Consider the following 122,112-nt stretch of genomic DNA (forward strand, 5'->3'; position numbering starts at 1 on the left):
ATAAGTTCATTAGAGGTACCAGCCTCAGAAATTGCAGCCCAAATAAATGTTCAAGTAACAGACACATCTCAACATCAACTATTCAGAGGAGACTGCATGCATCAGGTCTTCATTGTCAAATTGCTGCAAAGAAACCACTACTAAAGGACACAAATAAGAAGAGGAGACTTGCTTGGGCCAAGAAACATGAGCAATGGACATTAGACTGGTGGAAATCTGTCCTTAGGTCTGATGTCCAAATTTGAGATTTTTGGTTCCAACCGCCGTGTCTTTGTGAGACGCGGAGTAGGTGAACGGATGATCTCTGCATGTGTAATTCCCACCGTAAAGCATGGAGGAGGAGGTGTGATTGTGTAGGGGAGCTTTGCTGGTGACACTGTCTGTGATTTATTTAGAATTCAAGGCACACTTAACCAGCATGGCTACCACAGCATTCTGCAGCGATACTCCATCCCATCTGGCTTGCGTTTAGTGGGACTATCATTTGTTTTTCAACAAGACAATGACCCAACACACCTCCAGGCTGTGTAAGGACTATTTGACCAAGAAGGAGAGTGATGGAGTGCTGCATCAGATGACCTGGACTCCACAATCACCTGACCTCAACCCAACGGAGATGGCTTGGGATAAGTTGGACCGCAGAGTGAAGGAAAAGCAGCCACCAAGTGCTCAGCATATGTGGGAACTCCTTCAAGACTGTTGGAAAAGCATTCCAGGTGAAGCTGGTTGAGAGAATGCCAAGAGTGTGCAAAGCTGTCATCAAGGCAAAGGCTGGTTACTTTGAAGAATCTAAAAAATATATTTAGATTTGTTTAACACTTTTTTGATTACTACATGAATCCATATGTGTTATTTCCTAGTTTTGACGTCTTCACTATTATTTTACAATGTAGAATGTAGTAAAAAATAAAGAAAAACCATTGAATGAGTAGGTGTGTCCAAACTTTTGACTGGTACTGTATGTGAAATAGATTAACACTGCCATTGTGTTTACAGTCATGTTATTATCAAGTCGTGGTTTTAGTTAGTTAGGAAGGGAGGAAAGTGTGAACATAACAATTGTAATAGTTTGAGATGAATGATTTTGTGTTTGTCATTGAGGTTGTGTTTCTTTGTACAGGCGTACAACGTGTAATTAGTAAATGTTACAAAAATAAAATGAGGCTTTTAATGATGTTGGTTATTGCATAAATACATGAAAACATACAGGTAGATATCATTGAAGATGCAATGTGTGTACAACGTTAAAGATCACCGCCATAATCTGGCTTTTTTATAACTTTGATGAACACTGGTTAGCCATGATAAATGCTTATACTCAGTGGTGTAAAGTACTTATGTAAAAATACTTTTAGGTACTAGTTTTTTGGGGTATCTGTACTTTATTTTACTATTTATATTTTTGTCAACTTTTCTTTTACTCCACTACATTCCGAAAGAAAACAATGTACTTTTTACAAGTTACATTTTCCCTGACACCCAAAAGTACTCGTTACAGTTTGAATACTTAGCAGGACAGGAAAATAGTCTAATTCACGCACTTCTCAAGAGAACATCCTTGGTCATCCCTACTGCCTCTGATCTGGCAGAATCACTAAACAAAAATGCTTTGTTGTAAATTGTGTCTGAGTGTTGAACTGTGCCCCTTGCTATCCGTAAATAAAAATGGAAAAATAAAATAGTGTCGTCTGGTTTGCTTAATATAAGACATTTTAAATGATTTATACTTTAACTTTTGATACTTACGTACATTTAAAACCAAATACTTTTAGACTTTTACTCAAGTAGTATTTTTTCTGGGTGACTTTCACTTTACTTACATTTTCTTTTAAGGTATCTTTAGTTTTACTCAAGTATGAAAAATAAGTGCTTTTTCCACCACTGCTTATAAATGTTTATAAATGCTTTGTAAATGATCATTGATGTTATATTTATATACATTTACATTTTTCAACAAAAAAACTCTATTACTTATTTAGTTAATAAATTATTACTGATTCTGAAAGTTATTATGACGTTTTAATGAATTATCTTCATCTAAATGATGTTCAAAGACCTGTAGGCAAGAATATTGTCCGAGAATAAGTCCTGACCTGTTGTCCTTCTCTATGTTGTGATTTGTCCCATCATTAAAAGCCAAGCAGCCCTTGCAAGTTGATCTGGCCAATCTGGAGCCTTGTTATATGTGTTTGTGATTGTCCTTTAAGAAACAATTGGACCACTTAAGGATTAGTCCAGCCCTGGTCAGGTCAAGACTAGCCCATTCAATCCTGCTATTCTGAGCTTCCCTAAGGTTATGACCATCCGCTATTCTTGCCAAGACAAAGGATATATGAGCTAAGAGTCTGACCCTCTAGGGCAGGAAGGAGGGATGGAGAGAGAGAAGGAAGACAGAGGTGGGAACTATTTTCATGGGCTGAGCTAAAGTAAAAGTATTCACAATAAGGCACAAGTAGCATCAGGACCCATCCTCTATATCAGGGGTGTCAAACCCGCAAGGCCGTTTGTCTGCTGGTGTTTGGTTTTTCTTCTCAATTCAGACCTAGACAACCAGGTGAGGGGAGTTACTAACTAATCAATGACCTTAATTCGTCAATCAGGTACAAGGGAGGAGTGAAAACCTCCAGACACTCGGCCCTCTATGATTTGAGTTTGTAACACCAGTGTCACATGTAACAACACATGTAATACTGTACCATCACCTGACAGCTGCCGAGAGAGGGGGCGGAGCATCTGGAAGAATCCTCTATGTGACACCAATGTCACACGTAGCTGCAACCATAACAGGACAGCCACCTCTTACATACAGACTGCAAATCTATACGGTCTATCTCCTAAATATCGCTATTCCTTAAACAAGCAATAGAAATCTGGTTGCAATTTCAGTTTCATCCACCAGAAAAGACACAACAAATAGCACTGCTGGTCAGAGTCAATCGATCAATAATATAATAACAGTCTTAGCAAAAGTGTTTATCTTTAATTTACAATCTGTAAAAACTTTGAAAATAGAAAGGTTCAGAACTTTTGTGAAACATCACAGCACAGTGGAAATATACACTATCGTTCAAAAGTTTGGGGTCACTTAGAAATGTCCTTGTTTTTGAAAGAAAATCATATTTTTTTTGTCCATCAAAATAACATCAAATTGTTCAGAAATACAGTGTAGACATTGTTAATGTTGTAAATAACTGTTGTAGCTGGAAACATCAGCTTCATTAAATAGTACCCACAAAACACCAGTCTCAACGTCAACAGTGAAGAGGCGACTCCGGGATGCTGGCCAGTGTCTGTGTTCTTTTGCCCATCATAATCTTTTTCTTTTATTGGCCAGTCTGAGATATGGCTTTTTCTTTGGAACTCTGCCTAGAAGGCCAGCATCCCGGAGTCGCCTCTTTACTGTTGATGTTGAGACTGGTCTTTTGTAGGTACTATTTCATGAAGCTGCCAGTTGAGGACTTGTGAGGCATCTGTTTCTCAAACTAGACACTCTAATGTACTTGTCTTCTTGCTCAGTTGTGCACCTGGGCCTCCCACTCCTCTTTCTATTCTGGTTAGAGCCAGTTTGCGCTGTTCTGAGAAGGGAGTAGTACACAGCATTGTACGAGATCTTCAGTTTTTTAGCAATTTCTCGCATGGAATAGACTTCATTTTTCAGAACAAGAATAGACTGACGAGTTTCAGAAGAAAGTTAATTGTTTCTGGCCATTTTGAGCCTGTAATTCGAACCCACAAATGCTGATGCTCCAGATACTCAACTCGTCTAAAGAAGGCCAGTTGTATTGCTTCTTAATCAGAACAACAGTTTTCAGCTATGCTAACATAATTGCAAAAGTGTTTTCTAATGATCAATTAGCCTTTTAAAATGATAAGCTTGGATTAGCTAACACAACGTGCCATTGGAACACAGGAGTGATGGTTGATGATAATGGGCCTCTGTACACCTATGTGGATATTACATTTTCCAGCTACAATAGTCATTTACAACATTAACAATGTCTACACTGTATTTATGATCAATTTGATGTTATTTTAATGAACAAAAAAAATTGCTTTTCTTTCAAAAACAAGGACATTTCTAAGTGACCCTAAACTTTTGAACCGTAGTGTATATGGCAGCTAGAAATTGGATGGTCTTCAGAGAGGGAGGGGTTGAGGGTAGCTGAAGGATGGGACTAAAAACAAACAAAAGATAACTAATGGAAAATATACTGTCTGTGAAATATATGTAGCTGGATGTGGAAACCTAAGTATTGTTGTCCATTAATTTACTCCAATTAAGGGGGGGGTGGTAGGGTTAGGTTGAAAATGATAAAGAAGGAAAATATATTTAAAAAATACATATTTAAAATAATATATACATTTACCCCAAAAATATATGGGGATCGGAAATAATGCAGACAATTACATTGATAGAAGCCACAATCTATCTGCAATATTAAAGCTGATCTACCCACAAAACAAAAAACAAAACAAAACAAAAAAAACACGGTCTATACCTCTGACTGTGTCTGTGGTACTTAAAGTAGATGACGGGATGCCTGTTGTTACCCTTAATCACATTTCCTCCTTCATTAAGGTTTATCATTAAACAGTGTTTGGTAGCAAAGAGCTGAGGACAACGTTCTTGACCAGTGTTTTTTAAATTTTTATTAATTTAACCTTTATTTATCTAGGCAAGTCAGTTAAGAACAAATTCTTATTTACAATGACGGCCTGAGACTACATTGGTCAACCAACGGAATAAGAGAGGTACTGGCTACACTGTTCTGACAGAGCTGTGAGGACTTAAGTGTGGGGAAGATACAGCCAACGGAGCCAGTCATGATGACCTGAAGTAATTAAGCCGCTACCTGTTTAGACACCGCAGATAAACAAGGCCAGCATGCCGGTGTGCAAATGTCTGATGAGCTGATGGGAGGAGGTGGTAATTGATGCTGACAGTAAGCTGTCTCTGTCAATCAGTGTGACAAACACACACCTAGCCACAGGTCTCACACACACACACACACACACACACACACACACACACACACACACACACACACACACACACACACACAACCTAGACACACCTCTCACACACACCTCAAACACCCGTACAAGCTCTCTCCTCCATCCCAGTCACTCTGAGACACCTCCTCTACAGCCACACAGTACTGCCACTGAGAGAAGGTAAGACAAATATACAACTTTAACAATGCAGGACAGACATAGCTAATATACTGTAGGACAGGCATAGCTAATATACTGTAGGACAGGCATAGCTAATATACTGTAGGACAGGCATAGCTAATATACTGTAGGACAGGCATAGCTAATATACTGTAGGACAGGCATAGCTAATATACTGTAGGACAGGCATGGTTAATATACTGTAGGACAGGCATAGCTAATATACTGTAGGACAGGCATAGCTAATATACTGTAGGACAGGCATAGCTAATATACTGTAGGACAGACATAGCTAATATACTGTAGGACAGCCATAGCTAATATACTGTAGGACAGGCATAGCTAATATACTGTAGGACAGGCATAGCTAATATACTGTAGGACAGGCATAGCTAATATACTGTAGGACAGGCATAGCTAATATACTGTAGGACAGGCATAGCTAATATACTGTAGGACAGACATAGCTAATATACTGTAGGACAGACATAGCTAATATACTGTAGGACAGACATAGCTAATATACTGTAGGACAGGCATAGCTAATATACTGTAGGATAGACATAGCTAATATACTGTAGGACAGACATAGCTAATATACTGTAGGATAGGCATAGTTAATATACTGTAGGACAGACAGATAATATACTGTAGGACAGACATAGCTAATATACTGTAGGACAGGCATAGCTAATATACTGTAGGATACACATAGCTAATATACTGTAGGACAGACATAGCTAATATACTGTAGGACAGGCATAGCTAATATACTGTAGGATAGACATAGCTAATATACTGTAGGATAGACATAGCTAATATACTGTAGGATAGACATAGCTAATATACTGTAGGACAGACATAGCTAATATACTGTAGGACAGACATATCTAATATACTGTAGGACAGACATAGTTAATATACTGTAGACAGACATAGCTAATATACTGTAGGACAAGCATATCTAATATACTGTAGGACAGACATAGCTAATATACTGTAGGACAGGCATAGCTAATATACTGTAGGACAGACATAGCTAATATACTGTAGGACAGACATAGCTAATATACTGTAGGACAGGCATAGCTAATATACTGTAGGACAGGCATAGCTAATATACTGTAGGACAGGCATAGCTAATATACTGTAGGACAGGCATAGCTAATATACTGTAGGACAGGCATAGCTAATATACTGTAGGACAGACATAGCTAATATACTGTAGGACAGACATAGCTAATATACTGTAGGACAGACATAGCTAATATACTGTAGGACAGGCATAGCTAATATACTGTAGGATAGACATAGCTAATATACTGTAGGACAGACATAGCTAATATACTGTAGGACAGGCATAGTTAATATACTGTAGGACAGACAGATAATATACTGTAGGACAGACATAGCTAATATACTGTAGGACAGGCATAGCTAATATACTGTAGGATACACATAGCTAATATACTGTAGGACAGACATAGCTAATATACTGTAGGACAGGCATAGCTAATATACTGTAGGATAGACATAGCTAATATACTGTAGGATAGACATAGCTAATATACTGTAGGATAGACATAGCTAATATACTGTAGGATAGACATAGCTAATATACTGTAGGACAGACATAGCTAATATACTGTAGGACAGACATATCTAATATACTGTAGGACAGACATAGTTAATATACTGTAGACAGACATAGCTAATATACTGTAGGACAGGCATATCTAATATACTGTAGGACAGACATAGCTAATATACTGTAGGACAGGCATAGCTAATATACTGTAGGACAGACATAGCTAATATACTGTAGGACAGACATAGTTAATATACTGTAGGACAGGCATAGCTAATATACTGTAGGACAGGCATAGTTAATATACTGTAGGACAGACATAGCTAATATACTGTAGGACAGACATAGCTAATATACTGTAGGACAGACATAGCTAATATACTGTAGGACAGGCATAGCTAATATACTGTAGGACAGGCATAGTTAATATACTGTAGGACAGACATAGCTAATATACTGTAGGACAGGCATAGCTAATATACTGTAGGACAGGCATAGCTAATATACTGTAGGACAGACATAGCTGTATACTTTTCGAGAAAAGGGTTCCAAAAGGGTTCTTCGGCTGTCCCCATAGGAGAACCTTTTTTGGTTCCAGCTACAACCCTTTTGGGTTCCGTGTAGAACCTTCTGTAGAAAGGGTTCTACATGGAACTAAAAGGGTTCTATCTGCAACCAAACATAGTTCTTCAAAGGGTTCTCCTATGGGACAGGGTTCTCCTATGGGGATAGCCAGGTTCTAGATAGCACCTTTTTTTCTAAGAGTGCAGGGTAGCAGGGACATACCTAGAGTACATCAAGCGGTCTGTCTTTAGTAATCAATTTAAACCGGAACTTACTAACTATACTAGTGTTTATGGACTCCATATAGATGTTTTGAAGTCAGAAACAGGTGATGTTATTATTCATATTTGGAGTAGCAACTTGTAAACAGTTTGTATGTTATGGTACTGTCCTTCAGTGTTCTTTTGTTGCTGTGCTTGGATATATACGTTTTGTGCGTAAGTAAGATGCACCTAAATATTGACAAAAGTTATACAATGATTTGGTATAATATCAGGTACCTACATGCAGTACCAGTTTTGTTGTCTTTGGGAAGTTGTGTCCTTTTAAGGGGTAGGCAATAAACCCTTTACTTAATTATTCAATTATGGCCAATAATCCCATAGCACTTTTCACCAAAAAGCCCAGCTACGGTCAGCAGACAGGAATCTAGGTTGTGATGGTTTAATGGTCTATGGATATTTTAGAGTGGATTCTGGTATCCCCTCCAATTAAATAAGTCAATCCGTTTGACAGTCTTCAGTGTGCTATACCCATGCAACATCATTGAATTTTCAGGACCACATTGATATAGAGAGTCAACCAGGACTCAAAATAGGTCAGACTGCCTGATTAGGCATTGACTCTAATGTCAGCAACAATGTCATTTCACCAATAGAATGAAGAGCGATCCGCCTGTCACCTCGAATGTTTTGCTACTGCTGATTGACTTGAAATTCGCCTATTTGAACATGGTTTATATCTGGAAATGTCCTTATTGTCAGAGTCACAATAAACCAACCAATGTGACTTTCTGCATGCAGATATATGGTCTTGATGCAGACATACAGTGTTGACGCAGCTCAGTGCCGGGTGTTCCATTTGGCCCAGTTTCTATTAATCAACCTCATTGGCCCGGATTGACTTAAGTAAAAGACGAGCATGGTACTTGTCTGTACTGGACCGTGAAATCTATTCCTAATCCCTTTTACAAAGTCCTATCATCCAATCTGCTTCATCAAAGTGCATTCCTACTTATTTATGAATTTTCTATAACCATAATGTTGGTTTCATGGAAGAATTACATAATTCCCATAGTGCTAACAGAGTGTTATTAGAATGGCAGCACATGCATGAGCTACATTATAGAAGTGATTATAACCGTCTGCTAGATTAAACAGTCAGGCAATTTACTGGATATTCTCTTCAGGTTTCTGTGGGTGTTGTGTTTAACCCTTTAACGTCTTGACACTCTCGATGTGTGGTCCTTGTGTGGTCCTGATGTGCAGTCCCATGGCTGTCCCCCCATATATCATTGTGCCGTAGCCGTAGCCATTCAATCAGATTAGTTTATTCCCTGGATCAGTGGATTAGCTCTAGCGCCTGGGACCGAAGGGAGAGCTGCTCAGCTATAGGCTCGCTAGCTGGTTACCCTCCAAGCACTCTAAACAGATTGGCTCCTGAGAGTGGAGTTAGCCAGAATTAATCTGGGCAGGAGAGGGTTATTTTGAAGGTTACAGAAGAAAACCTGATAGTGCTTGATTCCCTTTTGTTTGGTATATCTGTAACTGTTTTGGTAGTGTCAGGCTAGACAGCAGTAGGCTACTGAAAGTGAAAGGCTACACGCACCAGTCTTCAGACTTCAATGAGAGTTAGACTAACACTTTGACGTCAAGGCATCGGAGTTAATGAGTGGACTGGTGCAGCCAATACAGATCTCCTAGGTAATCCACTAAAACAAAAGCACAAGATCCATGTAGAGGTCAAACTAAAACTGCACTGTTTACGTATAAGTATCTAGTACATAGCTTTCTCAGAAATCAGTAGTGGAAAGATTTGTTTACATACATACCTAAAAAACTGTATAAAGGCATTGTTCACCCAAATTACAAAATTGCATATTGGTTACCCTATAAATACTCTTTGGACAAAGAGAGAGAGTAATGTCTTTTTTTCTGTTTACCTGGCTGCTTGCACAAATGCTAACTTTAGCATTTTTGTCCAAAAGTTAGCATGTTTTAATTTAATGCCCAAATGACCCAAAAATGTTTAGCAAATGTATAGCTAAATGAACACTATGTGACAGTATGAAAGGTTTTTCACTGTATCTTTCATTGTACTTCCTCTCTCCCTCTCCTCCAGTGTTATGGAAGGACCCAGGCCGGTTGTTCTGAGCGGCCCCTCAGGGGCAGGGAAGAGCACTCTTATGAAGATGCTACTGAGGGATTATGATGGAGTCTTCGGCTTCAGCGTGTCACGTACGTTTGTGTTTCTGGCTCCTACCCCAATATCCTGTCTGGGAGGAAGTGGGACAGCACTAAGCCCTATCTATCGGTACTCTCAGCCTTATCAAACTCTAGGCCAAGTTTGTCAAAGGATTTTGATGTGGGATAGCTCTGTATCCAATCCATATCCAACCACAATTATAACTAGTTATGGTTCTGCTGACTGGTACGAGACAGGGATGTCCTCTATCTCCATTCCTCTTCTTGTTGGCTGCAATGTAGACCACTGAACACTACAGAAACGGCATACCTTTACGGTCGGCTGGCATGTCTTTGAATGCACATCTTTGAGGTTGTTGTTAGCCTTCCTTATGACCAGGAGTTGATGATGGATGTTGATGATAGATGTCGATGATGGATGTCAATGATGGATGTTGCTGACGGATGTTGATGATGGATGTTGATGATGGAGGTTGATGATGGATGTTGATGATGGATGTTGATGATGGAGGTTGATGATGGAGGTTGATGATGGAGGTTGATGATGGAGGTTTATGATGGATGTTGATGATGAATGTTGGTGATGGATGTTGATGATGGAGGTTTATGATGGTTGTGGATGATGGATGTTGATGATGGATGTTGATGATAGATGTCGATGATGGATGTCAATGATGGATGTCGCTGACGGATGTCGCTGACGGATGTTGATGATGGAGGTTGATGATGGATGTTGATGATGAATGTTGGTGATGGAGGTTTATGATGGATGTTGATGATGGATGTTGATGATGGAGGTTGATGATGGATGTTGATGATGGATGTTGATGATGGAGGTTGATGATGGATGTTGATGATGGAGGTTGATGATGGATGTTGATGATGGATGTTGATGATGGATGTTAATGATGAAGGTTGATGATGGATGTTGATGATGGAGGTTGATGATGGATGTTGATGATGGATGTTGATGATGGAGGTTGATGATGGATGTGGATGATGGATGTTGATGATGGATGTTGATGATGGAGGTTGATGATGGTTGTGGATGATGGATGTTGATGATGGAGGTTGATGATGGATGTTGATGATGGAGGTTGATGAATGGTGTTGATGATGGATGATGAATGTTGAGGCTGTTGGATTCGACAGTTTGAACATTGAAATATTAAATAAATGATAGAGAAGAAGCATAGAATATCTGTAGAAAGACAGATAGCTGTGGAATGTTTTGGAATGTGTTGGGGGACGGGAGCAGACCACCATGTTGATACAGGAAAGACAGATGGACATCTGTGGATTAGATGAAAGAGGGGTTGAGGTCAGGAGGTGAGGACAGATTCTCATCAGGGAGTTATAAAGGTTTGGTATCCTGTTTCCCTTTTAACCCTCTTCCTGTAGAACCATAAATGTAAGGATTAGAGAGAGGGAGTGTCTTAAGTAGGATGTATATAACTGTGATGGAGAGAAATGTTTTGCTGTCTGAATTACAGCTGTACAGAACCTTTGGGAAGAATTAAACTTGGTTAAAGCTTCTCTAGTGTCCGTGGGTTATTTACTCTGAAAAATAAGAACCTAACAGATGCTCACTGAATGTGTCCTTACAGATACAACACGGGACCCACGTCCAGGAGAGGTAGATGGCAAAGGTACAGTAACATTCTCTGACTCATAAACACAGTGTCACGCCTGCTCCCGCTCTCCCTCTCTGGCGCTCGAGGGTGCCAGACTTCCCTTCATTACGCACACCTGTCACCATCATTACGCTCATTAGCGCTCACTGGACTCACCTGGACTCCTTCACTTTGTTGATTGCCTTCCCTATTCCTGTCTGCGCCCCCGTTTGTTCCCTGTGTGAGCATTAATGTCATTACTATGTGTTCATTTCCAGACGCTGTCTTGTCCTGTTCCATGTCCATTGCTAAATTAAATGTTCACTCCCTGTACCTGCTTCTCGTCAACCAGCGTCAATCCTTGCACACAGATCATGTCAGTAAACCAAGAAGGATATCAGTGATGCTCTCCTGGATTTGAATCAAGCTGGTTTTGTAACTTCAAATCTGCTTTCAAGCCTGATTGACAATGAATTGATCATTCTCCTCTCCTGTCCATTTGAAGATTACCACTTCTCAAACAGGGAGGCTATGCAGGAGGATATTGATGATGGGAAATACATTGAGAATGCTGAGTTTTCCGGCAACCTGTATGGAACAAGGTAGAGTACATGTTGATAACCTGTTGACACCAAAATATCTTACATGTAGGGTTGCAAATTTCTGGTGATTTTCCCAAAATTCTCAGGCTTTCAAAAAATCCCAGATGGAGGATTCCTGGAATCAGGAGGGACTAACCAGGAAATACAACTCTCCAACCTGGATTTCTGAAAAATGTTGGGAACATTACTGGAGTTTTGGAACAGTATGCTAGTTGATTGGGTTTTATGTTGCCCTACCGGTGATATTGATACATCAAAATGAACAATCAGAGTATTTGCTCCACTGGTGACTAGAATCCAGTAGGGTATTCTCCTGTCATGGCTTTGTAAAGATATCTTTTAGTGCTGGTCCATTAATACCTGGATTAGCAAAGAGACAGGCCGGGGACAGAATGACCTTTATCCTCCATTATACACTGCATTCAGAAAGGGTTCAGACCTTTTCCCCTTTTCCACATTTTGTTATGTTACACCCTTACTCTAAAATGGATTAAATTAAAAAATGTTCCTCAATCTACACACAATATCCCATAATGACAAAGCGAAAACATAATTTACATAAGTATTAAGACCCTTTGCTATGAGATTAGAAATTGAGCTCAGGTGCATCCTGTTTCCACTGATCATCCTTGAGATGTTTCTACAACTTGATTGGAGTCCACCTGAGGTAAATTCAATTGATTGGACATGATTTAACTACAACATTTTCAGACAAGATAGAACGGCCAAAGGAGCGGGTGTTGCAATCTACTGCAGAGATAGCCTGCAGAGTTCTGTCCTACTATCCAGGTCTGTACCCAAACCATTTGAACTTCTACTTTTAAAAATCCATCTCTCTAAAAACAAGTCTCTCACCGTTGCCGCCTGCTATAGACCACCCTCTGCCTCCAGCTGTGCTCTGGACACCATATGTGAACTGATTGCCCCCCATCTATCTTCAGAGCTCGTGCTGCTAGGTGACCTAAACTGGAACATGCTTAACACCCCAGCCATCCTACAATCTAAGCTTGATGCTCTCAATCTCACACAAATTATCAATGAACCTACCAGGTACCACCCCAAAGCCGTAAACATGGGCACCCTCATAGATATCATCCTAACCAACTTGCCCTCTAAATACACCTCTGCTGTTTTCAACCAAGATCTCAGCGATCACTGCCTCATTGCCTGCATCTGTAATGGGTCAGCGGTCAAACGACCTCCACTCATCACTGTCAAACGCTCCCTGAAACATTTCAGCGAGGAAGTCTTTCTAATCGACCTGGCCCGGGTATCCTGGAAGGATATTGACCTCATCCCGTCAGTAGAGGATGCCTGGCTATTTTTTTTAAATGCCTTCCTCACCATCTTAAATAAGCACGCCCCATTCAAGAAATTTAGAACCAGGAACAGATATAGCCCTTGGTTCTCTCCAGACCTGACTGCCCTTAACCAACACAAAAACATCCTGTGGCGTTCTGCATTAGCATGGAACAGCCCCCGTGATATGCAACTTTTCAGGGAAGTTAGAAACCAATATACACAGGCAGTTAGAAAAGCCAAGGCTAGCTTTTTCAAGCAGAAATTTCCTTCCTGCAACACAAACTCAAAAAAGTTCTGGGACACTAAAGTCCATGGAGAATAAGAACACCTCCTCCTAGCTGCCCACTGCACTGAGGATAGGAAACTCTGTCACCTCCGATAAATCCACTATAATTGAGAATTTCAATAAGCATTTTTCTACGGCTGGCCATGCTTTCCACCTGGCTACCCCTACCGCGGTCAATAGCACTGCACCCCCCACAGCTACTCGCCCAAGCCTTCCCCATTTCTCCTTCTCCCAAATCCAGTCAGCTGATGTTCTGAAAGAGCTGCAAAATCTGGACCCCTACAAATCAGCCGGGCTAAACAATCTGGACCCTTTCTTTCTAAAATGATCTGCCGAAATTGTTGCAACCCCTATTACTAGCCTGTTAAACCTCTCATTCGTGTCGTCTGAGATTCCAAAAGATTGGAAAGCAGCTGCTGTCATCCCCCTCTTGAAAGGAGGGGACACTCTTGACCCAAACTGCTACAGACCTATATCTATCCTACCCTGCCTTTCTAAGGTCTTTGAAAGCCAAGTCAACAAACAAATTACCGACCATTTCGAATCCCACCGCACCTTCTCCGCTATGCAATCTGGTTTCAGAGCTGGTCATGGGTGCACCTCAGCCACGCTCAAGGTCCTAAACGATATCGTAACCGCCATCGATAAGAAACAATACTGTGCTGCCGTATTCATTGACCTGGCCAAGGCTTTCGACTCTGTCAATCACCACATCCTCATTGGCAGACTCAATAGCCTCGGTTTCTCAAATGATTGCCTCGCCTGGTTCACTAACTACTTCTCTGATAGAGTTCAACGTGTCAAATCGGAGGGCCTGTTGTCCAGGCCTCTGGTAGTCTCTATGGGGGTGCCACAGGGTTCAATTCTTGGGCCAACTCTTTTCTCTGTATACATCAATGATGTCGCTCTTGCTGCTGGTGAGTCTCTGATCCACCTCTACACAGACGACACCATTCTGTATACTTCTGGCCCTTCTTTGGACACTGTGTTAACAACCCTCCAGATGATCTTCAATGCCATACAACTCTCCTTCCGTAGCCTCCAACTGCTCTTAAATACAAGTAAAACTAAATGCATGCTCTTCAACCGATCGCTGCCCGCACCTGCCCGCCCGTCCAGCATCACTACTCTGGACGGTTCTTACTTAGAATATGTGGACAACTACAAATACCTAGGTGTCTGGTAGACTGTAAGCTCTCCTTCCAGACTCACATCAAACATCTCCAATCTAAAGTTAAATCTAGAATTGGCTTCCTATTTCGCAACAAAGCATCCTTCACTCATGCTGCCAAACATACCCTCGTAAAACTGACCATCCTACCTATCCTCGACTTCGGCGATGTCATTTACAAAATAGCCTCCAATACCCTACTCAATAAACTGGATGCAGTCTATCACAGTGCCATCCGTTTTGTCACCAATGCCCCATATACTACCCACCACTGCGACCTGTACGCTCTCGTTGGCTGGCCCTCGCTTCATACTTGTTGCCAAACCCACTGGCTCCAGGTCATCTACAAGACCCTGCTAGGTAAAGTCCCCCCTTATCTCAGCTCACTGGTCACCATAGCAGCACCCACCTGTAGCACGCGCTACAGCAGATATATCTCTCTGGTCACCCCCAAAGCCAATTCCTCCTTTGCCCGTCTCTCCTTCCAGTTCTCCGCTGCCAATGACTGGAACGAACTACAAAAATCTCTGAAACTGGAAACACTTATCTCCCTCACTAGCTTTAGGCACCAGCTGTAAGAGCAGCTCACAGATCACTGCACCTGTACATAGCCCATCTATAATTTAGCCCAAAGAACTACCTCTTCCCCTACTGTATTTATTTATTTAGCTCCTTTGCACCCCATTATTTCTATTTCTACTTTGCACTTTCTTCCACTACAAATCTACCATTCCAGTGTTTTACTTGCTATATTGTATTTTCTTTGCCACCATGGCCTTTTTTGCCTTTACCTCCCTTATCTCACCTCATTTGCTCACATTGTATATAGACTTATTTTTCTACTGTATTATTGACTGTATCTTTGTTTTACTCCATGTGTAACTCTGTGTTGTTGTATGTGTCGAACTGCTTTGCTTTATCTTGGCCAGGTCGCAATTGTAAATGAGAACTTGTTCTCAACTTGCCTACCTGGTTAAATAAAGGTGAAATAAAAAATAAATACAAAATTTGGAAAGGCACACACCTGTCTTTATAATGTCCCGCAGTTCACAGTGCATGTAAAAGCAACAACCAAGCCATGAGATCAAAGGAAATGTCTGTAGTGCCCAGAGAAAGGACTGTGTTGAGGCACAGATCTGGGGAAGGGTACCAAACATTTCTGCAGCATTGACGATCCTCAAGAACACAATGGTCTACATCATTTTTAAATGGAAGAAGTTTTGAACTACCAAGACTCCTCCTAGAGCTGGCCGCCCAGCCGAATTGAGCAATCGGGGGAGCAACCTGATGGTTACTATGACAGTGTTCCAGAGAACCTATGTGGAGATGAGAGAACCTTCCAGAAGGACAACCATCTCAGCAGCACTCCACCAATCAGGCCTTTATGGTAGAGTGGCCAGACGGAAGCCACTCCTCAGTAAAATGTCAGCCCGATTGGAGTTTGCCAAAAGACACCTAAAGACTCTCAGACCATGCGAAACAAGATTCTCTGGTCTGAAGAAACCAATGTTGAACACTTTGGCCTGAATAGCAAGTGTCACATCTGGAGGAAACCCGGCACCATCCCCATGGGGAAGCATGGTGGTGGCAGCATCATGCTGTGGGGTTGTTTTTCAGTGGCACTGACTGGGAGACTAGTCAGGATTGAGGGAAAGATAAACAAAGATCAAGTACAGAAAGGTCATTGATGAAAACCTGCTCCAGAGCGCCCAGGACTTCAGACTGGGGTGAAGGTTCACCTTCCAACAGGACAATGACCCTAAGCACACAGCTAAGACAACGCAGGAGTGGCTTCGGGACAAGTCTCAGAATGTCCATGAGTGGCCCAGCCAGACCCCATACTTGAACCCAATCGAGCATCTCTGGAGAGACCTGCAGCAACGCTCCACATCCAACCTGACAGAGCTTGAGAGGATCTGCAGAGAAGAATGGGAGAAACTCCCCAAATACAGGTATGCCAAGCTTAAAAATCGAATCAAATCAAATTTTATTGGCCACATACACATGTTAAGCAGATGTTATTGCATCATACCCAAGAAGACTTGAGACGCTGCCAAAGGTGCTTCAACAAATTACTGAGTAAAGGGTCTGAATACATTTTTATTTAAATTAATTTAGAAACATTTCTATAAACCTGTTTTTGCTTCGTCATTATGGGATATTGTGTGTAGATTGGTGAGTGAAAAAAAAAGATTTAATAAATTTTAGAATAAGCCTGTAATGCAACAAAATGTGGAAGAATTCAAGGGGTCTGAATACTTTCTGAATGCACTGTACATATCAGGATAGCACTTGATAGCACACAGAACTCAGCACCTGCAGTGTCACTCTTAATCTGAACCTCTGAACCCTGATATTAGCTTTTGGTGTTATGATTAATGTTACTATCCTCTTACCCTAGCTATTCTGTAGCATTTGAGGAATAGTCACTGGTCTAATGTCACTCCCCATCCCCTTTTATAAGCCCATTGTACATATGTAGGTGGAAAGGTGCGTTCTTGTGCTGTTCAATGGGATCCTGAAACAATTAATGAGCATCATTTATGTTGTCTATTTTCTACACAGCAAGTCTTCTGTAGATGACGTGAGGGCCAAGGGCCTCATCTGCATCTTAGATGTGGAGATCCAGGGAGTGAGGAACATCAAGGAGACTGATCTGGACCCCATCTATGTTTCTATCCAGCCCCCCTCTATTGAGATCCTGGTAAAGTCCAATTCAGAGTTCAGAGCTGTCATAGTCCGCATGGTCCATTAGAAAACATTTACGAACTCATTTGATATACTCTTATTGAGGTGCAGATATATGTCACAATGGAATAGACTATCGTGGCTCTGCGTCCGTAAACTATGTAACTAGTCAACAATCATACAACGCAGAGAGTTTTACTGTATTTTGGCGTTTCTTAAGGTTTTGAGTTTGGACCCCTATTATTTTCTCTATATGATAATAATCCTTAGACATGTCAACCCAACCTGGTCTCAGAGCATTTAGTAAATCCGAGCCACTCAATTTAGTATATGTTATGTTTATTTTGGTATGTATTAGTTTGTGGATGTCTATCACCAATTTCATATATGTTCCGAATTATAATTTGTATCATATGTAATGAATTTGCATAACATACAATATGTTATGAATTAGAAAAATTCACTATGTTATGATTTTGCAAAATGTATGATATGTAACGAATTCTAAATAGGTAGGTAGCTGACTAATGTTAGCTAGGCTAAAGGGTTAGGGTTAAGGTTGGGAGTTAGGTTAAAGGGTTAAGCTTAGGGTTAGGTGAAGGGCTAGCCAAAAGGGTTGAAGTTAGGGGAAGGGTTAGCTAACATGCTAAGTAGCTAAAAAGTATTAAGTAGTTGAAAAGTTACTAAAATGCTAAAGATGTCAATGGTGAGATTAAAACTCGCAACCTTTGGATTGATAGACAGTCACGTTATACACCCACCTATCCACCGCGATCAATCTACATACTTTTGTTTTTTGCGTAGGTAACCATAGGTCTTATGTAACCATACCAAACGTAACATAGCATACTAATTTCAGTGTCCTGGATTTCCGTTGACTATGTTACGTCTAGTCTATAAGACCGGGCTGGTCATCCTTGAGGTCGTGATATGAGACTCTTGAAATGTACAAATTGTAATACATTTGGGGACCATTGATGTTTACAGGAAAAGCGTCTGAGGGACAGAAATACTGAGACAGAGGAGAGTCTGCAGAAGCGTCTGGAGGCAGCGCGAGTTGACATGGAGCTCAGTAGGTCCCCTTTACTGTCCTATGTAGACATGGCCATACTACAAATGTTTGGAGAATATGGATGGAACAACACATTATCCATGCTATGCCTTTAACAATGATTTGAGAAGAGCTTTCATAATTTATCACTTCTATTTCAGGCAACGAGCCAGGAGTGTTTGACGTGCTTATAGTCAATGATGACTTAGAGGAGGCGTATGACAAGTTGCAAAGTGTTCTTATTGAGGTGAGTCTGAAGAGGATTGTTGTCTGCATGTAGTATGGGGACAAAGTATAATTCTCTAATTGTCAGTCAGTCGGTAGCAGTGGAGGCTGCTGAGGGGAGGACGGCTCATAATAATGGCTGAAACGGAGTTAATTGAATGGTATCAAACGCATGGAAACCATGAGTTTGATGTATTTGATATCATTCCAAATATTCCGCTCCAACCATTACCACAAGCCCGTCGTCCACAATTACGGTGCCACCAATCTCCTGTGGTCGGCAGTAAGTGTTGAGTCATATTTATGTGATGGGTTTGTAACTACACTTAATATTCTTATACTTGTCTCAACAGGAAATAACGAAGGTTCAGTCGACCAAGAAAGAAAAATGCAATTCGTAAGAAGCAATTTGTTATTATGCATATCACAGCCACACATTTTTAATAGAAAACTAGTTAGTTCAATTGAGAACAAGCTTTCACTATTCAATGTAAAGTATAACTTTTCACATGCTTAATGTTTTTCACTTTATTCAACCCTCCTCTCCCTCTCCTCAGTGTTATGGAAGGACCCAGGCCGGTTGTTCTGAGCGGCCCCTCAGGGGCAGGGAAGAGCACTCTGCTAAAGAAGCTGCTGAAGGACTACAAGGGAGTCTTCGGCTTCAGCGTGTCACGTACGTTCTGTGACACCAGATGTAGTTTCCAGCAGTAGGGCAGCAGTATCTATCCCCGCTGGTGCGACTGGACCACGAGGAAGACCAATGAACAATAAAGAAACCATATACAGTTAGGGTTGTCTTGCATAGCATTTACAGGTTGAGGTTATTGATATCACTCTGTATCATATGATCACAGAATAGGATGGATGTTGAATTGATGCTCACTGAATGTGTCCTTACAGATACAACCCGGGATCCACGTCCAGGAGAGGTAGATGGCAAAGGTACAGTAAAATGTTTTCAGTCAAAACACAGAAACATGTCAGTAAGCCCAGAAAGATATCAGTGGCGCTCTCCAGGCCCAGAATGAAGCTTCCATCTTTAATAAGAAATGCCTACTGTATGAACGCAGAGACTGGAATTCAATATATTACATTTTTACATTTTAGTCATTTAGCAGGCACTCCAAAACAGAGATAGCTAGGTGGGACAACCACATGTCATAGTAAGTACATTTTTCCTCAATAAAGTAGCTATCAGCAAAGTCAGAGCTAGTAAGGGGGGGTCAACTGCGAGTGTTACTTCACGAAAGGCATTACTTTATTATTTGGGTGGGTAAGGAGAAGGTGTGATGGGGTGCTGTGGGATTATTTAACGGTGTTTTCACATACAGTCCTCTTTAAAGTGAGCTGGGGTAAAAAAGAACATAAAACGAAAGGACTCAGTTCTCTTTGTATTCACACTGCCTTTGAATGAGGACTCAACTCGTTTGCCAGTTCACTTCCCCTAGTTTGTGGACCGAGTCCTCTTTGCATTCACATTGCTATGTTTAGAAAGGAGCCAAGATCTTTTTCCTACATGCACTCTGGATTTTTACAAAGTGCAGGACAAGCCATTCAATCAGAATTGGTTATTGGACTGTAGCTAATAGATTACAATTATGTCTCATTTTAATTAAATGCAATCTGAAGATACTATTAACATGCACATTTGTTTGCTAACAGAATAAATAGCAATATAATGTTGTAATTGAAATTGTACAGGCTACTGCCCCTTTAAGAGCTAGAATAGATTTTGTACCCTATGTTGTGATTCTCACCAAATAGGTTGTCTTCTCACACTATTCCTAACCCCACAATCAATAAACAGTTTATGAAGCTCTCTTAGCCTATAGTTCACATTTTGCGAATAAATAATCTGAACAAAAAAATCCACACATTTTGGAATTTCTGTGCATCCTTGACAATCGCTAATCAACATCCAACAACCACACTTTTTTCCCCCTGCGAACCTGCACATCATCTCTCTTTTGTGGCACCAATGTGAGGGGTTATGGCAGGGAAAACGGTGTTGCTGTAGTCTAGTGTGCGGTGCAGGAATAATGACAAGCGAACCTGGAGAGTTTTGCATTCACATTGGGAACCGGACCGCGGAATTCAAGCGAATTTCCCTCATTAAAATGCAAATCAATTTATAACATTTTTGACGTGTGTTTTTCTGGATTTTTTTTGTTGTTATTCTGTCTCTCACTGTTCAAATAAACCTACCATTAACATTATAGACTGATCATTTCTTTATCAGTGGGCAAACGTACAAAATCAGCAGGGGATCAAATACGTTTTTTCCCCCTCACTGTAACAAGGGTCTGTAGTGATGCCTCTAGCACTGAGATGCAGTGCCTTAGACTGCTGCACCATTCGGGAGATGTTCAATCAGGTTGAAGTCCGGGCTCTGGCTGGGCCACTCAACAACATTCAGAGACTTGTCTCGAAACCACTCCTGTGTTGTCTTGGCTGTGTGCTTAGGGTCGTTGTCCTGTTCAAAGGTGAACCAGTCACCCCAGTCTGAGGTCCTGACTGCTCTGGAGCAGGTTTTCATCAATGATCTCTCTGTACTTTGCTCCTTTCATCTTTCCCTCGATCCTGACTAGAATCCCGGTCCCTGCCGCTGAAAAACATCCCCACAGCATGATGCTACCACCACCATGCTTCACCGTAGGGATGATGCCAGGTTTTCTCCAGACATGATGCTTGGCATTCAGGCCAAAGAGTTCAATCTTGGTTTCATCAGACCAGAAAATCTAGTTTCTCATGGTCTGAGAGTGTTTAGGTGCCTTTTGGCAAGCTTCAAGCAGGCAGTAATGTGCCTTTTACTGATGAGTGGTTTCTGTCTGGCCACTCTACCATAAAGGCCTGATTTGGTGGAGAGCTGCAGAGATGGTTGTCCTTCTGGAAGGTTCTCCCATCTCCACAGAGGAACTCTGGAGCTCTGTCAAAGTGACCATCAGGTTCTTGGTCACCTCCTTGACCAAGGCCCTTCTCCCCTGATTGCCAAGTGGCCAGCTCTAGGAAGAGTCTTGGTGGTTCCTAACTTCATCCATTTAAGAATGATGGAGGCCACTGTGTTCTTGGGGACCTTCTATGCTGCAGACATTTTCCCCTGATCTGTGCCTCGACACAATCTTGTCTCAGGGATCTACAGACACTTCCTTTGACCTCACGGCTTTGTTTTTGCTGTGACATTTACATTTCAGTCATTTAGCATAAGCTCTTATCCAGAGCGACTTACAGTAGTGAATGCATACATTTTGTTTTTATTTTTTTCATACTGGTCCCCCATGGGAATCAAACCCACAACCCTGGCGTTGCAAACACCATGCTCTACCAACTTAGCCACACAGGACCATGCACTGTCAACTGTGGAACCTTTTTATAGACAGTTGTGTACCTTTCCAAATCATGTCCAATTAATTTAATTTACCACAGGTGGACTCCAATCAAGTTGTAGAAACATCTCAAGGATGATCAGTGGAAACAGGATGCATCTGAGCTCAATTTCGAGTCTTATAACAAAGTGTTTGAATAATTGTAAATAAGGTATTTCTGTTTAGTTTTTTTGCTAAAATTGCAAACATTCCTAAACCTGTTTTCGCTTTGTCATTATGTGGTATTGTGTGCAGATTGCAGAATTTTTTTTTATTAATACATTTTAGAAAAAGGCTGTATCATAACAAAATTTGGAAAAAGTCAAGGGGTCTGAATACTTTCCGAAGGCACTGTAGAGTTGAAATGTATTCCCTTTTTAGTTTTCATCCCAACATTATAATTTATATACATCACAGAAGACCGAAAATATAAAAACCCTTTGACATGGAAAAATTTAAATAATGTTTATTTATTATGAACAATTTTAATAACGTTCCAATTCAATGTATCACAATTCCAGTGGGTCAGAAGTTGACATTCACTAAGTTGACTGTGCCTTTAAACAGCTTGGAAAATTCCAGAAAAGGATGTCATGGCTTTAGAAGCTTCTGATAGCCTAATTGACATAATTTGAGTCAATTGGAGGTGTACCTGTGGATGTATTTCAAGGCCTACCTTCAAACTCAGTGCCTCTTTGCTTGACATCATGGGAAAATCAAAAGAAATCAGCCAAGACCTCAGAAAGAAATTGTAGACCTCCATAAGTCTGATTCATCCTTGGGAGCAATTTCCAAACGCCTGAAGGTACCATGTTCATCTGTACAAACAATAGTGCCCAAGTATAAACACCATGGGACCACGCAGCCATCATACTGCTCATGAAGGAGACACGTTCTGTCTCCTAGAGATGAACGTAATTTGGTGCGAAAAGTGCAAATCAATCCCAGAACAACAGCAAAGGACCTTGTGAAGATGCTGGAGGAAACAGGTACAAAAGTATCTATATCCACAGTGAAACAAGTCTTCTATCGACATAACCTGAAAGGCCGCTCAGCAAGGAAGAAGCCACTGCTCCAAAACCGCCATAAAAAAGACAGACAACGGTTTGCAACTGCACATGGGGAGAAAGATTGTACTTTTTGGGGAAATGTCCTCTGGTCCGAAGAAACAAATATAGAACTGTTTGGCCATAATGACCATCGTTATGTTTGGAGGAAGAAGGAAGAGGGGGGCAGCAGCATCATGTTGTGGGGGTGCTTTGCTGCAGGAGGGACTGGTGCACTTTACAAAATAGATGGCATCGTGAGGATGGAAAATTATGTGGATATATTGAAGCAATATCTCAAGACATCAGTTAGGAAATTAAAGCTTGGTCGCAAATGGGTCTTCCAAATGGACAATGACCCCAAGCATGCTTCCAAAGTTGTGGCAAAATGGCTTAAGGACAACAAAGTCAAGGCATTGGAGTGGCCATCACAAAGCCCTGACCTCCATCCCATAGAAAACTTGCGGGCAGAACTGAAAAAGTGTGTGCGAGCAAGGAGGCCTACAAACCTGACTCAGTTACACCAGCTCTGTCAGGAGGAATGGGCCAAAATTCACCCAACTTATTGTGGGAAGCTTGTGGAAGGCTACCCGAAACGTTTAACCCATGTTAAACAATTTAAAGACCATGCTACCAAATACTAATTGAGTGCATGTAAACTTCTGACCCACTGGGAATGTGATGAAAGAAATAAAAGCTGAAATAAATCATTCTCTCTGCTATTATTTTGACATTTCACATTCTTAAAATAAAGTGGTTGTCACATCCTGACCATAGTAAGATGTTATTCTCTATGGTAGAGTAGGTCAGGGCGTGACAGGGGGTGTTTGTCTGTTTTTGTATTTCTATGTTCAGTTTCTAGTTTTGTATTTCTATGTTCGTGTTGTTTGGGTTGATCTCCAATTGGAGGCAGCTGATCCTCGTTACCTCTAATTGGAAGTCATATTTATGTTGATGTTTGTCCCACCTGTGTTTGTGGGTGATTATATTTTGAGTAGTGTGTTTTCTTTCTGCGTCACGGTTTGTTTTTGTGTTTCAAGTATTAGTGTATTGCATTTCAGTTTCACGTTAAATTAAATATGTGGAACTACGAATACGCTGCATTTTGGTCCGATCCTGGTGATCCTAACTAACCTAAGACAGGGAATTTTTACTTGGATTAAATGTCAGGAATTGTGAAAAACTGAGTTGAAATGTATTTGGCTAAGGTGTATGTAAACTTTTGACTTCAACTATATAAAACCTGGAACTTCCAGCTTTTCTGTACCTACAGACCTCCATCACTACCTTGTTGCCCTCTTTTGTACGAACACAACCTTCACACCCTCTTCACCTACATATCCCAGCCTACTCCATTCCGACTGACACTGAAGCTCCCATGCTTCTTAACTCAAGTGAACTGCACCAGTGGCTCTCCAAATGATCCCCCTATAAGATACAACAATAAACATTATTTGTTGTGCCTTTTTTTTCTCCGTAGGCCTGTTCTGTCTGCCTATGCTTCTGGGGGCTACATTACTTCCCCTAGCAGACGTCCTATCGTCTGTTTCATCTGCAGGTGTAGCTATCTCCTCTTCATTTTGTGTTCTATCCAACCAAGTCTAAATGCCATTCACAAAAACATTGTGAAGAGAGAGTGATGGGGGTTACTTTCATCTTCACAGTATAGAGTGACCAAACTAAACAATACCAAGTGCATACTAGTTATGGTAAAAATACATCTAATATTCTCAGGAATACAAATGTCAGTTTGCACTTTGTGGTAAAAAGCTTTTGAAAATAGCCCCCTGTGATTCCTCCGTGGATCTCCTCTCCTGACCCCCCCCCCCCCCCAGAAAATAAGTTGTCACATCCATAAAATGTCTGTTACTGTATGTACCCACCATTAGCATCACAACATTTTGTTGAGATTGATAGGCTTCATAGTAAAGCCTTTTGTTTGATATTTGATATACTCCAGTTCAGTAATATTAATTGAAAGTATGGATCATAGCTGCCAGCACAACCTGGTCCTGTTGTCAAGGCAGATATCCTTAGGACTGTTCTATTCATTTGATCAATACATCTATGTGATTTCCTACGACTTAAGCAACAGTTTTTGAGGAAGATAGATGTTTGATGTTTTCTATTTCCCCCCAGGAATATGGATAATGGAGAGTTAAAGCTTGATATCTTCTTCAGTTGAGCTCTAGTTTTATATATTTAGATTTTATAAAATAACGCAGTAACTGCACTACCAGGACTATGAGCTTTGCTGGATTCAGTCTATAGTGATTGTCTATTATTTTTTATTTTGTTGTTAGAAAGCATTACTAGCATTTTCACCTTTATTTACATCTATGCAATCTTTTTTTCCCAGTGAGACATCTGTTTTACCAGGACATATTTGAATGTGCTGTGATTCCTTCTCAATCTGAACACACCTGTCATGTTGCAATGCTAATGTGTATGTGTTGATATGAGTAGCTGTAGGTTCATTATGATGTCCTTGTTGAAGTGATTGTGACAGGGTTGTCCTGTGTTCCCTACAGCCCCCCCCCCCCCCCCCCCACCCCTCCCCCCCACTGTATTAGGTCCACTGTGACATTGTAGAGGAATAATATAATCCCAATGGTAGGGGACAGTAATGTGTTAGTTTGATGTGTGCCCTGTACACCCTCTCTCCTTCTAAACTGTTATATACTGTACTGTGTTCTATACTGTGTATATATACTGTTCCTCTTGCATCCAGACAGCGTGTCTTTTTTGCCCGCTTCTAATCACCTTCCACATTTTATACTTGGGGGTCATTCATTGTGTGATTTGCTTCTAGTGATGTCAATGTTAATTTCCCTAATTGCTTGTAATGATGTGAATAAAAATGTCTCTATCTACCCATACTTATCCTTGCATTTTTTTCTATATCACCCTTTTTTAGTGCCTGAATACTAATCATTATACATCTATTGTACCCTGTAAATTTACCCTTTATTCATTTGAGAGAACTCCATCCAGCCTGACTGATTACTAACTGTTTCTTCTTCTCTCCTGTCTGTTTCAAGATTACCACTTCAGAAAAAGGGAGGCTATGCAGGAGGATATTGACACGGGAGAATTCATTGAAACTGATGAATTTTCTGGCAACCTGTATGGAACAAGGTAGAGTACATTTTCTGAACTTTTGGTTTGCACCAAAATGTCTCACAGTATTTTTTTGTTTACCTTTTATTACACTAGGCAAGTTAGTTAAGAACAAATTCTTACTTACAATGACAGCCTAAGAACAGTGGTTTAACTGCCTTGTTCAGTGGCAGAACGACAGATTTTTACCTTGTCAGCTCGGGGATTCGATCTCGCAACCTTTCAGTTACTGGACCAACTCTCTAACCACTCGGCTACCTGCCGCCCCTATGTATTAATCCGTGATAATCAGTGGTATAATTTTCGGGTTTGTTTGGTGGAATCGTGGATGCAATTAAACATAGCTATGTTTGTTTTCTCCACAGTAAGTGTGCTGTACAGGATGTGAGGGCCAAGGGCCTCATTTGTATTTTGGATGTGGATATTGCGGGAGTGAGACACATCAAGGAATCTGACCTGGACCCCATCTATGTTTCAATTCAGCCCCCCTCCATTGAGGTCCTGGTAAGAGTCCACAACCATACATTGCACAGCGTTCTTCTACTGCAAGGTTCCGCAACAGGTGACAAATTCGGCCCGCAAGCAATATTATTTGGCCCCTCAAAGTTTAAGTAAAAAAATAGAAGAAATCTGTTGTTGGACAAAGGAGACTGTAAAATCACCAGAAATTCAGCTAATGATTTTAATTTATAAAATCTGTTGCCAACTATCCCCATGGATAAATTGAAAGACATATGTGATTGTGTCTCAATGTAATCAATGTATTAAATTATGTTATTGTGAAATACATAATATATTTGAGATTATTTGTGGCCCATTTGTAGTGTACAAATTATTAGGGGTTCACAGCATAGATTGGCCACTTTTTTGCTAATTTGGCAGACAGAAACTAGAGGCCATGAGTAACTTAGTCAAAAAGAATGGAACCAATTGGCTCATAGGTATTGCTGTTGTAAGAAGTCTTACTTAAATCCTGATATCCGCCTCCCCGTTTGACCTGAAACTGTGTATGTAGGTGTCTTTCCTCATGTTGAACAAATTTGCCTCAAGGACCCATAAACACCAGTCTCAACGTCAACAGTGAAGAGGCGACTCCGGGATGCTGGCCAGTGTCTGTGTTCTTTTGCCCATCTTAATCTTTTCCTTTTATTGGCCAGTCTGAGATATGGCTTTTTCTTTCGGAACTCTGCCTAGAAGGCCAGCATCCCGGAGTCGCCTCTTCACTGTTGACGTTGAGACTGGTGTTTTGCGGGTACTGTTTAATGAAGCTGCCAGTTGAGGACTTGTGAGGCATCTGTTTCTCAAACTAGACACTCTAATGTACTTGTCCTCTTGCTCAGTTGTGCACCGGGGCCTCCCACTCCTCTTTCTATTCTGGTTAGGGCCAGTTTGCGCTGTTCTGAGAAGGGAGTAGTACACAGCGTTGTACGAGATCTTCAGTTTCTTGGCAATTTCTCGCATGGAATAGCCTTAATTTCTCAGGACAAGAATAGACTGATGAGTTTCAGAAGAAAGTATTTTGTTTCTGGCCATTTTGAGCCTGTAATTCGAACCCACAAATGTTGATACTCCAGATACTTAACTAGTCTAAAAAAGGCCAGTTTTACTGCTTCTTTGATAAGCACAACAGTTTTCAGCTGTGCTAACATAATTGCAAAAGGGTTTTCTAATTATCAATTAGCCTTTTAAAATGATAAGCTTGGATTAGCTAACACAACGTGCCATTGGAACACAGGAGTGATGGTTGCTGATAATGGGCCTCTGTACACTTATGGAAATATTCCATAAAACATCTGCCGTTTCCAGCTACAATAGTCATTTACAACATTAACAATGTCTACACTGTATTTCTGATCAATTTGCTGTTGTTTTAATGGACAAAACATTTGCTTTTCTTTCAAAAACAAGGACATTTCTAAGTGTCCCCAAACTTTTGAACGGTAGTGTATATTAATAATTATGTTCCGGATAAAAAAAAACATTTGCAAAGAAAAAAGCAGCCTGTGGCTGAATCTAGTTGCCTACCATTCTTCTACTATGCAGTTTAACTTTTTGCATGCTTGCTAGACCTGAGATGGCCACATGGAATGTTTGTTCTTGAAATGTATAAACTGAAAATGCTTGTGGAACATTAATGTGTACAGGAAGAGCGTCTGAGGGGTAGAGCGACGGAGACGGAGGAAAAAATCCAGAGCCGCCTGGAGGCAGCACGGATTGACATGGAGGAGTGTAGGTTCACCATACTGTCCTATGTAAACATGGAGGAGTGTAGGTTCACCATACTGTCCTATGTAAACATGGAGGAGTGTAGGTTCACCATACTGTCCTATGTAAACATGGAGTGTAGGTCCACCATACTGTCCTATGTAAACATGGAGGAGTGTAGGTTCACCATACTGTCCTATGTAAACATGGAGGAGTGTAGGTCCACCATACTGTCCTACGTAAACTGGTTTTAAAACTACAAATGTTTGAGGGATGTGAATTGAACTAAGGACAGTCCATTACATGCCGTTGACAATGAGTTTTCATTTTTGTTTCTTCACTCTTCTGTTATAGGCAACGAGCCTGGATTGTTTGACATTGTCATTGTCAACGATGACTTGGATGAGTCCTATGAGAAGTTGCAAAGTGTTCTTAAGGAGGTGAGTCTGAAAAGAAGATGGCTGTATAAAGACAAGATACAGGAGGTATTGACTAGATACAGGAGATATTGACTAGATACAGGAGGTGTGGATGACTAGATACATGCATTCCATGTTGGAGAAGAGTTTGTATGTTCTATAACTATCTATATATTTATATTAACATGTCTTTCTCAATGGGACATGTTGGATAGCCGTTCAAGGCAAAACCTGCAATTTAAAATTTCATTTTAAGAGTTTATTGGTTATTACACAATTTGAAAAAGGACTATGTAATTACAGATCCCCTCGCTGAAAGTTATTTCTCATGTTTAATTACTCATGATCTATTTTATGTTATTACAAGTCCTTGTTCCAGTATGTAACTAATATCTTTTGTAATTTCACCTTTGTATTACCATGTTAAGAGCTCCAACCCAAATGTTGAGCACGTTCTACTCCCCTCCTCAACAGGAAATAATGAAAGTTCAGCAGGGCATCAAGTCGTAAGGAGCTACAGTACAGTGTCCCAGTCTTCCTCTTGCCTGGTACCTTACAGGAGATACATAAACCAACATTTGACACCAGCTAATTTCGATTTAGCCACCAAAGGAAACGTTCTGAGGGTTGCCATATGACGACTGTGGGGATTTCCACAGAAACGCATACTACCGAATGCACCTAAGACTCAAGAAGATGGTCTAAAACTCTTAGGTTGTTTTCCACATTCATTCAGTCTGTCATTTATGAGGATTTTTGAGTAAGACAAAGGGACATTTGAAAGGTACGTGTAGAGTATACAGTCGATACAGTTAAAAGTTAACGTCTACTTCATACCTTACTGCCAACTGGGTTTCAGCCATGTAGACGAATAGAAACCACTGCCAAAGCCAATAGACCTCCGTTAATTCAGAGTTTTGTGGTTATAATCTAAAGGTTTGACAATATACTTAACATGCCCCTGACTTGACATTTGTGATGAATGCCCTTGACATGTGCGATGGCCATCTCGCATACAGTATGATGGACAAACAACCCGAGAAGTAGTAAAACAAAAGTTGTGCATAAAACGGTGTCTTAGCTGTGAAATGTCATATTAGCGGACTAGCTTTGAGGTAAACACTGCTATGTCTTCATCTTAATCTAATTATATTCTTATTGGTCAAATAGTAAAACACCATTCTGTGTTCTGTAGTCTCATTTTTCTCCCTTGGTTTTAAGCAATGATAGTGTAGTCTGAATGATGTTACACCAAATGTAAGGATGTGTATGGTGGGGTGTTATACTAATTGAACAGTATTTGTGGATGAATATGTAAGGACCAAAGCACTCAACACACAGCTTTCATAGGTCAAATGTCAGACCTGTGGTTGTCAATTTAACTCGCAGGTCAATTACTGTAGCCATCCATCTGCAGAAAATAAAATGTGTGTGTCTTGTAGTGTATACTTTTGTATGCAATGGAGATAGACAAATAAAAAGTACTTACCACTCATACTGTTTAATTTGTCTTTCAGTGCATACATCACCGGTCACAAGGTACAGGAATACTCAATGAAATCAAACGATCATCAAAAATTCTTAATTTACTCATGATCTTATTCTCCATTTCTACAATATAACAAGACAATTGAAAACATGTAAAACATTGCCTTAGTGTAAATATTTCACTCCTAAATATCTATACAGTGTACACTTAAAAACCTGTCTATATGTATCTCCCGATAGGGATTTCAACATTCCTCTCTTTGTGAGACAAAGCTTTATGCTGGTAGGGGCCCTTGCTATGCTTTGGGCACATGAACCCTCTGATCTGTCGCTTTGGCTAATAAATCACAATCTACAAATCTAGCTCATGAAATATTAACTTTTGTAATGTCCAATGCCGCAAACTCAAAGGAACAATGTTTTCAAGTTTTCAAACTCGTGCAACTGTATTTGCATAAAGCATCTAACTAAACATTTCCCTGATATCATGACACTGTAATTCAACCAAAGCCAAACTCATTCAGACAAACACTTAACAAAACTTTAGACAGCCATTAATACATACATTTGACCAGTCTCCATTTTAGGTCAACATTTGTAAGATATCACATATTTGTGACCAGGATCTGGGCTATGAAGAGATATCATCCAAGTCCAGTTCATGTTGTATTTCATAACAGTCTACTGGAAGAGCAGATCAATGGAAGAACGGGCCTTGCAGCTTGGTGCGGACCTGGTCTCGTTTCACCTCTCTCTCCTTGAGGAAGGCCTGCAGCTTGTCGGTGGAGAAACACAAGATGGAGTCTCTGTGTTTGGAGGGGGCCCGCTCACCCCGTACCCACGGGATCTGGAGGCACTCAGCCGCTGAGGGTCTGGCCCTGAGGAAACACATCGGAAAAATTCCGAAATGGTTGGTTCTGGTTGTTGTAACGTTAACACTACCAATCAATTACCCCTCAATGAAACAACTTTGGGTGTACCTTGACGATCTCAAATAATAAGTATAGAACCTGGTTGGCTAAGATGTGGCCAATGGACTCACCAGGCCTTGTTGCTCAGTGTGTTCTTCATGAAGGTGATTGCTGCCTCTGACAGGCCAGGGTAGCATCGGCCAAACTGGATCTTCCCCTTCCGGATGTTTCTGTCCCTCTCCCAGTTGAGGTCTGAATGAAACGGGCTATCTGCACTCAACCTAGATAGTTAGAGGATACATGGACACATCAGAGGACAAAAAGAGGAATAAATGGCAGTATTACTCTACACTGAGTATACAAAACATTAGGAACACCTTCCTAATATTGACACAAACCAGTGCTCCTGGCACCTACTATCATACCCTCTTCACCATCTGAATGGCACACATACAGTACCTTGTAAAAATCTACCTCCCCCTTGGTGTTTTTCCTATTTTGTTGAATTACAACCTGTAATTTAAATAGATTTTATTTGGATTTCATGTAATGGACATACACAAAATAGTCCAAATTGGTGAAGTGAAATGTTTAATAAAAATAAAAAAGTGGTGCGTGCATATGTATTCACCCCCTTTACTATGAAGCCCCTAAATAAGATCTGGTGAAACCATTTACCTTCAGAAGTCACATAATTAGTTAAACAAAGTCCACCTGTGTGCAATCTAAGTGTCACATGATCTCAGTATATATACACCTGTTCTGAAAAGGCCCCAGAGTCAGCAACACCAGTAAGCAAGCGGCACCACCAAGCAAGCGGCACCATGAAGACCAAGGAGCTCTCCAAACTGGTCAGGGACAAAGTTGTGGAGAAGTACAGATCAGGGTTGGGATATAAAAAAAATATCCTAAACTTCGGAACATCCCATGGAGCACCATTAAATCAATTATTAAAAAATTGAAAGAATATGGCACCACAACAAACCTGCCAAGAGAGGGCCGCCCACCAAAACTCACAGACCAGGCAAGGAGGGTATTAATCAGAGGCAACAAAGAGACCAAAGATAACCCTGAAGGAGCTGCAAAGCTCCACAGCGGAGATTGGAGTATCTGTCCATAGAACCACTTTAAGCCGGGCTTTACGGAAGACTGGCCAGAAAAAAGCCATTGCTTAAAGAAAATAAGCAAACACGTTTGGTGTTCACCAAAAGGCATGCGGGAGACTCCCCAAACATATGGAAGAAGGTACTCTGGTCAGATGAGACTAAAATTGAGCTTTTTGGCCAAAGGAAAACGCTATGTCTGGCGCAAACCCGGCGCAAACCGAACACATCTCATCACCCAGAGAACACCATCCCCACAGTGAAGCATGGTGGTGGCAGCATCATGCTGTGGGGATGTTTGTCATCGTCATGGACTGGGAAATTGGTCAGAATTGAAGGAATGATGGATGGTGCTAAATAAAGTGAAATTCTTGAGGGAAACCTGTTTCAGACTTCCAGAGATTTGAGACTGGGATGAAGGTTCACCTTCCAGCAGGACAATGACCCTAAGCATACTGCTAAAGCAACATTCGAGTGGTTTACGGGGAAACATTTAAATGTATTGGAATGGCCTAGTCAAAGCCCAGACCTCATTCCAATTGAGAATCTGTGGTATGACTTAAAGATTGCTGTATACCAGCAGAGACCATCTAACTTGAAGGAGCTGGAGCAGTTTTGCCTTGAAGAATGGGCAAAAATCCCAGTGGCTAGATGTGCCAAGCTTATAGAGACATATCCCAAGAGACTTGCAGCTGCAAAAGGTGGCTCTACAAAGTATTAACTTTGGGGGGGTGAATAGTTATGCACGCTCAAGTTTTGTATTTTTGTGTTATTTCTTGTTTGTTTCACAATAAAAAATATTTTGCATCTTCAAAGCGGTAGGCATGTTGTGTCAATCAAATGATACAAACCCCCAAAAATCAATTTTTATTCCAGGTTGTAAGGCAACAAAATAGGAAAAATGCCAAGGGGGGTGAATACTTTCGCAAGCCACTGTACACAATACATGTTTCAATTATCTAAAGGCTTAAAAATCCTTATTTAGTTAACCTGTCTCTTCCCATGTATCTACACTGATTGAAGTGGATTTAACAAGTGACATCAATAACAGATCATAGCTTTCACCTGGATTCACTTTGTCGGTCTATGTCATATAAATCGCAGGTGTTTTGTATATAGGATCAAACTGATGCATCCTGGGCAATCAGGGCTCTAAATGTTCAGAGAAGTGTAATTATTGCTAAATAAATTAATCCTCATGTGTCTTTCTATACTTACATTATAAAAGCTAACACCCCAATAGCCCAGATGTCGGTCTCCGGTCCGACTCCTTGTCCGTCAAGGATTTCCGGAGCTTTAGGAAGGACAATGTAAACTGACAAAACATGAGAGAGAGAACATTCTTCATAAGAGTTTTACTTTCCAATGTTTCCATCAGTATGTGCCAGTGAATATATATATTTTTCAACACGTCATCCTTCCCAGTCATCCTTCCCAGTCATCCTTCTGGGTAATCGTCCCAAGTCATCCGCTTGCTGTACCTTTCTCTTGTCCCTGAATATGCTCTATGTTGAGTGTCTGTCCGGGCGTGAAGGACTGAGCGGAGCCCAGGTCTACGATTTTCAGCGTATTGCAGTCCGTCACCAGCATGTTGTCTGACTTGAGGTCCAAGTGGACAACGCGGCGGCCGTGCAGGTAGTCCACAGCACTCAGGATCTGAGCCAGCAACTCTGCTACATGGAGCTCAGAATACAGGTCTCTGTGTGGGGGAGGGAGTGAGGGAGGGAGAAAAGAGGGAGGGAGAAAGGGAGGTTCCTTTTTGTTTATATAAAACCCATCTTCTGCATGTGGTTTTCACTAAGTACCATTGATACTCTGTAAGATGCAAGTCCCCTTAGCCAGCTAACACTACAAACCAACACACACACCACCCCCAAACACTACTAAGTAATGTCGTAATGTAAAGCAGGCAGCGATCATATTCAATGGTGTGTCTGTCTGACCTCTCAGCCAGGTTGTAAAGCAGCTCTCTGCCGGCACACAGCTCTTGGATGAGCACCAGGTAGTACGGGGTTATGTACGCTGTGTGCAGCTGGACCAGGTTGGGGTGGTTGAGCCTCTTCAGCAGCTGGTACTCTCTGAGCACCAGCTGTCTCTTCTCTGGCCTGCAGGGGGTGATCTTGGCAGCAAACAGCTGCTGGCTCTGGCTGTCCTGGCACTGGGTCACCACGCTGAAACGGCCCCTGATACGGACAGAATGGAGCAAAGTAATGGTGAGAGATAGGTCTACTTGCAGACGTGAAGTAAAGACAATATGTGTATGCTGTTGTGCAAGGGTTTAAATTTTAATTTAGATATGCTAAATTAGTACACATTCACGTCGTCCATAAAAAACTGCAACTTTCCTAACCCGGTATAGATATTCAGTACCTGTTGATCTCTGAGAGGAAGCTGTAGGTCTTGTGGCTAGGTTGACCTCCTGACCTACTGCCCTTTGAACCTGGGGACTCTGTCTGGATGAGGGGAATGTGGATCTCTGTAGATCAAAGGAGAAGTATTATGTCTGGCCACAGACTCAACAAGGGAGATGGAGCACTAAAACAGAACATAAAAGACTTTCATCAATAAACACATACATTTATATAAGGAAATCAAAATACTATATTTTGAATTTTCTTGCCTTCAGGATGGGATGCCATAACAACAGGTGGAGAAGGGTCACTAAAAGGTCCTGCGCCTGTCTTGATGATGCAGCCAACCCTGAACACATATCCTGCTCCTCTGGGTAAGTCCTTCACCACGTAGCAGCTGTCTGTCACCTCCTCCGACAGAAGCTTCCACTCCACACCTGTAGCAGCACAGAGTACGGACATTTCAAATATTTAATGTGCAACATGTTTAGATCGTAATCATCAGTTGCCCACTTCAGTAGATAGTGTTAAACTTGTTAAGTTTAGCGTAGCTTCACGTCACCTGGACATAACCATTTTTGTAGAAAATGTATATATTCTGTACTATAGTAGTCTGTGTGATCTGTAAGCAGTGTTTTTTTACCATCTGTGCTGTACTGAACACTGTAAACCACTGGGTCGCTGGACTGCACTAGTCTCCATACCAGCAGAAATCCACCTGCCTCCAACTGGTGCACATCAGGCCTGGTGGGGCGGATAGGCATTTCTGGAGAGAAAACAGAAAGACACATTTAGAATTGCAGAGAGACAATCTCCTGCTGAATAGATTGTAAATTGAGTCTAGATATACTTGACCTTTGTTCTTTTTGAATGCAGGTATTTTAGGTATTTTGAATGAGAAGAACTTGGATTTCTTTTTTGGGCTCTCCAAGCCAGGGCTTGCCTTTTGCTCAGGCGGAACAGGAAATAAACCCTTTACAATCGGCCCTGCATCACACCAAGAAACACAAAGTGTGAAGATTCAGATTCATCAGAACTAGCTGAAAAAAGGTTTCCACTACATGAGAGAGATCTAATTTTAAAAAGTGTACTGAACTAAAATTGTACGGTAGCTCACCTCCCTTCGTTAAGTCCTCCTTGCTGGACGATTTAGTGAACAGCTTGGTGAGGCTAGAGGCTGATGCCCTCATCTTTTTCCTTAGTGACATGGTGGGGGTTTTGGGCTCCAATTCCCCTAGTGTGGGTCCCTGCTCCGTGCCCTCCAATTGGGAGTAGGAATGCCCTGCCCAGGACTGCCTGCGGAACAGATTCATTAAGCCAACTTTGGGTGACATCCTAGGAGACTTCCCCATGGGCGGTTTGGCCTGGAGGGCCGGTGTGGACGCATGCCTCTGGAGTCGTGCCTTTGTGTCGCTGGCCCTTGGGGGCCTCTCTGGGGCCTTGATGGACAGACTGGGGTTGGGTTTCACCGGCAGGACCTTCCTCTCTACCTGACCCTTATTTCTGTCCGTTGGGTTCTGGTTGGGGTGTGTTGTCCTTCTCGGTGGGATCTGAAGTTGGCCTCTCCGGCGCTGGGGCTCCTGCTCAGCATCCTCAACATCAGATGCCTGGAGCAGGGAGCAGGGGGACGGGGTGATCAGGGGCTCCTCCTGGTCATCATACTCATCCCCTGCTCTCCCTCTATGTGTGGCTAAAGGGCGGCCGTGGGACATATCCTCACAGGAGCCCAGCCTGCTGGAGGCCTCAGAGCCATGCTCGAGGATGAAGGACTCAGCCAGGGAGCACTGCGAGCCAGCCAGGTTCTCCCCCTTCTCCTCCCCTGGTCTCCCCTGCTCTGGCCTAGGGCTTTTCTCTGGACCAGCATGGGGTAATTTTGCACCCAGTTTCTGAAGCCTGGCCGTAAGCTGAGCGGGAGCCACTGCCACTGAACCTCTTCTACCTTTGATCTGGGCAGGGGCAACGACTAAGCTCTTATCCTCCTCTTCGTCAGTGAAATCCTCCTTAAGACTCAAAGCACCTTCCTCTTCTCTGCGTTTGGCGGATCCTGGTGAGCGTCGGGAGTAGTCGTCCAACGACCTGCTCCTCCTGTTCGGGGGTGCATTGTGTGAGAGGCCGACCCCGCTGTCGAAGGAGCAAGACTTGAGCATGGACGACTGCAAAGACCCTCGCCTTTGCCCGTGATTGGTCTCTCCCTCGTCCTCCACGTACTCAATGAGCGGCTCGTTAAGGCGGCTAGAGAGGCTACTGCGGTGCGGCTTGCGGCCCCTCTCCTGCTTTTTGGCCTGGAACTTGTCCCTGAGGGTCATGTGGCGGGCGGACATGGGCGAGAGCTGCGTGGAGCTGTCGTAGAAGGTGCTGTGGATCAGGCTGCTCCTGGCGATGCGCCCTCCTTCACTCCCAGACACGGAGCTTTCATCCCCCTCGGAGAAGTACAAGGATGGGCTGCTATCTCGGCTGACCCTCCTCTCCCTCTGGGGGGTTGGCTGCCTGGAGGCGTCCGAGGACCCTACGGACTGCCTGCTTATGCTCCTTTCTAGCACGATCCTCTGTCCTCCCATCTCCTCTTCCTCCATGATCCCCTCCTCTTCCTCTTCATCCAATTTAAGCTTGGCGAAGGGCTCAGGGATCCTGGCTCTCTCCATGAGGAGGTCAAAGTCTTCCTCCTCATCTTCCTCCTCCTCTGTGGTGGTGCAGTGGTGGAAGAAGTCCCAGGCGTCGGCCTCGTCATACTCCGAGGAGGAGCCGCTGCTCATTGAGGTGCTGCTGGGCTCGTGGGGGTCCCGCGGGGCTGTGACAGAGGTTTCCCGAGGAGGGGCATCGAGCAGCTCTGGGATGGGCCTCAGGGTGAGGACTGAGCCCAGGCAGGTCAGAGAACGCTGGGTTGCGAGGGGAGATAATGCAGGTGAAGAGAAGACAGCACATTCATACAAAGCTGTCAAGAGACAGTTAAGAAAACACTGGATATACTGCATAAAGAGAGATGAGACAAGAAAGACTGCACTGGACAGAGTTGAAAGTCTGCAGGTCTCATTACTGTACCTGCCATTTCCTCCTTGAGATAAAGACTTTCAGAGGCCTTGTGTTGATGTCATCAGTTTCATCCTCGCTCTGACAGTGTAATCAACATGACAGAATGTGTTAGGCAAGAATCATTGTTTTTCCTCCATTTATTTCATTCATCAACCCTGGCTGAGACATACCAGTAAACAAATTGTATAACTCTTACCTGGAACCATTCATGCCCCAGACACTCAAATGCAGTTGGTCGCTCTCTGAAGAGAGAACAAATCATTTAGAATTATATCCATATTATATATTTTTACGGTGGGGGGGGGGGATCTTTATTCATTTCCATGGTTGTGTATCTTACTCTGGATCTGGCTGCAGGACCGTGCGGAGGAAGTCCCGGGCCTCTGTGCTCCTGTAGGTGAGGTCAGGTGTGTCCCAGTTCAGTGTCCCCTCCCCCACCCTCAGCAGAGTGGCCCGGTCCGTCTCCCCCATGAACGGACAGCGGCACATCAGACTGCCAGGACACAGCATGATTTCACCGGTCAACGCTCACTCGCATTACATGTATGATGACAATCTAATATATAATATCAAACCTCAAATCAGTACTTACCATAAATACGCCACAACACCAATGGACCTGACAAAGATAAGACATTTCTGTAGTGATAAATCATCACATTGTACCTTCACATGACAGGAATGTCACAAACAGTATAATAGATGTACTGAAACAGAGAGTACATTTAGCTTACCAGATGTCACTTGCTGTAGTGACAGGGTCTTGATGTATGATCTCAGGTGCTACAAACTCTGGAGTGCCGAACTGGCTGTACTGGTGTCTGGAAGTGTCCATCTCTTGACAGAAGCCAAAGTCACAGATCTTGATCTCCTCTCTGGGTGGAAACACCATCAGGATATTGTCCGGCTGTGTGAATTACAGACGGTGGGTGAGAGAACATAGTAGTAGAATTAATAAAGCCTGTTCTATTCATTCTATTTCTATGTGAGGGAATTGATCATGTCATGACTAAGCTGTCCATTCAAGTGAATGACCACTCTGAATTGTTTCAATGCACACAAAACAAAATGTATGTATTAAGAATCAAATGAAATATACCAACTGCTTTATGAATATGGATGTAGGAAGAGCTTACTTTGATGTCCAGATGAAGAATGTTCATGCTGTGGATGTGACCAACTCCCTCCAGGATTTGCTGAACGTACATCTGCACCTGGTACCATGAAAGCATGGTTACGGACGGTTTATAGACATCATACGGGCAGGTTGTAAGCGTTCGGACAAAACAGGTCCAACAATGTTGTGTTTTACATAATTTAGCAGACGCTCTTATCCGGAGCAATTAGGGATAAGTGCCTTGCTCAAGGGCAGATCGGCAGATTTTTCACCTAGTCAGCTCAGGGATTCAAACCCATGACTTTTCGGTTACCATCCAGCGCTCTTAACCGCTAGGCTACCTGCCGCCCTTCACAGAATAGAGATGTAATATTTTACCTCTCCCTCACTGACCGATCCCTTCAACAGCAGATGATCAAGAAGACTATAAGAAGAGCAGCTATAGACGGTATTAAGAAGAATATACAGTGTTATACATTGATCAAATTGAGCACATATTCTGTTTTTTTGTTGTTGTCATGTTCCATTTCCTACTCCAGGTTTTATGTTTTATTTATTCGCACCAAAGAAAAGAAGTGAAAGATAAAATAGTACAGATTTTTTTTAAACTCACAAAAACGGTGTGCAGGGGAGGTTGTTCAAGCTCACAAGCTACAGTACAGTATGTTTTATTATGACTACATTTCCACTCTTAGGCCTTCATAAGAGGACTGTATGTGGAAGTGGCTAAAAGCGCCATGGTTAAGGATACGCTTCAGTGACCAGGACCAGGGTCCTGCGTGTAGAGAAGAAGTCCAGCAGACAGGACACCCTGGGGTGGGCCAACCGGGAGAGCAGATCTCTCTCCTGGAAGGCCCTGGTCCTCGTACTGCTCCTCAGGGGCAGGAACTTGGCGGCAAAGCCCTCACCAGTCCTCCTGTGGGTAACCCGCTTCACCACCCCATATGTACCTCTACAGACACAGGGAGAAGACAAAGGACGGAAGCCATTTTAGATAATTGGGACACAGCTAAAGGGAGCGTAGTCTCCACAGTTGCAGATTGACAGCCGACTTGGGAAATAGGATACCCAAAAAAAGTCGGTATTTACCTCCCTATCTCCTCATGGACATCATACACAGAGAGCAGCTTCCTCCTCTTCCCAAGCTCCACCTCCCTCTCCTGCGACTCCAGTGGACCTACAGAAAAGAGGACCATGGCCATGCAGTCACAGGTAGTCCAGCCAGAGAATATCACGTCTGTGGTGTTATGTTGGTTTCAGATAAGGATGCACACCTTCCAAGCATATTGTGGTAAAACTGTAGAAGGTTTGGCATCAGCTAGCTTGAATGAATGTAACAATAAGGACAGTGAACAGAAAGACATACCCCATTGGGCACAGACATAAATTCAACATCTATTCCACGTTGGTTCAACGTAACGTCATTGAAATGACGTGGAAACAACATTGATTCAACCAGTGTGTACTCAGTGGGATGGCTCTAGCAAAAAGTTGTGCACTACTGTAGAAGGGAAAAGGGAATCATTTGAGAAACTGCGTAGGTGTGTCCTGAGGCCTCACCCTCCTCCACTGTGAGCTGAGCCTGACAGGATGTGTGTCCGGAGTCGTTATAGGCCCAGCAGGTGTAGATGCCACCATCCTCGCTCTCCGGGTACAGCACAGTCAGAGAGCAGCGGGCACCATTCTGGACCACCTCCACATTCTCATTGGCCAACAGCTCCTCTCCATCCTCCAATCATATAAGAGTGACACAGTACTAAGGTACAGCTTCTAAGACAACATAGGGGGTCTCAGACTCCCAGCAGTAGAGGAGGATACCAAATATTACAAAGGCAACAGAATCCATATATACTGAACAAAAATATAAACGCAACATGTAAAGCAGGACTGTCCAACCCTGTTCCTGGAGAGCTACCATCCTGTAGGTTTTCAATCCAACCCTCATCTAGCGCACCTGATTCTAATAATTAGCTGCTTGAAAAGCTGAATCAGGTTGGTTACAACTGGAGTTGGAGTGAAAACCTACAGGAGGGTAGCTCTCCAGCAACAGGGTTGGACAGCCGTGATGTAAAGTGTTGGTCCCATGTTTCATGAGCTGAAATAAAAGATACCCAGACATTATCCATTCGCACAAAAAGCATATTTCTCTCAAATTTTGTGCACAAATTTGTTTACAACCCTGTTAGTGAACATTTCTCCTTTGCCAAGATAATCCATCCACCTGACAGGTGTGGCATATCAAGAAGCTGATTAAACAGCATGATCATTACACAGATGCACCTTGTGCTGGGGACAACAAAAGGCCACTCTAAAATGTAAAGTTCTGTCACACAACACAATTCCACAGATGTCAGAAATTTTGAGGGAGCGTGCATTTGGCATGCTGACTGCACGAATGTTCACCAGAGCTGTTGCCAGGGAATTGAATGTTCATTTCTCTACCATAAGCAGCCTCCAGCGTTGTTTTAGAGAAATTGGCAGTATGTCCAACCAGCCTCACAACCGCAGACCACGTGTAATGACACCAGCCCAGAACTTCCACATCCGGCTTCTTCAACTGCAGGATTGTCTGAGACCAGCCACCTGGACAGCTCATGAAACTGAGGAGTATTTATGTCTGTAATAAAGACCTTTTGTCTGGAAAAACTCATTCTGATTGGCTGGGCTTGGCTCCCCAGTGGGTGGGCCTGGCTCCAAAGTGGGTGGGCCTATGCCCTCCCAAGCCCAACCATGGCTGCGCCCCTGCCAAGTCATGTGAAATCCATAGATTAGTGCCTAATGAATTTATTTCAATTGACTGATTACCTTATATGAACTGTAAGTCAGTAAAATCGTTAAAATTGTTACATGTTGGGTTTATATTTTTTGTTCAGTATAGATTACTGCTTGATAAATGGGTGTGGTTAGTCCGGTGTCAGATATGCTGAAATGATATGGCGCATGTCATATCATAATAAAGGTTAGTATGAAGTTATTTATAACAGTGAATCAGTTGATGGTGGTCTTAGATTGAGAAGGCACATCGGTTTGAAGCTTCCCTACCTTGTACCACTGAATCTCGGGGGTTGGCCTTCCTGTGATGATGATGGTGAAGGTAGCTGATTGGCCAGACTCCACACACAGGTCCTCTGCCGGCACCTGAATGGAGGGAGGAGCTAAGGAAACAGGAATTTAAGTAATTCCGTGAGATTATTCAAGTTTTAGGAACAGTGGCCACTTCAAAAACAACAAAAAATGAACTACAGTGTGAGTGTGCACAGTACAAGTACCTGTTGGCATTTCCTGTATGGTCTCAGGGACATAAAGTTCCTCCTCAACCTCGGATCTCTCCTCAAGATCATTGGGGAACTGTGGCACCTCCACGCGGCCTCTGGTGGTGGGGTCCCTTTCCTCTGGGCCACCCTCAGCTCTGTAGAGAAAATAGTGTGATAAATATAGAGACGGTGCATATATTGGGATAGAGAGAGAGATGGTGCAGTAGTATGATAATGTACAGTATCACAGTTCTGGCAGGTAGACTCACGGCTTAGGATATCCAGGCTGGAAGAGCATTTTGACGATAGATGTGGGGCTGAAGTCTGTCTGCAGCCATTGCTTCACCATGGCAGTGGACCAGCCATCTGAGTCTGGAGGAAGCACAATGACATCACTCACAGACTGACAGATGCCCTTAGGTTCTCTTAGAGTCTTAGAATCCAAAATCATTACTTCATATTAGCTGGCCTTTAAGTTTAATATATTTTTTGAAGCCATGCCAACTTGTGACTGAGGCGAAGTGTGTCGAGGCATTAACAACTGTCTATTTAAAAATGTAGAATGTGAAAAATAGGATAAAAGCAAATATTAGGAACATACAGTACCCTTACCTCCAGACTCACATAAGCATAATAACAAGTGCACGTCTTACCTCCAGACTTGACGGACACCCAATAGTTTGTAAATCAGCCCATGAACAGGAGGACATGGACACATGGGGGGAGGGGCATAAGGAGCGCCTAATGCCCAGCACATGACCATCTTGTATGGGTAGGAGTGGAGAGTTAGCTGGGCATGCGTTGGAGAGGAGAGAGGAAGACCCATCCACATGCACTGGGTCCATGATACTGGGAACATGATAAGACTTACATGATGAAGGCTCTGAGGTACTTCCTGCTCAGGGGAATACAGAGGAAGTGGGATGGAGAGCAGGGTTACAGAGAATGGATGGAGTCACATGATCAATTGGTGTCCAAAAGCCTAAAGGAAAACTACTTAGAGGTGAAATCATAGCTCATGAAGGAAAGCAATTTATACATACTGCAATGCCAGTGATCTATAATATTTATTTCAATAAATTGACTAACTGAATGTACTTGGTGACTTAAATGTGTTAAAGGTGTTTGATATGGATTAAATGTAAGTAGGTCCTGATATGGACTCTGAGGGGTGGTTTCCCGGGCTCAGATTAAGCCTAGTCATGGACTAAAAATCAAGATCAATGGAGAATCTTCATTGAAAATACATTTCAGTCTTGGACTAGGCTTAATATGTGCCTGGTAAACACTCCTAGATGTAAATGAGCTATGGCCCCTTCTTTCTCCTGTTTGGAAAAGCTTTTTGGAAATCCACCAAGATCAGTCAAATGGGGGCAAATGACCCGGTCCGTTCCAATACTATTCATTTCTGAAAGATGGAAACATGATGAAAACACAAACCAAAACATCCAATACTAAATTGTATCAATGTCTTTCATGAATATGTACAACTACGAATGATATGATATCTATGTTGATTGCTAATGTAGGTGACTGGAAGTGTATATGGTTTCGAGGGTGTTTGGAAGGACATGGGAGAGAAAGTGTAACCTAGGTAATGAGATAATCCAAATTGAAAATGAGGAATGGCAATGATGACTGACAGTGTGAAAACAGGTATAAAGTGGTGGTTTGAGGTAAAGTGAAGTGAGGTGAAACTAAGGAATAACCATGGCATGTGCTTTCCTAATCCCTCATCAGTTAACACTACATTTATATTGTCCACAGAATAAAACTGGGATAACACAATACTTATCCTTGTCTCTCATGAGAAATCAGTAAGAGTTGGACCTATGGGGTCTTTATCCTATATTATAAACTAGGGTGGTTCTGGCCCTGAATGCTGATTGGCTGAAAACCATGGTATATGAGACCGTATACCACGGGTATAACAAAACATTTATTTTTACTGCTCTAATTACATTGGTTACCAGTTTATAATAGCAATAAGGTACCTCGGGGTTTTAGCTATATGGCCAATATACCACGGCTATGTACAGTCCTTAGGAGTGGTATATTGGCCATATATCACACCTCCTTGGGCCTTATTGCTTAAATATATTACTGTCATCCTATTAACCATGTCTTATAGTGTAGACAGCCTTCTTCTCAAAACCTGCTTCGTTACTCCCAGGTGGACATTTACCTTGATTGGGTGGAACTCTCCTACCTTTGGTCAAGAGGACCTGTGGTTGGTCAGGCTCACTGTCAATCACTTGTGTGAAGGCGGCGCACAGCTCTGCTTTACACTTGGCACTGCCCAACTGGTTCCACAGCTGAAACATAACAAGATTTCACATTTTAAATTCAGTTCTTTATAAGAGTGTTCAAAAGCTCCTAGGGTGCATTGCTATGAAGACAAGCAACAGTATATTATACCTTAATGTTATACCTACATGTTAGCAAGAAGCATTACATATGAAGTGCATAAAGGGGTTTCATACATGTCCTGTACGCATACCTCACACTCATACCGTCCCAGGTCTGTCTCTCCAGGGTTCATTATGGTGAGAGTGAGGATCCCACTGCGGGCGTCACTCTCTATGTGGTACTTCCTCTGGTCTGTCAGCTCTCTGGCATCCTTAAACCACCTGCCCCCAGAGCATGCCAGGGCACACAACCAAATAACAACATGTGGGTGGATCTCAATGGAAATCTTATGGTTCAAACTTTGAATCATGGGAGCCCATGTTCTCATGACATAGTATGGGAATACTGAGTACAGATGTAGGATCTTCCTTTGAGCCCGTTTGCTACGACAGGAAAATAATCCTGCAGCAACAGGAAATGTGAATTATTACATGGATTATAATTAATGGACATTTTTGTAAGGGGAAATCAAGTCGGACATTTCTAAGTGGAAATTACAAACTTCAGAAGCCTTTTTAAACCTCAAATACATTTAAAGTTGTAAAATTGTCCTGCAACACGGTGATCAAATTAAGATCCTGCATCTGTAAACCCAGTGCAGTTTACTGTACCATACCTGACTAGGGGTAGAGGTGTGCTGTGCATGGAGCAGGTAAACTGGACATCCTCTCCCTCCAGCAGACATGCACTCTGCAGCCTAGTAATGAATCTGGGGGGTGCTGTGGGACAAGAAGTAATGAGTTAATTCACTCTACGCATTACGTATTATCTTTGCACAATAGGACATGGGGTATACGTAACATGTTGGATAGCAAAATCATATGTGTACGATTTGTGTATTTCAGTGTATTTAAGCTCTAATCTTCATCAGCATGTAATTTGTGAGTGAGGTAGGCTGAATCATAGAATTCGGAATTAGAATACACTAATACATTTAATAATAAATAATACATATTCATTTAGTAGGATCTCTATGGACTGAGTGCTCTGTCAGTCCTGACTGTGGGTGCTGAGTTCAGCACCAAAGCGACTGCAAGTGACCGTCACTGTCACGTCTACTCCTGCTCCTCCCCTCCCCTTCGGCGCACGTCGTTGCAGGAATACTAACCACCAGTCCTGGGAATCATTCTTCCTCCTTCAGTGTTTCCTCTATTTCGCACACCAGATGGAAGCCCCCACCACCGAGAGGTCTAAGGTTGCCATAGTTATTTTTCTGCTGACTGGGCGGGCATTGGAATGGGCTATGGCCGTCTGGGAGAGAGGAGAGGAGGAGCTCGAGTCTTATGAAGGGTTCATGGCTCTGTTTTTCAATGTATTTTCGACCATCCCGCGGAGGGCAGAGAGGGAGGTGAGTGTCTGCTTCAGCTCCAGCAGGGGAATCAGACGGCTGCTGAATATGCGCTTACCTTCCAGACAGTAGAACTTCCGGGTAGATGGAATGAGCCGGCGCTCAGAACGTTATTTAGAAGAGGTCTACGCGAGGAGGTCCAGACGGAACTGGCCTGCCGGGATGACGACCTCACCCTGGAAGCACTCATTGGGATGACGACCTCACCCTGGATGCACTCATTGGGATGACAACCTCACCCTGGATGCACTCATTGGGATGGCCCTCCATCTGGATAACCTCCTCCGGGAGCGTCGGCATCGTCATTGCTTCTCTCCCTCCTTCTGCGAGTGTTCGGGATCAGAGCCTGAACCCATGGAGTTAGGGGTCACACGCCTTTTTGCGGCAGAACGATGCAGACGGATACAGCTGGGGCTCTGTCTGTACTGTGGCCAGGGAGGGCAGAAGTGCCAGCGGTGTCTGTTACTTCAGAATCCGGGATCCACTAGAGCAGAGGGACGGTCATGTGATGTTACATCCCCTGGACCAGGAGTGAGTATTCAATCTACTGCTCTTCCTGTTAGACTCTTTTTAGTACCCATCACTCTGGCTGACAGTCCCTCATGCCCTGTGTCTACAGCTTTTGTGAATTCCGGTGCCGCAGGGAACTTTATCGATCAGACACTTGCCTCCTCTCTCAATATTACTACCTACCTGCTCTCCTCTACTTTTCCGGTTCAAGGTCTTGACTGTCGGCCTCTAGGATCTGGAACCATCACACACATCACCCAACCACTCACCCTCATCGTGGAGTCCAATCAGCAGGAGAATATCACCTTCATCACCAGTGCACCAGTTCACAAGATCATCCTCGGCCTCCCTTCAACGCCATAACCCCACCATTTCATGGTCGAGGATGAAAATCAGACTGGTCACCTGAATGCCGGAGGACCTGCTTCCCATCCTCCCGAGTCGTAGCTCCTGTGGTCTGGGACATAGATGTGGAGATCTGCCAGGCTCTGGATATGGAGTCCGCACCCCTGAACTGTCCTCCCATGCGCATTTACGTTCCCACAGGGATTAAGGGATCGGTTGCTAACCTGGGCGCACACAGCGGTTGTCGCTGGACATCCAGGTATTTCTCACACCATCCACTCCATCGCTGAGAAATACTGGTGGCCCACCTTGGCGCAGGATGTCACTCGTTATGTCAACTCCTGTTCTGTGTGTGCCCAAACCAAGTCTCCTTGGAATGCTCCAGCAGGGAAGCTCCAACCGCTTCACATGCCTCAGCGACCCTGGTCTCATCTATCCATTGACTTTGTAACCGATCTCCCCTCTGATGGTTTCACCACCATTCTGGTGGTAGTGGATAGATTTTCTAAGTCACGTCAGTTAATTCCCCTTCTTGGTCTCCCCACTGCTCTCCAGGTCGCTGAGGCACTCTTCCAGCAGGTCTTCCGACATTATGGCCTTCCGGACGACATCGTCTCCGACCGTGGCTCTCAATTCATATCGCGAGTATGTAAGGCCTTCATGGAGAAGCTCGGTCACGGTCAGCCTCTCTTCCAGGTACCGGCCTCAGTCCAACAGGCAGGTGGAGAGGATGAACCAGGAGCTGGGGAGGTTCCTGAGGAGTCACTGTCTGGACCGGCAGGGTGAGTGGGCACGATTTCTTCCATGGGCAGAGTACGCCCAGAATTTGCTGCGTCACTCCTCCACTGGGTTGGCTCCCTTCCAGTGTGTTCTGGGTTTTCAGCCGGCCCTGGCGCCGTGGACTCTGGGCCAGACTGAGGCTCCTGTGGTTGATGAGTGGTTCCAGCGCGCAGAAGTGTGGAGTGACGCTCACGTGAGACTCAAGCTCACCGTCCATCGTCCAAAAAAAACAGGTAGACCGCCAACGCAGTGAGACCTCTGTGTTCCACCCTGGGGATCGCATCTGGCTCTCTACCAGGAACCTCCCACTCCATCTGCCCTGCAAGAATGAGGCCCCGGTTTGTGGGGCCGTTCAAGGTTCTCCGGAGGGTCAACAGGGTGACGTATAGGTTACAACTGTCCAGTCACTACCGCATCTCACCCTCGTTTCATGTTTCCATTCTCAGGCTGGTGGTTCCTGGTCCCCTAGCTGATGCTGTCCCCTACGACACCCCACCACCCCCACCCCCCGGATATAGATGGCAGTCCGGCGCATGCTGTCAGATCTAGTATCTGGTGGAATGGAAGGGGTATAGCCCTGAGGAGCGGTGTTGGGTTCTGGTGGAGGACATTCTGGATCCTAAAGTCATGAATGATTTCCAACTTCGCCACCCGGATTGACCCGCTCCTCGTCCCCGGGGTCGTTGTCCTGCGGCAGGAGCTGCGCGTCAGAAGGGGTGGTACTGTCACGTCTGCTCCTCCCCTCCAGTGCGCGATGTCACCGGAATACTAACCACTGATCCTGGGAATCATCATTGCGCACACCTGTTAATCATTATGACTCACACCTGGACTCATTACCGTCATCATTTCCTCCCCTTTATGTCACTCTCCCATGTTCACTCACCAGTTGGTATTGTTCTTGTGTATCAGCGTACTGCCTTATCCTGTTATGGCTAGGGGGCAGTATTTTCACGGCTGGATAAAAAACGTACCCGATTTAATCTGGTTACTACTCCTGCCCAGTAACAAGAATATGCATATAATTATTGGCTTTGGATAGAAAACACTCCAAAGTTTCTAAAACTGTTTGAATGGTGTCTGTGAGTATAACAGAACTCAAATGGCAGGTCAAAACCTGAGAGATTCCTTTACAGGAAGTGGCCTGTCTGACCATTTATTGTCTTTCTTTGAAATCTCATTCAATTACAAAGGATCTCTGCGGTAACGTGACACTTCCCACGGCTCCAATAGGCTCTCAGAGCCCGGGAAAAACCTGAATGTCGTCATTCCAGCCCCAGGCTGAAACACATTATCGCCTTTCTCAAGTGGCCGATCAAGGGACTGTGGGCTTAGGCGTGTGCACTGGCCGCCCCCGTCTTTGTGTTTTTCCTCTGTTTGCCGAAAAGGAGATTCCCGGTCGGAATATTATTGCTTTTTTACGAGATAAATTGCATAAAAATTGATTTTAAACAGCGGTTGACATGCTTCGAAGTACGGTAATGGAATATTTAGCAATTTTTTGTCACGAAATGCGCCATGCGCACGACCCTGATTTACCATTTCGGATAGTTTCTGGAACGCACGAACAAAACGCCGCTATTCGGATATAACGATGGATTATTTTGGACCAAACCAACATTTGTTATTGAAGTAGCAGTCCTGGGAGTGCATTCTGACGAAGACAACAAAAGGTAATCAAACTTTTGTAATAGTAAATCTGATTTTGGTGAAGGCTAAACTTGCCGGGTGTCTAAATAGCTAGCCCGTGATGGCTGGGCTATGTACCCAGAATATTGCAAAATGTGCTTTCACCAAAAAGCTATTTTAAAATCGGACATATCGAGTGCATAGAGGAGTTCTGTATCTATAATTCTTAAAATAATTGTTATGCTTTTTGTGAACGTTTATCGTGAGTAATTTAGTAAATTGTTAGTAAATTCCCCGGAAGTTTGCGGGTGGTATGCTAGTTCTGAATGTCACATGCTAATGTAAAAAGCTGTTTTTTGATATAAATATGAACTTCATTGAACAAAACATGCATGTATTGTATAACATAATGTCCTAGGTGTGTCATCTGATGAAGATCATCAAAGGTTAGTGCTGCATTTAGCTGTCTTCTGGGTTTTTGTGACATTATATGCTAGCTTGAAAAATGGGTGTCTGATTATTTCTGGCTGGGTACTCTGCTGACATAATCTAATGTTTTGCTTTCGCTGTAAAGCCTTTTTGAAATCGGACAGTGTGGTTAGATAAAGGAGAGTCTTGTCTTTAAAATGCTGTGAAATAGTCATATGTTTGAAAAATTGAAGTTTTTGTATTTTTGAGGAATTTGTAATTCGCGCCACGCCTATCATTGGATATTGGAGCAGGTGTTCCGCTAGCGGAACGTCTAGATGTAAGAGGTTTAAGTTAGTGTCGTGTTCTTGGTTTTAATGAAAACGTTGCACCTGCTTCCGACTTACCGCCCCATCATTACACTCACCGTCCACCACCATCTTGGCCAGTGTGCTAGCATGACCCACGGGGCTGGAGGCATAGCACACGTACTGTCCAGAGTCCTTGGGAGTGACCCCGTCCAGAATGAGACAGCAGGTTCCTGTCCGGTCTGCAGTGATGATGTGGTGAGGGCCGTCCTCTAGGACCAGGCCGTCTGGGGAAGTCATGTCAGAGACCGTACTTCTGTTTAAAAACGTCTTATGTCAAAAAATAGAAATGTTTTTTAAAAGGGTTACTATGCTGCTCACTCTTTTACCTTTGAACCAGCTGACCATTGGTTTGGGTGTTCCTGTGACTTTGCATGCCAATTTGATTGTCTGCCCAATCTTTGTTGTGCAGTCAGCCAGGAGAACTTTGAACTCTGGTGGACCTAAAGAAACAACCACAAGACTACTGTAATAATGGGAAGAGACCAGGCAACAGAGCTACTGCTCCCTAGAGCTAACATTGGATAAAGTTAATGCTGGACAGCGCTAACAGGGGACCGAACCGCTGATAGTCCTAGGCAGACTCAACAAATGACATTACCAAAAGACCTAGTCAGAGGAACTCACTAGAAGCAGTCAGGCTGGAGCGTTGCTGCAGCTCTCTCAGGTCTTTGAGCCAGGACAGCTTGAGCAGGGTGGAATGACCCTGCAGTGTGTACCTCCTCACTGAGCCGCGGTGCTCGTGCCACAGCTCCCAGGACTTCTCATCTCCCCCCACCATCTCCTTCACCTCCACGTCATTCAGCTGTGGAGGGGGAGATGCTCATATTACAAGGGAGGTACTCTATGTGCAATGAAGATTGTTCGGGAAACCTCTCTGAAGCTAAAATGAATAATAATCGATTTCTATAACTAAATATGAATACTTTTATAAAACAATGTAATCAGGTCTGAAAACGAACTGAAATTTAACTGAATTTCAAATTAAAATCAAAACTAAAATAAAACTATAACCTTGCCACACTCATAAGATGAGTAGGCTTGCCTGAAGCCTGAACACTTATCTCCCCAAGCTAATGCGTTGGTTTAAGCTCAGAGGGATAACAAAGTCTCTTAGGACACCTAGGTTCCAACCACATTATGTTTGCTGCAAGGGTTTGGACTATACATTTACATTGACTAAGACAAAGGATGAGTGCCAGGTTTTACCTTCATCTTGTTCTTGAAGGCGTAGGTGTCAGAGTTCATGCCGGGGTCTCTCTTGAGCTTACAAAGGAGGACACAGTCCTTAAAGAGAAACACCTGCCTCTGGTGCCCCTGGGAGGACGTCTTGATCTCAGGAGACTCTTCCCACACAGTGAAGGGACCCTGTGAGGAGGAAAGACGTGGTATCAAAGCTTCAGATGGAACTGCATTATCCATGAAGAAATTATTTCATTCACATCTCAAACACGTAATCAAGATGGTGCATTGCAAGTTTTATCCAGTCAGTTAATTGACATTTCAGCTTTCAATGATGCCGTGTCCCCAATGATGCCCCTCAACCACTCTTTGTGGGTTATGGGTGAGTTACCTGGCGGACGGGTTCTCCCAGTGCAGTGAGTGGGGCAGGGTAGTTCTCAATCAGAGACACCTGGTGCAGGTTGTCAGAACGCCAGGGCAGACAGGACACCATGGAGAATGCATCCTCCAGCAGACAGCAGCTTTTCCCACACTTAGCCTTGTTCTTGATCAGCTCCTGTCAACACACACACACACACACACACACACACACACACACACACACACACACACACACACACACACACACACACACACACACACACACACACACACACACACACACACACACACACACACACACATACACACACACACACACAGGGAGAAATCCATGGATTAATGCTTTGGAAAGGTCTCAAAATGGACACTTAGAATCGGATAATGAGCACTGACCTTGAGCAAGGCCTGGTAGGTCTGAATCCTCTCCGCTGGTCTCTGTAAGAAGGTGATGACATCCAGCACTGCAATTTCGGGGTGCTCAGGCTCTGTTCTCGTGTTTTGCTGGAACACAAAGGTCAATATACGTGAATGTCAGCGTGGAAAACTGGGAGCATGTGAGAGCAAATCGTTTTTCTTCTGGGTGTCATGGTCAATTTTTGTGCATTATGGTAAATGATCTGACTGCATGCCTTGAAGTACTGCTGGATGGTCTTGTCAGTGACACAGGCCTCTGCCTGTGATTGGCCCATCATGTACTGCAGATACTTCTGAAAGTCCTCTGCGTGTTTGAGCAGGTGCATGGCCACGTCATCATCAGTAGAACACTCGCTCAGCCTGGGCAGAATAGACCTGAGTAGGGGATAGGAAAATAAGGACAGTATTTACCTCGTTTTTCATTACATGAGTTAAAAAATGTATCTTAAACAGCATTTTATTTGATTAACCAGCTCTCACTCTCGACAAAGAGAACAGTTGTGACGTTATCACCTCTCGTGTAAAGCCATGATGTCCTTGATATTGCGGAAGATTGTTTCTTTCTGGTTGATGATGTTGATGGGGACATGAGGGCTAGTGTCTAAGTGGTGCAGGTAATGGGATGTAAAGTCCTTCATCTCCTTCACAAACTCTTCCTCCCCATCAATCAGCCCCTGGATCAATTGGCTAAAGAAGTAAGAAATATCACATGGAATGCTGACAGTATTCTTTAAGAGACTATATTAATCAAATATGCTGAACTCTCACTGTGATCAGACAATATTAATTCACTCACCTTAATGTTCTTCTGTACTCTTCCTCTGTAGAACCTGATCCATCCATCTCCTGTTGTGGTGTCCTCACTTGTGGGAATGTCTCCTTTACAAAATGCAAAACAGTTTGAATAAATGTACAGTCAAAAATTATCATTACCTCTGACGAATCCTGTTTATGTGAAGAAACATAAAAAGTAGTTGATTGCATGGCCAAAATATGTCAATTTTGTCCATTTTATGTCCATCCTTTACCAGGACATACTGATGACCTAATACCTTTCTCTTCTTCTCCAGGTATGCAGGGGAGACCCATCCTTGGCGTGAGGGGGTGTTCTTGGAGGGTTTGGTACGGACCAGCCACTTCTCAGGGTGGACAGAGTCCAAGACCTCCACGTACTGGCCCTCCTTCAACACAAAGGTCTCCTTGTTGCCACCTTGTTGAGAGGTGCAGTTAGCTCTGGCCACATAGATATCAAATGTCTGTGGAAAAAAGTTGGTAAAAAGTTTAGTTCCAAAACGCTATAGCCACAAATGTTTCACATTTGTATCTTTTGATCATAAATTACTGCTTATGGTATAATCCAGCAGTATACCACCCTGCATCCCACTGCTGGCTTGCCTCTGAAGCCAAGCAGGGTTGGTCCTGGATGGAAGACCAGATGCTGCTGGAAGTGGTGTTGGAGGGTCAGTAGGAGGCACTCTTTCTTCTGGTCTATAAAAAAATATCCCAATGCCCCACATTGCCCTGTGTAGGGTGCCGTCTTTCAGATGGGATGATGAATGGGTGTCTTGACTCTCTGTGGTCACTAAAGATCCCTTGGCACTTATCGGAATAGTAGGGGTGTTAAAATGGGGGGGCTGCTATGAGGAAGTTTTTCCAAAGTAGACCATACTGTACCTCTCCTCTGTCCTCATCACCATCTGACTCTGAGCCAAAACCTGTGAGAGCAGCAGGCGTATGGGCACAGTGGTGTTTCGGGGACAGAGTCCTCAGTTTGGAATCCGTAGCTGGTGGGACATTCAGAGGAAGTGAGAGAAGTAAACAGAAGCGTGCAAATGTGATTGAGTAATGAGTATGTAGCAAGGTAATGTTGTTCCCTTAGGTTATGAACAAGATAGCTTTCGTACCAGACTATTGTCACTCTTATTATTTAAATTCAACTTAGTGATCATAGATTGGACTGGTTCAATGAGGACACTTTATGGGTTATTCTATTTCTGAATTTGTACTTCTACTGTGGTATTGCCTTAACCATAACCATGACTTTTGGTGTATTATTTATACAATTATTATGAATCTTTATCTGTCATTTGAGTTTAACAAAGGTGGTATAATTATGACAATCAAGACATGTAGAATGGTTTAGCCCAGCTCTCCTGAATCTGTGTTGCATCATCCATTTCACTGTTTGTTGTCTTCTGCTCACATTGGAGAAGGTATGTGTTTTTCTGCTCTGACATTTATAACGTTAAAAGTGTGTAAATATCACTATATTTCTACTAAAAAGTAGCAGAATGTGTTCCCTGTAAACTTTATTCATGCACGGAGTCTGAATTCTGTTTGTTTAGAATGTTATCTTCGTACACAATCTTAATGGAATGTTCGCCTTAATGAGCTTAGCATTCTATGCTAGCTGTACATTGCATTCAATGAGAATTGAAGGGACTGAACGTGATATTGCTTTACTATCCAACAGGTGCAGATAACATTTTATTTATTTATTTTATTATTTTAATATTATAATTCACTGCAGGTATGTTACCCTTTTCTATTTGAGAATTACAAAGGGTTGTATTCTTTTTAGTTTTATATTATAATGTATAATACAGTGCCTTGCAAAAGTATTCACCCCCTTGGCGTTTTTACTATTTTGTTTCATTACAACCTGCAATTGAAATGGATTTTTATTTGGATTTCATGTAATGGACATACACAAAATAATCCAAATTGGTGAAGTGAAATGAAAAAAATAACTTATTTCATAAAATTTTAAAAGATTTAAAACGGAAAAGTGGTGAGTGCATATGTATTCACCCCCTTTGCTATGAAGCCCCTACATAAGATCTGGTGAAACCAATTACCTTCAGAAGTCACATAATTAGTTAAATAAAGTCCACCTGTGTGCAATCTAAGTGTCACATGATCTGTCACATGATCTCAGTATATATACACCAGTTCTGAAAGGCCCCAAAGTCTGCAACACCGCTAAGCAAGGTGCACCACCAAGCAAACGACACCATGAAGACCAAGGAGCTCTCCAAAGAGGTCAGGGACAAAGTTGTGGAGAAGTACAGATCAGGGTTGGGTTATAAAAAAATATATGAAACATCCCACGGAGCACCATTAAATCCATTATTGAAAAATATGGCACCACAACAAACCTGCCAAGAGAGGGCCGCCCACCAAAACTCAGGGACCAGGCAAGGAAGGCATTAATCAGAGAGGCAACAAAGAGACCAAAGATATCCCTGAAGGAGCTGCAAAGCTCCACAGTGGAGATTGGAGTATCTGTCCATATGACCCCTTTAAGCCGGACACTCCACAGAGCTGGGCTTTACAGAAGAGTGGCCAGAAAAAAGCCATTGCTTAAAGAAAAAAAATAAGCAATGACATTTGGTATTCGCCAAAAGGCATGTGGGAGACTCCCCAAACATATGGAAGAAGGTACTCCGGTCAGATGAGACTAAAATTGAGCTTTTTGGCCATCAAGGAAAACCCAATGTCTGGCGCAAACCAAACACATCTCATCACCCCGAGAACACCATCAATTTTAATTCCAGGTTGTAAGGCAACCTGGAATTAAAAAATGGGGGTGAATAGGAAAAATGGGGGTGAATACTTTCAAAAGCCACTGTAAAGTGGATGTAAATTGTGGTGCCACATGCATTGCATGTGCTTGTGCACAAATACATGTATAGGTATATGCATCACTGTGTCTTTTCCTATTGGAGAAGGTGCAGATGCTGTTGATAGGTACTGATACCTGTTATTTTCTACATCTACAACACTGTCTTTACTCTACACAACACAACGCTGACTGAAACCCATTACATGTGTATGATATCAAATTATTATAACATTTACAGCAATCAGTGTTAAAGTAAATGGATTCAGTACAATCAGTGTTAAAGTAAATGGATTCAGTACAACGTGAAATACCATAACCACAAAAGGCAACAACTCAATATTTAGGTCTAACGACACAATAAAATATGGCTGACCTTTGACCTTCAAATGCCTCTTTGGTGGTTGAGGGGTAACTTTCTGTTCTTTATCCTTATGGGGTACCTGTTCCTCTGTCTTAATGGCTTCCTTTTCCCTGTGGGAATATTTTTGCTTATTAACATATGATTAAAAGTCTTTGGTTGTTAATTGAAGATTATGAAGGTCTTACCTGCAGGGATCTTTGGGGATGATGCCAACAGGCTCTATGAAATCTGGAGCTGTGTCGTAGTCCGAGGGACTAGACACTGGAGAGACAGAGAAAACAAAATATGATTTTCAGTCTATCAACCAAACAGTTACAACTCACCCCTTGCAAAGGCAGACACAATTACTGCATATGCCCCAGTTCACATACTAAGGACATCTGTCATGTTTCTAACTTGACTTACTAGAGCTGGCGGAGATGAGTGAGGCCCTCCTCTCCTGCAGGGTATTGCGGGGATCCTCCTCGGTCAGGTTGTAGGCCTGCCACAGGGAGATCCCCTCACTCTCCACAGAACCCATAGTCTCCTTCCCAGAGGTGGAGGTCTGGGCTGGCTGGAGAGGGCCAACAGAGGCCAGGACTGGGTGCACAGAAGGGGTGGAGGGCTGTGCTGGGGCTGCAGGCCTCTGGGTGGAGGATGGAGGCTTTTGAGGTTGACCCACAGTAATGTTGCCATTATATGAGGTCACACCAAACTTGTTGACCACCTCACATGTATAGACCCCAGTGTCTATGGCTGACATGTTGATGATCACCAGTGTGCAGATGCCATCCTCAGAGGTGTTCATGTGGTGGCGTTGGTCTCCTATGATCTGCTGGCCGTTCTTCAGCCAGCGTACTGCATTAGACTTCCCTTCCACCACGCACGCTAGCTGGATGGTACCGTTGGTCTCAACGTTCTGGTTCTTGAACACCTGCTTGAAGATTGGCCGCATGTCTTTGCGGGCCTTGTATCCCTTGAAAGCTGCCTGGATCTTGATGGCGGCATCCAGCATCTCAGGTTCGTCCTCTACACTGATTTCCATGTCAGGTTCAGTCTCGTCAACTTGCTTAGTCATCGGGAGCCCCTTGGGAACTCCAGTTACAGCAACTACAGGCTTGCTGGTCTTCTGGTTGACTCTTACCTGGGTGGGGGCCTCAGTGGAGGACCCATCCTCTGAGATATGGACTTGGTTACCATCCTCCGCAATCTTGTGTTTTTCCGTCTCCTTCACCATAAACCTCACTGGCTGTTTGTCCTGATGGTATATTTCTATATCTTTCTCCTTTTTAGATCTAACAGACCTAACTAACTGCTCTACCCCAGCATCTGACACTATAGATGCTCGTCTCGCTGGTGGAACTGGCTGTTTCCTCACCTCGTCTACCCCAGCATTCGAGACTGAAACAATAGATGCTCGTCTCGCTGGTGGAACTGGCTGTTTCCTCACCTCGTCTACCCCAGCATTCGAGACTGAAACAATAGATGCTCGTCTCGCTGGTGGAACTGGCTGTTTCCTCATCTCGTCTACCCCAGCATCCGAAACTGAAACAACAGATGCTCGTCTCGCTGGTGGAACTGGCTGTTTCCTCACTTTGTCTACCCCAGCATCCGAAACTGAAACAACAGATGCTCGTCTCGCTGGTGGAACTGGCTGTTTCCTCACCTCGTCTATCCCAGCATCCGACACTGAAACAACAGATGCTCGTCTCGCTGGTATAACTGGCTGTTTCCTCACCTCGTCTACCCCAGCATCTGAAACTGAAACAGAAGCTCGTCTTGCTGGTGGAACTGGCTGTTTCCTCATCTCGTCTACCCCAGCATCCGAAACTGAAACAACAGAAGCTTGTCTCGCTGGTATAACTGGCTGTTTCCTCACCTCGTCTACCCCAACATCCGACACTGAAACAACAGAAGCTTGTCTCGCTCGTGGAACTGTTTTTTTGCCAACATGCTCTACCCCAGCATCCAACACTGAAACAACAGAAGCTTGTTTCACTGGTGGAACTGGCTGTTTCACCATTTGGTCTACCCCAGCATCAGAAACTGAAACAACAGAAGCTCGTCTCGCAGGTGGAACGGGCTTTTTGCCTACATGCTCTACCCCAGCATCAGACACTACAGATGCTTGTCTCATTGGTGGAACTGGCTGTTTCCTCACCTCGTCTACCGCAGCATCCGAAACAACACAAGCTCGTCTCGCATGTGGAACTGGCTTTTTGCCTACATGCTCTACCCCAGCATCAGACAGCATAGATGCTCGTCTCTCTGGTGGAACTGGCTGTTTCACCACCTGGTCTACCCCAATCTCTTTCAATATCTTTTTCTCCCTCGGGTCTATCTCAGTCTTCTTCACCATAGACTTTTTCTCCTCTGTGTCTGTCACTATAGCGCTGACTGGCTGTTTCACTGGCTTTTTCTCCCTCTGGTCCATCTGTGTCTCCTTCACCATAGTTGCCTCCTTTCCTTTAGACCTCAGTGGTGGTACTAGCTGTTTCTGGGTCTTTTCTGCTATGGTATCCTTCACCATACCTACTGGCTGTTTCACTTTCTGTTTCTCCTGCTGGTCTACCTTAGTCTCTTTACCCATAGACCTTAATGACTGTTTCTTATGTGGGTTTACCACTGTCTCTTTTTCCTCAAGCTCCAGGTCTTCCTCTGACTCCACAATGGATGACCGGGTCATGCCCCGTTTCTTTGGCTCTGGAGGGCCAGGTCGGGCCTCTTCTGGTGGAGTAGTGGGAGAGGCAGCCTTTGTGCGAGGAATTGTCTTGGGAGGATCTGTCTTGTCTGAGGGAGGCTTTACTGCCACAGAGGCGGTGGTCTCCACACCACCTGCCTGGCACGTGTAGCTGCCACTGTCTTCCTTCTTCAGCTCCAGGATGTGTAGCTGAAACACACAGCCGTCCTGCCTCAACTTGTACTTCCTGTTGGGCCTGAGAGGTAGCCGGCCCTTCCTCCACTGGACTGGGACCGCAGGCTTAGACAGCTCACAGGATAGGAAGGCAGTGCCCCCCTCCTCAGCCTCCACAGCCTGCAGCTCCTCCTCAAAGTAAGGAGGTAGCTCTGGAGAGATGGAAGATAATCAGGGAATTGGAAATCTATGTTCCATTTGACCAATGTTAGGATGAGTAATGCAAAGAGAAAATTCTGAATATTGTAACCCCCGGAGATAAACCTCAGTTCCTGGTTATGTTACTTTGCTCTTAATTATTAGAAATCCTTACCATTGACAGTCAGATTGGCGCTGCTCTGCATGTCACCAGTGTCACAGGAGTATATCCCAGAGTCCCCTGGTTCCGTGTCATGGATGAGCAGCAGGTTGAGCTTGCCCTCCTTACGAGTCTCATACTTATCTCCGTTCAGGATGGGCATCCTGTTCCTTCTCCATGTGACAGGGCTAAAGAGGTCAGAGGTCATACAGAATAAAGTGGCTGTCTCCCCTTCCATGATGACGATGTCCCCAGGCTTCTTCTCAATGAGTACTGACAAAGACAGGAAACAGAGTAAACTACATATACACCTTCTAACTGCATACACATATTAGTGATTATAGTGTATAATTCACATTGTACTGTAACAAAATCAAAAGAGGTGGCAAACCTTTGGGTTTGGGGAGCACCAGCAATTGGGCGGAGGTCTTTTCCTCCCCGACCACGAAGGCCACGGTCCCGGTCTCCTCCGGCGTGGTCATGGTCAGGACCAGGCGTTGCTGGTGGCCCAGGCAGCTCATCTGGTTCATTTCGTTCTTCTGCAGGAGGCTGGAGCCCAGCCACCACTCGCCCTCGCTTACCTCCTTGTGGGACAGCTCGCACACAAACACTGCGTCCTGTCCGGCCATGATCTTCATGTCCTTCAGTCCTGACAAGATCATCACACGCTCTGTAGAGAAAGGGTTAGGATCAGGATAACTATTTATAGGATAATGTAGCAAGCCATACAGAGGAGATTACCCATTCAAAAGAATGCAAAGAAGTAAGCAAGGTATAACCTATCCTCTACCTACAATAATCACATATCAAAAGGGGCAAACATAGACTCATTGGGTTCCTTCAATTTTGTGAGTTTAATGAGGATATACTCTACATATCTACATTCAGTAAACTCTTAGATTTTGCTATCTAGAACCTGAAAGGGTTCTTCGGCTGTCCCCATAGGAGAACCCTTTGAAGTACCCTTTTTGGTTCCAGGTAAAACCCTTTTGGTTCCAGGTAGAACCCTTTTTTGTTCCATGTAGATCCTTTTCCACAGAGTGTTCTATGTGGAACCCAAAAGGGTTCCACCTGAAACCAAAAAAGGTTCTACCACGAGCCAAAAAGGGTTCTCATATGGGGACAGCCCAAAAAAAACTTTTGGAACTTTTTTCTAAGAGTGTAGGATGGGGTTGGGCTACCTTTCACAACTAGCATGGCTGTGGTCTTCTTTCCCCTGGTGATGCAGCTGTACTCCCCGGCGTCCTCCAGACTCAACTTCCTGATCTCCAGGGTGTGAACAGGGCCGTTCTTCTTCAAAGTGAACCTCTCCCCGTCTGTGACCAGGCAGGCATCCTTCCTCCAGGTGACGGGGACCGTAACGCTGGAGACCTCACAGGAGAGGACCACTGACGTCCCCTCCATCACCACCTTGCTCTCTAGCTCCTTCTCAAAGAAGACTGATGCAGCAGCTGTATGGACCAGAGATGGACATCATCTGAAAATGTCTTGTGCTTCGGGGCCATTGCCCTATACTACCTACAGAGTACGATACTGTATAGGTCACAATTTGTTATGAAAAACCATTATTCTAGAATAGATATGTGGTTTTATACCTAAAGAGACCAGCTACATTGATCTCTTGCTTTATTGTGCATTCTATTCCACGTTGGTACAGTTGCTGGGGAGGCCCATACTTCAACTCTTCAATTCCTGGTGAAGGAGCCTTTCATATCCAACAAAAATGACAGCCAGACAACATGTAACATGTACTGTACCTCTCACGTTGACTTCAGCAGTGGTCTTCTGATCTCCGAATATACAGCTGTACTCCCCCACGTCCTCCGGTTGGATGTTCTTGATGTGCATCTCCGCTACCTTTCCCTCCAGCTTCATCTGGTACCTTCCTCCAGGGCTCACCTCCTCCTTGCCTTTCCACCACTCCACCGGGACTCCAGCCTTAGACAGCTCACAGCGCAGGTTCACGATGCCCCCCTCTGGGGCCTCCTGGTTCTTAAGACCCATTTTGAAGGTGACAGGTATGGCTGAGGACATGAAATCAAAACCAACCATTTTAGTACTTTTACAAAGATGTCACAAAGTGCTTAAAGGGATATTTTACTCAAAAACGACTTGTTCATAAGTCCACTGTTAATACAATCACAAAAAGGTATGCATGTCAGCAATTGATTTTAAGATGTAGAGCACTTTCAGTACAGAGCAGCAAAAATAAGCAGATGATCGTTTTTGAGTCAAATATCCCTTTAACAGAAACCAGGCTGAACAGAGGGTGCCCATCCTCCTAAATTACCTTCACTTATTGCTGTGTTTACTATAATAAAATACACAACCCCCCTTAAGAAACCAATAGCATCTCCTCTTACCGGTGATGTTGACAGTGGCAGTGGTTTTGGCTTCTGCGTAAACACAGCTGTAGAATCCGGTGTCCTCGAGCACTGCTTTCCTGATGGTCAGTTCCATCGTTGCCTCTCTCTTCCTTATCTGGTACCTCACTCCATTCTTCAGCAGCTCCTCTCCCTTCCTCCACTCTGCCGTCAGTCCTGGTTTAGAGAGCTCGCAGAATAACGTCACACTGTTCTCCTCCTCGACTTCCTGGTTCTTCAACTTCACCTTGAACGTGATGGGAGGAGCTGGGGACAGCAAACAAGTAAATTGGCGACTCATATACAAACATACACAAACTAAAGTCCCTATAGTGGAAAAGTATAAAACGAGGGATTGCATGAACCCATGAAATATCAGACATGTTATAACACGTCTCTGGTATTTATACACTATATTGTTGTTGAATACAACAACTGGGATGAAACAAATGTTATACAAAGTGTAGTACTATCATCAGTCTGACTCACCCTTCACGGTCAGTTCAGCCGTTGATTGGGCGTCTTTAGTCTTGCAGGTGTATTTCCCAGCGTCACTCTCCTCCACATTATGGATGAGCAGTTTAGTGATGCGTCCCTCCTGCTTCATCTCATATTTGTCTCCAGACTTCAGGATGACTCTCCCCTTCCTCCAGTCCACTGGGGCTCCAGGCTTGGAGAGCTCACACCAGAACTCCCCATTGTCCCCCTCTTTGATCATCGCGTTCTGGACCTCTTGTGTGAATGTCACAGGGAGGGCTGAGAAGAATATGTATCTAAGACTGAGACATTATCTGGCTCAACTGCTTTGATTTCTACACATCCTCTGACAGATTATTTGACAGGAAGGCATCATGATTAATCTCATGTGTATCCCTCTATGCCCCCTTGTGGAAAATGTACTTGGTGTCATCCAATGCACAATCCAGAAATTATATTCAAAGATATTTACATTTTCAGAATAACACATTTGCCAACAACCTTTGAAGAATAAACAGTATATCAATGTATTAGTATGTTAAAAAATGAGCAAAGACCATACCCCTAACTTTGATGTAAGCTGCTGTCCTGACATTGCAGGCGGTGACACAGCTATACTCCCCAGCGTCCTGCAGCACCACATTCCTGATGACCATCTCAGCAGTCCTCCCCTCCTGTTTCATTTGGTACCTCTCCCCTTCCCTCAGCAGCTCCTCTCCCTTCAGCCATTCCACAGAGACTCCCGATTTAGACAGCTCGCAGCGCAATGTCACGTTACCCTCCTCCGGAGCCTCTTGGTTCTTTAGTTTCTGATTGAAAGTGACTGGGACGGCTGAACAATGATAGAAACGCATACTGTGAGATCAACAGCTTCTAGGATTGTGTGGTACACAGCGAGTTTAAAATGTCAAGACGATGCACATATTATTCAACAGTGTTTCTCCTACCAGTGATACTGACGGTGGCAAACGTTTTCTGGTCTTCCAACACGCAGCTGTAGACTCCACTGTCTTCAGGTAAGGTTTTCCTGATGATCAGCTCCAACGTTGTGTTTTTCTGCTTCATCTGGTACTTCTCTCCATTCTGCAGAAGATCTGTTCCTCTGATCCATTCTACCAACATCCCTGGTTTAGAGAGCTCGCAGCGCAACGTCACATTGTTGCCCTCCTCAACCTGAACGTTCCTCAGCTCTTCTATAAATGTGACGGGGCGAGCTGAAAGACACCATAGTAGAGGGCTGTCAAACCTTTATGAAACCTATATTTCCCTTGTTTATTAAAAACAACTGGAATTGAAAACACATTTGTGTCTTACTGATGAAATATACAGCCTATTTGCCAAATGCAATATTCAAGCTTTCTCCAACATTTCCAAAGTATAACCAAAATATACCCACCATTTATTGTAACAGTGGCTGTAGTCTTTTGTTCACCACAAATACAGGTGTAAACCCCACTGTCTTCCAGATTCGCATCGATAATCTTCAATTCCACCAGTAAATCTTTCTTCCTTATCTGGCACTTGTCTACATTCTTCAACAGCTCTGCTCCCCTCTTCCACTCAACTGAGGCTGCAGGTTTAGACAGCTCACAGCGTAGTGTCACAGTCTTACCCTCCTCAACTTCCATGTTCCTCAGCTGTTCTTTGAAAGTGGGGGGTAGGCCTGAGGAAAACAAGGAACAGTAGTTAGTGGTGGTAAACCCTAAATGTGGAAAGGAGAACGGGCTAGTCCATTTCATGCTTTATGCTTGTGCTTCTGTCACAGAGAGAATGCAATAATCCAGAGTGTGTCCCTGGGGTTCAGTGAACACTGACATAATGTTCCATAATGACAAAACACAGCTTTTTGAAGCAGCACCAAGATCATTCTTTCACTGTCAGACAGCGCTTTGAAACAATGTTATTCATTCTCAGGCACACTGCTACAGGCAAAGGGGCATTTGATTGGCTTGTGGCTCAGTGAATAATCAGTGATGAACATGCTCTTTTTTTTTACCAGGCCCCCTCCTATTCCATTTTCAATAGCTTCTAACTGAATGGAGAGTTGAATGTGTCATACACTATATATATACACACAAGTATATGGACAGCCCTTCAAATTTGTGGATTTGGCTATTTCAACCACACTAATTGCTGACAGGTGTATAAAATCGAGCACACCGCCATGCAATCTCCATAGACAAACATTAGCAGTAGAATGGCCTTACTGAAGAGCTTAGTGACTTTCAACGTGGCACCGTCATAGGATGCCACCTTTCCAACAAGTCAGTTTGTCAAATTTTTCCCAGCTAGAGTTTCCCTGATCAACTGTACGTGGTGTTATTGTGAAGTGGAAACGTCTAGGAGCAACAACAGCTCAGTGTAGGCCTCACCAGCTCACAGAACGGTACCGCCGAGTGCTGAAGTACGTATTGGGTAAAAATTGTCTGTCTTCGGTTGCAACACTACTGAGTTCAAAACTGCCTCTGGAAGCAATGCCAGCACAACAACTGTTCGTCTGGAGCTTCATGAAATGGATTTGCATGGCCAAGCAGCCGCACACACGTCTAAGATCACCATGCGCAATGCCAAGCGTCGGCTGGAGTGGTGTAAAGCTCGCCGCCATTGGACATCTGGAGCAGTGGAAACACATTCTCTGGAGTGATAAATTACGCTTCACCATCTGGCAGTTTGATGGATTAATTTGAGTTTGGTGGATGCCAGGAGAACAGTACCTGCACCCAATGCATAGTGCCAACTGTAATGTTTGGTGGAGAATAAATAATGGTCTGTAACTGTTTGTCATGGTTCTTGCTAGGCTACTTAGTTCCAGTGAAGGTAAATCTTAACGCTACAGCATACAATGACATTCTAGACCAGAGCTGGGCAATTCCAGTCCTCGGAGGCCTGATTGGTGTCACAATTTTTCCCCAGCTAACACACCTGACTCCAATAATCTACTAATCATGATCTTCTGTTTAGAATGAAATTTGATTAATCAGCTGTGTTTTCTAGGGATGCATAAAAAAGTATGACACCAATCAGGACCTCGAGGACTGAAGTTGCCCACCCCTGTTCTAGACGATTCTTTGCTTCCAACTTTATGACAACTGTTTGCGGAAGGCCCTTTCCTGTTTCAGCATGACAATGCCCTCGAGCACAAATCAAGGTTAATACAGAAATGGTATGTTGAGATCGGTGTGGAAAGACTTGACTGGCCTGCACAGAGCTCTGACCTCAACCCCATCGAACACCTTTGGGATGAATTGGAACTTCGACTGCGAGCCAGGCCTAATCGCCCAACATCAGTGCGCGACCTCACTAATGCTCTTGTGGCTGAATGGAAGCAAGTCCCCACAGCAATGTTCTAACATCTAGTGGAAAGCCTTCCCAGAAGAGTGGAGGCTGTTATAGCAGCAAAGGGGGGACCAACTCCATATGAATGCCTATGATTTTAGAATGAGATTTGCGATGAGCAGGTGTCCACATACTTTTGGTCATGTAGCGTACCTTCTGATTGTAGGTTTTGTGCCCCAGACGCAACTGCAAGAGGATATAGGCCACAGTGATCCATCTTTTCTACATGCAACAAAGCTTAGATGCATACAGTAACCAGCGAAAAACTTGCAGTAAAACTCATCTGAGGACTCATTCTGAGCACAGTGGTTTCAAGACCCTTTCGATTGGAGTAATGCCAACCATAAGCAAGTAATAGGGTAACAAGATACAAAAGATAATATGGAATATTTTCAGGAATATGCTGAGCACACATAGTTTCACAGGAACATGTACTGTATGTGATCCAAAGGAGGCTGGTGGGAGGAGCTAAAGGAGGACGGGTTCATTGTAATGGCTGGAATGGAATCAATATCAGTACCAAACACATGGAAACAACGTGTTTGACTCAGTTCCGTTGATTCCATTCCAGTCATTACAATAAACCCGTCCTCCGAATGCTCCTCCCACCAGCCTCCTCTGATGTGCTCTTTCTTGCCTGATACACACTGGACTGGAGATGCACCTGGATATACAGTATCACAAATACATGTTTATCATAAGTTACAATATAAAGTCTAACCATGTTCATTTTGGTCTGACTCACCCATCACAGTCAGCTCTGCAGTTGACTGGGCGTCTTTAGTCTTGCAGGTGTATTTCCCAGCGTCACTCTCCTTCACATTATGGATGAGCAGTTTAGTGATGCGTCCCTCCTGCTTCATCTCATATTTGTCTCCAGACTTCAGGATGACTCTCCCCTTCCTCCAGTCCACTGGGGCTCCAGGCTTGGAGAGCTCACACCAGAACTCCCCATTGTCCCCCTCTTTGATCATCGCGTTCTGGAGCTGGCGCTTGAACGTCACAGGGAGAGCTGTGGAAACATTAACATTGGTTCGTATTGTATGACCGCAAGAAGTATAAATACAAACTTACTGTGTATGGTCTCAAAGCAGGAGTCACTTAACCTGTCCGCCTCTAAATAAGTAAATAGTGGTGGTGTCAAAATAATTTTGCCCCAGGGGGCCGCATTCTGTCTCAATAAGGTTTGGAAGGCCGCACTGATTTAAAAAATATTTCCTCGCTGTCAAAACGTAATTTAAAAAAATATATATATATAAAAAATTTGTCCAACAACCCCCCCCCCCCCCAAAGGATTTTAATTTGTATTTGTTTTAAATTACTCAAAGCACCCGTGGGCCGGATTGGATCCCTGTTCTAAGAGGTTATCTGAAAGGAAAATCATTGATATAGACCAAATGTTGCTTACCTTGCACTTTAACTACAGCGGTGGTCTTCTGGTCTCCAGTGACACAGCTGTATTTTCCTATGTCCTCCGGTTGCACGTTGGTAATGGTCATCTCAGCGATCCTCCCCTCCAATTTCATCTGGAACTTTCCCCCTGACAGAACCTGGGAGAGTTCTGTCTCCCCCCTCCACCACTCCACCGGGACGCCAGACTTAGACAGCTCACAGCGCAGGGTCACGTTGCCCTTCTCTGGGGCATCCTGGTTCTTCAGACCCACTCTGAAGGTGGCGGGTACAGCTGAGGGAACCAAGAGAGATAGGAAGTCAGCGAAAATAGGATATTTCATCAAAGAGTGAACACTGAACACAGTGAAATCTAGAACAGCCTTGAGAAACCTTTACCCTTCATCAGATAAGATGAAGGACAATGAATTAAACCTACACTGGAGCTAAGGGCTCAAGTTAAGTCAGGCGTTGAACATTTAACCAAGTTTTTGTGAGATGAGCACCAGTGACAATTGTTTCATTAGAGCACAATGCGTTATTGACCCTACCAAGGATTTTGACTGTGGCCTTGGTCTTCTGATCTCGACACACACAGCTGTAGACTCCACTGTCCTCAGGCAGAGCCTCCTTGATGATGAGCTCCAGTGCCAAGCCTCTCTGCTTCATCTCATACTTGTCTCCATTTTGCAGTATGATCCGTCCTCCCAGCCTCCACTCCACAGGGACCCCTGATTTAGACAGCTCACAGTGCAGGCTGATGGTGATCCCTTCCTCAGTCTGCAGATTCCTCAGCTTTTGCTTGAAAGTGATTGGAATTGCTGAAAGAAACCACAGAAATGAGGAACATGGATGCCATCGATTCACTTATAGAAAGGATTGTAATTTGATGCTGATGTATACTGCATAAAACATTTTTCACATTTTATATAAAATTCAATGTGAATTTAAATATACTGCTCAAACAAATAAAGCATAGTTGAATGTGCTGACAACAAAATCACACAACAATAATCAATGGAAATCCAATTGATCAACCCATGTTGGTCTGGATTTGGAGTCACACTCAAAATTAAAGTGGAAAGCCATAGTACAGGCTGATCCAACTTTGATGTAATGTCATTAAAACAAGACAAAATGAGGCTCAGTAGTGTGTGTGGCCTCCACGTGCCTGTATGACCTCCCTACAACGCCTGGGCATGCTCCTGATGAGGTGGCGGATGATCTCCTGAGGGATCTCCTCCCAGACCTGGACTAAAGCATCCGCCAACTCCTGGACAGTCTGTGGTGCAACGTGGCGTTGGTGGATGGAGCGAGACATGATGTCCCAGATGTGCTCAATTGGATTCAGGTCTGGGGAAAGGGCGGGCCAGTCCATAGCATCAATGCCTTCCTCTTGCAGGAACTGCTGACACACTCCAGCCACATGAGGTCTAGCATTGTCTTGCATTAGGAGGAACCCAGGGCCAACCGCACCAGCATATGGTCTCACAAGGGGTCTGAGGATCTCATCTCGGTACCTAATGGCTAGTCATTAGGTCAGGCTACCTCTGGCGAGCACATGGAGGGCTGTGCGGCCCCCCAAAGAAATGCCACCCATTTTTTACATTTTAGTCATTTAGCAGACGCTCTTATCCAGAGCGACTTACAGTAGTGAATGCATGCATTTAATATATATATATATTTTTGTACTGGCCCCCCGTGGGAATCAAACCCACAACCCTGGCATTGCACACACCATGCTGGCATGGCAAACACCATGCTCTACCAACTGAGCCACAGGGAATGGCCTACACCCCACACCATGACTGACCCACCGCCAAACCGGTCATGCTGGAGGATGTTGCAGGCAGCAGAACGTTCTCCACGGCGTCTCCAGACTCTGTCACGTCTGTCACATGTGCTCAGTGTGAACCTGCTTTCATCTGTGAAGAGCACAGGGCGCCAGTGGCGAATTTTCCAATCTTGGTGTTCTCTGGCAAATGCCAAACGCCCTGCACGGTGTTGGGCTGTAAGCACAACCCCCACCTGTGGACGTTGGGCCCTCATACCACCCTCATGAAGTCTGTTTCTGACCGTTTGAGCAGACACATGCACATTTGTGGCCTGCTGGAGGTCATTTTGCAGGGCTCTGGCAGTGCTTCTCCTGCTCCTCCTTGCACAAAGGCGGAGGTAGCGGTCCTGCTGCTGGGTTGTTGCCCTCCTATGGCCTCCTCCACGTCTCCTGATGTACTGGCCTGTCTCCTGGTAGCGCCTCAATGCTCTGGACACTACGCTGACAGACACAGCAAACCTTCTTGCCACAGCTCGCATTGATGTGCCATCCTGGATGAGCTGCACTACCTGAGCCACTTGTGTGGGTTGTAGACTCCGTCTCATGCTACCACTAGAGTGAAAGCACCGCCAGCATTCAAAAGTGACCAAAACATCAGCCAGGAAGCATAGGAACTGAGAAGTGGTCTGTGGTCCCCACCTGCAGAACCACTCCTTTATTGGGGGTGTCTTGCTAATTGCCTATAATTTCCACCTGTTGTCTATTCCATTTGCACAACAGCATGTGAAATTTATTGTCAATCAGTGTTGCTTCCTAAGTGGACAGTTTGATTTCATAGAAGTGTGATTGACTTGGAGTTACATTGTGTTGTTTAAGTTTTCCCTTTATTTTTTTGAGCAGTGTATTTTCTAAATGATCTCCAACCCTTTACCCATGACAGTAACACTGGCTGTGGTCTCCACATTGCCACAAACGCAGGTGTAGATATTGCAGTCTTCAGGTTTCGCATCCAGAATCTTCAGTTCATTCACCAACTCTCTCTGCTTTATCTGAAACTTCTCTCCATTGTTCAGCAGCTCCTCTCCTCCCATCATCCATTCAACAGGGACTCCTGGTTTAGAGAGCTCACAGTGTAACACCAAATTGTTCCCCTCTTCAACCTGTGCGTTCCTCAGCTTTTTTTTGAAGGTAACGGGCAGGGCTGAAGAAACATGGAAAATAGTTTAATGAGAATAGTATAAACTGTAATGTATTTCGGCCTTCATGTAAATAACCAAAATGTAAATGTATAAAATGTCACTTCAAGAAAGATCAGCTGTACAGGAAAACATAATAAGGCTGAGGAACTTCCTACCGCTGATTTTGACGGTGGCCGTGGTCTTTTGGTCTGCACACTGGCAGCTGTAGACTCCACTGTCTTCTGGCACAGCTTTCCATATCTGAAGCTCCGATATGGTCTCCCTCTTCCTTATCTGAAACTTCATTCCATGCCTCACCAGCTCCTCTCCTTTCTTCCACTCTACAGGGACTCCTGGTTTGGAGAGCTCACACCGCAATGTGAAACTGTTGCCCTCCTCAGCCTGAACATTCTTCAACTGTTGTTTGAAGGAGATGGGGATAGCTGACGAGTAAATATACATGTTTCAGTATTAAAGCCTCATAAATGTAAAGTCCCCATATTTGGGGACCCTATTAGATTTAGTTTTGTTCAGTTCAGTCTGGTATGAGAACGGTAGCCCCTATCTGCAAAAGCAGGGTGTCTGTGGAAAGCTAAGTGTCTTGGCTATTGATTGGTGCCTTCAAATATTTGGTGACATACTACCATATATGGGCATACAAATTTATAAGGGCAGGGTGAGCCGATTACCTAATTTCAAGATGGCTGCTACCTACTGTACATTCCGGTTAGCGTTGTGAAACATAAACAAAATAGACACGGAACACGTTGATACACACAGAAAGCTGGGACTCCACAGATCATGAAGATGTCTTATTTGTCTGTCTGTGACCTACCGTTATTGCTCACCAGCCCCGAGAGTCAAAATGTTTATTTTACACAACGTTTTCACCAAACATCTTACAAGGTAAGCTTCGATTTGGTCTGTGTTCGAGCTATAGCTACATGGGGTGGTATCAAATGAATCCTTAGGTTGGTAGGAACAGATCTAGCCTATTGTCAATGTTTTCTGATGATGTTTGACTTAATGGCAACATTGAATGTCCACCGAGTGACTATATCTTTGCACATCAAAAATATGATGTTGCCTGCTTAGGCATCCATTACACGGGATTGGCTACTATGGCACCTTGATAGTCTTGTAACCAATGAGATAAGCTTTCCAGGGATTTGCAGTTGACCTGTATGGAACAAAGCAAGGCCTAGAACCTTTTAAAATCCAGTTTGTAAAAACAGTGCAATTACCACATTCTGACATTTTGGAGAGTTTGAAAGGACACTTAAATGTACCCTGGATACACCATAACACCACATAATGTTTGAGTGAGGTTGATATGGTAATAAATTGTGTTTTTATACTGAACAAATAGCATTTAGGATTGCAAATATGCAATATCACTGGAATTATCTAATTTACAAACCTAGAGGTTTAGGGACACTTGGAAACGTCCCCTGACCACACCTGACACCACTTATTAAAACATCTGCCCACTTCTAGTTGTTAGGTCTATCAATCCCATTTTTTTCTGATATCATTCACATGTTGTGGAAGCCATCTGATGTGTTTCCAGCTCTAGTCATCAATAATTCAGTTATATCTTGTCAATGAAAGATGACTTTCAAAATAAAAAAAATGTTATTTTGTGTGTACTTGATCTTGTGTATTCTGAACTATGTACCGTAATTTCCGGACTATTAAGCGCACCTGAATATAAGCCGCACCCACTGAATTTAAAAAAATATATTATTTTGAACTTAAATAAGCCGCACATGCCTATAAGCCGCAGGTGCCTACCGGGACATTGATACAAATTAACTTTACACAGGCTTTAACGAAACACGGCTTGTAACAAAAATGAATAGGCTTCAAAGAAACACGGCTTGTAACAAAAAATAAAAAATTTGCAGTAAGCTTTAGTTGTCTTTTTGCACTGAGTCAATTCCTCACGCTGCTGTTTCCAACGTCTTATCATCGACTCATTAAGACCAAGCTCCCGTGCAGCAGCTCTATTTTCTTTTCCAACAGCCAGATCAATCGCCTTCAACTTGAAAGCTGCATCATATGCATTTATCCGTGTCTTTGCCATGATGAGGGTGACAAAATGACTACCGTAATCAGAATGATGGGAAGTTTGAGAGCGCTCGATTTAATCTAAACAGTAAACAAAAAAGTTGTTTGACCTTAACCCGTTCGGCAATTTCATTGGTCTAATGAAAGCTTCTTGCCGCCGAAAAACTGAGCACGTCACAGAATGTGTTTTTTAATTTTTTTTTATTGAAAGCGGGAAAAATCCATATATTAGCCGCGTCATTGTTTAAGCCGCGAGGTTCAAAGCTGGGAAAAAAGTTGCGGCTTATAGTCCGGAATTTACGGTAACTCATATCTATCTTCTGATAATTTCCTCATAATCTCTCAGATGTCTTTTTTCCAAATATACCATGTTTTTGCATGTCAGAATCATGTAATTACTCATGAATAGCAGTTACTTTTGGGTATGTTTATTTAGGCGGAAATCTACATTTTGTCATTTCATTTAATTAACCACCAACAGGCATGACAACTGAATGAAAATGGAAAATGTTTCCATTCATGTTCAGATAGATTATCTTTAATTTATTGGTGTGATAATTAGGAATGTCAAGCGATAAAAAAATGTATTTGAGTTCCTAGCAAATTCAGAATTTGTTCAAATTTTGCTGTAATTTAAGAATTGAATACAAAAAGAATTACACAAACATTGATGTCTTGATTTTGTCCAAAGTAACGGTTTGCAAAATCAGGTAAATTGATAATGCACACTTTGTTTAACCTCAATGTCAACTTGTTTTAAAATCACTTTGTTTTTAGCTGTATATACTGTGTATTTTTAACATTTTCAGACAACGTGATCAATCACAATAAAAATACAGTTGTGCACTAAAATTATAAAAGATTAACTCTGATAGCACTAGTGATAATACAACATTACATTTATTGAATTCATTTAATTTCTGTTGGCACTAATGTTACTCCACACGATGCATCCCAGGAATTGAAATGAAAAGCAGGAATGTATTTTTACCGTGGACTGTGAGGGTGGCTGTGGTTCTGTGGTCTCGACACTGACAAGTGTAGTCTCCTGAGTCTTCTGGCTTCGGGCCAGTGATGGTCAGAGAGATGAGGGACTTCTTCTGCTTTATCAGGTACCTCTCTCCAGCCCTGAGGTTCTCCAAGCCCCTCTTCCAGTGGAACGCAACCCCCGGCAGGGAGAACTGACAGGACAGGGTCACATCCTCCCCCTCCTTCACCTCCATACTCTGCAGCTGTTGGGTAAACTCAGCTGGGATGGCTGGAACAAAAAAATTGACCAATGATAGCCTAATGTACATTGTGGTGTGACAAGAATAAGCAAGGTATAGCTGAAGCAAACCGGTAAAGAAGTAATCCTGTTCTTTGTCTTTTGAAGACATTTGATTCATATTCCACTATCTCATATACAGTACTTCTTTACATGTGATGCCAAATGCACAGTAAGGACAACAACAACATAATAAAATATCTCAAAACAGAGGTCCTTTTCTTACCTTTCACAGTGACAACGGCCTTGGTGCTGACCGATCCAGCGCTGCACTCGTACACCCCAGCATCACTGTTACTGACCTCCCTGATTGTCAGCCTGGCCTCATTACCTGAGCGACTGACGTAGTACCTCGAGGAGCTCCACATTAGGCAGCCATCTTTGTACCACAGGATGTGGCATGGCTTAGAGGTCATACACACCAGCACCAAACCGCCTCCCTCAATGGCCTCACAGTCCTCCAATGCTTTGGTAATGGTGGGACGTCTCTCTTTACCACAGGAAGGGTAGATTACATAGACAACCGTGTCAAATACGTAAACATTGGACATAAAGGATTGACATATAATTGACATAGTTTCATTTTGTGAATAGTTGTAATAGTACAGTGTTTTTAGATGTTTGTAAAACAAAACAACTTTACGCTGAAGTTACCTCTAACAAGCAATGAGGCGTAGGACCTCTTATCACCTGCCTCGAAGGAGATGGTGCCCGAGTCTTTATGTGCCAGCTGTTTGAAGGTTAAACTGTGGTATCCCCCCGGGACCACCTGGATCTCATTCAGCTTGTTGGTGTACAGTAAGGTCTCATCCAGGTACCACTTGACCCCAACATAGTCGCTGGGACAGATACGGCACCTGAACATCACCGTGTCATTCTCCAGACACTCAACATCCTCCAACTCATCCATGATCAACACCTTCTGACCTGCACCGACCACGCAAGGGTTTAACATTAAACATACACAAGCTGTATAGAAAGGAGAACACTCAATATGGCTGTCAAAATCCAACCTATAACAGAACGTTGACTTGAATGGGACTGTTTGTTCTATTCATTCTATTATCTATGGCCTTACCATGTACGGTCAGTAGAGCCCGGCTCTGCATGGTGCCAACGTCGCAGATGTACACGTCCGTGTCACCCTTGTCCAGGCAACTGATTGTGAGGGAGAGGGCCACGCCCTTCTGCTTCATCACATACTTTTTGCCCGCCCGGAGCTCTGCCATGCCCTTCAACCAGGTCACCCGCTTGGCCGGCAATCTCGTCTCACACTCCAGCGTCACCTTACTCTTCTCCTCGGCCCGTGCCTCTCGCAGCTCACGTGCAAACATGTGCTGCAGCTCTGCAGGTGTGGGAGGGGTTAAAAACACTTCCTGTGTGCTACACCTGAGCAGGTGTGGGAGGGGTTAAATACACTTTCTGTGTGCTACACCTGAGCAGGTGTGGGAGGGGTTAAATACACTTCCTGTGTCCTGCTACATCTGAGCATGTGTGTGAAGGGGTTAAATACACTTCCTGTGTGCTACACCTGAGCAGGTGTGGGAGGGGTTAAATACACTTCCTGTGTGCTACACCTGAGCAGGTGTGGGAGGGGGTTAAATACACTTCCTGTGTGCTGCTACATCTGAGCATGTGTGTGAAGGGGTTAAATACACTTCCTGTGTACTACACCTGAGCAGGTGTGGGAGGGGTTAAATACACTTCAAGTGGGCTACACCTGATTAGATACAAAAGCAGTCCAGAATCTGTCCAGAACATTTCAAAACAAGTCTTTCAAGTAATTAGTCTCAAGTCAAAGTCGAGTCCGGCTTATTGAGGCTCTGAGTCAAAGTTGAGTCGCAATTCATTTGCATTTGACACGAATACACAACATTGCTAAACAACACTATACCATTACACAGTAATACTGCAGTACTACCCAGTACTTGCCTCTGACCTCCAGCTTGGCCCGGGTCGCAATTCCATCTGCCTCACAGCAGTACTCCCCAGAGTCTCTGATGCAGGTGTTTGTAATCACCAGCCGTACCAGGTGGTCCTCCACACTGATTTGGTACTTGGGGTGGCTGTGCCTGATCTGATGGCCGTTCTTCAGCCAGCGGATGAAGGCCTCAGGCTTGGTGATCTCACAGCTCAGCTCAGCATCCTCCCCTGGGGTGGCTTTGACGTTCGTCATGTCCCTGAACACATGCACTGGCTTCTCTTTAGGAGGAAGCACATACAGTATAACATTACAGCAGGTTTTCTCTAGGGACACATACAGTATAACATTACAGCAGGTTTTCTCTAGGGACACATACAGTATAACATTACAGCAGGTTTTCTCTAGGGACACATACAGTATAACATTACAGCAGGTTTTCTCTAGGGACACATACAGTATAACATTACAGCAGGTTTTCTCTAGGGACACATACAGTATAACATTACAGCAGGTTTTCTCTAGGACACATACAGTATAACATTACAGCAGGTTTTCTCCAGGGACACATACAGTATAACATTACAGCAGGTTTTCTCCAGGGACACATACAGTATAACATTACAGCAGGTTTTCTCTAGGGACACATACAGTATAACATTACAGCAGGTTTTCTCTAGGGACACATACAAAATAACATTACAGCAGGTTTTCTCTAGGGACACATACAGTATAACATTACAGCAGGTTTTCTCTAGGGACACATACAGTATAACATTACAGCAGGTTTTCTCTAGGGACACATACAGTCTAATCTGTTTACAGGCCTTCAATCTGGACACCCACATTTTGCAATAGTCCCTCCTTAGGAAGAAACACACTTTATATAGTAATACGTATAGCCTAAGTGCCATCCTGTTGATGCTCTTACAGAGGTTAGATCAAGGATAGTGTGACTGGTCAGGATACACACAGGCTAGTACACATTTCAGACAGACACGCTTCAGACAAGAGCCAGTCACTCACCTTTGACAAATAGCATGGTCCTGCAGCTGAGGTCTTTGATGAAGAAGATAACGTCCCCGGCGTCAGTCAAGGTTGCATCTCTGATGGTCATCTTGTACTTTCGGCCCTTGTTTACGCTCTGGATGCGGCTGTTGCTAACCACAAGTTGACCGTTCAGAGTCCAGGAGGACTCGTCGATGACATCATGAGAGAGGACGCACTCGAAACTGCAGCTCTCGCCCTCCAGAACAGAGACGGTCTTCATACGCTGGGAAATGGTGATGTGAAGGTCTGTGGTGGAAAATGTCAGTGAGATCAGATGGACAATTGATAGTCTATAAGATGGGCATTTCTGTTCCAATAATTGTTTGGGCCAGACGTTGTTGATGATCTGGACCATACATACCATGTACAGTGACCTTGGCCTTGGTCTGGCTGGTGCCCAGGTCACAGCTATAGTGGCCTGCATCATCCTTACTCAGACTATGGATGATGAGCGCTAAGGACTTCCCAAACTTGAGCAGCTCATGTTTGTTACTGCTGGCCAGGACCGTACCATCTTTCCTCCAGATGGGGGTGACCATTGCCTTAGAGGTCTCACACTGCAGACACACCTTCCCCTCCTCCTCCCCTGACATGTCTTCTAGAGACCTCAGGAATACCGCTGGCTTTTCTGGAGGAGAAATTAAACAGTACAAACACATTAGTTCCTGATCTAATCGTTCACATTCTTCCAAGCATCAGTGGCTCTTATATCTCTTGCTTGTCTAAAGTTACTGATGGATAGGGCTGTTACAGTGACTGCATTGTCGCCACACCGGCGGATACGAGTCATGATGGCAGTCAAATTCCACGTGACCGTTTAGTCATGGTAATCAGGCTCCTCCAAGCTGTGATGCTGCTGATAGTCATTAGTAGCCTACCAAACTTGCTAACTGCCTGGTACTCAGCACTCTATTGTCCCTCTAATCACTCTGACATCAATGCAAATGTAATCGAAAATCTAATCAAACACTTCATGAGAGCCCATGAGCTCATGTTGCTCAACATTTCTATAGGCTATGCAACTGCGGGCTCTATTAAGAGGAGGAGGATCCCATCAGCTTTCTATAGACTAGGCCTACTATATTTATTTCTCAACTTTTCTAATATTAAACACATTGCTTCTCTTTTCAACAGGAGTATAGCCTACCTGGCTGGCATGAAAATGAACCAGGGGATAAGTGTCCACCACATGCAGTTCTTCCCCTGCCCCTGTTTCCAGACAGGTGCATGATAATGGTCCATTCTAAATCAAAACTAATTTCACACATATATTATTTAGTATATGTAAAGACAAGATTAAATCAAGAATAGTTTGATGGGTGACAATATTAGCCTATCACTTGTGAATGATTCCCAGCTTGTGTCCAGTAAGGGTAGAAACTCATTTTCATATCATAGTCGCACACCACATGTAGCCTAGCCCATAGGCCAATATGTTTTGATAAGGTTTGTATCACAACGAAAGTGGCCAAATAACGTCTAAAAATGACACATTAATCCGCTTTACAACAGGTGTAGAACCTAACTGGCATACATACGCAGGACGCAGGTTTCACATTTGGGGAAGTTCATTTTCACCATAAAAATGCACCTTTATTTTAAAAGCTTTTCATGCATAATAGCATCTCACTTTTGAATGGTGTTTTCCTGCTAATAGAACATTTGCGCTTATAGCCTACTGCCATGTGCGCATTGCTTTGCTTATAATGTGAAGAAGTAGCCTAATAGTTTATCAACATTTTCAGCTAAACGTTATGATCTGTTGTGTCAGCCTCAGTGCTTAAACATTTTTGTGATGCTAGTGGTTGTGTTAATTTGGGATCTATCGCATCCCACAACTGTCCCAGACTATGTTTGGAATATTTATTTATTTACAGAATAGGTCGACTTTTGTACTATGGGGGATAGTAGATTGACATAGGTTAGTGCTTTTGCTTTTCATTAGGCCTACTCATCTTGTTGGCTGATGAAAAGTAAATGTGGACAGTTCTTCCAATATCTTCAATATGCACCTCGGAATTGGATAAGGACGCACGCAACCGGGAGAAGGGGATTATAATTATTATATTCAGCCCAAGGGCACAAAGGTCACTGGCTGCAAAAGGCATGGATTTATCTAGGGTGCATAACAGCCACACAAAGGGGATACCGCTGGGAAATTCTAGGCATTATCAAGTGCTTGTCAAATTGTGAATGAGAGACTGATGAAGTGTGTACAGCCTGTGCAAAAAACAAAGCAGAGCTCATGCATTTCATACAACTTCATACAATCATCATTAGAGTCTCATCACGTAGCCTTACGCTTCAAACACACAGACAGCGTCATTACGCAAAATTACACACAGCATCATCTGGATATGTATGCAACAAAAGTTCAACATTCCCCTTCTGCTACCATTTCTGTCAAGCTGTCTACGCATACAGTTTGACGCATCGTATGCACCACACTGAGCGAACAGCAACTGCCTGTGCAACCTAATGCTGCAAGGCAAACCCAGCGTTTCATTGGAAATGAATGTAATTCTGGGGTACCAAAATGCAATGACGCTGTTGGTGTGTTCGAAGCCTTAGAATGTATTAAACAAAAAAACATACAGCCCAATGTTTGTATCACAACTGAAGTTACATAAGTAAATCTAAATTAAGCATATAGAAATACCTGTCTTTGTTTTAACATCTCAACACAGAATAGCTGCATGTGTGCAGTCCCTCAAATCATTTGGAGAAAATATCATTTATATTTTATTCAGCTATTGTCAATTGTATTCTTCATACTATAAAATAATATAAAATAATGCCATGGAATTCTAAGCATATCTTGTCTGCTAAATGAACTAGTGTAGCCCACGCCCTATGGCATAGCCAGATCAGGGTCTAATGTAAGGACAACTCAGAGTATGCAATTCTGTTCTACATTTTCTTCATATCATGCTTCTTTAGACCTGTCTAAAATAAATAATGGATTTATTGTGTTGGTGTAGGCTATATTACATGGATTTATTCAACTTTTTAAAATGTAGATGTTCTAAAGGTCTGGATCAGTGGTTTGAAGGCTATGCGTGGAAGCCAGGAGATGCTAAATGTGTTTATGTTAATTAACGGTCAATTACCGTGAGACTGACAGTAATTTGCTTGACAATCACCGGCTGACGAAATTTCATGACCTCCACAGCCTTACTGAAGGACATCAGATTCAACCATCTTCAGGTCAAAATCAAGTCTAGCAGATTTGCCTTATTTTCGAATTAGATCTCTGTAAGTTTTAGATACTGTGCTTTAAGACTTTAAGACAGTACTGACTGGACACGTACAACCACCAGCATTACACTAGTTTCTCAATTTCTCTTGCAGTGGCTGCTCACAAGTGAGAACTGACAACTGTACAAGGCTAACCTTTGACCTTGAGGGAGGTGGACTCGGTGAGCAGGCCGGCTTGGAACGTGACTCTGCTATCCTGGGGGCGAAGCATTTTGATGGTGAGGCTGTGGATGGTGCCCATGTTTTGGATCCTGGTGACGGAGTTGGCGTTAAGACGGTTGTCATTCAGGAGCCACTGCACATTGGCGACCACATAGTTGAGCTCACAGGTGAACGTGGCGTTGCTATCCTCCTCCACTTCTACGTGCTCCAGGTGCCTTATGATCTTTAGCCTTCGCACTGAAAAAAATATATATAGCTCATATCCATGCTGTCAGGGTTGGTTTGTGGTAATATCTGCTGTTCAACACAGTGTAGATTAAACACAGCATACAGTACTTTGAAGGTATATAAAGACAAAAGCAAGCATGAAGCTGCAATTCATTTCCATGATTAAGCATCTGAACATTGAAGCTTTGTCTAAAAAAAACACTTGTATTCCTCTTTTATACATCATCCTCACCCTCCACAGTGACCTTAGCTGTGCTCTTTGACCCTCCAGCCATGCAGCTGTACTGGCCGGTGTCGGTCTCCTTGAGACCCTGGATGGTCAGCTCTGCCTGGCTCTTCTCCGTCCTCATGCTGTACTTGCTGGACGTCTGCAGGGCGGTGCGGCCCTTGTACCAGCGTACCACCCTGGGGGAGGGGGCAAATTGACAGCTCAGTGTGACCGAGCTGTTCTCTTTAGCCTCCACGTCTGGCATGGGCTGGACCACCTTTAGAGGGCGCTCTGGGAAGATACAGAGATGGATAATGATATACAGTAATACTGTCCTGTACAAACCTCTAGCAATACAGTGATCTAGCCCAGAGCCTGGAGGGCCACTGGGTTTCGTTCCAACTTTCACTTAGTGATAATCAATTAACTACCTTACCCTTCACAGTGAGCTGTGCGGTGGAGCGGCTCTTCCCGGCATTGAACTGCACTGGGCCTGTCATAGAGCTGTCTGTGCTGCTGAAGCAGAGGGTGTGCATGGTCCCTTCCTGGTCTATGCTCACTCTAGGCCCCTCCATCAGGACCTCTCCATCCAGGGTCCACTTGGGGGGTCTCACCGCCCGCAGGCTGATCTCCACCTGGAACAGGGCCTCCCTGGGCTCTGTCACCTCCAGGGACCTCAGTCCCCGCACTATGCTGATAGCCTGCTCTGCACGCATAGGGAGCACACACACTCCATCAGTATCTTCACGTCCAGAGAAACAGAGTAAATGGCAGAGAGAAAGGGTACACTCCAGGAAGGGAGTGAGATAGATAGTTGGATTACTTCATTGTGGATACAGTATATTTGGTTGAATGAGGTGTTTTGGTGATTCATCGATTGTAAGTAAGAGGGGTGAGGAGGGCAGGGGGGGCCAGTGCCCCTGTGACAACAATTTTGGACCCCCTTGTGGCCCCCCTAAATGTGGAATATGAAATAATCTTTACATAACAAATTTTTGCTATCGTTCTTTTTTTACATCCGTTATTAGACAGTGACAACGCTGAACACTAATCATTATGAACATGGTATTTTGCCTGCTAATGCCGGCAATGCAGTGAAGAAAACGATATGACAACAATAACGTCTAATGTAACTGGCCCTTCTAACAGTACAACTGGCCCCAGCTTGGCCCCCCCAGTTGAAATGGTCTAGAACCGCCACTGGTGGGGACACACTTTGTATGAAGATTTGCTTATAAACAGTTTATTAACATTTAATATTAGGAATATAAGTAACACTGGAACTGTTTATAATAAGTCAGAACTAAACACAATGAGTGTGAGCAGCTCACCCTCCACTAACAGCTGACAGGACGTCTTGTCATCACCAGCATCACAGGTGTAGGTGTCCTCATCAGATGAGGCCACGTCGTCGATGTGGAGCTGCCTGTAAATGTCATCGCTGATGATCTGGTGCTTCTGGCTGGGCTGGATCTCATTCCTGTTCTTGAACCACCTGACCTGGGCGTTGGCCCGCGACACTTGGCACTCCAGCAGGCCTTTGTGTTTGTACAAAGCAATCTTTACTCTCAGAGGCTTCACTATCTGCACAGGCAGCTCTGTGGAGACAGCAGTAACATTGAACGATTGTTTAGTGAACATTAATCAGAGAAGGTCACTTAGGCCAGATAGAGGTTTTTGAGTCACTGAGGAGCATTGATATTGTTGAATCTCAAAATAGCTGTTGTTTACCTTTTACTGTGAGAATTGCATAGGAGGAGACCCTGTCTGCAGTGAATTTGATCTCCCCAGCATTTGCTGGCCTTACAGACTTGAAGCACAGGGTGTGAGTTTTACCTGTATTCAGACAGAAATACATGTTTCATCAGTAGTATCCTGACCTATAGACACATGTCCATGACTAGGCTCAGTTGTGTCCCATGCTCACCCTCATGTCTGATCTTGACGTTGTCTCCGTGTTTGATCCTGGTGTTGTCTCTGTACCAGCGCCCGTCCACATTCTCATAGTTGACCTCGCATAGGAAGTTCACACTCTGCCTCTCAGTCACTTCCTCGTCCTCCAATTCCTTCACAATCTGGATGTCTCTGGCTGGCAGACAACCACAGGGAGACAGATAGACAGACAGATAGACAGTAGTGACAGACATTACCTAGAGATCCAGTATGGGGTTTGATCTAAATACGTACTGATGTATCTGTGATCTGTACTGTGATTTATCTATAAATTGACGTTGTTTCTAGGCCAAGCCATTAGCCTGGATGTCAAGTTAGTGAGAAGATATCGAGCTAATGTAGAGACTTCCAAGCTATTACAGAATAATTAGACTGAAAGATGGTCATACAATTGTCCCTGTACTTTGCATTACTCCTCTGTTGTGTCCTGTCATAATGTTACCTATGACAATGAGTTGACCTGAGGTTTGAATACAGCTTTGGGCACCATCAGTCTGGAAGGAGAACAGGCCAGTGTCTCCTACGGTGACCCGGGTGAAGGTGAGAGTGTGTTTATTCCGATGGGTAGTGATGCGACAGGTGGGCTTGGACTTGAGCTTGACCCCGTCCTTGGTCCACGTGCCATCTATGTAGGACAGGTTGAGGGTCACCTCGAAGGAGCAACCCTCGCTCTCACACACCTCCACATCCTCCAGACCCTTCACCACCAGTAGCTGGGTCTGGCTCTCTGCAGACAGACGGTCAGAAAGTAAAACACACACACTTGTTGAAACCTTTTCATATTTATATAACGGGTCATTGAATATTGAATAAATTAGAAGGAAACACAAAGGTGAAGACAAGCAACTGAATAGAATGTGTGCCATGGAGTAGAGGTCTTACTTGCAGCAGCTAGTTTTCTCCCAGACCTATCTCCCATGGTCTGTCAGGAGGGATGGCCTCAGCCACTTCTGATTGGCTTTCCCCTTGTCCTTATCCCTAGGTTGTCCCTAGGGCTAAAACTATACAGTTTGATACATCTTTTAAAACATGCTATAAGTCAAAAACATTTTCATGTTGACTTGTAAATAACCCCTCCACTCTCTCATTCTCATTGACATGTTTTAAAATGGAAGACCAATGTGACCAGAATCCGAGAGCAACACTTTAATATGATTATACTTGGATGTGGCGTGGCTGGGCCTGTATAATGAAGTAATCTCTGACACCTCAATACTTGCCTGAGCTCAGTTTCACTGATATAGACTCAGCAGTCTGCCTGTAAAGTATGTGTGCTAGTAATGAGAAAAGAGGATCCATTAACCTCACAATGGGTTCCATCACGTGTCAAGCTCATTCTAAGGAGGGCCGAGTGTCTGCGGTTCTTCGCTCCTCCCTTGTATTTTATTGATGAATTAAGGTCGTTGATTAATAAGGAACTCCCCTCACCTGGTTGTCTAGATCTTAGTAAGGAACTCCCCTCACCTGGTTGTCTAGGTCTTAGTAAGGAACTCCCCTCACCTGGTTGTCTAGATCTTAGTAAGGAACTCCCCTCACCTGGTTGTCTAGGTCTCAGTAAGGAACTCCTCTGACCTGGTTGTCTAGATCTTAGTAAGGAACTCCCCTCACCTGGTTGTCTAGGTCTCAGTAAGGAACTCCCCTCACCTGGTTGTCTAGATCTTAGTAAGGAACTCCCCTCACCTGGTTGTCTAGGTCTCAGTAAGGAACTCCCCTCACCTGGTTGTCTAGGTCTCAGTAAGGAACTCCTCCCACCTGGTTGTCTAGGTCTTAGTAAGGAACTCCCCTCACCTGGTTGTCTAGATCTCAGTAAGGAACTCCCTACACCTGGTTGTCTAGGTCTCAGTAAGGAACTCCTCTCACCTGGTTGTCTAGATCTTAGTAAGGAACTCCCCTCACCTGGTTGTCTAGGTCTCAGTAAGGAACTCCTCTCACCTGGTTGTCTAGATCTTAGTAAGGAACTCCCCTCACCTGGTTGTCTAGGTCTCAGTAAGGAACTCCCCTCACCTGGTTGTCTAGATCTTAGTAAGGAACTCTCCTCACCTGGTTATCTAGGTCTCAGTAAGGAACTCCCCTCACCTGGTTGTCTAGGTCTCAGTAAGGAACTCCTCCCACCTGGTTGTCTAGGTCTCAGTAAGGAACTCCACTCACCTGGTTGTCTAGGTCTCAGTAAGGAACTCCCCTCACCTGGTTGTCTAGGTCTCAGTAAGGAACTCCTCCCACCTGGTTGTCTAGGTCTTAGTAAGGAACTCCCCTCACCTGGTTGTCTAGGTCTTAGTAAGGAACTCCCCACACCTGGTTGTCTAGGTCTCAGTAAGGAACTCCCCACACCTGGTTGTCTAGGTCTTAGTAAGGAACTCCCCTCACCTGGTTGTCTAGGTCTCAGTAAGGAACTCCCCTCACCTGGTTGTCTAGGTCTTAGTAAGGAACTCCTCTCACCTGGTTGTCTAGGTCTTAGTAAGGAACTCCCCTCACCTGGTTGTCTAGGTCTTAATTGAAAGAAAAAAAAGAAAAAAAACAGTAGACACTAGGCCCTCCATGGAATGAGTTTGACAAACAAGAGCTGTCAATCATAGAGCTAAGTGAAACAACCCAATAGGAAAACCACAATAACATATACATTCATTTAATCGAGGGGTTATTAAGGCTCCACCAACTACAGTGGCTTGCGTAAGTATTCACCCCCCTTGGCATTTTTCCTATTTTGTAATGGGTTTCAGTCTGTGTTGTGTAGAGTAAAGACAGTCGTGTAGACGTAGAAAATAACAGGTATCAGTACCTCTCAACAGCATCTGCACCTTCTCCAATAGGAGAAGACACAGTGATGCATAGACCTATACAAATCTTTGTTCACAAGCACATGCAATGCATGTGGCACCACAATTTACATCCACTTTACAGTGGCTTGCGAAAGTAGTCACCACCGTTTTTCATATTTTGTTGCCTTACAACCTGGAATTAAAATTGATTTTTGGGGGTTGGTATCATTTGATTTACACAACATGCCTACCACTTTGAAGATGCAAAATATTTTTTATTGTGAAACAAACAAGAAATAAGACAAAAAAACGGATAACTTGAGCGTGCATAACTATTCACCCCCCAAAGTCAATACTTTGTAGAGCCACCTTTTGCAGCAATTACAGCTGCAAGTCTCTTGGGTTATGTCTCTATAAACTTGGCACATCTAGCCACTGGGAGTTTTGCCCATTCTTCAAGGCAAAACTGCTCCACCTCCTTCAAGTTTGATGGGTTCTGCTGGAGTACAGCAATCTTTAAGTCATACCACAGATTCTCAATTGATTTGAGGTCTGGGCTTTGACTAGGCCATTCCAAGACATTTAAATGTTTCCCCTTAAACCACTCGAGTGTTGCTTTAGCAGTATGCTTAGGATCATTGTCGTGCTGGAAGGTGAACCTCTGTCCCAGTCTCAAATCTCTGGAAGACTGAAACAGGTTTCCCTCAAGTATTTCCCTGTATTTAGCGCCATCCATCATTCCCTCAATTCTGACCAGTTTCCCAGTCCCTGACGATGAAAAACATCCCCACAGCATGATGCTGCCACCACCATGCTTCACTGTGGGGATGGTGTTCTCGGGGTGATGAGAGGTGTTGGGTTTGCGCCAGACATAGCGTTTTCCTTGATGGCCAAAAACCTCAATTTTAGTCTCATCTGACCAGAGAACCTTCTTCCATGTGTTTGGGGAGTCTCCCACATGCCGTTTGATGAACACCAAACGTGTTTGCTTATTTCTTTCTTTAAGCAATGGCTTTTTTTCTGACCACTCCTCCATAAAGCCCAGCTCTGTGGAGTGTCCGGCTTAAAGTGGTTCTATGGACAGTTACTCCAATCTCCACTGTGGAGCTTTGCAGCTCCTTCAGGGTTATCTTTGGTCTCTTTGTTGCCTCTCTGATTAATGCCCTCCTTGCCTGGTCCATGAGTTTTGGTGGGCCCTCTCTTGGTTGTTTAATTGTGGTGCCATATTCTTTTAATTTTTTAATAATGGATTTAATGGTGCTCTGCGGGATGTTCAAAGTTTCGTATATTTTTCTTTATAACCCAACCCTGATCTGTACTTCTCCACAACTTTATCCCTGACCTGTTTGGAGAGCTCCTTGGTCTTCATGGTGTCCCTTGCTTGGTGGTGCCCCTTGCTTAGTAGTGTTGCTGACTCTGGGGCCTTTCAGAACAGGTGTATATATACTGAGATCATGTGACACTTAGATTGCACACAGGTGGACATTATTTAACTAATTATGTGACTTCTGAAGGTAATTGGTTGCACCAGATCTATGTGGGGGCTTCATAGCAAAGGGGGTGAATACATCTTTTAAAAATATATAAAAAAAAAAAAAATTCAACAAACAATTTTTTACATTTCACTTCACTAATTTGGACAATTTTGTGTATGTTCATTACATGAAATCCCAATATAAATCCATTTAAAATACAGGTTGAAATGCAACAAAAAAACGCCAAGGGGGATGAATACTTTTGCAAGGCACTATAATGGGGCAATAAGGCAGTAAGTAATTCCAGGGGGGGTGGGCCACCTTCCATCTAAGGCAGAACACCACCTCATCAAATGACCTGCCACGTCATATGGTGCTGTATGCTTAATACAGAAATACAGACACATTCTCAATCTCAGACAGCACTGTCTTACAGACCGTATGTAACGTCAACAAAACCCAATAAGGTTATCAACAAAAGGAGGTCAGCCAAAGTCACTTCACATAATTTAGGTATTCAAACAGCTGTGAAGAGAGTATCTGATTAACCCTCATGCATCTCCCACCCGGGACTGTCATTTTCCATGGGAGGTGACTAATGTAAAAATCTAAACAACTAGATCACATTCACATTGACCAAATGGGCAACTGTCTGGCGTTATTCAGTCTACTGTACTAAATGCTGGACGACATAGTAACAATCTGTCACTGCAGGAACTGAGAGCAGAACAGCAAATAGATTACAATGTCAAACAGCTTTAAAATTACACACACAAAAAATTACGTGAACACCTGTAACGTCACAATTCTCAGAACAATGAGAATTATGTTCCCCAATCATTATCAATTTCTTGATGCAAATAGGTAAGTGGCAGAAAAAAAACAATATGGCAGTGATCTCTTGTAATACAATGACATATAAAAAATATTCAAGTCACAAAGATAACTAGAACACCTGCTGTGTTGTACCCACCTTAAACCTGGTTAGCTGTATTCTGGGAAAATGTATTTCTTCTCACGCCCTCTCAGTATCCGAACTGAAATACCACTTTCAGCGGGACAAAAAAAACAGACAAAAAATGCTGCCAAGAAATGTTAGTCTGTCATGAAAGGTATATCCAACTCTTGTCCTCTTTTTCCCCAAATCCCTCGAGATAACAACAAACGTTTGGCAGGGAGAGAGAATGCCCAGGTTGGAGGGCTAGCCTATCTGTCGATCCCCCCCGGAGCAGACAGTCAGCCAGCAGACCTCTCTCTTTTCTCTGCTTTGGTAAAGCCTAATGCTGAACAGCTGACATATCTCTCCTCTCACACTGTCCTCCAAAATAGACCAGTGTCATTATACACGCCACGATAGCCTTAGCTTTACTGCTGTGATGCAACTTCTTTCCAGCAGCACTAGTGGGGTTAAAAAATGGTACACATGCTGGATGGTTTTCCCGTTTGTGCTTATGTCATATCGGATGGAGCCTCTCCTCTGACCAACAAATACATTGGATTTTGTACTTGTTTCTTGCAACTCTTTCAGAGGCACAGGGATCAGAGACTCAAGGAGAGCTAGCTTTGGCATGGTAAAGGTGAATGGGTATACCTCCGGTATAATACAAGTCAAATGATCTACATTCATCAAAAGAAAAGCCCTCTTTCCTAAGTCTGCAGCCTAAATTACATGGATCGCCATTCTAATTTGACCCACCCCAAACACCAAATCCCTTTCCTGCCAGTGTCTCCACTCCATGACTGATGTAGTTCACTCCATGACTGATGTGGTTCACTCCATGACTGATGTGGTTCACTCCATGACTGATGTAGTTCACTCCATGACTGATGTAGTTCACTCCATGACTGATGTGGTTCACTCCATGACTGATGTGGTTCACTCCATGACTGATGTGGTTCACTCCATGACTGATGTGGTTCACTCCATGACTGATGTGGTTCACTCCATGACTGATGTGGTTCACTCCATGTCTGATGTGGTTCATTCACACTCTGTGTTTGCATTGCTGACCCATATCTGTCATTCTTCCCAGAAGCATAGGTTAGAGAGATCAAGCCTGGAAGACCCATGGGAAGTTGCCACGGCAGCCACAGTTGAAAGGTCACGAGAGATTACATTTTATTATGCTCCCATTTCAATGGGTTATCACTCGTTAGCTCAATTTTCCTCCTGCATAACTGGTCTTCATTCTCCTGTGAGGTGTGTATTGTTGTCACTGAGAACACTGCCATTGGAGTGTCTATGGCCTAGTCATTGAGAGGATAAATCTGTAAATATTGTATCCCCCAGTAACACCACGTTAGGTAAAAACTTCCCAATGACCTCTGAATAGCGGGATGGATGGCTCAGGGTGATACAGGGTGCTAAACATAAAATGCTTAAAATATAACAGTGGAATCAAGCATCGCAAATATACCATCTACTTAGATGACAAAGAGCTGGATGAGTCCCGCTCATCACACACCTAGCTCCTCCCACTACTCCCATCCCTACCCGGTATGGCAAACATGTCTGAATAACATTGTAAGTTTGACAATCCATGTGGTGTTTATCTGTGGGGTTCCCTAGTCCAGAAGTCTGGACAAAGCAAGCCCTATCTCTTTAGTATTGTTTTTTCCCTCACGTTGATGGACAGTGCCATGTGTCCCAGAGCCCCTCCCAGTCCAGTGAAACTCTACCGACAGGATAATCTCCATGTCATCCAGGCGTTGTAGGAAAACAGCCCCCAACTTGACCTGTCTGCATCAGAGAGTATTCTGATATATCACTCTCAGTTCTTTCTATGTCAAAACAGTATATTATGACAGGTTATTTATTTTATTTTACCTTTATTTAACTAGGCAAGTCAGTTAAGAACAAATTCTTATTTTCAATGACGGCCTAGGAGCAGTGGGTTAAATGTCTTGTTCAGGGGCAGAACGACAGACAAATGTCATTCTGACAAATTATGTCACCTGATATTATAACAGATTATGACAAGTTACGTCAGCTGTTATGACATATTATGACATAGCTATAACAAGGTATGTCAGCTGTTATGACATGGTTATGACCTTGTCATAAAGTGTTATGACACTGGGTGTCAAGTAAAGTGTTATCCAATTTTCTGATAAAACAATGAAACAATCTTCTGGGAGATATTGATCTCTTTCTGTGGAGTGATAGAGATAAAGGCTACCCTGTCCCTTTAAAGAGTGATCCATTGAAGCGGGATCTAGTTCCTGGCTAACAGCTGATGAGCTGATTGACACTGGAGCAACTGATTGTGAAGAGGTGTATTAATAAATCACCTGACTCCCCCAGGACACATTCAAACTAAGCTTGTGGATAGGCCTACACAATACAACAGGTTGATACATTTCAGCTAAGCTGATCTCCCCCTCTGTTCCTATGATATGTCAAACCAAAATGTCACACAAATGTTAGCTTTTATTCTCAATGTCAGCTTTTTGGGTAAGTAAGAATAATCTAAGCGATCTACAGTAGACGTAATTGCTTTTTATTTAAGATAATTTAATTTGATGGTTTTCCTTCGGTAAATACAAACATTTGCTTTTAATAGGAATACAGAGACAGAGAATACAATAGAATTGAATAACCTTCATTTTCAGATTCTAAGATCTCAAGGATATAGTTTAATGGAAATTAAAAATGTATTATGAAACTTGACTTAATAAAAGGGACATTTAAAAAATTTTTAACTTCATATTCGTCATCATCGGTGTGCATTGTGATTTTAACCAATTAGGAGTAGTCATTGCCTACTAACTGTCTACTAATTGGTTGACAATCTTTTTTTACAACAAAACATAGAAATGCGCCATTTTCACATATGTTGATGTTGGGGTGGTGCTGGAGATTATGAGTACGAAGTAGATTTTTTTTTAAATGTCCCTTTAATTTTCTGATTTGTTCCCATTCCAACAACACATCTGAGACTTGTTAATCAGTCTGTGTAATTGACAGGAGAGATGATCAGAGGGGCAGAGTTTTTAACACCATCATTAAAACAGGGGCTAATGTATGGATAGAGTTTCTCAGTGAATGTGCAGCCAGTGAAAGAGTTGATATGAGACCTGGCCTCTACATCGTAGAAGGAGACTTGACCCTCCTCATAATCCACAAACACCCCCACCTTCTGGGGCTTCTCTCTCAGGGATAGCAAGACACGGAGCCTTGAGCCTTGTACCAAGAGCCTTGTACTCGTTTCCATTCCTCAGCCACACAGCCCAGTATCCATTCTTAGGGCTCAGTGTAATCGGACCCTTCCTGTTGATGGACTCACTGGCTACTCCTAAATCCCACTCAATCTTCCCCTTGACCGTCACCTCATAATAAAATCTCCCTGACGAGAAGCCATCCTTTCCTAGGACATTAACAACTCTTTCAAACCTCTCTGGGTTGTCAGGAAGATTTCTTTGTGTGTCTCCATGTCTCATTTGTTTCCCATCTTCAGAGAGGATAAGTTCAGGATGTGCTGTATCAGGATCCAGAGTTATATTCACTTCATACTGCTGCATCCTCTTCATCCTCTTCAGTTTGACTTCAGGTAGCTTCTCCATCTCTTTATTCAGTGTTTCGTCCAGCTGAAACACAGCTCTCATCAAGGTCCCCACACACAGATCACTGTGAACACTGAGCTCAGACCAGTCCTGGGTGTGTGGAGGGGTGCACAGGGATGGGAAGCTCTGGATGAGGTGGAGGTGGTCCTCAGTGTGTAAGAGCTGCTCCAGGTCAGTGCTTCTCCCCTTTAGCTCAGTGATTTCTGCTCCAGCTCTTTAATAAGCCATTCAGCCTGCCTCTCTGCTGCTTTCTGCTTCTCCTCAATCACCTCAATGAGCTCAGCCTGGCTTCTCTCAATGGAGCGCACCAGATCAGTGAAGACCTGCACACTGTCTGATATCTCTCTCTCTGCCTCTCTCTTGCTGAGATCTACTGAGTGTTTGATCTCCTGAACCTTTTGTAGTCGTTCCTGGATCATCTGCTGCACTTCTGCCTCAGTTTTCCCCAGTTTAACCTTCCTCTCTCCACACTCTTCCTCTAGAGGGACAGTATTATGAGCCGTGTGGTCACTCCTACAGAACCGTTCCAGAGGTCTCTCGTGCTTCTTACACATCCTGTCTTCCAGGTTCTCAACAGGGTCAATCAACTTGTGTTTCCTTAACGCCGGGACTCTCTGATGAGGCTCCAGGTGAGTCTCACAGTAAGAGGCTAGGCACACTAAGCAGGATTTCAGGGCCTTGAACTACCTCCCAGTTCAGACTTCACAGGATACTTCTCCCGGTATGGCAGGGGACTCATTTTTAACTATGGTCTTTATTTTTAAATTCTCTACAACTTCTCTCAATGTTGTGTTGATGTGAAGCTCAGGTCTCCTGTTGAATTTCTTGTTACACATTGGACACTGGCAGAGGTCAGCGCTATCCCAATACCTGCTGATACAGGCCTTGCAGAAGTTGTGTCCACATGAAGTGGTGACTGGCTCAGTGAAGACATCCAAACAGATAGAGCACAGTAACGGATCTTCAGACAGGAGAATGCTCGGGGTGGCCATATCTAGACAGAGACCAAAGGTGAAACTATGAAACATTTCATGTGTTCAGTCAATTCTTGATAGTTTAAACTTTCAAGTTATGAGACAAATACAAGTTTAACCAACCTTAAAACATGGTTTTAGCAGTTTTACAATTGTGATGGATTTCCTATCTTCGGATTGTTCTTGATCACAAATATTATCAGCTTTAATTTACTCAATTTGACATAAATACAGTAGTAGTACCCTTCAGACAATTGATAGTAATACACAGAATAACTTTACAATTACATATAGAAAGTATGCCTCGTATCAAACAAGGAAATTATCATAATTGAATGAACCGAAAAACGGGTGAGATTACATTTATCTTTCTCAGGGGCCAGTTTTTCAAAATGTTTCATCTGGATCAGAATGATCCGGAATCTGTAATCCTCTCTTTTGCTACGCAGGATCAGATCAATGTGGTTGTTTTTGAGACATTTCTTCAGAAAATAATCAGACAGGATCATTCTGATCCAGATGCCATAATATCAAGATTACAGTATCCAGATTGTCAGTGCCTTGAACAGGCCTACAGTTTGCCATCTACTGGACAGGTTGTGGTACTACTTCTACACTGTCAGGGAAACAGATTAGTAAATGACATGAATAAAGGTTCCTAGATTAAAAATACAGCCTGCATATCACTTATAAGTATATGCATTTATTTGATGCTTCTCAATATAACAACTGACTACATACTTATACTGCGGTCAATTTAACATAATGAACCTTCGGTTTTTAATTGTAAGAACGTTTTTTAAACCTTCTCACCTTAGTTACAATGACAGTTCTTGGTTGTTGTGCCTTCCACCTGACTAAATCCACCCTGAATCCACCCTTCAAGTGGGACCAAGATAATCCTGATTTTCAGCATCAAAACTATCCTTATCACTACCTTTGAGTTTTGAAATGACATTTAATCCTGATTAAAGGTCAGATTGGATTACCAAAACCGAATCCCTATCCAGAGGTCTCTTTTTGTTTTGTTTTGGAAAAACCCAATTCTAACATTTAATCCTACCCAATTGCCAAAATCAGATCAGATAACTTTTGAAAAACTGGACCCATATCACTCTCTACTTACCCAATGCTTTGTTTTCTGAATGTTCTTTCTGTTCTTAGATTATCCCATAGGGTTCTATAGTGAGGTTTCAGAGAAGCTAGGGCTCTCAGTTACAAAGCTTAATGCTCAACATTAGTTTAACTTACAGCAAGTTATATCACTAACCTTGTCCCTGCACATCAATGCAATGCAGTTTGTCTACTTTCTGTTTTCTGGTAGAAACAAAGATATGTACACCCTTAACTGGTTTGGTCCTTTTTTGTTGTCAGCACACTGTTTCTTGCTCATAGAATGTATAATCTGCCTAATGTGCTGTTTTGTTGTATGATTACACAGAACTTAAGTTTTCTCACCAGAGCTCAATGCAGATATGTCTTAAAATCTATTTGCTACTCTTAGAAACTGGAGACACATTTCACTTCTCTGGACTCCAGAGCAGGCAGAGTCATACAGCCTACCTGTATGCAGTGGAGGGTGGAACAGCCTGGTCTCATAGACTAGACATAACTCAAATTAGTGTAATATGTTACATTTGGCATGGTTACATAAGACAGTTCTGGACCATATTCACACCAGGTAGCCCACTTACAGCCCATTACAAATTGGTAAAGGGCCCAATTAGGACCCGTGTTTTAGCCCACATGGGTTTTCCCATTTGTGACCCAGTTGGTATGCCCAATTGATTCCCATAGACAGTCAATGACCATCCATGACCATATTCAAACCAAATATAGCCCATTTGGTTGTACCCACATGGGTTTGCCTGTTTGTGACCCAAATGGTTAACCCGATTTGGTCCCAATCATTATTTCTGAAAGAAATAACACCAGTTACAGCCCATGAAAAAACTATTCAGGTCATTTCGGGACTTACACTATAACCCACATGGGTTTGTCCATGTCTGGCCCAAAATGAACCCAACTGGGTGCCAGCTAAGATGTCCATTTAGAGCCCTTGCCCAGTTGAAACCCATGAAGTCCATATAAAACCCAGGTGGGGCCAACCTCGACATGTTGGCTGGATTTGACAATTGCCACATTAGAGGAAAGCATTGAGACAGCTGGTCAAAGCAAAACAGTACTCTAAACTCTCTGCCATTACCCACTCATTCAAGTGTTTTTCTTATTTGTACTATTTTCTACAATGTAGAATAATAGTGAGGACATCAAAACTATGAAATTACACATATGGAATCATGTAGTAACCAAAAAAGTGTTAAACAATGTGCCTTGTTAAATTCACTTTTAACAAGGCACGCCTGTTAATTGCAATGCATTCCAGGTGACTACCTCATGAAGCTGGTTGAGAGAATGCCAAGAGTGTGCAAAGCTGTCATCAAGGCAAAGGGTGGCTACTTTGAAGAATCTCAAATATAAAATATATTTGTTTAACATTTTTTGGGTCACTACATAATTCCATATGTGTTATTTCATAGTTTTGATGTCTTCAATATTATTCTACAATGTAGAAAATAGTAAAAATACAGAAAAACCCTTGAATGAGTAGGTGGGTCTAAACTTCTGATTGGTACGGTATACACTACCGTTCAAAAGTTTGGGGTCACAGAGGCCCATTATCAGCAACCATCACTCCTGTGTTCCAATGGCACATTGTGTTAGCTAATCCAAGTTTATCATTTAAAAGGCAAATTGATAATTAGAAAACCCTTTTGCAATTATGTTAGCACAGCTGGAAACTGTTGTTCTGATTAAAAGGGCAATACATCTGTCCTCAGGTTGTATAATACTTTAATTCATCCAATTTGTATGATATGGTACCACTGGGTAAAACATATGATGCTATATATCCTCCGACCACTATTCCGTTCATAACGCAACATAACATATCATATTAAAGGGAGGATGTATACTATCCTACACATTGCCCTGAGGCCAGGTTGTTTAATAATGGAGACCGCATTCACAGTAAATGCTGCATATGTCATCTAAATCAGAAATTACCTTAAAATGGCGCTTAGCCAACAAAGCTCGATTGGATTAAATCCTGGCCATAATCTTTAGTGCCCATGCCTTCCCTACCTTTTGCCAATGCATTGTTGAACATATACATTTTATATGTACACTCTATGAAGTGTTAAACATTGAAATTAAATATGTAGACTTTATGAAGTGTTGAACATAGAAATGAAGTATGCAGAACGGACATCATTATTAGCAGAACAGATCGATTGTTTTGTTCCTGCAAACATTCTTAAGACCACATTCTTTTCCAAGCATTGACATTATTTATTGCTCACCACAATTACAGATGATTTTGTCAATCAAATGTATTTACAAAACCATTTTTACATCAGCAGATGTCACAAAGTGCTGTACAGAAACCCAGCCTAAAACCCTAAAGAGCAAGCAATGCAGGTGTAGAATCATAGTCACTAGGAAAAACTCCCTAGAAAGGCAGGACACTAGGAAGAAACCTAGAGAGGAACCATGCTATGAGGGGTGGTCAGTCCTCTTCTGTCTGTGCTGGGTGGAGATTATAACAGTACATGGCCATTAAGGCCAGATCGTTCTTCAAGATGTTCAAAGTTCATAGATGAACAACAGGGTCAAATAATAATAATTGACAGTTCGAGAGACAGAGAACATGAGAGAGAGAGAGATAGAGAGAGAGAGGTATAGAGGGGTTGAGAGAGAGTGACAGTTAGAGAAACAGAGAACATGAGAGAGAGAGAGAGAGAGAGGGATATAGAGGGTTTGAGAGAGAGTGACAGAGAAACAGAGAAGTTAAGAGAGAGAGAGAGAGAGAGAGAGAGAGGGGATATAGAGGGTTTGAGAGAGACTGACAGAGAAACAGAGAAGTTGAGAGAGAGCGGGATATAGAGGGTTTGAGAGAGAGTGACAGTTAGAGAAACAGAGAACATTAGAGAGAGAGAGAGAGAGAGAGGGATATAGAGGGTTTGAGAGGGAGTGACAGAGAAACAGAGAAGTTGAGAGAGAGAGGGATGTAGAGGGTTTGAGAGAGAGTGACAGAGAAACAGAGAAGTTGATAGAGAGAGAGAGAGAGGGATATAGAGGGTTTGAGAGAGAGTGACAGAGAAACAGAGGTTGATAGAGAGAGAGAGAGAGAGAGAGAGAGAGAGATAGAGGGTTTGAGAGAGACTGACAGAGATACAGAGAAGTTGAGAGAGAGAGGGATGTAGAGGGTTTGAGAGAGAGTGACAGAGAAACAGAGAAGTTGATAGAGAGAGAGAGAGAGGGATATAGAGGGTTTGAGAGAGAGTGACAGAGAAACAGAGGTTGATAGAGAGAGAGAGAGAGAGAGAGAGAGAGAGAGAGAGAGATAGAGGGTTTGAGAGAGAGTGACAGAGAAACAGAGAAGTTGATAGAGAGAGAGGGATATAGAGGGTTTGAGAGAGACTGACAGAGAAACAGAGAAGTTGAGAGAGAGAGAGATATAGAGGGTTTGAGAGAGAGTGACAGAGAGACAGAGAAGTTGAGAGAGAGAGAGAGAGAGAGAGAGAGAGAGAGAGAGAGAGAGGGATATAGAGGGTTTGAGAGAAAGTGACAGAGAGACAGAGAAGTTGAGAGAGAGAGAGACAGAGAGGGATATAGAGGGTTTGAGAGAGAGTGACAGAGAAACAGAGGTTGATAGAGAGAGATATAGAGGGTTTCAGAGAGAGTGACAGTGTTTAGAGAGAGAAGGAGAGGTTAAGGGACAGAGAGGGAGTATTGGATTGACACCCAGTTCAGCATGTGCTGGTGAGAAAGATATCAAATGAAAGATAAAAATGCTTTGCTGTCAGTGGAGGCTGCTGGGGGAGGACGGCTCATAATAATGGCCGGAACAGAACTATGGAATGGCATCAAAAACATGGAAAACCTGTGTTTGATGTATTTGATACCATTCCACTGATTTCGCTCCAGCCATTACGTAACTTCACTTGCGGGGGATAATATTGATGGTTGCAAAGAAGTTAAATATAGACGGATAATAAGGGGAACCAACGCAATGTGCAATGTGTTGAGTGAATGTAGAACTTGACAAAACAGCTGAACACTTCACCTAAGCCTCTGAGTCCTCATTTGGAGCCCACTCTGTGTGTCTCACATTTCCTTTGGTCCAGACTCTCCTCACTCACCTGACAGCTGTCTTAGCAGAGAATATTGGACCCATAAATCTACTCTCAAATGTCGCTGCCTAGTTTTAGGGTTGTCAGCTCAGTGGATCTGAGGGACAGTTTGAAATGTACTGGTGTGGGGTGGGGAGGCTGGTCCAAAGTAGGGGAGGGTTGTCTAACTTTTTTGGGGGGGTGGGAGGGTTTTTTGGGGGAGGGTTGTGTGAGTTTTTTATTGGGAACAGGGGAGGGTAGTGCATTTTCCGGGGGTTTACATTTCCCAATTTGCAGGTTTTACTATATAATTTCTTCCATATAACCAAATGTCCTTGTCTGCTTGTATGCGCATCACCTATCAAGGTGTTTTTGCACTACGCTTTTCTGCGTGCTTACTATATAGTCAACTGCTCTCTATCCATAGTGACAATAGTGGTAGGTGGATAATCTGTCATAGGTTAACTAGCAATCATATCACACATAAAATCATTAAAATCTGCACCAATATTCTATATAAATCCACAAGAACATGGAGGAATAGCTGATGGGCAGCAGAGAGGCCAGGTGCAGCGGAGAGACCAGGTGGAGCGGGGAGGCCAGGTGAAGCAGAGAGGCCAGGTGCAGCGGAGAGACCAGGTGCAGCGGAGAGACCAGGTGCAGCAGAGAGACCAGGTGGAGCAGAGAGGCCAGGTCCAGCGGAGAGGCCAGGTCCAGCGGAGAGGCAAGGTCCAGCGGAGAGGCCAGCTGCAGCGGAGAGGCCAGGTGAAGGAGAGAGACCAGGTGCAGCGGAGAGGCCAGGTGGAGCGGGGAGGCCAGGTGGAGCAGAGAGACCAGGTCCAGCGGAGAGGCCATGTGCAGCGGAGAGGCCAGGTGCAGGGAAGAGGCCAGGTGCGGCGGAGAGGCCAGGTGCAAAGGAGAGGCCAGGTGCAGCGGAGAGGCCAGGTGAAGGAGAGAGGCCAGGTGTGGCGGAGAGGCCAGGTGCGGCGGAGAGGCCAGGTGCGGCGGGGAGGCCAGGTGAAACGGAGAGGCCAGGTGCAGTGGAAAGGCCAGGTAAAGGAGAGAGGCCAGCTGCGGTGTAGAGGCCAGGTGCGGCGGAAAGGCCAGGTAAAGGAGAGAGGCCAGGTGCAGCGGAAAGGCCAGGTAAAGGAGAGAGGCAAGGTGCGGCGGAGAGGCCAGGTGCGGTGGAGAGGCCAGGTGCGGTGGAGAGGCCAGGTGCATCATTGCACATGAAAGAAGATTTAGGACACGAAGCACAAAAACCTGCCCTATTGATCTTGTTTAGGCCATACAATATATAATTTATTATATAACAGATGCCCTTTTTCACATTTCTCAAAATAGTCAATAAAAAACAAATAAATAGCTATTCATTTAATTCACATGAACTATGATTTTTAAACAATTATTTTTGACGAATTGAATGATGTGCTTTACTATTGTTGTAGTTGGGGTTCGGTTAAATCGCGTTGAATCGAATCACGGGAACCAAAATAATCATTTGTGAATCACTAACAGTAAAAGGGAAAAGTTTAGCTGCAGCCTTCCTTTCGAATTGTGTCACTGCAAAACTCATTTTGTAGAAACTTTAAGTTGATTTTGGCATTAATAAATGTATGGGACATTGCAACTCAATAGATGCTAGTAGTCAGCCTGAAGTAAACAGATCAAATTAAATACAATCAAAATGTAATTTTATTTGTCACATGTGCAGAATAGAACAGGTGTAAACTATACTGTGAAATGCTTACTTACGAGCCCTTTCCCAACAATGCAGAGTTAAAAAGTACCATGTTACCATATTAACAATGTGCAGGGATACTGGAGTGATAGAGGTAGATGTGTATAGGGGTAAGGTGACTAGGCATCAGGATATATGACAAACACAGTAGCAGGAGCGTATATGATCATTGTATGTGAGTGGGTGTGCGTGTGTGTAGAGTCAGTATAAATGTATTTGGATATTATGTGTGTTGATGGAATTGATGGAGTGAGTGTCAGTGTGTGTAGTGTGTAGGGCCATGTGAGTGTGAATACAGTCAAAAATAAGAATAAAATACAAGGATCAATTCAGATAGTCTGTGTAGCTATTTTGTTAGCTATTTGGTTAGCTATTTAGCAGTCTTATAGAAGCTGTTCAGCCATAGAAGCTGTTCAGGAGGCTGTTGTTGTCAGACTTGATGCACTGGTACCACTTGCCGTGCGGAAGCAGAGAGAACAGTCTATGGCTTGGGTGGTGGAGTCTTTAACGATTTTCATGATTTACTGGGCTGCCCACCTCACCCTCTGTAGCGCCATGCGATCAATGGCGGTACTATTGCCATACCAAGCAGTGATGTAGCCAGTGGTACAGCTGTATAACTTTTTGAGGATTTGAGGACCCATGCCAAACCTTTTCTACCTCCTGAGGGGGAAGAGGAACTGTTGGGCCATCTTCACGACTGTGTGCTTGTGTGTGGACCATTTTAAGTTCCGAGGGATTTGGACAACGAGGAACTTGAAGCTCTCGACCCACTCCACTGCAGCCCTATCGATGTGGATGTTGTGAGGTTGTGGTGCCAGGTCACTGACCTCCTCCCTGTAGGCTGTCTCATCGTCGCCGGTGATCAGGCATACCACCATCTTATCATAAGCAAACTTGATGATGATGTTGGAGTTGTGAGTGGCCACACAGTGGTGAACTGTTGTGGTGAACAGAGTTGTTGAACAGAGTACAGGAAGGGACTAAGCACACACCCCTGTGGGGCTCCTGTGTTGAGGGTCCACGTATCAGAGGTGATGTTGCCTACCCTCACCACCTGGGCTCGGCTTGCCAGGAAATCCAGGATCCAGTTGCAGAGGGAGGTGTTCATTCCCAGGGTCCTTAGCTTGGTGACAAGCTTGGAGGGAACAATAGTGTTGAACACTGAGCTGTAGTTAATGAACAGCATTCTTACATAGGTGGGTGAGGGCAGTGTGCAGTGCAATTGAGATTGCGTCATCTATGGATCTGTTGGGGCAGTATGCAAATTGGAGTGGGTCAAGGGTGACTGGTATAATAGAGTTGATGTGTGCCATAACCAGCCTTTCAAAGCACTTCAAGATTACAGATGTGAGTGCTACAGGACGGTAGTCACTGTGGCATGAAGCATTAGAGTTCTTGGGAACAGGAATGATGGTGGTCATCTTAAAACATGTGGGGATTACAGACTGGGACAAGGAGAGGTTGAAAAATGACAGTGAATATGCCAGCTAGCTGTTCTGCACATGTTCTGAGAACGAGCCCTGGAATACCATCCGGCCAGGTGTTGATCTGATTAAAGACTTTATTCACATCGGCCTCAGAGAGCGGCCCTCACACCCGGCACCATGTTGTTATTGTCAAAGTGTGCATAAAAAGCTTTGAGTTCGCCTGGTAGAGAGGCATCGTTGGGCAGATCACAGTTGGGACTTCCTTTGTAATCCATAGTGGACTGTAGCCCCTGTCACATGCGGCTGGCGGTGGAGCCTGTGTAATATGATTCCACCTTATTCTTATATTGTCCTTTTGCCCGTTTGATGACTCTACAGAGGTCGTAGTGGGACTTCTTGTACTTGTTCCTGTTTTCATATGTAGCCTCAGGATGGTCTGTGATAGCCCTGTGTGCTGTAGCCCTATCCTTTAGTTTAGAGCCAACCTCTGTGTTAATCCAGGGCTTTTGATTGGGGACAACGTCGCTGATGCATTTCCTAATGAAACCAGTGATGGAGGTGGTTAGCTCATCGGGGGTTATCGACTGAGTCCCGAAACATATTCAAATCAGCGCAAGCTAACCAGTCCAGTCCAGTCCTGGTCACCAGAAGTCACGGGTAATTCCTGTATGAGCTTCTGTGTGTAAACCGGAAGCAGGAGTATGGTCATGATCTGATTTGCCGAATGGTGGACGAGGGAGGGCCTTGTATGCCTTCTTTTGGGTAGAGTAACAGAGTAACAACTTTGTTGTAAGAAATGAAAGGGGCTACATTTTGTAAAAATAAACTACAAATGAATCACAATAGCAAAGCTGGGTCGGAGCTGACAAAACAGCACCCATCCAGTACGGCTCCATCTTGTGCAGTACAGAAACCTGGCAGAAACACTGCTAGCCTAACACAAATGTACTGTGACTAAAACTCGGCTGGGAAATGCTTTCAATGGTGCTCTCCAACACCTGTCACCAATATAGTGGATTAGAGGGGTACCCTGACTTGGACACAAACCCTGGTCCCATCGTTCCAAAACCTTTATACTGTCACAAAACTCGCTATATCAGCAATGATGAGGACAGCAGGTAGCTTAGCAGTTAAGCTCATTGGGCCACTAACCGAAAGGTTACTGGTTCAAATCCCCAAGCTGAAAATCCCCAAAGGTTACTGGTTCAAATCCCCAAGCTGACGTGCCCTTTAGCAAGGCCCTAATTTCTCCTGTAAGTCGATCTGGATAAGAGTGTCTGCAAAAATGTAATGATACTATTCCTACCAAGTGGGTTAACTCTATTGGCACGATGCATAGAATGTTTACCTTTCACGCTGGTGACCCGGATTCACTTCCTTATCCTTCCGGTTTGCTACATTGCTGTCAGAGGTGGGATGTACTGCCATCGGAGCGCAAGGCTTGGGCGTGCTAGGGGGCTGAGTAGTCAAAGCACAGGGATGTGCCTTCAAGTACGGAGGGGGCAGTGTAGCAAACTTCGCTGTATGAGCCACGTTACAATTCCCAGCAAGTGGGTTAACCCTATTGGCACGATTCGTAGGGTGTTTGTCTTTCACACCAGCGACCTGAGTTGTATTCCCTGCCCCACCGTTCGCTAGCATACCAAAAGGCTAAAAACTATCGGTGTGGTCGCTAGGTGTAGTACACAGTTGTTTAGTACTATCACAAGAGGTACAATTATTATTATATACTTGTTATTTTATACAGTTAATTTAATGTGTACGGTCTAAGGGACAATAAAGTGATCCTGCCTAGACAAGCCTATAACACCACAATGCAATGATTATTTGCATTATTGTTTTCAAGTGAGTACAATTGTGTACCATTCTACTCTAGGCTGTAAACTGCACTGAAAGAGTAATTTAAATAATGGCGCAAAATAACTCATTCCATTTGGATGAGTTCTGGGTCTACTCTTGACAGATTAAAGGTATAGAAAGGCACAGTACAGGACAGTCTGGCTGTATTTTTACTTCTGGTACCGTGATGCGCTGTCATCATCGTTCTCCCAAGTCATACTATGTAGCCACATAGGCCTATGCTCCCAGCAGGCCCAGTTGTTCAGCAACGCTTAACGTGTTCTGCCTCCTTTCTGATTCCTTGACCTAGAACCTAATGCTATATACATTAGCATAAATATTTGTAATTTAACGTTTGAAATGTATTACCTTTTATGTCTGGCATAAACACAACCAGTCACAATGTTTTAATCTAGTTCAAATTAGGCTATTTCAAAAGTCTCGTGTAGGGTTTCTGCGCACGTTCAGCCACACTAATTTAATTCCAGCATCCAAACTGCACACTGGTCCTTCAATGAATGGAAAGAGACATGCGTTACAAAACACAAACATTTAATGACATTCGGAGATTGTCAAGCCAAGGCTTCAATACTGAATAGGGAGAGATGTCTTTTCTGTTTGTCCAGATTGACATACTCCATTTGATTGTGGTCTTGAAAATGCAAAACATGATGAAGCGCTCGAAGTTGGTAATCGGTGTTGCTTATTGGTTGTGTGTGGTGCATTGGCACAGAAACCTGTTGGTGGAAAATCGCTGCATATATTTTATATAATTATAGGTATTATTGTTCTGTTGGAGCTAGGAGTACTCAACCAATAAAAAGTGATTTTATTTGACTAACGCCCTGGACGAGAGCTAGATATTGTCCACTTGTTTGTTCACTAAAGGAGTCTTGAAGACGTCAGAGCTTCGATGCAAGACCAGACCCAGCTCTACTGGAATAACTTCGGTCTGCACTTGCTGCCTCTGAAATCCCCCCCTCACATTAGATGCCCTTGACTGGAATGAGTGGAACACACAGTCTTCACACCTCTATGTATGGTCTGGGGCTGACAACTGCACACTGGCCTGGCGGGCTAGGCCACTGAAGCCTCTTTTGGTTGGCATTCAGACTACTGGCAAGCTTTGGACACACTGCAGGGGAGAGAACATGGTAGTCTCCACTGTCAGAACACAAACCACATTGGCAACATAGGTATATCTACAGAACATATCGTTCCTACGGCCATCAGTAATGTAGAAGGGTTTTTTGGAGTTCACCCTACACACCGCTTTGTAACCAGGAACGTGGTGATAGGCTGCTACTGGAAATTTAGAACACATACTTACAAAACATACACTTGCTTATCATCCAATGTGTGTGTTAAAGTGATGCGCTTCGGTTTTCTAAATAAAACAGAAATACTGTACAAAGAACATTCCCATGAAAGGGAAACCAGTTACCTTTAGAGCTTCAGTGCTGGGGGAGAATGGGAATGTCACGACACAGGAGTTAGCACTTTTCCTTATAGACTGCCCAAAGACTAATTTGAGTGTGAAAGCTGTCTCTGCTTCTGGAGTTAAATTATGGAACTGTCATGCTTAGGTCATTATATTAGTGTTTTTCCCCATAGCAACAGCAGGTTTCTCTTAGTACTGTAGGTTAGCTTTAATTTTGCTATTCAGATGGACACCCCTGGCTTTCAATGGGTTAAGCAACCCTCCATGTGACATAGTAATGAACAGGAAATGACAGAGCATTAAGAGGAAATTAAATGAATTATGCATTTTCTTTTCTTAAAATACAACTTTAAGCAGGGATGGGCAACTTTGATAGGGGTGGAGCCACAATAAATCTGAACTCATCCTGAGGGGCTGCAGTCAAAGCCAGCACACATGCAGTCAAAGCCAGCCCATGTCTTCTCTCCGCCCTATTGCAAAATGTGTAGAATTGCAGCAAACTTGCTTCAATACTGCAACATGTTCTCTATGCCCCATTGCAAAATGTGTAGAATTGCAGGAAGGTAACTCTAAAACTTGCCCCTCTTAGGGCAGTACTTTCATGCAATTCTACTTTTTTTTTTACATGGGGTGGTGAGAAACCTTTTCAGTTTTACAACTAATTTCATGAAATTCTACAATTTTTGCCATGGGTCTGTGGGATTTTTGTTTTGTTTTACAGCTAATTTCCTGCAATTCTACACATTTTGCCATAGGGTTGAAAGAAATATCTGAGTGAGAGTGGCTAACAAAATCAATTGTTGATTTATATACTGCTCAAAAAAATAAAGGGAACACTAAAATAACACATCCTAGATCTGAATGAATGAAATAATCTTATTAAATACTTTTTTTTACATAGTTGAATGTGCTGACAACAAAATCACACAAAAATAATCAATGGAAATCCAATTGATCAACACATAGAGGTCTGGATTTGGAGTCACACTCAAAATTAAAGTGGAAAACCACACTACAGGCTGATCCAACTTTGATGTAATGTCCTTAAAACAAGTCAAAATGAGGCTCAGTAGTGTGTGTGGCCTCCACGTGCCTGTATGACCTCCCTACAACGCCTGGGCATGCTCCTGATGAGGTGGCGGATGGTCTCCTGAGGGATCTCCTCCCAGACCTGGACTAAAGCATCCGCCAACTCCTGGACAGTCTGTGGTGCAACGTGGCGTTGGTGGATGGAGCGAGACATGATGTCCCAGATGTGCTCAATTGGATTCAGGTCTGGGGAACGGGCGGGCCTGTCCATAGCATCAATGCCTTCCTCTTGCAGGAACTGCTGACACACTCCAGCCACATGAGGTCTAGCATTGTCTTGCATTAGGGGTCTGAGGATCTCATCTCGGTACCTAATGGCAGTCAGGCTACCTAATGGCAGTCAGGCTACCTCTGGCGAGCACATGGAGGGCTGTGCGGCCCCCCAAAGAAATGCCACCCCACACCATGACTGACCCACCGCCAAACCGGTCATGCTGGAGGATGTTGCAGGCAGCAGAACGTTCTCCACGGCGTCTCCAGACTCTGGCACGTCTGTCACGTGCTCAGTGTGAACCTGCTTTCATCTGTGAAGAGCACAGAGCGAAGCAAGCACAACCCCCACCTGTGGACGTCGGGCCCTCATACCACCCTCATGGAGTCTGTTTCTGACCGTTTGAGCTGACACATGGACATTTGTGGCCTGCTGGAGGTCATTTTGCAGGGCTCTGGCAGTGCTCCACCTGCTCCTCCTTGCACAAAGGCGGAGGTAGCGGTCCTGCTGCTGGATTGTTGCCCTCCTATGGCCTCCTCCACATCTCCTGATGAACTGCCCTGTCTCCTGGTAGCGCCTCCATGCTCTGGACACTACGCTGACAGACACAGCAAACCGTCTTGCCACAGCTCGCATTGATGTGCCATCCTGGATGAGCTGCACTACCTGAGCCACTTGTGTGGGTTGTAGACTCCGTCTCATGCTACCACTAGAGTGAAAGCACCGCCAGCATTCAAAAGTGACCAAAACATCAGCCAGGAAGCATAGGAACTGAGAAGTGGTCTGTGGTCCTCACCTGCAGAACCACTCCTTTATTGGGGGTGTCTTGCTAATTGCCTATAATTTCCACCTGTTGTCTATTCCATTTGCACAACAGCATGTGAAATTTATTGTCAATCAGTGTTGCTTCCTAAGTGGACAGTTTGATTTCACAGAAGTGTGATTGACTTGGAGTTACATTGTGTTGTTTAAGTGTTCCCTTTATTTTTTTGAGCAGTGTATATGTATATATATACACAGTTGAATCAATTGTTGTTTTACTTCTTCCCTTTTTTGGGGCATTTTTGCCTCCCTTTGTCGATGCCTCCTCCTCTCCCTCCTTTCCTGAGGCAGCCTCAGCTCGCTTCTTGCCCAGGGGAGTTTAAGCCAGTAGTGTAAAGTACTTGAGTAAAAATACTTTAAAGTACTGTTTAAATCGTTTTTGGGGGTATCTGTACTTGACTTTACTATTCATATTTTTTACAACATGTACTTTTACTTCACTACATTCCTAAAGAAATGTATGTACTTTTTTCTCCTTACATTTTCCCTGAAACCCAAAAGTACTCATTACATTTTGAATGCTTGGCAGGACAGGAAAATTGCCTAATTCACACACTTATCAAGAGAACATCAGTGGTCATCCCTACTGCCTCTGGTCTGGTGGACTCACTAAACACACATGCTTAATTTTTAATGATGTCTGAGTGTTGAAATGCACCCAGGGCTATCCGCAAATATATATATATAGAAAATCGCTTAATGTGGTTTGCTTAATATAAGGAATTTGAAATGATTATACTTTAACTTTTGATACTTAAGTATATTTTAGCAATTACATTTACTTTTGATACTTAAGTATATTTAAAACCAAATACTTTGACTTTTACTCAAGTAGTATTTTACTAGGTGACTTTCACTTTTACTTGAGTCATTTTCTATTAATGTATCTTTACTTTTACTTAAGCATGACAATTGACTACTTTTTCCACCACTGGATTTAGCATACCAATTCTGGAAATAAATAAAAGTATAGAGATTATAATCATAATCAAACAGCGTTGATGCCAAAGCATTTTCTTATAAGGCATCTTCTTAGCCTTTTCTTTTATACAGTGTAAGGGCTGTCGTGAGAGAGAGACCAAGGTGCACCGGAGTTAGTGTTCATCTTGACATTTAATTCAAACAAAGAGAACACTATACAAAAAAAAACAGGAAAACCAACAGCCAAACAGTACTGACAGGAAACACACTGAACAGAAACAATTACCCACAAAACCCAAAGGAAAAACATGCTCCTTATGTGTGACTCCCAATCAGCAACAACGAACTTCAGCTGTGCCTGATTGGGAGCCACACACGGCCCAAAACAAAGAAATACAAAAACATATTAAAAGGAACACAGAACGCCCACCCAATGTAACACCCTGGCCTAACCAAAATAAAGAACAAAAACCCCTCTCTATGGCCAGGGCGTTACATACAGGATGTGACAAACTGTGATCAAACAGCTTAAGTAAAAAACATGACTGAAATTTTCCTGTGTACGGTCAGGGCCTCTTCCTCGTCATAGAACACAGGGTCGATCTTAACCAGAGGGGCCACGAACTCGGCAGCGCTCAGGGATGGTTTGGCCAGCTGCTGTACGCAGCACTCCGTCAGAAGGCTGCGCACCACCTGCACCATTGAAGGAAAATTATGAAACACAGAGACAAAAAATACATTATTTTATATGTTTTTGTATTTTGTTTTGGTACATTTTTGGGGGAAGCCTGGCTTCCTTTGGCATCCATGAATACACGCCACTGTGTCTATGCTCAACTGTAGCATAGACGTTGCGCAACACCCAACGCTTTTCCTATTAATTATTCTGGATATAATGTAAAACAAATTACATAGCCTAGTGGGCTTCTTCACAATATGATCTGGTAATGAATTAACATAACAAATACAGTTGAAGTCGGAAGTTTACATACAACTTAGCCAAATACATTTAAACTCAGTTTTTCCACAATTCCTGACATTTAATCCTAGTAAAAATTCAATTTTAGGTCATTTAGGATCACCACTTTATTTTAAGAATGTGAAATGTCAGAGTAGAGAGAATAATTTATTTAAGCTATTATTTCTTTCATCACATTCCCAGTGGGTCAGAAGTTTACATACACTCAATTAGTATTTGGTAGCATTGCCTTTAAATTGTTTAACTTAGGTCAAACGTTTCAGGTAGCCTTCCACAAGCTTCCCACAATAAGTTGGGTGAATTTTGGCCCATTCCTCCTGACAGAGCTGGTGTAACTGAGTCAGGTTTGTAGGCCTCCTTGCTCGCACATTCTTTTTCAGTTCTGCCCACAAATGTTCTATAGGATTGAGGTCAGGGCTTTGTGATGGCCACTCCAATACCTTGACTTTGTTGTCCTTAAGACATTTTGCCACAACTTTGGAAGTTTTTATTTTTTTATTTTTTATTTCACATTTATTTAACCAGGTAAGCTAGTTGAGAACAAGTTCTCATTTACAACTGCGACCTGGCCAAGATAAAGCAAAGCAGTGTGACACAAACAACAACACAGAGTTACACATGGAATAAACAAGCGTACAGTCAATAACACAATAGAAAAAAAGAAAGTCTATATACACTGTGTGCAAATGATGTGAGGAGGTAAGGCAATAAATAGGCCATAGTAGCGAAATAATTACAATTTAGCAGATTAACACTGGAGTGATAAATGAGCAGATGATGATGTGCAAGTAGAGATACTGGTGTGCAAAAGAGCAGAAAAGTAAATAAAAACAATATGGGGATGAGGTAGGTAGATTGGTTGGGCTATTTACAGATGGACTATGTACAGCTGCAGCGATCGGTTAGCTGCTCAGATAGCTGATGTTTAAAGTTAGTGAGGGAAATATAAGTCCCCAGCTTCAGCGATTTTTGCAATTCGTTTCAGTCACTGGCAGCAGAGAACTGGAAGGAAAGGTGGCCAAAGGAGGTGTTGGCTTTGGGGAAGACCAGTGAGATATACCTGCTGGAGCGCGTGCTATGGGTGGGTGTTGTTATCGTGACCAGTAAGCTGAGATAAGCCGGAGCTTTACCTAGCATAGACTTATAGATGACCTGGAGCCAGTGGTTCTGGCGACGAATATGTAGCGAGGGCCAGCCGACTAGAGCATACAGGTCGCAGTGGTGGGTGGTATAAGGGGCTTTGGTAACAAAACGGATGGCACTGTGATAGACTGGATCCGGTTTGCTGAGTAGAGTATTGGAAGCTATTTTGTAGATGACATCGCCGAAGTCGAGGATCGGTAGGATAGTCAGTTTTACGAGGGTAAATTTGGCGGCGTAAGTGAAGGAGGCTTTGTTGCGAAATAGAAAGCCGATTCTAGATTTGATTTTGGATGGGAGATGTTTAATATGAGTCTGGAAGGAGAGTTTACAGTCTAGCCAGACACCTAGGTATTTGTAGTTGTCCACATATTCTAGGTCAGAACCATCCAGGGTAGTGATGCTAGTCGGGCGGGCGGGTGCGGGCAGCGAACGGTTTTACTAGCGTTTAAGAGCAGTTGGAGGCCACGGAAGGGGTGTTGTATGGCATTGAAGCTTGTTTGGAGGTTAGTTAACACAGTGTCCAAAGAAGGGCCAGAAGTATACAGAATGATGTCGTCTGCGTAGAGGTGGATCAGGGAATCACCCGCAGCAAGAGTGACATCGTTGATATATACAAAGAAAAGAGTCGGCCCGAGAATTGAACCCTGTTGTACCCCCATAGAGACTACCAGAGGTCCGGACAACAGGCCCTCCGATTTGACACACTGAATTCTGTCTGCGAAGTAGTTGGTGTACCAGGCGAGGCAGTCATTTGAGAAACCAAGGCTATTGAGTCTGCCGATAAGAATACGGTGATTGACAGAGTCGAAAGCCTTGGCCAGGTCGATGAAGACAGCTGCACAGTACTGTCTTTTATCGATGGCGGTTATGATATCATTTAGTACCTTGAGCGTGGCTGAGGTGCACCTGTGACCAGCTCGGAAACCGGATTGCACAGCAGAGAAGGTACGGTGGGATTCGAAATGGTCAGTGATCTGTTTATTAACTTGGCTTTTGAAGACTTTAGAGAGGCAGGGCAGGATGGATATAGATCTATAACGGTTTGCGTCTAGAGTGTCACCCCCTTTGAAGAGGGGGATGACCGCGGCAGTTTTCCAATCATTAGGGATCTTGGACGATACGAAAAAGAGGTTGAACAGACTGGTAACAGGGGTTGCAACAATGGCGGCGGATAGTTTTAGAAATAGAGGATCCAGATTGTCTAGCCCAGCTGATTTGTACGGGTCCAGGTTTTGCAGCTCTTTCATAACATCTGCAATCTGGATTTGGGTGAAGGAGAAGCTGGGGAGGCTCGGGCAAGTAGCTGCGGGGGGACGGAGCTGTTGGCCGGGGCTGGGGTAACCAGGAGGAAAGCATGGCCAGCCGTAGAGAAATGCTTATTGAAATTTTCGATTATCATGGATTTATCGATGGTGACCGTGTTCCCTAGCCTCAGAGCAGTGGGCAGCTCAGAGGAGGTGCTCTTGTTCTCCATGGACTTTAAAGTGTCCCAAAACTTTTTGGAGTTAGAGCTACAGGATGCAAATTTCTGTTTGAAAAAGCTAGCCTTTGCTTTCCTGACTGACTGCGTGTATTGGTTTCTTGACTTCCAAGAACAGTTGCATATCGCGGGTACAATTCAATGCTATTGCAGTCCGCAACAGGATGTTTTTGTGCTGGTCAAGGGCAGTCAGGTCTGGAGTGAACCAAGGGCTATATCTGTTCTTAGTTCTACATTTTTTGAAAGGGGCATGCTTATTTAAGATGGTGAGGAAATTACTTTTAAAGAACGACCAGGCATCCTCGACTGATGGGATGAGGTTAATATCTTTCCAGGATACCCGAGCCAGGTCGATTAGAAAGGCTTGCTCGCAGAAGTTTTTTAGGGAGCGTTTGACAGTGATGAGGGGCGGTCGTTTGACAGCGGACCCATAGCGGATGCAGGCAATGAGGCAGTGATCGCTGAGATCCTGATTGAAAACAGCAGAGGTGTATTTGGAGGGCAAGTTGGTCAGGATAATATCTATGAGGGTGCCCATGTTTACGGATTTAGGGTTGTACCTGGTGGGTTCCTTGATGATTTGTGTGAGATTGAGGGCATCTAGCTTAGCTTGTAGGACTGCCGGGGTGTTAAGCATATCCCAGTTTAGGTCACCTAACAGAACAAACTCTGAAGATAGATGAGAGGCAATCAATTCACATAGGGTGTCCAGGGCACAGCTGGGAGCTGAGGGGGGTCTATAACAGGCGGCAAAGGTGAGAGACTATTTTCTGGAGAGATTAATTTTTAAAATTAGAAGCTCGAACTGTTTGGGCATAGACCTGGAAAGTATGACAGAACTTTGCAAGCTATCTCTGCAGTATATTGCAACTCCTCCCCCTTTGGCAGTTCTATCTTGACGGAAAATGTTGTAGTTGGGTACGGAAATCTCAGAATTTTTGGTGGCCTTCCTAAGCCAGGATTCAGACACGGCAAGGACATCAGGGCTGGCGGAGTGTGCTAAAGCAGTGAGTAAAACAAACTTAGGGAGGAGGCTTCTGATGTTAACATGCATGAAACCAAGGCTTTTTCTATTACAGAAGTCAACAAATGAGAGTGCCTGGGGACACGCAGGGCCTGGGTTAACCTCCACATCACCCGAGGAACAGAGGACGATGTCATGACGTTGCCCTCTCTCTGGGTACAGAGAACACAGTTGAACCCCCTCCCTCTGCACCAGGCCTTTTCTATGCACCATCCCCCGACCTCTATACTTCTGACACTGCTGTGGTGAGAGGGGTCGTAAAATTCCAAAGGAGAATGTCCTGCCTCATGGCCCAGTTTTGAGACAGAGAGGGGTTTCATAGAGAGACAAGGAATTCTTCCAACTCACAGAATTGGGGAACCGAACGACATTTATGTGCTGGAGAAGGTATAAAAGATCGGTGAAGAATCCAGCTACGAACTGGTCCGCTTGGTACAATTTTGTGATACTTATTAGAGACAATATTGCCATATTACCATAATAATGTTTATATAATAGCCTCAGCTATGAGACTTACATCTAAATGGCTGTATACAATGATTTAATAAGATTAAAGCTATTTGGAATATGTTGAGAGGCTATGTACTGATGTTAACGTGATAGAATTGTATTTCTGTATAAAGCTTAACTCAGTCATCGGCACGCCCCCAGGGACACAGACAGGACAAGGCGTCATGTGACAGGCTTTTTCTGTCATTCCGAATAAAACCCCCACCCAGGGTTTCTTTCACCAGACCAGCTTACCTCAGAAGAGAGAGCCAAGGACTATCGATACCGACAGAATAATAACAAGTCTTTGATATTAATTAATAGTCTGCAGCTAGAAATTCGATATCATCGAACGCGAAGACCGACGAAACGTCCATTCTATAACGACATTAATGAATGTCGCTTTGAAAGATCCATTCTAACTGAGAGAGAGAGAGAGAACGCGGACAAAAACTCTCCAACAGGACAAAAACTCTCCAACAAGGATCCCGACGACACACTGAGCATAAATATATATTGATTGCAATTGTTCCCGAATGAGTGAGCGTTCATGTGCAAAGGTTTAGCATATCAATTGTTAATATTTAGAAACTCTGTTGTGCCTTCTCCGCTGCCCCCAACCCCTTGTTTGTTTAACAAGCCGCCATGCCGGTTTAGCCCACTAGGGCACATTTCTCTACCAATTCTTTGTGACGATAACTACTGTTTGTATGCTTTCTGTGAATTACTTTGTTTAGTAAATAAATGATTTTAAGACAGTTGATGTATGGATGACTTAGTGAAGACTGGGTTCGTGCAGATACAACAATTTACGACGTTTGGAATGAGACTGGACAAGGTAAAGAATACACCATTTAAACCAGAAGATAATCGGTCAGATACTATAATATAATATAATATATAATGTTATAATCTTCCCTGTGGCTCAGTTGGTAGAGCATGGTGTTTGCAACGCCAGCATGGTGTGTGCAACGCCAGGGTTGTGGGTTCGATTCCCACGGGGGGCCAGTACAAAAAAAAGTATATGCATGAAATGAAATGTATGCATTCACTACTGTAAGTCGCTCTGGATAAGAGCGTCTGCTAAATGACTGAAATGTAAAAATGTAAATATAGGAAAGTTATATTAGGAAAATTATAACTTTGTAATCTGAATATTTTCCTTGGTGCCCCGATCTCCTAGTTAATTACAGTTAAACGATTAATCAGTTTAATCGCGTAATAATAATTACAGGGAGTTATTTAATACATTTGTCTTCAGTTTAATGGTGCCCAAAGACACGACAACAAGTAGGATGGGGACAGATTTCTGGGCATGGTAGAATAGATTCAGGGCATAATGTGCAGACAGGGGTATGGTGGGGTGCAGGTACAGTGGAGGTAAGCCCCGGCACTGAGTGATGATAAGAGAGGTTGCATCTCTGGATGAGCTGGTTATACTGGGTAAGGTCACCACATGTGTGGGTGGTGGGACAAAGGAGAAATCTGAGGCATGTTGAGTGGGACTAGGGGCTCCACTGTAAACTAAAACAATGATAACTATCCTAAACAACAGTATACAAGGCATATTGACATTTGAGAGAGACATAAAGCGAGGCATAAAGCAATCACAGGTGTTGATTGGGAGAGCTAGCTAAGACAACAATGGGTAAGACAACAACAGCTAATCAGCTAAGACAACAACAACAGGTAAAATGGCGATGAATGGGAAGAGAGGGTCGGTTAACTACACACAGGGCCTGAGTTCGGGGCTAGCGCCAGATAAACAAACAAAAAATATATATAAATAAATAAATAAAATTAAATAAATGTAAAAATATACAAAATGGAGTACCGTGATAAATGAACAGTCCAGCAGGCATCAGCTATGTAGCCAAGTGATCATATGGTCCAGAACAGCAATAGATGGAGCAGGGAAGCCGTGGCGTAGTCGTTACTACGCTAGCACACGGGAGACAAGGCGTTTAAAGTTAGCAGGCCGGGGTAACAGAAGCGTCTGCTCCAACGTTCGGCAACGGCCGGTTGAGGGCACAGCGGATGGAATTACGTCTGCGGACCAGTCGTGGTGGTACGGCAGGGTGTCGTGTCGACAAAAAAGTCCGAGCGAGATGGCGACAGAGGTATTGTAGTTGTAGTCATTTCGTTTGCTAGCCGGGAGATGCGCCTGGCTCGCAGCTAACTGGTGCTAGCTTCGGGTCAGGGGCATTAGCCACTATATCCACTCGGTAGCAGCTAGCTAGCGACGATGATCTGCTGCAAAGGTCCAAAGCTTACTGCAAGTATCCGGTAGGAGTAGTGGATTCTAGCCGTGTCCGGGAGGCATTGGCTGGGTAGCTGAGTGATCACAGAGTGGGCCGGGAGGTGGGCCTAGCTCAGGGCTAGCTTCGAGGCTGGGCCACTCGGTGGCAGCTTGCAAGCTGTGATGATCAGGAGTAATGGTCCAGGGTTTACAGCAGGAATCCAGCGTTGTAGTGGATAAAAACAGTCCGAGGCTGGTAGGTATTATCCAGGCTAAAAAAAAATACGGTTGGTGCCTGTGCAGAAGGTAAAGGACGCTAGCAGTGGCTAACAATGACTAAAAAGCTAGTAGCTAAGTAGCTGGTTAGCTTCTGATGGCTAGCTTCTGATGGAGGTACTGGTTATAAGGTCTAAAAAAATAGCGGATCCGAGTCACATTGAGTGAGGCGGATTACCGGAAGGTATATTTAATTTTAAAATAGAAAAGAGATTGAAAATAAATTGAAATATATACAAAAAAGAGGAAAGATACAAAAAGTAAGGTCATTGTCCATTTGGAAGATCCATTTGCGACCAAGCTTTAACTTCCTGACTGATGTCTTGAGATGTTACTTCAATATATCCACTTAACTTTCCTGCCTCATGATGCAATCTATTTTGTGAAGTGCACCAGTCCCTCCTGCAGCAAAGCACCCCCACAACATGATGCTGCCACCCCCATGCTTCACAGTTGGGATGGTGTTCTTTGGCTTGCAAGCATCCCCCTTTTTCCTCCAAACATAACTATGGTCATTATGGCCAAACAGTTCTATTTTTGTTTCATCAGACCAGAGGACATTTCTCCAAAATGTACGATCTTTGTCCCCATGTGTAGTTGCAAACCATTGTCTGGCTTTTCTATGGCAGTTTTGGAGCAGTGGCTTCTTCCTTGCTGAGCAGCCTTTCAGGTTATGTCGATATATGACTCATTTTACTGTGGATATAGATACTTTGGTACCTGTTTCCTCCAGCATCTCCACAAGGTCCTTTGTGGTTGTTCTGGGATTGATTTGCACTTTTCGCACCAATGTACGTTAATCTCCAGGAGACAGAATGCGTCTCCTTCCTGAGCGATATGATGGCTGCGTGGTCCCATGCTGTTTATACTTGCGTACTATTGTTTGTAAAGATGAACGTGGTACCTTCAGGCATTTGGAAAATGCTACCAAGAATGAACCAGACTTATGGAGGTCTACCATTTTTTTTCTGAGGTCTTGGCTGATTTCTTTTGATTTTCCCATGACGTCAAGCAAAGAGTCACTGAGTTTGAAGGTAGGCCTTGAAATACATCCACAGGTACACCTCCAATTGACTCAAATTATGTTAATTTGCCTATCAGAAGCTTCTAAAGCCATGACATCATTTTCTGGAATTTTCCAAGCTGTTTAAAGGCACAGTCAACTTAGTGTATGTAAACTTCTGACCCACTGGACTTGTGATACAGTGAATTAAAAGTGAAATAATCTGTCTGTAAACAATTCTGGGAAAAATTGCACAAAGTAGATGTACAAAGTAGATGTCCTAACCAACTTGCCAAAACTATAGTTTTGTTAACAAGAAATTTGTGGAATGGTTGAAAAACTAGTTTTAATGACTCCAACCTAAGGGTATGTATATTTCCGACTTCAACTGTACATGTTGGTTTCCATGATACACCTGCAATGTTAAACATCACAACAGGCTTGAAGTAACCTACTTGAACTTGAATATGGAACCCAGAAATTCAAGTACTGGAATAGATTTACCTTGAAAATCATACTTCCTCAATTCGGTGCTTAAAAAGTCCTTGTAATTATTGTAGCCAATTTATGTTATCCTATGTAACGGTTGTCGTCGGATTTAGACCAAAATGCAGCGGGGAAATGTGCACTCATCTTCTTTATTATAATCGGACAATTAACAAAACATAGAAATACAAAAGACTAGACAGAACATAGAAATACACTAACATATAACAGTACCCAAAACCCCCCCCCCGGAATACATAAATCAAATACCCTACTAAACAAACCACCACCCCGAACCACATAAAACAAAATCCTCTGCCACGTCCTGACCAAACTACAATAACAAATAACCCCTATTACTGGTCAGGACGTGACATCCTACTCCTTTATAATTATCAGTGACTTGAATGTAGACACAAATAAAACACTTTTTTGCATTACAATTATTCTGAAACATTTATTAAAAAATGCAAATAAGGCAATGTCTCATTAAATATGCACATGTTTGCATACCACGCAAATACATTTTTCTGGACACTGGAAAATTCTAGATTCCAGCAGCATACCACCCTACATCCCACTGCTGGCTTGCATCAGAAGCTAAGCAGGGTTGGTCCCTGGATGGGAGACCAGATGCTGCTGGAAGTGGTGTTGCATCTCTGGTCTAAAAAAACTTAGCCCATTTCCCCAGGGCAGTGATTGGGGACATTGCCCTGTGTTCTATTGGACAAATTCAGGTATGTTTATCCTATTTCATTTGCTTCCTTTTATGAAACGTTTTTCAACAGAATCGGCAGAATGAATAGTACCTGTGGCACTCCAGGAACAGGGTTGCTTACACCTGCATTATAGTGAGTCCACCAGATCAGAGGCAGTAGGGATGACCAGGGACGTTCTCTGTTTAGTGAGTCCACCAGATCAGAGGCAGTAGGGATGACCAGGGACGTTCTCTGTTTAGTGAGTCCACCAGATCAGAGGCAGTAGGGATGACCAGGGACGTTCTCTGTTTAGTGAGTCCACCAGATCAGAGGCAGTAGGGATGACCAGGGACGTTCTCTGTTTAGTGAGACCCAATATTAGTTTATCCTATATTATTTTGCAAAGCACTAGCCAGGTGATGGCAGTATTTGCACACTTATCAAGCTCAGTCTCTTGTCTACAATACAAAACAGCACTTATGATTAATGGCAGTCTGTACAAAATGTGCACAAAATGATTTAACACATATGAAATTGGTATGAAAGAAGAGGTTAGGAAATATACCTTAATTTGGAGGTAAAGGTAGTGTATATCTACAGATCCCTTACGAAAAAAAACATGAATTTCACGTGATCACATGTGAAGTGTTCCAAAAACACGTTTTCACATGATTTCACATGTGAAATTTCACGTGAAATCATGTGATTTCCCACATGTGAAATCATGTGGGTTTTCTGTAAGGGATGGCACACAGTATTGCTTACCTAAATAGTCTGCAGTTTAACATTATCTGCCTGTTTCAACAAGCCCTGCTCCACCAGCTCCTTATACAGAGATTCAATATTCCTATAGGATGTAAATATTTAAATATTTAAGAATGGTTGTGTTGTTTCATTCAAATTCTAAAGCCCCTGTCATGTACATTCCATGGGTAAAAGTGAATGGTACATAGCTAAAAGGGAGTAGGGGTGAACAGGATGTTTTGAAAGAGTATGCTCCCAATATGCTCCACACCATCCCCAGGCTATGCCAGTGATGTATAGTCTGGACAAAGCAGTCTCATTCACCTAGCGAGTGTGATAAGCCTATGATGGCAACTGCCCCCCAGGTCACTGTCCTTGGCCCTCCTTTTCCTCTCCTCATCCCGGTGGATCTCCCTCATGAACTTGGCCCTCCAACACCTGGATGATCTTTATGGCTTGCGCCCGGTTCAGGGCCCACACTCCTACAGGCTGGGGGCCCAACACAACATGGGGTACAAAAGGTGGTCCTGTGTGGCTCAGTAGGTAAGCATGGATCTAGCACTGCCAGAGTCATGGGTTCGATTCCTGCTGGGGTCACAAACTTTAATGTATGCGCTCCCTGTACTGTGAGTCGCTTTAGATAAAAGCTATGTACTGTAGGAGACTAATCATGTTCTAGTCTTCTTATCAACTATCATTGAGCAAAAAGCCAAACATTTGGGGGCATGAACTCACAGGTGTGAACATCTTAACCATTAGGCGACCTTAACCGTTAGGGGTTAAGGTCACTGCAATATATTCCTATGTTTACAGATTTCTTTCCATTGCCATGTAATTTACACCCATGACCTAACTGTGACTTAAAGAGCCTATACATTTATCAATGCAAATAATAAGGAAGATAAAGGTATACGTTTTAATTCATATTGCACTAGGTGCAGTCTCTGTGTTATGTCTGTGCCATATTTGATTAAAACGCTATCTATCATTCTATTATCACTTTACACTGTAAATAATAGGTTGCAGTGCTTGCATGACAGAATAGCATTTTAGGGCGATTTTGCAACCACAGGCTTTTTTGTGTCCCAGGAGTAGATTTTTAAGAAATAATTCTAATTTTTTTTTCATTTTTCAAGTAAGTTTTTTTGTTGATTTTCTAAAGCATTTTATTTCTGATTTCACTGTTTTGCATTGGCAAAGCAGTTGTCCCACACCCTGACTTTTGATCTTCTGCAATATACTTCCACAAGAAACATTTTGATAATTTGAAAATAGTTAATAGACCTGGTTAGAAAAAAAGGGCCAAAAATTGAAACCTCTTTACTCTGCATGAGCACTAAATAGGTTTTTTATGAAATACAGTTGTCCCACAGTTTTGCATCATTACCATCACACTGAATAAAATGATCACTTATAGTATTTTTTCAACAATTTACACATTAAGTCACACAAAACTGGAAATTGACAGTGGAGAACAAGGATATGACATGGTGATCTCTTTTTCAAATGTGCCCTGTATAAAACAACACAAATATACACATTATACACAACATTTATACAATGCTCAAAAAAATAAAGGGAACACTTAAACAACACATCCTAGATCTGAATGAAAGAAATAATCTTATTAAATACTTTTTTCTTTACATAGTTGAATGTGCTGACAACTAAATCACACAAAAATAATCAATGGAAATCCAATTTATCAACCCATGGAGGTCTGGATTTGGAGTCACACTCAAAATTAAAGTGGAAAACCACACTACAGGCTGATCCAACTTTGATGTAATGTCCTTAAAACAAGTCAAAATGAGGCTCAGTAGTGTGTGTGGCCTCCACGTGCCTGTATGACCTCCCTACAACGCCTGGGCATGCTCCTGATGAGGTGGCGGATGGTCTCCTGAGGGATCTCCTCCCAGACCTGGACTAAAGCATCCGCCAACTCCTGGACAGTCTGTGGTGCAACGTGGCGTTGGTGGATGGAGCGAGACATGATGTCCCAGATGTGCTCAGTTGGATTCAGGTCTGGGGAACGGGCGGGCCAGTCCATAGCATCAATGCCTTCCTCTTGCAGGAACTGCTGACACACTCCAGCCACATGAGGTCTAGCATTGTCTTGCATTAGGAGGAACCCAGGGCCAACTGCACCAGCATATGGTCTCACAAGGGGTCTGAGGATCTCATCTCGGTACCCAATGGCATTCAGGCTACCTCTGGCGAGCACATGGAGAGCTGTGCAGCCCCCCCAAAGAAATGCCACCCCACACCATGACTGACCCACCGCCAAACCGGTCATGCTGGAGGATGTTGCAGGCAGCAGAACGTTCTCCACGGCGTCTCCAGACTCTGTCACGTCTGTCACGTGCTCAGTGTGAACCTGCTTTCATCTGTGAAGAGCACAGGGCGCCAGTGGCGAATTTGCCAATCTTGGTGTTCTCTGACAAATGCCACACGTCCTGCACCGTGTTGGGCTGTAAGCACAACCCCCACCTGTGGACGTCGGGCCCTCATACCACCCTCATGGAGTCTGTTTCTGACCGTTTGAGCAGACACATGCACATTTGTGGCCTGCTGGAGGTCATTTTGCAGGGCTCTGGCAGTGCTCCTCCTGCTCCTCCTTGCACAAAGGCGGAGGTAGCGGTCCTGCTGCTGGGTTGTTGCCCTCCTACGGCCTTCTCCACGTCTCCTGATGTACTGGCCTGTCTCCTGGTAGCACCTCCATGCTCTGGACACTACGCTGACAGACACAGCAAACCTTCTTGCCACAGCTCGCATTGATGTGCCATCCTGGATGAGCTGCACTACCTGAGCCACTTGTGTGGGTTGTAGACTCCGTCTCATGCTACCACTAGAGTGAAAGCACCGCCAGCATTCAAAAGTGACCAAAACATCAGCCAGGAAGCATAGGAACTGAGAAGTGGTCGGTGGTCACCACCTGCTGAACCACTCCTTTATTGGGGGTGTCTTGCTTATTGCCTATAATTTCCACCTGTTGTCTATTCCATTTTCACAACAGCATGTGAAATTTATTGTCAATCAGTGTTGCTTCCTAAGTGGACAGTTTGATTTCACAGAAGTGTGATTGACTTGGAGTTACATTGTGTTGTTTAAGTGTTCCCTTTATTTTTTTGAGCAGTATATATATACAGTACCAGTCAAAGGTTTGGACACACCTACTCATTCAATATATTTAACACTTTTTGGGTTACTACATGATTCCATATGTGTTATTTCATAGTTTTGATGTCTTCACTATTATGCTACAATGTAGAAAATAGTTTAAAAAAATCTGAAAAACCCTGGAATGAGTAGGTGTGTCCAAACTTTTTACTGGTACTGTAGATACCCACATTAAAAATCAAAAACACAGTCATGGGAAGCACAAGTAAAACATCACAAATCACCCAGAAAAACAGTTACACAAAAGCCTCCACAAATAAGTCCCCAATCAATAATATAAACTGCCGAATGGCACCAGAACATCAAGATGAAATGTATTAACATTTTTGTTCCAGGAATATGCTTCTTTAAAACTAAAAGCAGGTTTACCTAGCTCGGTGGAGACCCGAGGAACCTCAGTAGATAATCAATCCTGTGAACAGGTTAGGCAACTCAGGTATCTACACTTCAAAAGCAAAGTTAGATAAGACGGAAGTTCGATAATATCTCCACCTACAAGAAATGTCACTTTGAATATAAAATAAGATTTACCGCTACAGCTACAACTTAACAAAGTAAACCTTATGGTCTGGCCATTAAATCCCCAAAAGTTGCAAATTGCATTACCAAAACTATCATTACCACCACAAAATGTGTCAGTAATGATCATTTCCATTTACAATCACAAAATAGTGACTTTTTTGTATAAGTTTTGTATAAAATGGGTATTCCCCATTTCAATACTGCTTATCACTTCATCTTTATTTCAATTATACATTTTTTAAATATACATTTCCATCACACAGTCATTACCACCACATTCTACACATATTTGCTAAGAAAAAACATTTACACATTAAGTACCACACTCCTGTCTTATTCAGACGTAAATTACTTACTTTTTGTCAATATACACTACTGTTCAAAAGTTTGGGGTTACTTAGAAATGTCCTTGTTTTTGAAAGAAAAGCAATTTTTTTGTCCATTAAAATATCATCAAATTGATCAGAAATACAGTGTAGACATTGTTAATGTTGTAAATGACTATTGTAGCTGGAAACGGCAGATTTTTTATGGAATATCTACAGAGGCCCATTATCAGCAACCATCACTCCTGTGTTCCAATGGCACGTTGTGTTAGCTAATCCAAGTTGATCATTTTAAAAGGCTAATTGATCGTTACAAAACCCTTTTGCAATTATGTTAGCACAGCTGAAAACTGTTGTTCTGATTAAAGAAGCAATAAAACTGTCCTTCTTTAAACTAGTTGAGTATCTGGAGCATCAGCATTTGTGGGTTCGATTACAGGCTCAAAATGGCTAGAAACAAAGAACTTTGTTCTGAAACAGTTACTTTGCTTATGTTGCTTCCGGAGGCAGTTTGGAACCGAGGACAAACTCTTAAACTCCACTTCACAATAACAACACTTGCAGCTGACCAGGTCAGCTTCATCGGGGAGGAAATTTGACAAACAGACTTGAAATTAAATGTTTTCCTCATCAATCTACACACAATAACCCATAATGACAAATCGAAAACAGGTTTGTAGAATTTTTTTGCAAATGCATTAAAAATTAAAAAAACTGAAATATCTTATTTAGATAAGTATTTAGACCCTTTGCTATAATACTTGAAAGTGAGTTCAGGTGCATCCTGTTTCCATTGATTATCCTTGAGATGTTTCTACAACTTGATTGGAGTCCACTTGTGGTAAATTCAATTGACTGGACATGATTTGGAAAGGCACACACTTGTCTATATAAGGTCCCACAGTTGACAGTGCATGTCAGAGCAAAAACCAAGCCATGAGGTTGAAGGAATTGTCCGTAGAGCTCAAAGACAGGATTGTGTCGAGGCACAGATCTGGGGAAGGGTACCAACAAATGTCTGCTTTATTGAAAGTCCCCTAGAACACAGTGGCCTCCATCATTCTTAAATGGAAGAAGTTTGGAACCACCAAGACTCTTCCTAGAGCTGGCCACCTGGCCAAACTGTGCAATTGGGGGAGAAGGGCCTTGGTCAGGGATGTGACCTGATGGTCACTCTGACAGAGCTCCAGAGTTCCTCTGTGGAGAATGGGAGAACCTTCCAGAAGGACAACCATCTCCGCAGCATTCCACCAATCAGGCCTTTATGCTAGAGTGGCCAGACGGAAGCCACTCCTCAGTAAAAAACACATGACAGCCTGCTTGGAGTTTGCCAGTAGGCACCTAAAGGACTATCAGACCATGAGAAACAAGATTCTCTGGTCTGATGAAACCAAGATTGAATTCTTTG

The 122,112-nt window shown here is 43.4% G+C and overlaps 3 protein-coding genes and 1 pseudogene across 3 annotated transcripts; 2 read left to right on the forward strand and 2 right to left on the reverse strand.

The window, feature by feature from the left end:
* The first annotated feature begins 5,112 nt into the window (after window positions 1-5,112).
* Window positions 5,113-19,089, forward strand: LOC145861045 (guanylate kinase). The gene is made up of 8 exons (XM_082962399.1): window positions 5,113-5,175; window positions 9,668-9,783; window positions 11,358-11,399; window positions 11,869-11,965; window positions 17,290-17,428; window positions 18,400-18,484; window positions 18,625-18,710; window positions 19,042-19,089. The coding sequence occupies exons 2-8, from the start codon at window positions 9,672-9,674 to the stop codon at window positions 19,087-19,089; spliced, it is 609 nt and encodes a 202-aa protein (XP_082818525.1). The 5' UTR covers window positions 5,113-5,175; window positions 9,668-9,671.
* Window positions 19,046-30,335, forward strand: LOC106574006 (guanylate kinase). Its single transcript, XM_045697342.2, has 8 exons — window positions 19,046-19,085; window positions 19,246-19,361; window positions 19,589-19,630; window positions 26,138-26,234; window positions 26,582-26,720; window positions 28,361-28,445; window positions 28,776-28,861; window positions 29,315-30,335. Exons 2-8 carry the CDS (start codon window positions 19,250-19,252, stop codon window positions 29,348-29,350), a joined length of 597 nt encoding a protein of 198 aa, XP_045553298.2. The 5' UTR covers window positions 19,046-19,085; window positions 19,246-19,249; the 3' UTR covers window positions 29,351-30,335.
* LOC106574005 (obscurin) lies at window positions 30,323-87,201 on the reverse strand. The gene is made up of 70 exons (XM_014149500.3): window positions 86,884-87,201; window positions 82,562-82,680; window positions 82,122-82,406; window positions 81,654-81,815; window positions 81,458-81,562; window positions 81,058-81,324; window positions 80,163-80,432; window positions 79,751-80,017; window positions 79,264-79,527; window positions 76,232-76,498; window positions 75,847-76,116; window positions 74,832-75,101; window positions 73,978-74,244; window positions 73,554-73,826; window positions 73,126-73,389; window positions 72,624-72,890; window positions 69,739-70,005; window positions 69,316-69,585; window positions 67,162-67,431; window positions 66,630-66,905; window positions 65,967-66,233; window positions 63,282-63,548; window positions 62,833-63,099; window positions 62,448-62,717; window positions 61,898-62,164; window positions 61,409-61,675; window positions 60,803-61,069; window positions 60,227-60,496; window positions 59,437-59,715; window positions 59,061-59,318; window positions 56,260-58,899; window positions 56,040-56,115; window positions 55,867-55,964; window positions 53,543-53,652; window positions 52,921-53,124; window positions 52,665-52,747; window positions 52,382-52,555; window positions 52,084-52,243; window positions 51,848-51,955; window positions 51,465-51,629; window positions 51,101-51,259; window positions 50,519-50,696; window positions 50,221-50,334; window positions 49,951-50,118; window positions 45,120-45,222; window positions 44,595-44,724; window positions 44,304-44,409; window positions 42,364-42,466; window positions 42,110-42,249; window positions 41,883-41,995; window positions 40,401-40,569; window positions 39,930-40,017; window positions 39,592-39,792; window positions 39,219-39,279; window positions 38,860-38,937; window positions 38,458-38,630; window positions 38,316-38,342; window positions 38,064-38,216; window positions 37,920-37,965; window positions 37,733-37,801; window positions 35,811-37,569; window positions 35,549-35,680; window positions 35,337-35,459; window positions 34,963-35,130; window positions 34,713-34,818; window positions 34,286-34,525; window positions 33,824-34,041; window positions 33,561-33,657; window positions 31,371-31,520; window positions 30,323-31,206 (listed from the first exon to the last, which is right to left on the reverse strand). Exons 2-70 carry the CDS (start codon window positions 82,596-82,598, stop codon window positions 31,026-31,028), a joined length of 16,668 nt encoding a protein of 5,555 aa, XP_014004975.3. The 5' UTR covers window positions 82,599-82,680; window positions 86,884-87,201; the 3' UTR covers window positions 30,323-31,025.
* A 2,656-nt stretch (window positions 87,202-89,857) lies between these two features.
* Window positions 89,858-91,465, reverse strand: LOC106574081 (E3 ubiquitin-protein ligase TRIM39-like; annotated as a pseudogene).
* Between the last annotated feature and the right edge of the window lie 30,647 nt (window positions 91,466-122,112).

This window comes from Salmo salar, chromosome 16, assembly GCF_965601325.2.
Source record: "Salmo salar chromosome 16, fSalSal1, whole genome shotgun sequence".
Lineage (NCBI taxonomy): Eukaryota > Metazoa > Chordata > Actinopteri > Salmoniformes > Salmonidae > Salmo > Salmo salar.

Excerpts from the sequence above, each read along its gene's own strand:
- LOC145861045 (XM_082962399.1), top strand. The coding sequence starts at position 9,672 with ATGGAAGGACCCAGGCCGGTTGTTCTGAGCGGCCCCTCAGGGGCAGGG. Across the intron at positions 11,400-11,868 it reads AGGAGAGGTAGATGGCAAAG|ATTACCACTTCTCAAACAGG; the intron begins GTACAGTAACAT and ends GTCCATTTGAAG. Across the intron at positions 11,966-17,289 it reads GGCAACCTGTATGGAACAAG|CAAGTCTTCTGTAGATGACG; the intron begins GTAGAGTACATG and ends TTTTCTACACAG.
- LOC106574006 (XM_045697342.2), top strand. The coding sequence starts at position 19,250 with ATGGAAGGACCCAGGCCGGTTGTTCTGAGCGGCCCCTCAGGGGCAGGG. Across the intron at positions 19,362-19,588 it reads CTTCGGCTTCAGCGTGTCAC|ATACAACCCGGGATCCACGT; the intron begins GTACGTTCTGTG and ends GTGTCCTTACAG. Across the intron at positions 19,631-26,137 it reads AGGAGAGGTAGATGGCAAAG|ATTACCACTTCAGAAAAAGG; the intron begins GTACAGTAAAAT and ends GTCTGTTTCAAG.
- LOC106574005 (XM_014149500.3), bottom strand. The coding sequence starts at position 82,598 with ATGGGAGATAGGTCTGGGAGAAAACTAGCTGCTGCAA. Across the intron at positions 39,793-39,929 it reads GTCCATGAGGAGATAGGGAG|AGGTACATATGGGGTGGTGA; the intron begins GTAAATACCGAC and ends CTGTGTCTGTAG. Across the intron at positions 37,802-37,919 it reads TGGGGCATGAATGGTTCCAG|AGCGAGGATGAAACTGATGA; the intron begins GTAAGAGTTATA and ends TTACACTGTCAG.